The sequence below is a fragment of the Zingiber officinale genome, chromosome 9B (assembly GCF_018446385.1).
Source record: "Zingiber officinale cultivar Zhangliang chromosome 9B, Zo_v1.1, whole genome shotgun sequence".
In the NCBI taxonomy this organism is placed as follows: Eukaryota; Viridiplantae; Streptophyta; class Magnoliopsida; order Zingiberales; family Zingiberaceae; genus Zingiber; species Zingiber officinale.
In genome coordinates, this window is record NC_056003.1 from 100,747,553 (window position 1) to 100,891,731 (window position 144,179).

Consider the following 144,179-nt stretch of genomic DNA (forward strand, 5'->3'; position numbering starts at 1 on the left):
GTAAGACTGCGGCGGGGAGCGCGCCATCCATCCGAGTAGCAACTGCTGTGTCACCACCTGCTGACTGCGCAGATCATCGAAGCGCTGGTCAATCTGCCCTCGCAGGTCATCGTAGCGCTGGTCTATCCGAATACGCAGGCCATCCAGCTCAGCAGATATCATCTCATCGTGCTAATCAAAGCGGCTCTCCAGCTCTGCAATCTACCAGCGCAGATCCGGATCCGCCTCTCCGTACTCAGCAACAGCAGCCTGTCGTGGAAGCGTCCGTGGTAGCTCACCAAGTGCTCTCCCATCCTTCCACCGAACTGCCCCATTCTGGCCTATGATACCAGACTTGGAAAATGCCCGTTTCCCAAGTCGGCAATCCTGTCTTACCATCTTCACTATCCTACCCTTGGACACATCTACCTGAAGGGACGCGAGCCAATCTGCAATTATATGCCCATAAGGCATATAAACAGTGAAGCTGCTAGGCTGACTATATGAGATGATCGAAGTGTAGATGCTCGACATGATATCAAAATCGAGACGCCAACGCAATCCATAGAGCATCAGACAATGAAATGATCGGATCTCAGCCAGGGGTTTGGATGTTATTGGTAGGAGACAGTTCGTGACAATCTTAAAAAGAATATAATCAGAGGCAGAAAGTTTCAAAGTTGCAAAAGTAGGGAACTCAGAATCTAACTCATCTAGCCCATCCGGTCTAGGATGTCCAAAGAAATACTCATGGATGGTGTCAGATGATACATCAAGTGGGGGAAGTAATGGGACTGGTAAATCAGGATAAATAGAAAAAGGATTTCCTGAACTCCTTCGGCAATCTAGATACTCAAAGAATTCTGCAATGGAGAAATCGATAGATCTCTTAGCGACTCTAGTTCTATAGATACCATCACCGGGCTGATGAAGATTGTTGTAGAATTTAGATACTAGGTCAAAGTTGATGTCCCTTTCTAGAAAAACCAAAGAATCGAGCTTGTAATAGGCAATGGTTTCTAAAATAGAGGGACAAAATTCCTGCATGAACTTCTTATCAACAGATCGACAAGGGAGTAGCTTGAATGTCCTCTGTTTAAACGCTTGTTCAAACTGTTGGTTAGAAAATCTACTGGAACTAGCTGGTTGGGGTCGAGAGGGAGCAGGAGCTTTGGATTTGGATTTCTTGGTCGGTTCCTTAGAGGTTCCCTCACCACTAGTGGGTTTCTTTCTAACAATTAGGACAATGGGAAACAAGGAAAGAGCACCGGCCATGGGCAAACCACCGAGCACAAACCAAAGTGACAGTAAGAACATGATAACATGACCTGCCAAAGACAATAAACAGTAGAGATCAAGAGATTACCTCGGTGCCATTGTGACCTTCGGCTTTTAGAAGACGATGGGTCGAGAAGACGGGAGGAAGAGAGGGGCGTCGGCTAGGTTATGAGTCGGTCGGCTAGGGTTTTGAGAAGGAAGAAGATCGGGAAGAGAGGAGGTCGGGAGGATTTAATGAGGGGATAGTGCACAGTGTGATCTGATCGGACGTCCGATCAGGATTTGTGCACGATCGGTCCCCTGACCGATCAGAAACCCTTCGATAGGTGCTCGGACCGATCGTGGACCTTCTGCGAACCATAGAGCTGATCGGTCCTTGGACCGACCGCTAGTGAACAGAGTTATGGATTCGTTCGATCCGCCGACGCATCGATCTAGTATCGCTGATCGGTCCCGGACCGATCGGAGGTTCACAGAGGTCATGAAGGTGTTGGAGCATCCCAACCCCGGACCGATCAGATGTCGAATGGAGAGGTTGAAACTCTCCCGATCGGTCGTGACCGATCAGAGAACATCTGATCGGTCCCTGGACCGATCGGTTATTGAGATCCAGTGATTTCAATCTCTGTAATTCGTATCAAAGACTCTGAAACTTTGTTCAACAACTTCTAAGGTCAGAACCTAGGATTTGGAGAGCCCACAGACTATATTCAGTGATACCAATGAATATTTTCTAAGGATTTGTTCTCCTGGTTTGGAATCATCCAGGGCTCGAAAATTTCAGATACTTAAACTTCTTCTTGAATCTGAAAGTCTCAAAACCAGAGAACTTTCAAGACCTGAGAAGTTTGTGTTATTTATTTGCTGAAACTATAATCTATAGTGAACCAAGGTACCAAAACTAACTTAGGCTATCTATAACCTGGTTCAAAATTCGTCCTTTCTATGATTAGTTTCAAGTTTATCAAAATATGTCTAAATTGCTGATATTTCTTCACCAACTTGTCCTATTTTCAATCAAGGTCACGAAATGTATCAAGCAAAGGTATCAATCAACCACATCAACCATGTTAGATGTTTTTTTTTTATTAGGCAAATGTCCAACCAAGATTCCTTGGTTGGAATATATGAGTAAGATCTAGGAACCAAATACACATAAATTATGTAATGGTCTTTCCCATACTCAATTTATATCTCGTCAACCTCATTATTCAAGGGATGCATGATACATTTTGAACAATTTGGTTGATCCTAGCATCTCACCCCATTTCTAGCAAGCAAAAACATTTTGTTCAACCTTATAGTTTGTGTGAGATGTTCCCAAGTTGCCCAAAATCATTCCCAATTTCTCTTGTCATTTTAATTGTCCTTATTGATCATGATGAAGTCCTAAGGACCTAAGGAGCCAAACACATTCCCAACTCCCTCCTTAAATGACTAAATTCATTCTCCGGAAGGGGTTTGGTGAAAATATCAGCTAGGTTTGACTTTGACTCAACATATGTGAGTGCAATATCTCCCCTAGCTACGTGATCTCTTATGAAGTGATGACGCACTTCAATGTGTTTGGTCCTCGAATGATGGACTGGATTTTTAGTTAGGTTGATCGTGCTAATGTTGTCACATAGCACTTGTACACCCTTATAAGAAAGTCCATAATCCTCTAGGGTGTGTATCATCCACAACAACTGTGATACACTCTCTCCCATGGCAATATATTCGGCCTCGGTCGTGGAGAGTGTTGGTGCGGGAAGCATCCGACGATCGAACCTGAGTTTTGATAATGGCAAAGGATTCAAAGTTAAGATGTTTGTGATCTAACGTGCTTGACTAAGTGTTTCAGGAAAGTCCTAACTGCGGTTAGGCAGGTGAAAACCCTAGGGGGTGGTAACCCTAGGTCCTAGGGGGTGGTAACCCTAGGTGGAGAAAAGTCCTAGCTGCGGTTAGGCAAAGGGAAAACCCTAGGGGGCGGTAACCCTAGGTCATAGGGGGTGGTAACCCTATGCGGAAAGTTTTGGCAGGTCGATGGCTTCAGGCAAAATTCCTAGGGGGTGGTAACCCTAGGTGAAAAGTCCTGGTGTCGCGAACCAGGTGAAAGACTGGACTGGCTGGGAAGCGGATGTCCAGCAGAAAGTCCGGAAGCGTCGAGTGCTGAGCAAAAGTCCAGTCGATCTGGAGGATCGACTGGCAACAGGTAAATCTCCTGAGTGGAGTAGGTGAGGACGCGTTCCCCGCAGAGGGAACAGTAGGCGTCGGGTCGACCTAGGGTTTCCGGAGGGGAATCCAAAGTCAGACTCGGACAGTCCGAAGACTGTCGTTTATTCCTTACTATGTTTTATCATATTCTAACACTGTCTTGCAGGGTATTTTGCTCGGACTAACCTTTGTTTGCAGGTGAGGAACCTGCTGGAAAAAGAGTGTCCGGGCGCCCGGAGGTCCGGGCGCCCGGAACAGGTCCGGGCGCCCGGGACCAAAGTTTATCCCCTGCGCGACTTCGCCACGTGGAGCATCCTGGTTGGTTGGCCACGTCACACTCCAGGCGCCCGGAAGAGATCCAGGCGCCCGGAACCGCATATAAAAGGAGGGTTGAGGTGCAGCTTCAAAAAGAACAATCTTCTAAGCAATCTCCTTGCGACAAGCTGCTAACGACTCGATCCAGAAAGTGCTGTAAACGACATCCCGACAACCCGGAACTTCAGATTTAGTTTTCTGTTGTCGGTATAATCTTTTACTGCTTTGAATTGTAATTAATATGTAACTTTCACGAATTATAGCTGTTGCCCACCGGAAGCGATCAAGGATCGCGGGCCTTCGAGTAGGAGTCGCCTTAGGCTCCGAACGAAGTAAATCCCTTTGTGTCTTTGTCTTTATTTTATTCCGCTGCATTTTAATAACTCCGATAGTTTTCCGATAATCGAACAAAATAGCCACGAGCGCTATTCACCCCCCCCCCTCTAGCGCTTCTCGATCCAACAATTGGTATCAGAGCGGGGTCGCTTTGAATTGGTGCAACCACCATTCAAGCATTTTTCGTGGCTTTGTCGTTTATATAGGTTAAAAATATAACCTTACGCCTTTCGTTTTTTTTTTCCTCCAAAATTATTTTCAAAAAGTTTATTTTCATCCTTTCAAGGTTTATTAGTATTAATAAAATATTGACTTTGGCAAAATTTGAAATAATATTTTTTAAATATTTTTAATAATATTTTATTTTTATTTTATTTTTTTTTCTCGAAACTGGTGAACTTCTATTTCTATCCTTCCATACCGCACTGCTAATCCAGGATCAAGTCCTGGTACATTTTTTTTGCTATTTTTTTGTGTGCAAGGTTATTTTAAAATGACATTCCAAGAAGGATTCTGCACCGTCCGACCGCCGCTCTTTTCTGGCGAGGACTTTGGATACTGGAAGAACCGGATGGAATACCACCTCAAGACGCAAGTCGAGATGTGGATCATCATCCAGACCGGACTCGAACTTCCACGTGACGACACCGGAGAACTTATCTCATGCATCAACTGGGATTCTAGCACAATGAAAAAAGTTGAAGCCGATGCCAAAGCAACCTGCATGCTACAATGTGGCCTAACCAATGAAGAACTGAACCGCATCGGCCCCTTCGCAAGTGCAAAAGAGTTGTGGCAAAAGTTGATGGAACTACACGAGGGCACTTCCGACGCTCAAGTAAGTAAGCATAATTTAATAAATGATTTATTTGAATTAGATGAGCAGAATAATACTACTTCGGCCGAGGAAGGTATTACGATGGTTGTAGGTACAAGTAAGACAGAGGAAAAGGTATGGTCCGAGTCTTCAGACGAATCCGAGTCGGATGAAGAAGAGCAAGCGAGCCTTCTTGCTCTACCAGTACTAGCGAACATTATCGACACCGAGTCTGAGTTCGAATCCGAAACGGAGAGCGAGTCAGAAACAGAGTCCGAGCGAAGCCACGAATCCGCATTCGTTTCCGAAGGACCCAAAACCACTGTGAGTGCTTTAATTTCTAGTATTGATTTAGATGATTCAAAAAATTTAATTCCTTACTTATTAAAAAAGTTGGCTAAATCCAATGTCCGGGTTAAGTCGCTCCAAAAGGAGGTAAAAGCCCTTAAGGAAGCGACTAACTCAAGCTCTTTAACTGAGTCAGTTCAAATTAGAAGTTCAACTCAAGTCCAACAACTTGAGGAAGAAAATTCCAATTTGAAAGCTCAAATTAAAGAACTCAAGGACACGTTGGAACGGTTTACCATGGGTTCCAAGAATCTGGATCTGATTCTTGGAAAACAGTGAGCCGTTTACAATAAAACTGGACTTGGATTTAAAACTAAAATAAAATACAAATCATATTTATCGCTAGTTAATAGAAATAATAGAAAAATTGTCCAAGCATGGGTGCCAAAATCCAACTTGGTTAATCAAGTTGGAACTGGTCACTATTGGGTCCCGAAGGATCAAGTCTATTACCTTGATAGACCATATCGAGGCTATGATCCAGGGGGAGCTAATAGAAAAACAATATTAAGAACATAATACAAATTAATATTCAAATTAAATTTTAAATTAAAATTCAAAATTTAAAATTCAAAAATTTTAAAATTCAAATTCAAAAATTCAAAATTCGAAATTAAATTAAAAAATTCAAAATTCAAATTCAAAAATTCAAAATTCGAAATTAAATTAAAATTCAAAATTTAAAATTCAAAAATTCAAAATTCAAAATTCGAAATTAAATTAAAAAATTCAAAATTCAAATTCAAAAATTCAAAATTCGAAATTAAATTAAAATTCAAAATTTAAAATTCAAAAATTCAAAATTCAAAATTCGAAATTAAATTAAAATTCAAATTTTAAAATTCAAATTACAAATTCAAAATTCGAAATTAATTTAAAATTCAAAATTTCAAAATTTAAATTACAAATTCAAAATTCGAAATTAATTTAAAATTCAAAATTCAAAATTCAAATTACAAATTCAAAATTCGAAATTCTAAATTCTAAATTCTAAATCAAAAATTCGAAATCCTAAATTCGAAATTCTAAATCAAAATCAAAATCAAAATTTGAAATAAAAATAAGAAATTCTAAATTCAAAAATAGATGGTGGATTTAGACTCGCTGGCACCCCCAACTGAACTACCCGACAGGGTAACTGAACCTAATCTACCCGAAATGGGTAAAACAAGAGTAGATTACCCGGCAGGGTAATTAAGGTTAGATAAAATGAGTTAGGTTTAACTTGACCCACGGTACTGGTGAAGTTTTTGGATGATAGTACGTTAGGGAAGCTTGGGCATCGCATGTCTAGGAAGATATGGCTTCGACCTGGTGCATTTGGCCAAGTGGAACTGACCGAAGCTACCCTTAAATGGATCCTAACTAGTTAGACCAAGGTTTAGTATTAAGTTTAATGGGTAGGACTATTTGGGAAACCTCGAATGCATGGTTACTTTAATGAGTTCCTTGTGACTCACCATAGCCCAGAAGTTTATCCAAAGAATGCTTACTTGTTAAACTCAAACCTAAACCTGAATCTAACACAAAGTTAAACCTTACCCCAAAATTCAACCATAATTCATCTCACAACAATTATAGGATTACCTGATTGAAAATTTAGATCGAGTTAGATGACTAAGGAATTTAAAAATCAATTTCAAAATTATTTAAAATCTTTTCAAAATAAATTTCAAAATTATTTAAAAATCTTTTCAAATTCAATTTCAAAATTATTTAAAAATCTTTTCAAAATCAATTTCAAAATTATTTAAAAATCTTTTCAAATTCAATTTCAAAATTATTTAAAAATATTTTCAAATTCAATTTCAAAATTATTTAAAAATCTTTTCAAATTCAATTTCAAAATTATTTAAAAATATTTTCAAAATCAATTTCAAAATTATTTAAAAATATTTTCAAATTCAATTTCAAAATTATTTAAAAATCTTTTCAAATTCAATTTCAAAATTATTTAAAAATCTTTTCAAATTCAATTTCAAAATTATTTAAAAATATTTTCAAATTCAATTTCAAAATTATTTTAAAATCTTTTCAAAATCAATTTCAAAATTATTTAAAATCTTTTCAAAATCAATTTCAAAATTATTTAAAAAATCTTTTCAAAATCTTTTCAAAATCAATTTAAAAATTATTTAAAAATCTTTTCAAAATCAATTTCAAAATTATTTAAAAATCTTTTCAAATTCAATTTCAAAATTATTTAAAATCTTTTCAAAATCAATTTCAAAATTATTTAAAAATCTTTTCAAATTCAAAAACTCATTCAAAATCATTTGAAAATCTTTTCAAATTATTTAAAATCTTTTTAAAAATCCTTTGAAAAATCTTTGAAAAACTCATTCAAAATCATTTGAAAAATCCCTTGAAAGATTAATTTCAAAACCCTTTTCAGAAGTTATTTGAAATTCTAAACTCAATTAATTCTTAAATCTTCAAAATAATTAAGTGGTCACTTATTTGGAATTCTAACTTATATTCTCAATATTTTAAAACAAAGTTAACTTTATCTAACACTCACTCATAAGCTAATCATGCCTGAAAACCTAGAATGGGTGAGATGGTAATTTAGGAAAATATAAAATAACTATTTTTTAATTTACATGCTTGGACTCTAAAACCCTCAGGACTTAATGTGGCATTAATTAAGGGGGAGTGAGTGGAGTCAAGCTAAATTTCTTTTAAAATAAATTTTATGGTTTTAATTATCTTTAACAGTTAAACTCTTTGAAAAGTTAAAGCAAATCCAATTTTTTTAAAACTTTAAACTTTTCATCAACTTATACGTCTAAGATTGAGCATGCTTGTACTTTAGAACTCTGATACCTAATCAAAACAACTTAGATATCTTAACATCTAGTTAACTTGACTCATGCTTAAACTTAAGGACCAACTGAATTTGATTAAATAAACTAAATCAAACATTTAGTTTCCCCCTCTTCGTCCTAAAAATTAACAAGTTCTTACTCCTAATTTTTCAACAATAAGTATTGTTAAGCTAAGTGTCTTTTTAACTTAAGCTATATTTTCAAAATTCAATGTTTGCAAAAGACTAAGCTAAGTAGTTCATCTAAAAACCTTCAAACTTTTGCAAACTTAGCTAACCTTTCAAATCAAACTTTTAATAAATTCTTACTAAGTTTTTTTTACCTTAAAGTATTAAAAATCATATTTTTGCAAAATTCTTACTCACTGCCTTCAAAATAATTTTTGCTTTTCAAAATTTAGCCAAGTATACTTCAAAAATCAACTAAGTTTCAAAAGTGGCTAAAATCATTCTTAATAGTCTACTAAATATTAGCCTTTTAAACTTAGTTAAATTTTTTTTCCAAAGTAATTTACCATTCATAAGCCTAATTTTTTAAGAAAAATTAAAAATTGCTTAAAACTGGCTTATTTTTTGATAAATGGCAAAGGGGGAGAGTAGGAAATTCAAAGTTTTCAGAATTAGGAAATTCAAAGTAAAGATCAAAATCTAATTCAAAAGTAAAAGGATGCCCTGTATTAAGGGGGAGCTTCGCAAAGTTTAAGTGTTAGCTTAAGTTATGTTTTTATTTGAATTTATGTACTTAAGCTTGCTCACTTAAACCTTTTGATATATTCATGCGTTTGTTTTACTTAACTTTGAATTTGGGTTGCCATAATCAAAAAGGGGGAGATTGTTGGTGCGGGAAGCATCCGACGATCGAACCTGAGTTTTGATAATGGCAAAGGATTCAAAGTTAAGATGTTTGTGATCTAACGTGCTTGACTAAGTGTTTCAGGAAAGTCCTAACTGCGGTTAGACAGGTGAAAACTCTAGGGGGTGGTAACCCTAGGTCCTAGGGGGTGGTAACCCTAGGTGGAGAAAAGTCCTAGCTGCAGTTAGGCAAAGGGAAAACCCTAGGGGGCGGTAACCCTAGGTCATAGGGGGTGGTAACCCTATGCGGAAAGTCTTGGCAGGTCGATGGCTTCAGGCAAAATTCCTAGGGGGTGGTAACCCTAGGTGAAAAGTCCTGGTGTGAAAGACTGGACTGGCTGGGAAGCGGATGTCCAGCAGAAAGTCCGGAAGCGTCGAGTGCTGAGCAAAAGTCCAGTCGATCTGGAGGATCGACTGGCAACAGGTAAATCTCCTGAGTGGAGTAGGTGAGGACGCGTTCCCCGCAGAGGGAACAGTAGGCGTCGGGTCGACCTAGGGTTTCCGGAGGGGAATCCAAAGTCAGACTCGGACAGTCCGAAGACTGTCATTTATTCCTTACTATGTTTTATCATATTCTAACACTGTCTTGCAGGGTATTTTGCTCGGACTAACCTTTGTTTGCAGGTGAGGAACCTGCTGGAAAAAGAGTGTCCGGGCGCCCGGGACCAGAGTTTATCCCCTGCGCGACTTCGCCACGTGGAGCATCCTGGTTGGTTGGCCACGTCACACTCCAGGCGCCCGGAACCGCATATAAAAGGAGGGTTGAGGTGCAGCTTCAAAAAGAACAATCTTCTAAGCAATCTCCTTGCGACAAGCTGCTAACGACTCGATCCAGAAAGTGCTGTAAACGACATCCCGACAACCCGGAGCTTCAGATTTAGTTTTCTGTTGTCGGTATAATCTTTTACTGCTTTGAATTGTAATTAATCTGTAACTTTCACGAATTATAGTTGTTGCCCACCGGAAGCGATCAAGGATCGCGGGCCTTCGAGTAGGAGTTGCCTTAGGCTCCGAACGAAGTAAATCCCTTTGTGTCTTTGTCTTTATTTTATTTCGCTGCATTTTAATAACTCCGATAGTTTTCCGATAATCGAACAAAATAGCCACGAGCGCTATTCACCCCCCCTCTAGCGCTTCTCGATCCAACAGAGAGAGCAACACAATGTTGCTTCCGACTTGACCAACTAACTAAAGATGAACCTAAAAATTGGCAGCCCCCACTAGTACTTTTTCGATCCAATTTGCACCCAGCATAATCGGAGTCGGTATAACCTATCAAGTCAAAAGACTCAGTACGTGGGTACCAAAGACCTACTCTAATTGTGCCTTTAAGGTATCTCAGAATTCTCTTAACTGCAATTAAGTGAGATTCCTTGGCACAGACTTGATACCTAGCGCACATGCCCACAGCAAAGAGTATGTCCGGTCGACTAGCTGTGAGATATAGAAGACTACCAATCATGCTTCTATATTACGTTAGATCAATTGGTTTTCCACTCTCATCATTGTCAAGGCGAGTGTTTGTTGCCATTGGAGTGGACACTTCCTTAGAGTCACTCATATTGAATTTTCTAAGCATCTCTTGAGTGTATTTTGTCTGATGGACATAAATTCTATCTCGAGTTTGTTTGATTTCAAGTCCGAGGAAGAATGTCAACTCTCCTACTAGACTCATCTCAAACTCACTTTCCATGTGAGAAATGAATTCATTCAAATAGCCCTTGTTATTTGAGCCACAAATTATGTCATCGACATATACTTGGGCTACAAAAATGTTTTCACCATCTCTACGTAGAAATAGTGTTGGGTCTATTTGACCTCTTACAAATCCCTTCTCTAGTAAATAAGTTGACAGCCTTTCGTACCAAGCTCGAGGTGCTTGTTTAAGCCCATAAAGAGCTTTCTTGAGCTTGTATACGTGGTTTGGAGCTTCGGTACTCACAAACCCCGGTGGTTGCTCAACATAGACCTCTTCTTTGATGAGACCGTTCAAGAAAGCCGATTTAACGTCCATTTGATAGAGCTTGAAACCTCTATGTGCAGCAAAAGCTAGCATCAGGCGAATGGACTCTAATCGGGCCACGGGAGCATATGTCTCATCATAATCAAGACCTTCGACTTGGCTATAGCCTTTGGCTACAAGTCTTGCCTTGTTTCTTACAACTTCACCCTTTTGATTTAATTTATTTTTGAAGACCCATTTGGTTCCAATAATGGTGGTCTTCCTAGGTCTAGGAACTAAATCCCATACTTGACTCCTTTCAAATTGACCTAATTTGTCTTGCATAGCTATGATCCAATCAGGATCGTGCAATGCTTCATCAACTAGTCTTGGTTCAAGTTCTGAGATTAAGGCAACCTCATTGGACTCATTTCTAAAGAATGATCTAGTCCTAACCCCTTGTTGGATGTCTCCCACAATCTGGTCTTGCGGATGACTAGAGGCTAACCTAGACTGCCTTGGTGTTGGCGGTGCCTCTTGAATGGTCTCACAATGCACAGGCAGAGACTCAGTATCAGGCAAAGGATCAGATTGAGTTCTTTGTTGCCTTTGCTCATCAACATCAGAGTCAACTTCGACTCGTTCTTCATTTTGATCATTCAAACTTAGATTTCTAAGTTCAAATTGAATTTCTCCTATAGCCCTTGATTGATCATTTAAGTTAGGGATTTCTTCAAAAGCTACATCAGATGACTCTTCAATCTATTTAGTCCTATTGTTATAGACTCGATAGGCTTTGCTGGTGAGCGAGTACCCGACCAGTATCCCTTCATCAGCCTTGGCCGAAAATTTTCCAAGATGGTCCTTGGTGTTCAAAATAAACACCTTACAACCAAACACCCTAAGATGTTTAATTGTAGGTGGTTTCCCAAACCAAAGTTCATGGGGAGTCTTTCCTATAAACCTATGTATCAGGATTCGGTTTTGCACATAGCAAGTTGTATTCACAGCTTCAGCCCACAAGTAACTCGGTAGTGAGTACTCATTGAGCATGCTTCGTGCAGCCTCTTGTAAGACTCGGTTCTTTCTCTCCACAACCTCATTTTGCTGTGGGGTCCTTGGAGTTGAGAACTCATGTCTATACCCTTTTGCTTGACAAAATTCTAAAAACCTATGGTTTGAAATTCACCACCATGATCACTTCTAATGGTTTTAATTGTTGTTGATTTTTCATTTTCAGTTCTTCTACAAAAGGAAATAAAAATATCTATGGTTTGATCCTTAGTTTTCAAAAAGAAAGTCCATGTATATCTAGTAAAATCATCAATAATTACTCAACAATATCTACTACCATTCAATGAAATAACATTGTTACAATCAAACAAGTCCATATGTAATAAGTCTAAGGCAGTAGATGTACTCACAGTGCTTTTACCTTTATGAGATGCTTTTGTTTGCTTACCCATTTGACATGCATCACATAGTTTGTTCTTTTGGTACTTGATGCTGGGTAAGTCTCGCACTAATCCTTGGTTGGCCAACTTCCGGATGTTCTTCATGTTTACATGTGCCAACCTTCTATGCCATAGCCAAGACTCTTCTTCTTTCGACATGAAACACTTAATCAAAGCATTAGTAGTACTTTTAAACGATACTTGATAAATATTATCAACCCTTGTGCCTACTAGTACCGTGTCAAGTGTGTCAATGTGTTTAACCAAACATTGACTTGAATGAAATTCAATTGTGTAACCCGTATCACACAATTGACTGACACTTAGGAGATTAAAAGTCATCCCCTTGACTAGAAGGACATTCTTGATATGGAGACATTCGAATATATGAATGTCTCCAACTCCTACAACCTTAAGGCTACCATTATTACCAAAAGACACATTACCTCTACTTTTGTTTTGAATGGTTGTAAACATTGATTTGTCCCCGGTCATGTGCTTGGAGCATCCACTATCAACAAACCAAGTTGATAGATGCTCCCCCTCGACCAATGCCTACAAGACACGGAAGATAGAGGTTTTAGGTACCCAAATCTTGGGACCTAATGCTTCTACAACGAAAGACCTAGGAATCCATGCCTTGGTCATACCTTTCCTAGTTCCATGAGCCCTAGAAACATGTGATCTACTATTTTGAGTTCTAGACATTAGAGAAATGAAACTCGACTCCTTGGGTTGATACCCTAGCCCGGCCTTGTTGTAGACTGCCCTTTGGGCATTTAGAATCATGTCTAGAGTCTTAGAGCTAGTTGAGAATTTCTCAAGCATTTTCTTGAGTTTCTCAACCTCACCCTTTAAAGCCTTGTTCTCATCCTCAAGGACTTCTAGATGTAGGTCATCGACCTCATCTTCCCTAAGGGTCCTTAAGGTTTTTACTTCTTCTTTTAACAATTTATTTTCTATTTTTGACTTTTTAAGCAATGTAGATAAGTGAGTGATAGTCTTATAACACTTTTCTATATGAGAAGAGGTTACCTCTTCATCATCCGACGATGATGAAGCCGCGGTTGAAGCGTCGCTCGAATCTCCCTCACTTCCGGAGTCCGAAACCTCCCTTGCCATGAGTGCTAATTGTCGTGTGCTCTTTTCCATCTTCTCTTCTTTCTCCGATGAGCTTGATGAGGACTCATCCCAAGTGGCCTTGAGAGCCTTCTTCTTCTTGGCTCTTTCCTCCTTCTTTTTGGCTCATTCCTCCTTCCTCTTTAATTTCGGACACTCGCTCCGAATGTGTCCTTTCTTGCTACACTCATAACATATAACATTAGATTTATCAAAATTTTGATCATTAGTTTTACCTTTTCCTTTGTATCTTCGGCTTCTTCTCATAATCCTTCTTACGAAGTTCGTCATCTCACTTGATGATGATCCACTTTCATCATCGGATTCGGAGGAAGAGGTGGATGAGGAAATCTCCTTTTCCTTCTTCTTTTCCTTCTTCCTTCTTCCATCCTTGCTCTTTGGTCCTACAAATAAAGCAATACCCTTCTCTTTTTGACCTTTGTTAGCAAGCTCATGAAGTTCCATCTCACAGAAAAATTCATCTAGTTTAACAATGGAAAGATCCTTGGATACCTTGTAGGCATTTACCATAGATGACCACAAAGCATTCCTAGGAAAAGATTTAAGAGCGTACCTTACTAGATCGCGATTCTCCACTCGTTCGTCCACAGAGTGTAGACCGTTGATGATCTTCTTGAATCTCCCATGAAGTTCACTTACCGTTTCATTGTCCTTCATGGTTAGATTTTGGAGCTGATTCAAGAATAGGTCCCTCTTGGCAATCCGAGAATCTCGAGTTCCCTCTTGGAGCTCGATGAGTTTGTTCCATAGGTCTCTTGCACTCGAGAATGGACCTACCTTGACGAGTTGGTCCTTGGCGATTCCACATTGCAAGGTGACCATAGCCTTGGCATCGGCTTGTGCTTTGCGGAGTTGTTCGGTAGACCACCTTGACGAATCGAGTTCCTTACCTTCTTCATCCTTTGGTGGTGTGAAACCTTCCTTGACTGAGAACTACATGGCAATGTCGATCTTGAGGTAATACTCCATGCGGCCCTTCCAATATTGAAAATCTGCTCCTTCGAAGTAGGGTGGTCGATTTGTGCTAAAGCCTTCCTTCATAGCCATCCTTGTTTGCTCTTTTGGGTGTTAATCCGAATCAAAGAGCCCCTTGCTCTGATACCACTTGTTGGGATCTTAGATGGCTAGAGGGGGGGGTGAATAGCCTCTTTGAAAAATACTAAACACAAATTTCTTCAAGAACTTTGTTAGCACAGCGGAATTAGAAAACTAAAACAAAGAGAGAACACAGCACACTAACTCAGAGATTTACGAGGTTCGGGGATAACTTGCCCCTACTCCTCGGCGTGTCCGTAAGGTGGACGATCCCTTGATCTTCCGGTAGATCACACCCCGGAAGCTATCCGGCTAAAGGATTCTCCTTCTCGGTGGAGTAACCTCTCCACAAAGTCTTTAACAGCAGTAAGAAATTAAGCACAAGACTTACAGTAGTGGCTCAAGTGAAATGATCAAAGGAAGCTCACAGCCACAATCAGCGAAGAATAAGCACAAGCAGGAACACAAGAATACAGCCTCTCTTCAAGCACAAAGCACAGCACAGCTTGTTTCACACAATCAACCGAGAGCTCTATTCCTTGCTTCCTCGTCTCTCTTCTTATGCCTCTGCTCTTTCGCTGCAGAAACTCTGCGTCGAATCTCTGCTGTAAACACAAGCATCGCCAATCACTCTTCCTCCTCAGCTAGTTCTCTGAACTCACACCAATACCATCCTTGGTCTTGTTGGTGTCTTCTGAGCTCCAACCAACCCACAGGAGTCAAGCTGATCGCGAACAGAGATTGCAGTCTGTTAGCATCAGTATCCGTTGATGCTCAATCTTCCCTCATCGCAGTGATACACAGAAGAAAGTAAGCTCTGTCTTATTCCTTTGATGAGGCTTAATTTGAAATTAAGCACTGGAATGGAACCTGCAACCTGCACCACATAAAGCTCACAGCAGAAGTTGATTAGTTCAAACGAATCAGAAACCAGCAGAACGACAATGTGTGTGGTGGATCGGTCGGCGGACCGATCCACACTGATTGATGTCTGATCGGTCGTGAAGACCGATCAGATGGCCGATCGGTGCGGCATCGATCGTGGCTTAATGAGTGCGGTTCCTCGCACTCTAAGATCACCGATCGGTCCCAAGACCGATCAGATAGCGTTCTTCCAAGACCGATCAGAGTGCATATGGATCGGTCCATAGACCGATCCCGCCTTTCCTTCTCGCGACATCATCTCCCGATCGGTCTACAGATCCACTCAGTGTGCTACTGAGTGTTTCCTGATCGGTCTACAGACCGATCAGATTACACTCAGTGTGCTACTGAGTGTTTCCTGATCGGTCACCAGACCGATCAGCAAACCTAGTTTCATCAGATCGGTCTGTGCACCGATCAGGCAATCAAAATCTCACTGGATCGGTCTGTTGACCGATCCAACGCCTATGTGATACTAGGATTGGTCCTGAGAATGAGCTACCGAGCCCTCTCTGACTTCGTCCGGTCCAGAGAACGAGCTACCGAGCCCTCTCTGACCTAGTCCGGAGAACGAGCTACCGAGCCCTCTCCGACTTCGTCCGGTCCAGAGAACGAGCTACCGAGCCCTCTCTGACCATTCCGTGCCAAGTCACCATACTTGGACTTTTCCCGTGCCAAGCTCCCTGCTTGGACTTTTCACCAGATGTCTGGTCAACCTTGACCCATCTGGATTTCCCTTGCCTGGCTTCACTCACCAGGACTTTCCCTCCCAACTGATCAACCTCGATCAGTAGTCATTCTGAGTTTAATTAATATCTGATACAAACTTAAATCAGTGTCAACATCAAAACAACAGCCAGGTCAGACTGTATCAACATAGTGCACCTCTGATAAACGGACTCTATATTCTAGACCTTGAGAGCCCTATCTATAACGTAAATACCAAGAGGTTCAAGTCAAATGACATGAACCAAACCTACCTTTGGCACTGTCGCTTAGGTCACATAAATGACAAGCGCTTATCCCAACTCCGTAAGGATGGTTTGTTGAACTCATTTGATTTTGAATCATATGAGATATGCAAGTCATGCCTACGAGGCAAGATGACCAAGACTCCCTTTAGTGGGCATAGCGAGAGAGCGACTGATTTGTTAGGACTCATACATAGTGATGTATGTGGCCCTTTCAATGTCACTGCTAGAGGCGGTTATAGGTACTTCATCACATTTACTGATGACTTCAGTAGATATGGTTATGTGTATTTGATGACACATAAATCTGAATCCTTTGAAAAGTTCAAAGAATTCAAGAATGAAGTACAGAACCAGCTTGGCAAGAGTATTAAGGTACTTCGATCAGATCGAGGTGGTGAATACTTAAGCCATGAGTTTCGTGACTACTTAGCTGAGTGTGGGATTTTATCTCAACTCACTCCTCCTGGAACACCACAGTGGAATGGTGTATCCGAAAGGAGGAATCGTACCTTATTAGATATGGTACGATCTATGATGAGTCACACAGATCTTCCGACATATCTATGGGGATATGCTCTAGACACGGCAGCTTTCATTCTCAACCGAGTTCCATCCAAGGCCGTGATAAAGACACCATATAGGATATGGACTGGGAGAGATGCCCAGGTGTCTTTCATGAGGATTTGGGTTGTGAGGCTTACGTTCGACGTCAAGTCTCAGACAAGTTAGGACCCAAATCCAACAAGTGATATTTTATCGAATATCCCAAGGAAACTAAGGGATATTACTTCTACATTCCCAGTCAGCACAAGGTGGTTGTGGCAAAGACTGGGGTCTTTCTAGAAAGGGACTTTGTTTCTAGAAAGACTAGTGGGAGCACGTTCGATCTTGAAGAAGTTCAAGATGTGAACAATAGCACTGATGCCTCGATGGAAATTGAACTGGAACCACAAAGTGTTGTGGATGATGTTGTTCCACAAGGAGTTGAGGAACAACAACCGGTTTAAGTAGACATACCTCTTCGCAGGTCTGATAGGGTACGTCGTCAGCCTGAGAGATACTCATTTCTCTTGTCTGACCATGATGACGTTGTACTCATAGAGGATGAGCCTACCACCTATTAGGAAGCTGTGATGAGACCAGATTCCAAGAAATGGCTAGAGGCCATGAGATCCGAGATGGAATCCATGTACACCAACCAAGTATGGACTTTGGTTGATCCACCTGAAGGGGTAAAACCCATTGGGTGCAAGTGGGTCTTTAAGAGAAAGACTGACATGGATGGACTTATCTATAAGGGTCGCTTGGTAGCTAAAGGTTTCAAGCAGATTCATGGTATTGACTATGATGAAACCTTTTCTCCAGTGGCGATGTTTAAGTCCATTCGGATCATGCTTGCTATTGCAGCCTACCATGACTATGAGATATGGCAGATGGATGTCAAAACCGCATTTCTGAATGGAAACCTACTCGATGATGTGTACATGACACAACCTGAGGGTTTTGTAGATCCACAGCATACTAGCAGAGTATGCAAGCTGCATAGGTCCATTTATGGACTAAAGCAAGCTTCTCGGAGCTGGAATCTTCGATTCGATGATGCGATCAAACAGTTTAGTTTCATCAAGAACGAAGATGAGCCTTGTGTCTACAAAAAGGTTGTAGGGGACATAGTTGTCTTCCTCATATTGTATGTGGATGACATACTGCTCATTGGGAAGGACATCCCTATGCTTCAGTCTGTCAAGACTTGGCTAGGGACTTATTTCTCAATGAAAGACTTAGGTGAAGCATCCCGCATTCTAGGTATACAGATCTATAGAGATAGATCTAAGAGGTTTCTTGGCCTAAGTCAGAGTACATATATTGACAAGGTACTCCTTCGGTTTGCCATGCAGAACTCCAAGAAGGGATTTTTGCCGATATCACATGGTGTGAGTCTTTTGAAGACTCAAGGTCCCTCTTCTAGAGAGGAGAGAGACCGCATGGATCAGATCCCTTATGCCTCAGCTATAGGATCTGTCATGTACGCCATGCTATGTACTCGTCCGGATGTCTCGTATGCTTTGAGCATGACGAGCAGATACCAGTCAGATCCAGGTGAAAGTCACTGGATAGCGGTCAAGAATATTCTTAAGTACTTAAGAATGACTAAAGAATATTTCTTGATATATGGAGGCGATGACGAGCTAGCTGTAAAGGGTTACAGTGATGCCAGCTTCCAGACCGACCAGGATGATTATTGATCGCAGTCAGGGTTAGTGTTTTGCATAAATGGTGGTGCTGAGATCTGGAAGAGTTCGAAGCAGGATACAGTAGTTGATTCTACGACAGAGGCTGAGTATATTGCTGTATCAGAAGCAGCAAAGGAGGCAATTTGGATCTGCAAGTTCATTGCCGAGCCTGGGGTGGTTCCTAGCATTGCTGATCCCATAGATATCTATTGTGACAGCAATAGAGCAATAGCACAGGCTAAGGAACCTCGCTGACACCAGTGGACCAAACACATACTACGACGCTTCCATCTCATTCGAGAGATTATCGATAGAGGAGATGTGAAGATTTGCAGAGTACCTACAGAGGCTAACATCGCAGATCCCTTGACCAAGGCTTTGGCATAGAGGAAGCATGATGGTCACACTAGGTCATTAGGCCTTAGAGCCTATACTGATTGGCACTAGTGCTAGTAGGAGATTGTTAGTTAGAGCCCTAGAGCCAATCATTTGATGATTGTATAGACTCATTGTATCATATTCTTGTATATTAATAAAGGCATTTGTTTGGTTATTATACTTATTTGTATTAGTGCCAAATAGACTAAGTATAATAGCGTCCTTGAGTAGAAGGTTCATACCTATATCAATCGATTAGTTGAATCGATAGTGAGATGATATAGGGAACACTACTCTAAATCATTCCTAGTCGAGTATTAACATTCAGGGACAATGTTAATACAATAAGACTAGCATGTAGGTCAGCTCGATGACTTGATCTCACAAGTCATGGATATAGAGATATCAAGCTGACACATGGGTATGCATTAGAGAATGTATACTGAATGACCCGTCATGAGAAAGTATCATGGATCGTTATATGAGTGTCATATACTTTCTCATGTGGCTATTAGTATGACTATTAGTCCTTTGACCTGAAGTCACCATGGATCCCTACATAAGGAGTTATGTACTTTGGTTTCGTCAAACGTCACCCGTAACAGGGTAGACTATAAAGGCGATTACTGGGTATGTAACAAATTATGCAGAGGGATGTGAGTGATGTAGATGGGATCTATCCCTCCCATATGACGGGAGCGACATCAATATTCTTGATAGAGTTAGACCACGAAGTGCATGGCCATGCCCAAGTGAGTCAACATGAGATGTTGAGCTCATTTGATTGAGTGAGTCTACTTGGAGTTCAAGATTTAGATTGATTAGAGGATGACACGGTCTATGCCTCACATTGATCAATCTAGATGTCTAGGATAGAAGGACAATGTCACATATTGTGAGGAGTCACAATTAATAGTCACAAGGTGATGTTGGATCTCAACATTCTTGTAACTTGGGTAGTAATGATGTGTTGCTAGATACCGCTCATTACTTATGCTCCTAAATGAGTTTAGGGGCATTGCCAACGTTACAAGAACCTATAGGGTCACACACTAAGGACAATTTGATGGAGATTTGGTTCATACGATGAACCAAGAGGATTAGATTCATTTGATGAATCAAATTGGATTAAGAGTAATCCAAATTGGGCTAATTGAGTTAGACTCAAGTTGATTCATGTATTTAATTAGTCTAATTTAGATTATGACTCATTAGATCAATTTAATTTAATGAATTAGATTCATTATATTAAGTTGGCTTGAATCAAATGGTTAGATTAGATCAACCATGAGAGAGATTGAGTCAAGTTTGACTTGACTCTTTACCACATCATGAGTGAGGTGGCAAGATGTGGACCAATAGTGTTGTTCCACATCATCTTGCTTTGCCACCTCATGGAGGTTACAAGCCTCCATTGCATTTAATGTGGGTTGGCCACATTAAATGAGTGGAGGTTACTCATTTGCCACATCATTGTGAGGTGGCAAGATGTGGACCAATGGTAATGGTCCACATCTTCATGATGTGCCACATCATAGGAGTTACACAACACCTCTTAATGACTTCACATTAACTGTGATTAATGTGGAATGGGAGTTACACTCCATGGAGTGGCCGGCCACACAAAAGTGGTGAATGAAATTTGATTTTCATTCAAGGCATTACTTCTTCTTCTTCTTCCTCAAGAGAGCTCTCTCCCTCTCCTCCTCTTGTCGTGACCACACAAGGTGCTAGCACACCTTTTGTGTGTTTTTCTCCATCTACGTGTTCTTGTGGATACTTCTAGAGGAGTATCTATTTTGATACTCTAGAGATCCGGCAATTCCTTGGACGAGCGGGAACGCAAAAGGGCACGCTTCGAAGGTATAACTCTCATCTAGTGTAGATCTAGAGTCTTTGAAACTCATACTCATATTTTCGTTCGGTTTTTCTTTGCACGGATCTACGGCTTTGGGTGATTCGGGGTTTCCGCGACGCGAAAAGCGATTTTCACGGCCCGAAAAACCCAACACACCGGAGATCTACACCACCCGTCGGAGACAGCGGAGAGCGCCACGTCCCCAGCGTCCGTTGACTCAGCGCTCGGACAGGATCAGGTATGTATGCTGCAACTTGCAAAGTTTTTGAAGTTCTTAGTGACCATTCTCCAAATGGAAGAGCTAAGGCTGAAGTTCGGGGGATATATAGAAATATGGCGAGCTTTGAATTTGCGTTCATTTTGCATTTAATGCATAAAATTATGAGAGCAACAAATACTCTTTGTAAAATTCTTCAAAGAAAATCTCAAGATATTTTCGTCGATGCTTGGACCCCCTTTATACAGGGCTCCTGTAGTGTGTGTGCACGCTCCTCAAAGCGGACACGCTGTCCCAAACCTTCCTTGAAGAAACATGTTAATAAAGTGTCTCTGACACTGTACCTTAACGGGCCGAGCATATATCTGAAGTAACAGTGGAAGTTTCCGCCGTACGATCTTCTGCCTGACCATGTCACCCGTCGGCGACACTAACTCCCAAAAGGATGTCGAAGGATATCTTGCAGTGTCTGTTGCTCAGCCGAACGGGATGGCCGTTGGATTAAGAGTTCCCTGTCCCAGTGTCGTCCGTTGCTGGGCCGAGCAAGATGATCGCTCGGCTGGAGTCTTCGTTATATGGCTGATGAATCTACTACTTGGCCGAACGAGATAGGCGCTCAGTTGATACTTCCACTATCTGGTTGCGGCACGTGTACCTTGACCGAGCAGGATAGCTGCTCGGTTGTAGTAGCATTGTGCGTATGTGGTCTGCTCGGCTATGACTCTACTCTGCTAACGTTCTGAGTATCTATGTAAGGTCGAGCAAGGTAGTCGCTCGACATGCTTCCGCAGATTAGAGCTGTCAGACGGGCCAACCCGTGGCGGGGCGGGTCAGCCCGTGGCGGGTCAGCCCGTGGTGGGTCAGCCCGTGGCGGATCAACCATTTGGCGAGGCGGGGCGGGCCTACCCGTCAACATGGCGGGTTGGGAAATTTCCAACCCAACCCAATCCAAGGCGGGTTGCGGATTTGGCGAGCCAATCTACGGGCTCATCAATTTTTTTAAAAAAAAATTAAAAATATTTCATATCTTCAACGTTTTACTTCGGAAGGGTTTCATCAATTAAATGTATCCACAAATATGTATTTTAAATATAAATAGACATAAACAAATACTTATGTTGGATGAAAAGTATTATTTTTATTTCAAAATTATAACAAAGAAAGATAATAAAATGACATAAAACTTAGTTTACATGTGTATTCAACCAACGGGCCAACTTAAGCCCGTCGTGGGCTGATCCGCGCGGGTCGCGGGCCTAGGCCGGTCGGCCCACGGCGGACTTGAGTTGATAAAGTTCTAACCCAACCCACTTAAATTGTTTGGCGGGGCGGGCCAACCCGACGAACTCAACCCAAATTGACGGCTCTACCGCGGATACTTGGCGCACGTTCCTGTCTTGAGCGTCTTAGTTCAGCTGGTGGTTGAAATAGTGATAATGTCGGATCGAGCCTTTCATATCTCGATTGGGAGAATCACTCGTTCGCTCGGCCAGTGATAGTAGGGTATTGACCATCTTAACTTTAACCTCCATTATGACAGACACCTTTCTTAAGATAAATCCCTCCTTATCACCACATCACTCACCTTTGAGGGCGAGAATATACAGGGTGCAGCTACAACTGTCGCTAAATTCGCTTCTCATCCCTTCCAGCAATGCGCTCATGCCATCTCCATCGTCGATTGCCAATCCTCAGGACCTTCTGGTGGTGTTCTTATCTTCATTAGCGGATCCCTCCAGCTCGGTGGCGAGCAACATCCTCGCAAGTTAAGCCAGGCATCTCATTTTTTACCCGCTTGTATATTCTATGGTTTTTATTCCTACCAAAATAAATCAGCATGAACATTGATGTGGATACGGTTTAGGGAAGAGGAGAGATTAGTGGAAAAGTGAAAGGTAATTTGGTAAAAGCATGGGTAGGGTTTTAAGAAGAGGAGACTGTAGCATGCAGGGGGGCGGCGTTTTGGTTTTGGGCTGCTTCTTCGTGGATTTGTGTCGTCGCCACCAGAAAACGTCCTCCCTCTCACGATCCTCGCTGGCGCCGACGCCGACCGCCGGCCTTCGCCTCTGCTCCTCTGCTCCTCATCGTCGACCGCCACCTTTCTTCCTCTCCCTCTTCTCCGTGCAAGGCCAGCCACTGCTTTCTTCTTCCTCTCCTCTCTCGTTGGACACGTCGTCGTTGCCACGAACGAAATGCTGCCTTCGCGACAGCTAGCCACTGCGCCTCCTCTTCCTCGTCTCCTTCTCCTCCTCGCGACACGACCACTGACTCGCCGCCTCTCCATTTCCTTTCACCCTCTTGCCGGAGACGAGCCACCCCTCTTCTCGCTCTCGTGCACGCCGCCGTTGAGGCTTATCGTTGTCGGAACAGAACCCTCCCCTCTTTCCCCGTCCTTACGCAGCAGCCCCACTAGCCGGCAGTCATCGGGCACCGCAGCCTTGCTGCCGGCGCCCCCTTCGACTCGTCACACCTCCACGCGCTGTAGCCTCTCTGACCAGCAGCCCCCGCGCGCCAACAGTCCACGTGCCGCCCGTCCTTACGTCGATTTTATCCCGGCTCCGATTCCGTCTCATTGTGTGCCGACCTTCGTGTCGTTATCTCGTTCTAGCTTCATGTGTTGTGGTGTTTCAGCCTTTGTTCCTTGGTTATTGTTGGGCACCACTGATTTGACCGTATTCCGCTCCTGTTGTTATCTCAGTCTGCGTGCCGATGTCTTCTCCTGGCCTGCGCGCCGATGTCCTATCCTGATCTATGTGTCAATAGTGTAGCCCGGCCTGCGTGCCGAAGTCTTATCCCGGCTTGCGTGCCGAAGTCTTATCCCGACTTACGTGCCAATATCCTATCCGGATACATGTCGATCTTCCAGTGCCGTGCTGCGTTCCGCTTCTCACCGTCAGATCCAACTCTCCATCCCCATCGGGCATCGTCTATTCTTCCGGGTCGCGACAACTCGAGCAGCGTCCCATCCGAGGGCGCCCACTTGGCCAGGGTACGTTCCTCGTTCATATTTCATATGCATTTTCATTATTTTATGGCTTAATCTGTTACTTATATATTCGTTGGATCTGCCTCGAGTATCGGGGTATCGGGGGCCGGGTCAACCCAGTCGCTGGCTGCAGGTAGCGTTGACTATTGGACTTTTGAAGACTTGGTCAACACAGAAGCCATCTCAGCACACCCCCCCTCCGGGACACTGCGACTCGGTCAACATTCTCGCCATCTCACCCGACGGTCCGTCTTACTTAGATTCCGGACAGGATCAAACATCAAGTCAGCTTTCCAAGTTTCCTATCGCTGTCGCATCAAGATTTTTATTTTTTTTTATTTTTAAAGTTCGGAGCGAAGAGCACCCCCTATTTTTTTTTTATTATAACGACATGTCATCCTCGTGAGAGCGCTTTGGGAGCTCAAACCTCAAAGAGCTTCCATCGGAGCTACTTAGCACATCCACAGTCGTGTATATCTGGAAGGAATTCTTTCAATACTCATGTTAAAAATAAAAATCATTTCATTTCTCTCCATTATTAAAAAAAAACTTTTCATCAACTTTTCGTAGGAGTTTCATATTTTTTCCACATATATATTCTTTATTTCTCATTTTTAATAACAAATATAAAAAAAAATTTAAAAATAAAAAACTAATGAAGGAGAGGCTTTGCATTTTTGTGGAGCCGCTCCGTCGCTTAGGAAGGAACCTCCCTCCTACTATAAGAGGGAGGTTCCTCCCTCAAGCCACGTCACCAATGGGAACTACGAAGGAGTTTTCACTAGATATGCTCTTTGGGAATCTTCCATGTAAAATTTATGAAAGGTTTATAAAATTTAAAATGTTGAATAAAAAGTCTTGAACTGTTTTAGAAATGAGGTTTGAGATTTGTAATTTAAGAGCAATAGTGAAAACACAAATATACTCTTTTGTCTCGAATTTGATACAATATACATGAAGTCATGTAACTCATGCTATGGATTGGATCGTAAAAAAACTCATTTAGAACATTAATCATTAGAGATATTTCAATAAAATTTTATATTATTGATGTGACATATTAGGATCATGAAAAAAAACTGATTCATATGGTTGAAGGGTTTTTAGCTTTTTGTTATAGGCCTCACAAATAACGAAAAGAAAGGCTTAGAAGTTGGGTTTAATATTTAGAACCCAACATCTTAGGGGGTGTTTGGTTTAGCAGAATAGGAGTGGGGAATGGGAATGAGAATGAGAATCATTGATTGTCATTGTTAATGTTTGGATTATAGGAATAGGAATACAAATAAGGGAATGAATCCTTGAAATTAGGTAATAACTTATTCCGATGTACCTCCCCTTCAATGAGTCATTACCCTATGTTCATCAATCAAAATATTCTCTTATTCCAAAAATACCCTTGACCTAAAACTAAAATTTTCTCCCTTAATATCAAATATCAAAATATATATATTTGTTTTTTTCTTTCATATCACTTCTCTCTTTATTCTCTCTCATCATATTTTCTCTCTCATCATTTTATCACACACTTTCTCTCTCCTTAATCTCTCCTATCACACTCTCTTTCATCTTTTTTTCTCATTACACTTTCTCTCTCATCATACTTTCTCTCTCCTCAATCTCTTCCTTCTTTTTTTCCTCATCATACTTTCTCTCCCCTCAATCTCTCTTGTCACACTCCCTCCTTTTTTTCCCTCAACACACTTTCTCTCTCATCATACTTTCTCTCTCCTCAATCTCTCCCATCACACTCACTGTTCTTTTTTTTTCTCATCACACTTTTTCTCTCATCATACTTTCTCTCTCACCATACTTTCGCTCTCCTCAATCTCTCTCATCACACACTCTCTCCTTATTTTTTCTCATTACATTTTCTCTCTTCATCCTCTCTCATCATATTTTCTCTCTCATCTTCTCTCATCATGCTCTCTTCTATCACACTTTTTTTTTCTCATTTTCTCTCATTACACTTTCTCTCTCTTTATTCTTTCTCATCACACTTTCTCTCTTATCATACTTTCTCTCTCATCATTCTCTTTCATCATATTTTTTTCTCACATTCATCTTTCTCTCACATCTAATTTTTTCTCTTATTTTCCTTTAAGGGTAAAAAAGGAAATTTTGATTGATTTCGATAGAAAATATGCAACTAACCAAACATTACTTTTAAGAGTGATATCCATGCTCATATCCATTCTCATTCCACAATACAATGATTCTCATTCCGATTCATATTCCTAGGAACGAACCAAATGCCTCCTTAAATTTTAATGATAATTAGGAAAGAGAAAAAATAAAAAAACTAAAAAAAACTTTCATTATAGATGCCCGAGAGCTCCTTTAATTTCACATCAAAAGTAATAACTCCTATATATTTTTCTACTGTAAAATAATCTGTCAATAGTTTTTCCATGAGTCCACTTGAGTTTTTCTTTCCTTTATTTTTTAATATGTTAATATTTTTATTTTTTTAAGAAATACTTAAAAAAATTAATGTTTAATTCGTTGAACCTTTGCTGCTGTTTAACGTGTTGTGTGTGATTTTTTTAATAATAAATATTTAAAAAATAATTTAAAAAATCACTGACGACATAGAGGCAAAAAAAAAAAAAAAAAACGGAGTCGTTTCGTCGTTTGAAGGATGGACCTCTCTCCATGTCCCTCCCTTTGGAGCTCCAACTAGAGGTGCTCTTAGAGTATCCATAATTATGAGTTTTTATTGACGCGATATGAGTGTGGGAGTTGCTCTTGTTTAGAAAAGCGCTCCTTATTTTTATTTTTATTTTTACTTTATTTTTTTATTAAAATGTTTTTTTAATTTTTTTTTATATAAAAAAAGAGATGAGGAATATATATTGGGACTATAAAAGAATCGTTGAGATATATTTTTTTTTAATAATGAAAGGATGTGTGACATTGCACTCAATTTGAAATCAATTAATATTGGTGTTGTATTAATGGGTGATGATGATACAAAAGGAAAGTTCCTCCGTTGAATTGCTCAAACACCCATGAGTGAAGGTTATTTGGGTTTGGGTTTGGGTCGTGTTATAAATGCTGAGGCTGAACCTAGGTAAAATATTGGATTCTAAATCTCAATAAATTGAATCTCTGCGTTAATGATTCTATGATTCAATATGGTCAGCTAAATTAGTTATTGTGCTGATGTGACATAGTAGGAGCGCTTGGAGAGCTCCGTGGATATCTTTAATCCATGGTGAAAAAAAAATAATTTATTTATGCTTAGCGTCTCCGTCAATCATCTCTAACCAATAAATTATAAATTACTATTAATCATTAGGATATATAACTAAGACATACAAATATAGGAGGATTTATCAGCGTGTCTATACACCCTTCGCTAGATCCATCCAGAAGATTATAATTCTTCCTATCTGTTGCAAATAAGTGTCACATAGTTGACTAGTTGACTCAACGTTGTTGTAAATAAGTGTCACTAGTTGAGTGAGTTCACAAATTAGAGTGAATTCTTCCGATGTCACAAGTGTCATATTTGAGCACCACGTATAAGTGCCTGCGCCACGCCATAAGTAAGTCAGCGCGGATCCTCTGGTTCCTCCCTGCCCTGGTCCCTCCCTGGACCACAAAACACATATAAAAAGTTGCTTCACGTGATTTCCACGTGCACAGACCAGGGCAGAAAACGCAGAAACGCAGCGACGGCGCCCTAACCTCACGTCTCGCGACCCGACACCTCCTCCGCCATCCTGAGAGCGGAGCGGAGCGTCCTCTCGCGACCCTCCTGTGACCTCCCTGAGCAGAACCCAGCGAGCCGCCGGCGACGACCCTCTTCTCCTACTCCTCTGAGCCCTCACTCTCTCTCAAACTCCTCAACCTCTGCCGTCGTTAGACCTCCCTGAGCAGAACCCAGCGAGCCGCCGGCGACGACCCTCTTCTCCTACTCCTCAGAGCCCTCGCCCTCTCTCAAACTCCTCAACCTTTGCCGGCCTTAGGGCTTATTTGTGGTACTATTTTATCCTAATCTCAGATAACAAGTTTTGGTATTTCTGCCCCGTTAGCATAAAATTAATCGGTTGAACTATTAAGTATGGGTTGATGAATCTTTGGTTTTGGTATTGAGCTAAAAATATTGACTAATGCAAGCTTGTGGGCAACGTTACCGTTTAAAAAGGGTTTTATTATACCTTTAATGAGGCATTAGCACCAAATTATATAGAATCCAAATTCTGCTAGTTAATAGAAATTAACAAGCTGGGCTAATTATACATTTTTGTAAATGTTACAAACATACATAAAAACTCACTAACGTTCTCAGGTTGTAATGATCTTAGATAATCCAACAAATCATTCTTTTCCTCTCCAACAAACTGTTGCATCTGCAAGGCAGAATTTCTCCTCTTGATATCATGCAGCTCCTATAAGTACAAAAGCACACAGAAAATCATAATCATGGCGATTATGGATCATCGGTTCACGAAAATTTATAATAAGCGTGCATATGAATGTGAAAATTTTTTAGAGAAAATTTTAATTAAAAATTATTATTTTTAGATGCTTCTTAAGCCCCCAAAAAAATAATTTTTAAAAAAATATTTTTTTGCATGATCAAAGTAATTATCATGGAGGGTGAATCTACGAGTTGTCGTCGTTTGAATTTTGAAGGAAATGAAGATAGTTGGGAAGGTGACTTTGATGTTATTAATGAAGGTAAATAAGATTCATATTGGGAATGTATTGAGCTTTAATATATCGAATCTCCCTTTTTAGACAATTTTATTTGTTTTTGTGTTGTTATAGGCTTGAACATTGAAATAGATTTGGATATACCACAAATGGGGTTAGAATTTGAAACAGAAGAAGATGCATATCAATTTTATTTGACATATGCTAAAAAAGTTGGATTTGGCATAAGGAGAGGTAAAATCCACATTGATAAATCGGGTAAATTACTTGATAGGGTTTTTTATTGTTGTGCCCAAGGTAAAAGAGGAAAAGACAAACGAGATCTTTATGTCAAAGTAAGTCGTGATGAAACAAGGTTTGGTTGTGAGGCTAAAATGAAGATTGGTATTCGGAAAAAAACCAAGTTTATTGTGGTGCAATTTGTTAAAGAGCATAATCATTATCTCTCAAGTCCAAACAAAACGCACCTCTATAGAAGTCATAGGAATATATCTTCTTCTGCAGCAATACAGATTCAGATGGCAAGTGATGTGGGAATCCCTCCAAAAGCATCTCATGATCTTATGGTGAGGCAAGTAGGTGGGAGGGAGAATTTAGGATTTATTCCTGAGGATTACAAAAATTACTTGCGATCCAAAAGAACAATAAATATGAGAGTTGGGGATACAGGGGTGTATTGGAGTATTTGCAGAAAATGCAGTTCGAAGATCCTAATTTTTTTATGCTATTCAAGTTGATGAAGATGATTTGATTACTAATATTTTTTGGTCTGATGCCAAGATGAGAGCTGATTATGTTAATTTTGGAGATGTTGTTTGCTTTAACACAACCTACAGAAAGAACAATGAAGGTCGGCCAATTGCGTTGTTTGTAGGTGTTAATCATCATAAACAATCTATACTTTTTGGTGCAGCTTTATTATATGATGAAACCAGTTTAACTTTTGAGTGGTTGTTTGATACATTAACTAGAGCTATGGGTGAGAAAAAACCAACTACCATTCTTACATATCAAGATGCAGCAATGGCAAAAGCGTTAGCTTCCAAATGGCCTGAAACACATCATCGTTTATGCATTTGGCACATTTATCAAAATGCGACCATACATTTGAGTAGAGTTTTTTCTCAGTTTAGAGACTTTGCTAAAGATTTTGCCTCATGTATATACGATTTTGATGAAGAGGAAGATTTTATTTCAGCATGGAACAAGATGTTAGCAAAGTATGTACTTGAAGATAATGATTGGTTGAGGCGCATGTACAACATCAAGAAAAAATGAGCTTTGGTATATGGACGACAAATGTTTTGTGCGGACACTACAAGAAAATTGGGATTTAACAACACTTAAAAGACAACGTTTTTTTAAAAAAACGTTGTCTTTTTTTATTTTACAACGCTTTTAACTAAAAGCGTTGTCTATGTTTTATAATTCTTATTAAAGACAACGTTTTTTCATTTAACCGTTGTTTATTGGTATTTTTATTGGGTTGAAGACAATACTTTTCAAGAAAACGTTGTCTATGATAATATTTTTAGTATATGTTACAACGATTCCCCTCCCTCAAAATTACACGAAAACCTAGCCTCCATAGCTATCTCCACCAAAAGTCCATGAAAAACGCATCTTCGCCAAAACCCTCCTCCGCGCCGCCCTCATTAACCTCCTCTGCCACTCCTTCGGAAGGAGCTCGAACGTTGCTCAGGAGAGCGACTCAGGCACAGCTTCAAGGAATTCATATCCATTTGGAGCGATCGCGAAGAGGACGGTGGGAATGGGATGAAGCTTGAAGCAGATTGCAAGGATAAGACACACTAGATGAGCTCCACCCAACTCTGGAGCCCTAATTCTACCGCCAACAACAAGGTCGACGATGATGGCAAAAGCATTGCGGATTAGGTATGAAAGAAGAATCTTGAGCGGTGTTTTCTTCGATTTGATGTTTTTTTAACAGATAAATAATTTGGTTTTGGTTACAAAGAAATGAAAAACCTGATCTCATGGAGGAGAAGGAGATCGATTGCTCGAAGTCAAAAAGCTACCATTTTGCGGCCGGATTCGTTCTGTTTAAGAGCTCAAAGCAGGTGTCGAAGCCCTCAATGACACCATGTTCTCTTCTATCGCTCCCACCGTTAAGGTGTTGCCTTCCCCATCTCTTCGACGGCCGACGAACACTCTGACAGTGGCTTTGGCGCCAAGCACTCCGACAGTGCCAAACCAGCATCTGACGACGCACACCTTAGCTTGCAATTGCAGCATCCTCCGAGGAAGACGAGGCGGTGTTGGGCGTCAAAACTGCATCGCCGCATGAAGATCACATAATCAAGGAGTATAAATAATGGTTGTCTAGATTCATTTACCTGACCAAGATGGAGCTTGGGAATTTCTTGTCAGAACCACATTCTGTTTGACATACTTGAGGGATTTTGATCCGACTAGATAATTGTGAAGACCCTTTATGACCTAATAGGGATGACAAACTGAGTTCATTTCATTAGGGGATGATCAATCTTATTGAAGTTGGTGCTTTTGGCTTATCTCTGATTCCATTTTATTGCTGAGAATGTATCATTAGAGGATCGCTTTATCCATCTCAATATATCTTTGTATTTTATGGTTCATTCTTTTGCAGTAGACTTTGCACATGCACCATGAAAAAGTTGATGATCTAGAGGCTTCCTTGATTGGGTACGAGGCAAAAGAAACTAGTGGTGAAACTGAAGAAACTATGGTACGTGGAAGCTAAGCAAAGCTTGATTAGGAATTGGCAGATTTCTACAATCACTGTTTATTGTGTCTTTGCTCTTCAAGACATGGCATACTCTGAGGTAGCATGATTTTTATGAATATCTATTTATCTATTCTTTTTAAAGGTTATCATTCTTGTAATACACGGAACACATTGTTCTATTAATAAAAGTATGAAGCATACACATGTAATGATTAATCTGGTTAGAGAAAGAAAACATACTGAGAACACAAAGTATGTTAAGTGGAATATATGGAAAACTTTGACAAATATGCAAAATAATGTTATCATAAATCATGGGACACAATAAATAGCAATTATTTTAGAGTAAAAATAATTAGTTCACATGCCTTTTTCTTTTAGAAAAAAATACTTGCTCTTTAAAATATAATTCTTGCTAATACTAATTGTGATGTGTGATAAATAAGGAGTTAGCATGAGGAAGTTATCATTTATGTTTCTCAAACTATAGTATGATGCAAATACTATAACATTTCAGATTTTCTTTTTATGGGCCGTGAGCAACAAAAGATTTGGTGGTTTGAACTTTTCATCTAAAGACGTTGGTTGAAGTGCTTGCACTCTCAGGTAAATATGTTTGTGCATCTAGAACTCTAGAAGGCATTGTAATATGGTCATAATTGAACTACATATACAGTTAACTGAAAGGCTCCGCATTAGCTGGTATAGTTACATCATATTTCATCAATAACCTAAGTATGCTAACTTGTTATTTTCAATTTAGAACTTACATACCACTTGCTAAAAGTGAGAGTGGTCCATGTAATTATGCTACTGAAAACATTAACTATTGGGTGATAGATAAATTTTATTCAGAGTTAGTGGTGACTAGTTAAAATAAGAATGCTTTCTTCCCATGTATATTCACCACACGATTATTGTGAGTTAAGATATCACTCCTTTGAACAATTAATAAAATCATCCAATTAATTGTATTTTAAAAAAGACACTGCTTTGTCATCAGCAAGGTATTTACTTTCCCTATATTTGCCTTTATGTTTAATTGATAGTTTTATTTCAGTTGAGTCGTTCTTATGCATCAATTTCTTGACTTTTTTAGAATAAGATTTTCTTTGATGATAGAAGTTGAGATTGTGGAAATTTTACATGTTGTTTGCTTATTCCTGTTGCCTTTCATTAGATGTTGAGATTGTGGAAATTTTATATGCAGTACCTTTTTCAGATATTTTGAAGGTGAATGGAGGTATTTAGGAACTCCAGCTAAATAGTTCGGGTATGGATGATTACAGGAGCAGCAACTACATGCTATGTGGTACTGCATCAGAACCTCAGGAGTGTGACTGAGAAGTGCTTCGATGAAGAACTATCAAGAAGATTTTAGGATTTAAGCGAGAACATGGTTAAAGCCAATAAGTAAAGAACATTCAAATCAAGAGGATAAGTAACATCTATCAAAATCCTTTAAGTTCATGTAATAAGATGTAGTCGATAGGAGTAGCTTTGAATGTCTCCTAATTAAAATTTCTTTGTATGCGAGTAATTATGTTTGTTATAGAAGTGTAAGGATAATAATTTGTATATTTATCTTGGTTGTTTATTTAATAATATGTTGTTGATTGAAGTAGATTCATTTTCATTTATCTTTTATTTATCTTTGGTATTAAAAGATAATAGTTTAAAACCCCTTGTCTTTTGTTAAAAAAGACAACGTTTTTTTATGAGTTGTGAAACTGTTGTCTTTGCTAAAAAAGACAATGCTTTTTATGCGTTGTCTTTAAAAAAGACAACGTTTTTTATGCGTTGTCTTTGCAAAAAACAACAACGCTTTTAAAGCGTTGCAAAGGCGTTGTCTTTGCTACAAATGACAACGCTTTTAAAGCGTTGTCTTTAAGCAGACTTTTAACAACAGTGCTTTTAACAACGGTTTTTCAGCTACATAGACAACGCTTTTAAAGCGTTGTCTATCAGCTTTTTTCTTGTAGTGGGATATGACTACAACCCAAAGAAGTGAGAGCATGAATAGTATTGTGAAAAAATATGTCACTTATAAACACAAGTTTTTAGATTTCTTCAATCACGTCCAAAGACTCCTTGATGATCGTCGATATGAGGAATTAAAAGCTGATTTCAGATCAAATACAACTGTTCCATATTTAATGTTTCCAATTGAGATTTTAAAGCATGCTAGTGAAATTTATACTCCTGAGACATACAAGTGTTTTCAACAAGAGTGGTGCCTATCTCATGATTCTAGTATAGAAATTTGTGAGGATGTTGATACATTTATAAAATATAAAGTTACTCCTCACAAAAAGAGAAATCATCATATAGTTACACTTGATAAGAAGTGTGAAAAAATTGAGTGTAGCTGTAAAAAATTTGAATTTGCTAGAATTTTATGTTCTCATATTCTGAAAATATTTACATGGAAAAATATCATGAAGATCCTTAGTGAGTATGTATTGAAAAGGTGGACAAGAAAAGCAAAAATTGGATATTTTGAAGTTAATGATTCAATGACCAATAATACTAGTTTGGATCTAAAATTAATTCAAAACATGCGATACAAAGAGTTGTGTGGGTTGAATGTTCAATTGGTTACCAAGGCAGCGGAAAGGGATGACACTTACAAGTTTGTTAAAGATGCTATGTTGAGCTTATGTAAGATGGTGGATGATAAATTACAAGTTAATGAATCAAATGTCCAACAATCAAATGTGAGCCAAGCATCATGGGAATTTGATTATGGTGAAGGAAACTCTACTGGAGTAAAAGGGATTAAAATGAAGAAAAAAACGATGTCAGGTAAGAGGTTGAAAGGTGGGTTAGAGAAGATTTCAAGGAAAAGAAAAGCAGCGAGGAAAACAAACCAAACTTCAACAATTGTAATGGTTTTTATTCCATAACTTCGCAAATTTTGTTTATTTGGTATTATTTGTTGTTAAATTCGAATAACTTAAATCTTTTTATTTTTTTATAACACAGGGTGTAGATCAAACTATTTCCAGTGTGCCCAGTGTACAATGTGACTCGATTAGTCATCAAGTTAGTATTTGTTTTACTTATGTTAATCTAAGATAATTTATGTTATACCTATCTAAGATTATATTTTATTTTTTTTGTTTTAGCCTATAAATTATGTGCCAACAATTGGTAGCTCTGTTAGTAGTTTCAATATGGCCGAGACTCAATTTCCACCATTATTGACATCACAACTTTCTCAGGTATATATACATCTTAGTAACAAAATATGGTTTACAGATATACTTGGCTTAGTGTATTGTGAAATTAGCAAAATATAGTTTACAGATATTTAATTGGCAATCTTGTTTGGTTTCAATTTTGCTGACTCCCGATCCTATGAAGGAGCTCCGAGTGAAGGTGATTTTATGACAGTGATTGTGATATTGGTGTTGGTTTATTGTATGTGAGCTAAAGGAAATGGTTTGGTAACTAAAATTCAATAGTTCTTCTCTCATGCCCCAAGCACACACATAACTTGGCCATTTATATAATATCTAATATCATAGCAAATTGTAAATTCATTTGTGTGTGCTGTCTCTAACAGTCTACATCTGAAAAAGTTAATCACAATATGCCATGGTCCAAAGTTAATAAACATTACACAGCTGCATGTCATAATGTAGATTTGATGCTAATGCTAAGGCACCGAATAGGATCCTTCCACGGCAACTAAGGTAAAGTATAAAGAAAATAGATACAAGGTACAATTTGAACTTTTCCATTTCTATAATAAATAAATTTGGATTGGATAACTATAAGTACAACAAACACACTCGACATGTTCATTGTGACAAATAAAGTAAATATATCTAGTTATTATGTTAAATGCTGTCTGCTAATACTATGATGACAAACTACCTTGTAGGTGTATATTTTCTTCTGACACCGGGCAGGATAGACCACAACCTTATATGTATCTTATACATGTTTGCCGATTTTGTTTGGTTTCAATTTTACTTGATATAGGATTATATATTTGTACATGTTTGCCGATTTTCTATTCTTTTATTAGATTCTTCTATTGTTTGAGGAACTTGCAGCATCAAGCTTTATTTAAAGTTGATTGATTGTAGTGTATCTTGGAACTTTTATATTATTGTGGTACTACTTGCCAAGTTTATGCTTAGAGTGCTGAGCAACTTAATAGTATTGATCTGATATTTATAATAGTATTTTAGTCTTGCATATTCAACATAAAGTTTTATGGAAGCATAAGATACAAATTGACTCTTATAGTTGGAATTTTAATAGTTAACAGTTGTTTACTGTTATAGGTGCAATTACCATTTGTGCAGTTTGCTGGACCACCTCCTGCGGCCTCCTCCGCTTAGATATCAACGATCTCGTATGTGTCTATATATATTTATATGTATTTATATGTGCACTTAAAATGCTAGTTAATCTATTGATATGATTTCCTTTCTTGACAGGTTCCAAATATTTTGGGAGTCATTTTGACTTTTGTCCAACTAGTCATCATGCTTGTTACTATAGATCCACACCGAAAAAAGAAGACAACGCTGAGATTGAACTACCTGTTAAACATTTTAAGCTTTCACAAATTTTTTGAAAACTCTTACATAACTTTCTAAATTGTTGCATCCCCTCTTGGCAATGGAGAGGCATTTACTTTTTGTTTGAAAACTGTTGTCAGTTTCATTGAAAAATTTTTATTTGATGAACGTTTCAAAGTGGAAGATACAAGTGAGAAAGTTTCTCTTAATTATGGCAAAACAGTCAGTAGTTGCTTGCAAGTTTTAAAAGCAGCTGTTGACAGTTGTTTGAGGAAAAAATACTTGAATTTTGTCGAGAAGAAATCACTGAGAATAAAATTTAGCTTTATCGCTACTGATTTGTATATTACAAGGTGGGTAGGTTATTTCATTTATCTTAGAAGTACAAGCTGCTTAAGTTCAAGGTGAGGAAGTAATGAAGTGATTCACTAAGACTAACACAGACTAGCTGTTGACATTCAATTCTTTTGTCATCTATGCGAAAAGTTCTGTATTTCGAGCATGACCTCGGCTTAAGTTATGATAGATTGATAGAGCTGGCAATGTGAGCCTAAGCAATTTTGATTCTCCTGACTAAATGAATGACATGTAGATGTGTCATGCCCAATCATATCGATGAATATCTAGACAAATAAATGAATCTTTTGGAACAACGGAATCATAAATTGTTGGAAATCTGCAGGTTGCCAAGAACAAAACTTCTTTTGCACTGTTTATAAGAGGCCAATATTTCAGTAAGCCCCTAACAACAGTATCAGCAAGTTTGCAATCCTTCTCGACAAGTTGTGTTATGCAATACGATAACTGCTGATGGTACATTGCAACACACCTTGGCTTGTGAAGTGGAATCAGTGCCCTTACAAGGAACAATTTGTGCTCTTCCTTTAATGGCAAGGCAACCTCCTAACGATTGAGAGGGGCAACCTCCTAACGATTGAGAGGGGCAACCTCCTAACGATTGAGAGGCATGATAATTTAGCTACTAACTGAGCAAGTCTCATTAGTAAGATTACATCAAAATGCATAACAAACTAATATAAAAAGCATAACAGAACTAGTTTATTTTGTATAACAAAACAAGTTACATCATTTAGAGTTACATTAAAATGTCAAGTTACATCACAAAATAAGTTACATCAATCACATCCCCATCATCACAATCCAGGTACATACAACTACAACGATAGCAACTCTAAATTTCCTATTCAATGAATGTATTTCGTCATTGAACTGTATAATTACATGATTGTTGTTCCCATCATCCAGAACATCATTGTATTCAACAGCACCCTTGTAGCTAATACTTTTCTCCAATTCACTAATCTGCAACTTTAATTTTTTGTTATTCCTCTTTAACTCATTAATTAATTGTCTTCCTTCTCTCTGACAGTTCTGGGCCATGCTATAAGAAAAAGCCACATCCCCTTTTCTGAATTTCAAATAAACTTAATCAAAACTCAATAATTAAGAAACTCACATCACCATGTTGGTATAATGAAAACTTACTCTAAAATTTGGACATGAAAAAAATCGCCATCCTGGGTTGGATTCCGTCCATGATGTCTGGAGAATAGCTCGTAACCCACAATAACATAATATGTGGGGAGCTTCACATTGCTCGTCGTTCATGCTTCGTCGAGTGAAAGATGATGCTGATGATGAGCCAGCTGCCATGATTTTTCTTTCGTTTTACCTAAACAACACCAATTTATGAAAAAGACATAAATTTGATTAAAGCGTATAAATTTCGACGGGAAAGCTAACAACAACCCCCAACGTGCATAAATGTCTCTATCCTTTGTTGAAATTACTTAAACTATGTCTAAACTTTGCAAACACATTAATAACATTATTTATTGTACAGTTCTATAAGATGACATCAAAGAAGCTTAGATGAGAATAAACGTGATGCAAAAATAAGCATCACACTATTACAAAAATCAAATTATGCATCCAAAAGACATAATAATGAAAACGCAAGGGAAGATTATTATTTTCTCTTCAAATAATTTGATACCAAAATCTTTTTGAAGTGTGAAATAAAGAAATTGATCCAGCACACTTCTTTTATCTATCCTACAAAACCAAATATTGGAAGAATCCCAAAAATTGATAACGCAATTGCATGTGACTTGAGTTTACAAACAAGCATAAATGGACAGCATTCATCAAGCAATTCATGTACCCACGCAGAAACATGTTGATTCATCCAGCGCAGTGTGAAATAAAGAAATTTGATACCAAAACCAAGAGCTGCATGATATCAAGAGGAGAAATTCTGCCTTGCAGATGCAACAGTTTGTTGGAGAGGAAAAGAATGATTTGTTGGATTATCTAAGATCATTACAACCTGAGAAGGTTAGTGAGTTTTTATGTATGTTTGTAACATTTACAAAAGTGTATAATTAGCCCAGCTTGTTAATTTCTATTAACTAGCAGAATTTGGATTCTATATAATTTGGTGCTAATGCCTCAGTAAAGGTATAATAAAACCCTTTTTAAACTATAACGTTGCCCACAAGCTTGCATTAGTCAATATTGTTAGCTCAATACCAAAACCAAAGATTCATCAACCCATACTTAATAGTTCAACAGATTAATTTAATGCTAACGGAGCAAAAATACCAAAACTTGTTATCTGAGATTAGGATAAAATAGTACCGCAAATAAGCCCTAAGGCCGGCAGAGGTTGAGGAGTTTGAGAGAGGGCTCGGGCTCTGAGGAGTAGGAGAAGAGGGTCGTCGGCGGCGGCTCATTGGGTTCTGCTCAGGGAGGTCACAGGAGGGTCGCGAGAGGACGCGACGCTCCGCTCTCAGGATGCCGGAGGAGGTGTCAGGTCGCGAGACGTGAGGTTAGGGCGCCGTCGCTGCGTTTTTGAATTTTCTGCCCTGGTCTGTGCACGTGGAAATCACGTGAAGCAACTTTTTATATGTGTTTTGTGGTCCAAGGAGGGACCAGGGTAGGGAGGGACCAGAGGATCCGCGCTGAATTCTAAGGAGTAAGAGAAGAGGGTCGTCGCCGGCGGCTCGCTGGGTTCTGCTCAGGGAGGTCTAACGGCGGCTGAGGTTGAGGAGTTTGAGAGAGGGCGAGGGCTCAGAGGAGTAGGAGAAGAGGGTCGTCGCCGGCGGCTCGCTGGGTTCTGCTCATGGAGGTCACAAGAGGGTCGCGAGAGGACGCGATGCTCCGCTCTCAGGATGCTGGAGGAGGTGTCGGGTCGCGAGACGTGAGGTTAGGGTGTCGTCGCTGCGTTTCTGCGTTTTCTGCCCTGGTCTGTGCACGTGGAAATCACGTGAAGCAACTTTTTATATGTGTTTTGTGGTCCAGGGAGGGACCAGGGCAGGGAGGGACCAGAGGATCCGCGCTTTAAGTAAGTGCCGCCGCTGCATTCTTCCGATGTCAGAGCATGATTGAGCATATTATTTTTTTTTGATCCCGCGGGTCATTCGAGTTGGTATGTGGTAGTAGTTGTCACAATGAGGTCTCAGGGTCGACCCTCGGGGTAGCGGGGAAATAAATCCCCTATCCCCGTATTACACCCTGGCTACCACATGCTCGCTCGGATGTTGCGATTTACCTCCCTCGTGGTGGCCTTGGGTCGGGTGCGTCGGGGGCGCTGGGGGCGAGCGATTTCGCCTTTTTACCAGAGCATTTTTTTTTAAATATTTATGATCCTTCATTTTTATAACACTTTTCAAATATTTTACTATTTAAATATCCCAAATCTCATAATAAAATATCTCATCATTTAAATATTTATAGGTCTCATCCATTAAATATCTCACTACTAAATACCCTCAATTTTATAATTAAATATCTCATAAATTAAATATTTAATCAATGTTCCTAAAAAATAAATAAACTTTGATTAACGTTTATTTTATTTTCTAACGTTTATTTTTTATTTACTTTTTTAATGTTACTTTTATTTTTTTTCCCAATGCTTGTTTTTTCAAACGTTGGTTTTTGTTATTATTTTTAACGTTTTTTTAAACGTTTGTTTTTTTTTCAGTTTAATTAAATTAAAAAGAAATGGATAACCTATCATTTTGATGGATCCCACAATAGAAAATTCATCGGGCATAGATTTATACCGGGTGATTTCAATTCACCTAAAAAACATTCCCCTCCAATGAGGGATATTTGAGAATGGGGATATTTGGAGAAATATCCCCTCCAAATATCCCCTATTGGAGATGCTCTCACAAGTAGTGTCACTATTTGAGAGCCACGTCATAAGTAAGTGTCGTCGTCTGAATTCTTCGAGCACAGATCTCCTGGACCACTTTTTTATGGTCCAGGGGATGTGCCACTTGCATTTGCGATCAGATCGCGGCCGCGATCCAACCGCAAATGGTTGCGATCCTTTCCTGAGTTCATCGTATCCACCAGATTATAATTTTTGTTCGGAGAGGGCGGCTGGAGGCTGTCCGAAAGCCTCCGGTGATGAATAAGTGGCCAGGTTACTGGGCGTCAGCCGTCCGTTCCGAACAAAAACTATAATCTAATGGGGACGATGAATCCAAGAAGAGATTGCAATTATTTACAATTAGTTCACAACCATGATTCAATCATAAAAAATGGTCGAGGAGATCGTGCCTTCAATTCTTCCGATGTCACAAGTAAGTGTCATTATTTGATAAATTACGCATCTCCTTCCGTGTTGTTGTACCATTTAAAAGACTAGGAAGAGAGAACGACACTTGTGTCCCTTTAACGGCGCGGCGGCGATGGCCCGGTGCGTGATCTTTAACGATTTCCGTGTCCTCTTTAACGCTTTCGCCAGGTTGTTTAATTTGTCGAGCACTACTACCGGACGTTCCACAGCAACCCGCACGCGCTCGGAGGGCTCTACCTGGACTACTCCATGCTCACCATTATTGAGGGCGAGAATATCCAGGGTGCGGCTGCAATTGCCGCTAAACTCACTTCTCACCCCTTCCAGCTGTGCGCCCATGCCATCTCCACCGTCGATTCCCAACCCTTAGGACATCCTGGTGGTGTTCTTGTCTTCGTTAGCGGATCCCTCCAACTTGGCGGCGAGCAACATCCTCACAAGTTCAGCCAAGTATCTCGTTTTTTACCCGTTTGTGGATTCTAAGATTTGTTTCTATTTCCATGCTTATCATAGAAGACAAGTGCGAAGTTACGAGAGCGCGTACCTGCGCAAAGGAGAGGACCTCCCTTTTTATATGATAGTGCGTACCTCTGGAGCCTGACTGATGTCAGGGAATGTCAGGTGTCAGGACCTGTCTGGTGATGGAGGACGCGTGACACTTTTTTGTGGATTGGAAGAAGGTTCCATTCACATATTACCACAGACCATTGGAATGTTTCCTGACATACAGTAGTTATTCTCTGACAGACGGTTACGATTCCTTGATCTGGTTGTCGTGTAGCACCTTCTGTCACGATCGGATATAACTAGGGCAGCTCAGGATAATCTGGATATAACCGAGTTGTGACAACCTGACCAGTCAGAGCAGGTCAGACCTCACCCCGATTGCTCATCCTTATTCAGATCTGGTATCCTGATCTGTAAGCACTCAACTGGGAATTATGCGTCTGAAGACACCAGGCAGTCCTACCTCTTCTTTCCCTAGCTGTTGACTGCCACGTCCTCCTAACTGTTGCCTGCCACTTCCCCTTGACTTCTGTCTACCACGTCTTATTGACTTCTGACTGCCACATCTCCTTGACTTTTGACTATCACGTCTCCTTGACTTCTGACTGTCACGTCACCTTGACTCCCGACGACCAGTGTTAAATATCAACTCCAACCCAAATAAAGGATAAAACTTATCCAATAAAAGATAAGAGTTACAGATAAGATTTACTATTTAATTATTTATTTTTCTAATAGATAAAGATGACGACTTGGTAAAAGATAAAATTAAATATGTGGTCAAGAGTATTTTTCTCATTTCATAGATAAGAATTAGAATTTCAATGGCTAGGATTTAATTTAATTGAACGGTCCAGATTGTATGAAGAGTACTATAAATACTCTACCTTGTATTTAGTTTCAATGATCAATCAAGTATCAATTTGTGAGTCAAAGTTTTTTTTTGTTTTTCTTCTTTGTCTTAGCATTGTGAGTGATTTACAAAAAAGGTGTTGTAGTGTTGTTATTGTTAGTGTAAGACAAGTAATTTATTTACTTGTTTGTTGGTCCAATTTTCAACAATTGGTATCAGAGCCAAGTTAATCAGGGATTATTCTTGGTGGAGCTATCTTAGATTGTAAGGAGTTTTATGCTTTACAAGTTTTTTAATCAAACTTGTTTGATATAATCAAAGCTTTTCGACGTGATGGGGGACCTTCAAGTAGTAGGAGGTATCAAGAAGCTCAACAACAAAAACTACAACACGTGGGCAACATGCATGGAGTCTTACCTACAAGGTCAAGATCTTTGGGAGGTTGTTGGTGGTAGTGAAGCTACGCAGCCGGCAGAAGACGCCAATGGCATTTTGCGAAAATGGAAGATTAAGGCAGGTAAAGCAATGTTTGCCTTAAAGATCACAATTGAAGAAGAAATGTTGGAGCACATCCGAGATGCCAAAACACCAAAGGAAGTGTGGGATATCTTTGCTACACTTTTTTCAAAGAAGAATGATACAAGATTGCAACTTCTGGAGAACGAGCTATTGTCAATAGCGCAATGTGACAAGACGATTGCCCAATACTTCCACAAGGTGAAGTTGATATGTCGCGAAATTTCAGAGCTAGATCCATCAGCTCCTATTGGGGAAGCAAGGATAAAAAGAATAATTATTCATGGTTTGAGGCCAGAATATCGAGGATTTATTGCTGCTATACAAGGATGGCCAACACAGCCATCGATTCTTGAATTTGAAAATTTACTTGCAGGTCAAGAAGCTATGGCTAAGCAAATGTGAGGACTCTCATTAAAAGATGAAGAAGAAACGCTCTACGCCAACAAAAATAAAAGCAACTTCAAACGGCACACTGGCGGATCTAAAAAGGATGGCGACAAAGGAAAAATCTATCATGGGAATGGAGGCTCTCGTCCAGGGGGAGCCTCGAAGAATTATGGTGATCGTAAAAAATTTTCTGGCGAGTGCTACAATTGTGGGAAGGTGGGCCACATGGCAAAAGATTGTTGGTCCAAGAAAAGGTTCGTTCAAAACAACACGGCTACTTCCAATTCTAAAGAGAATAGCGAAGATGATTGGGATGCTGAAGCTTTGATGGCCTACGAAGATGACAAATCCGCGGCCCTCAGCGACGTCGAGGGCGACGATGATCCCCTCCCTATTGTCCTCCCTTCTTCCTCTGCCAGTTCTTCCTCGGCCTCGGAGCAGCGCATCCGCGACCTCCTCGCCGAGCTCGAGAAGGAACGCAGCGCCAGGAAGGCCGCCGAGGGCACCTTCAGCCGCCTCAAGTCCATGGCTCATGATGCAATCCGTCAGGGCGATGATGCGCTCCGCGAAAGGGATGAGGTCGTTAGGAGGCGCGACGAGGCCCTCCGCGAAAGGGACGAGGCATCGCGATCCGCCGAACGCACCGCAGCGGAGCTCGCCGATGCGATCCGACTCAGAGACGAGTCCATGAAGCACAAGGACTCACTACGGTCCGAGATGGAGACTGCCGCGCAGATGCTCCTTTCCGGCATCGGCAAGATCTCAAGCAAGGTCAGCGGGTACAAGAACTTCTCCGCCTCCGGTGGTCTACCGACTTCCCAGAAGTACACCGGTCTTCCCTCCGTGACCTATGGCGTTATCAAGCGAGCGCATGAGATCTCCGAGGAGCTTATGAAGAAGATTGACGCCGCCTCGAAGGCTAGGGATCAAGCCAGGGAACAGGTTGAGCAACGAAATTACGAAATCACAATTGAAATTTCGCAGCTTGAGGCTGCAATTGTGACTCTCAAAGAAGAAGTCTCCAAGAAGAGCTCGGAGCTGCAAAACCTGGAGCATGTAGCCGCTGAGAGGGGGGCACGGATCTCAGAGATCGAGAGTGAGATGTCCAGACTGACACAGCTAGGAGATCATGACACCAGAAGGTCAACAACTGGTTACTTATTTAAGCTTGGTTCTGGAGCAATTTCTTGGTGCAGCAAGAGACAACCAACTGTATCATTATCAAGCACTGAAGCTGAGTATCAGCAGCAGCAATGGCAGCTCAAGAAAGCACATGGTTGATTCAACTATTAAATAACCTACATCAACCAGTTGATTATGCAGTTCCAATATATTGTGACAATCAATCGGCAATTCGTTTGGCGGAAAATCCGATCTTTCATGCAAGAACTAAATATGTTGAAGTGCACTATCATTTTATCAGAGAAAAAGTTCTCCAAGAAGAAATTGAGATGAGACAAATCAGTACAGATGATCAAGTTACAGATTTGTTCACAAAAGACTTGAGCGCCAGCAAATTCAAAAGGTTTCGTGATCAACTCGGCATAGTACAAAGGGTTGGTGTTGAGGGGGAGTGTTAAATATCAACTCCAACCCAAATAAAGGATAAAACTTATCCAATAAAAGATAAGAGTTACAGATAAGATTTACTATTTAATTATTTATTTTTCTAATAGATAAAGATGACGACTTGGTAAAAGATAAAATTAAATATGTGGTCAAGAGTATTTTTCTCATTTCATGGATAAGAATTAGAATTTCAATGGCTAGGATTTAATTTAATTGAACGGTTCAGATTGTATGAAGAGTACTATAAATACTCTACCTTGTATTTAGTTTCAATGATCAATCAAGTATCAATTTGTGAGTCAAAGTTTTTTTTTGTTTTTCTTCTTTGTCTTAGCATTGTGAGTGATCCACAAAAAAGGTGTTGTAGTGTTGTTATTGTTAGTGTAAGACAAGTAATTTATTTACTTGTTTGTTGGTCCAATTTTCAACAACCAGGCCCTACCATTATTCACCGTATCACTGAGACTTTAATTGTTTGTGAGGAATTTAACCTAGAAGAAGTTGATGAATTTTACACATTGCAAGTGGCGGAAGATATTATAATTGAAGAGAAACCTCGATCTCAAATTGGAGATGAAACCGAAACGGCTAATGATAAAGTTTATGACGATTATGGAGTGGATGAAGTGCTTGATTATGATCTTTTATTCGTTCCATATTCTTGTTCTGTCCAGTAAGATAATTTTAAATTTTTTATCAAATTATATCAATGATAGACCATTTAAAAAAGACCTAGAAGGCAGGACCGAAAAGATTTGTGAATCAGTTTATGATGATGTCGATGAAAAAAAAGGAGAACAACATCTTTATTATTAAGTTTGGAGTAGAACAACACTATGTCGGAGCTCGAAGTAGGCAAAATTGCTTCATCAAGTGGCGACAGATCTCTGGATATATTTATTGTGAACATCTCCGCCGACCAATTTGCATCCCTGGCGGCCGCCAGCTTATTATGATTGGTGTTATCAGCAAGATTCATCAAGCTGCTAGGACCAGAAAAGTCTTGCAGCAGTTCAAGCTCTTCTTTTGTCTAGGGGCAACCCTCTCCTGTAGATATTCCTTGGGTTGCTCTAATTGGTCAATCTGTTTCAATTGCTTCGGCATGGGCTGGATCTATTGGATCTGAAAGTTCACTTGAAATAGCATGGAGAGCTGAGACCGAAAGTCTTCAAACTATACTTACTGGAGCTCCACAAAATAATCTCGGAAGAGTAGCGTTAGTTGATACACTTTCCAAGCAAATCCGGAGTAGAATGAAGCTCAAACTGCCAAACCTTCTTTCATGATTACAGTCAAGTCGCAGATTGTGCAGGATGAGTTGTTTAGACTTGGTGAACAAATGGTGGAGAGTGCAGAGGTACCAGGGATATTGCCTTAGAGCTTTGTCGAGAATTTGAGGACAAATTTCTTCAACACGGTGGCAAAAGACGAATACATTCGCCCCCAGTACAAAATTTCTTCAACACGTTGCCATTGGTGAGGGTGCAGATTGGAAAATTGTTGCTACATTTGAAGGAAACTTCCCTAGCAGAATAAAAATACAGCTTCCACTTGATAGACTCAAATCAATAAAAGAGAAAATAGAGAAATTCTCAAAGGACGTGAAAATGGACAAGAGCAACGTCCATGATGTCGTGAGCCTCGGAGGATCAAAGAGGATTTCAAGAACTACTAGTGGATTTTGTTGATTTAATTCTAGATGATTTTTCTCATGGGTTATCATATGAAATTACACTAAACTCGAAGATAAGTCCTTTCAACTCAAGATGACATACAGGAAGGTCCAAAAAATTTTATCATTATTTTTATGATTTTTTTTGTATTCAAGGTATTTTCAGTATTTTAGGTATTTTTAGTAATTTTTATCTTTTTATATTTTATATTTTGAATCAGTTTAGAGATTTTAGGATCGTGAATCTATTAATATTTTTTTAGAATTTTTTCTTTTATTTTTATTTGATAGAAATTGAAGTCTATAGGTTGAAATTTATTGAGGAATATCTTATGTTATTATATAAAATTTCTTTTTATTGGGAAATCCTAGAGGATGGTGATTTTCCCTTCTTGTCTTCTTCTTGATTTCTCCTTCTCATCAGCCCGTAAGATAATCGTTATCTTGCTTGGATTAAGTGATTATTAATAAAAACCTTCAAAAGTATATATAGACCCAAAACTAAAATATAAATGTTTAATGAAAATAAATCAAGCTAACGATTCTCTTAATTCATTATTAGAATAAATAAATAAATTGGAATTGGTACCTTCGAGGAAAATCTAGATAATTATGTTTGATAAAGTTCGATTTCATATTCCGTCAAGTGTTTTATTTCAATGTGTTGTTTCAATGACCCATAGTCGCTGCCCACTTAAATTTATAGGAGGTTTTGTAATTTTTACATTTTATATGTAATTCTCCAAAAAAAAAAATGATATTCTCAAAATGTTTAGTAAAAAAAAGACAATTTTAAAGGAAGAACATCCAAAACCTAAGAAGTACTATCATTGATTCTTTCTTGTGTCTTGGGTGTAAGGATTTGTTTGAGTTTATCGTTGTGTTCTCATTTAGTTAACTATTTTCTTGTCCTTTCGAGATCAAGATGATGAACCTCCTCAATTCCATTATAATTATGAAAACGATTGAGATTTTGGAATTGAAAATGAAAGTAGATGTGACAAAAGGCCAAACGTTCACCCCAGGACCAATACAGAGGTAGGTAAATTACGATGATTGAAGAAGCAAGTAGATGAGGGGTGAGTTACACGGGGTGCAAGGATTTACACCTCGCCAACCCTAAAATTTGACCCTAAGACATCATATCGTAAATAACCATCCACTTATCGCCTCAACTATGTCCATGGGGGCACACCATTTAAATATTTCTAATGAGATTCTAGAGAACATGATGTGGAAATGATAAAATAAGTGAGCTCATTATTTATAAAGTAGTAAATACTAAATCATCATTAATAAAAAATGGTTAAATAATCTTAACCATTAAAAAAATAAAAATAAAAATCCCCTCTCCTAAGAGTTAGAATGGCCCATTAACAATTATACTATAAAAAAGCACAGAATCAGCAGTTAACCGTCTGACTAATTATGATTCAGGCCTGTTGACCCGATTATGGGCCTAGCTATTTGTGCTCCCTTTGACTACATCAGTAGCTATGGATAGGTGTGGGATCTTTATGCATTCCCTTGCCCTCTCGCTAAAGTACAGATTCTTTGGTCCGTAATTTCTAATCCCTTTCTGATCTCTATCGTAATTTGCACGGTGAATTACGATCAAAATCAGGCCAAAATTAATTGTGATCTCCTCTGCATTCACCTTTCCACTTAGGTTATAGTTTTGGGCCGAGCCAGGTGGCCGGAGACCGCTAACGGTAGGCAGGTCACCCCCTGGTTGGCACCATACAGTCCGCCCACAGCTGACAGTCTTAGGTCGTCTGATTCGACCTAAAACTATAACCTATGTGGGAAAGTGAATCCAAAGGAAATTATAGTCAATTTTAGCTGGATTCCAATAATAATCCGACGTACAAATTATAGAAGAGGTCAAGAAAAGATCAAGGATTACGGATTAGAGGGTCTTAACTCCCCATTTAACAGACTAGGAAGAGGGAACGCCACTTGTGTAGCGAGCGATGGACAGGTGCGTGATCTTTACGGATTACCGTTTCCTCTTTGATGCTATCGCCAGGGTGTTCATTGAGCACTACACCGGACGTTTGACAGCAACCCGCAGGCGATCGGAAGGTTCTACCTGGATACTCCATGCTCACCTTGAAGGCAAGAATATACAGGGTGCGGTGCGTCTGCCATTGTCGCTCAACTCACTTCTCACCCCTTCCAGTAGTGCGCCCATGCCATCTCCACCGTCGATTGCCAACCCTCAGGATCTTCTAATGGTGTTCTTGTCTTCGTTAGCGGATCCCGCCAGCTCAGTGGCGAGCAACATCCTCGTAAACCAAGTATCTCTTTTGTTACCCGTTTGTACACTTTAGGGTTTTTTTTTTTCTATCAATCGATTAATCTAGAAAGACCGTCCACTGCACAATAGTTTCCGACCGTCTAAAAATAAATCAAGAAGCATGAATAGCAGCCAACTTCCCAGATTGTCTTCCTAGAATTTGTTTCTATTTCGATGGCTCCATCACCATCTATTATTAATATTTCCTTTCATTTACTTTTTGATCCCGGCAATGTGTAATGATCAGTTCCTCCCATGAATAATCAAGAAATTAAATGGAAATATTCGAGGGCGTTGGCTATTTATACGGGCTTAAGAGCATTCCTATCTTATTTAAAAATTTTATCTTAAATTTTAAATAGAATTTTACATGTGCTATTCTATCTATTTTTTTAAATTTTATATTTATAAATAATATTTTTCTAAATTTATAATATTGATTTCATTTCCTAAATATTATAAAGTAGAGAGAGAAAAAAAAATAGGGAAATTGATATATGGTATAGTAAAAATTGAATATTCAAATTTAATAAAATAACTTTTTACTCTAAATTATATATTTTGGATAGAAAAATTGATATGGATATTCTAAGAGGGTTAAAAATGAATCCGACAATCCGATCCAATCCAAGTTGATCAGAAAAAAAAAAAATCAAATTCAACTTAATTGGGAATTTTTGGATTTAGCTCGGTTAGGGTTGGAGGATTTTTGGATTAAAAATTTTAGGCTCGGATTCATATTGATATAGGTTGACATGAATTTAATGAATTTAGGATTAAATTAAATTTTATTTTTAAAATTAATATATTTATATATATATTTTAATATCAATGTTTGTATAATGATAATATATTAAAATAAAAGTGAAGAATTATAAGAAAAATAGTAAAAAAAAATTATTTTAAATTGGATTATTTGGGTTGAATTCAAATTGATTTATGAATTTCAGATTGTACTCAAGGTCGAATTTAAATTAAATTTATTTAAAAAAATTCTAACTGAATCTAAATCTGACCTGACCTTTATGCTTTTAGATTTGATGGTCAACCAAAAATTTCTACAAGATCGAATCCATCATCTCTCCCTAATTAATTGGTTAAAAAAATTAGATACTGAAATACTTTAAAAAAACAAAAAAAATTAAGAAAATATAATCAAACACGTGTAACAAAAATTGTAAATGAGCCGGTGTGTGATATTTTCTCGACATCCATAAGATTTTTATGAACCATCGCATCAAACTTGATCAATTATGATAAAAAGATGAATACATTTGTCTCTAATGTTTTCATCCATTTATTTCAGGATCAATACGGAAAAGATAATTTACGAGTGACTATTAATCTTTGGAATAATGATTAACAGATAAGAAAAATATTTATCTTGACTTTATCAAAATTCGAATCCCAAATTTTATCAAACTTATCAAGACTCAAGATCCGGCTGTGCCGGCTTCCAATTAAGTTATGTCGATGTCTAAGAAGGTCAATGTTGATTTTATATTGACTTCACTTTTTATGCCCCCCTCGTTTCGTACAGTCGCCACTATTCCCTGCAGGTTGTGCAGATCGTATGTGAATCGGCGGTTGAACAAAGGCACGGCATCTCAGATAGTGGATAAATTTGGTATACAAATTTGTAGGTATCTATGATATGACAATGGTGATGACCGCGTATGCTCATGGCTTGCTTATCACCGTTATCGTTCCTTCGGATGAGTCTAGTGGTTAGCGCATGAAGTGTTATCATAATGAGGTATGAGATTTGAAACTTGATAAAATCGAGGTATATACCTTTCTTATGTGCTAGTCACTATTCCAAAGGCTAGTAGCCGTTCATGATTTACCTTCTCCGTATTGACCTGAGACGAATTAACGGGGACATTGGGACGAACATATTCACCTTTTGACACAATTACTTATCACCCCCAAACAAAAACAAAAAAAAGCTCTATAAAAATAAAAAAAATAAAAAAAAAAGTCGACGTCGCTCTCAGCTCTATAAAAAAAAAAAAAAAGTCGACGTCGCTCTCAGCTCTATAAAAACACGTATCTCCTTCCTGCTGCTTACCATTTAAAATTAAAGACTAGGGAGAGAGAACGGCACTTGTGCCCCTTTAACGGCGCGGCGGCGATGGCCCGGTGCGTGATCTTTAACGATTTCCGTGTCCTCTTTGACGCTTTCGCCAGGTTGTTCGTCGAGCACTACTACCGGACGTTCCACAGCAACCCGCACGCGCTCGGAGGGCTCTACCTGGACTACTCCATGCTCACCATTGAGGGCGAGAATATCCAGGGTGCGGCTGCAATTGCCGCTAAACTCACTTCTCACCCCTTCCAGCTGTGCGCCCATGCCATCTCCACCGTCGATTGCCAACCCTCAGGACATCCTGGTGGTGTTCTTGTCTTCGTTAGCGGATCCCTCCAGCTCGGCGGTGAGCAACATCCTCGCAAGTTCAGCCAGGTATCTCTTTTTTACCTGTCTGTACATTCTAGGATTTGTTTCTATTTCAATGGTTTTATCACCACCTATGTTTGATTAAGGAAATATAATCAAACATGTCATAGATAAATGATTGCATTTTTGGATGGCTTATTTGTAGGCTTTCTTATGATTCCAGCTGGTGCGGGTGGTATTATTTAGTCTACTTTCAAATCCATTTTTTTTTATGGTTTTTTTTTTTTTTTCTAAATTTCACTTTTTTAGATTACGTTCTACTGATGGCTTAAATTGAGTCTTTTGTCGTACATCAATTTCACAAATATTGGCACATGTTACCGATCATTGTTTTGTGAAAACTCTCTTGTCATTTGTGATTGTTTGATATGCTAGTAAATGTTTGTGAATTCCTTATAAGATTAAAATTTCATTGAAAAGGGTTTAGATGCATGTGTGGAGATCAGATGAATCTAGTTGGATTTGAAAGCTTTCGAGTTCACGATTTAGATGTTAGATTACTCTTATCTTTACATGATCATATTCCGGTTTGATGGTTGATTTAGATAATCATCATTTTTGTTAAGCTGCGTTTGTCTCAACTGTTTAGGATGCTTAGATGAATTTAATCCCCCATTTGAACTTCATTCAAGGTGATATCACAAGTGATATTTAAATCAATTAAATTATTTTTATATTGACCAATGGTTTTCTGTCTCCATTATTCGTTTTTGAATAAATTTATATTAACTCAATTTATTTTCTCTTATTTTATCACCTAATTGAGCTGCATCTAAAAACTTCCAAATACTAGAATTTCTTATTTTTATCCTTTATAGTAACTCTCTATCTATCTTAGCGTTTTCATCTCTATTAAATTCAATTTTTGTACAAGTTCCCTAACTTCCTGGAACTTTGATCCATGAAGTACTGGTGATCAAATCAATTGTCTTATAAACTTTCCTTTTACTTAAGGACCATTTGACATTCACACAGGAATCCAGAGGTTGTCTTCATTTCAAGGATCTATTCTTTACGCTATTACATTATATCTTTATCAATATCCCCTTGTTGACTAGAGATTTTGAGATGCCTAAACTATTACAATATTCATGTCCATACACCTTAATAATTCCATATTTTTTCTTGTTACTGAACTTAAACATTTTCTTCCTAAAGTTTTTGTCTATAATTCAAGCTTCAAATTTAATCTGATTATGCATAAGTGACCACCTAAAAGAATTTTGAAGGGGGCTACAAAGTGACCTTATTTGACATATAGAATTTACATATGCATATTGCTTCATTAAATTAATTCAAGTTAAACCAAATTCACTTAGAACCTTCAGCTATCTTATTTAGTAGCTTGCAATGCTTAATTGTTAAATTAAACACTTGTTTCACAAGTGATGAATACTTTAGACATCAATAAAAATGTCTTCTAATATGTAATACTGACTACAAATGCCTCCGCATAATACATTGAGTAATGTTTTGGGTCGACTATATACCATTTGCATAAACTTTCTGAAATTTTCTTGCATATGCTTTGTTAGCTTATCTAGTACCATTGTTAATGATTTAAAGTTGTAGTTATGAAAATCATTTTTCCCAATGACTTTGACTCTAGTTGTGACATTATCATACAATCTTTTATCGCATGTTGTCCAAATAGGGACTTTTTTTAGATTATAATGATTTATCTGAATTTATTTTGACTTAGTTTCAGCCCATTGTTATTGTTATTGCAGATTGACATGAATACTTATGACTAATATAAATGTACAAAGCATCAGGTAATTATATAATTAGTAACCAATTTGGTGATTGTTAGCATACATAATAGGATGGCTTTTCTTCAGTTCCATAGACATGTTTTTACCTTCTGCTCTGTTTTACTATGTTCCTTTCTCTGTCTATGCCATGTTTTACATTGATCTTTCAATTTGCGTTTGACTCGAGATTTACCTGTGCTTGAAATTCTGCAATATGTTTATATCACTTGATTATAGAAATTTGTTGAAGAGCTGTTCCATTTTTGTTTGTTAATTAGATCTATGAATTTGTTTTCATTTGCATTATTTTCAATTCCTGAGATGTTAAACACTTCTAGTTGCTTCGATTATATATTGAAGAATGTTTTAGAACATCAAACCTAGCTCTTGATTGTTATTTTTAGTTGATTATATTGGTAATTGTTAGATCCTTTGCTTTTTTAAAATTAATCTCTATTTGTATGTTCCATTATCTAATTAATCAATGACTTGTTAATCAATGTTGCTTTTTTTTTTTTGTAGATGTTTCATCTGATTCCGACACCTCAGGGGAGCTTTTATGTGCTCAATGACATATTCCGTCTCAACTATGCCCAAGTCTATTAATGTATATGTGATCAAGTAGACATTTGTTTGACAGAATGATGCAGTATCATCGTTGGTTTGTCGGGCTTTTCTATCTGAAGTTTAGTCTGAAGATAGTTGAACTTTTCTTTTCAGAACTTTGGGGATCAAGCGATTGTTTTTGACATCCAGTTTCATTATTGATGTCCCATGATGACGTTAAATTTTTATGATTGAAAGCAGTGTTCTTTCAAATAAATTTCCATGATTATAAGTAATAGCTAGTTGCAGTGAACTCTGCCCTTCTGTGAGGAGCGACTGTTTTTTGTCCTAAAGTTGTAAGTTATAAGAATAAGTTTGCAATAGCTTAAGTTGTGGTTGAGTGTGCAAAAGCTTGTCTATTTTATTTATAATTGTTATGGTAGGTTATAGCAGATTATAAACGCTTAGCTCTAGAATGAGATTGTAGGAGTCAGACTGTGATTTTGTTTGAATTTTGGCTTGTACTTGAACTGATTGAGTTCAGTTGGCGTAGGAAAAACATGAGAGTGTTAAGGGTTCACAGATTTTAATTGTTTAGATCGATTGGGTGTGTAGATGGATTTTAATGTTGGGTGAGTAGAGGAGGAGCCTGTTCTAAAGGTAGATGAGTTGAAGTGGAACAAGGCTGAAGGAAGTAGTTAAATTGGGATCAAAGATTGTCTAAGTTAAGAATATTGAGCATTTACCGGTAAAGGGTGGCTTTTTATAATTGATACTAGTGATCGTGCACACACGTCGTGTGTGTAATATAATATATTGAAATCACATTAACCATTTATAATAAAATTATATTAATTAAAGTATTTTAATATTAAAAGTCATTATGTTAAAGTAGGTAACTTTTGAAAATCTGAATTATTTGGATCTTTGAAATTTTAAATTGTTTGGATTTTCGAGTGTCACCCTTATAACTTCCCTATGAAAAAAATTAATTTAATTTAATATTATACTTATCTTAGTAAAAAAAATAAAATAAAATATAATTTTTAATATTGTCGGCTTAAAATATTTATAGAAGTTTCTTTGATCATAGTGTTGTCAATTATAAGATGTGAGACTAAAGAGAACTATATTTTTTTTATATAAAACAACCAGAAAAAATTAATGATGAAAAAAATTCATAATAATATGTCGCAGCTGAGTCTCGAACTCTAGATCACTGATTGTTTCGCTTGTGGAATTACTAATAAAACTTGAAATTATTTTTAATGGGTATAGAAAAAAAGATATTAACCTAAATTCATTTTAGGCTTCATCAAAATTAGTTAGTAAAAGAGGGAGATTTTTAATAAAATAGTAAAATATATATCATAACACGCATCAATAGTATTTTTAATAATAGAATGCTTTAAAAATAATTTTCTTCCATAATACTTAATTTATTTAAAAATATTTTTCTTCCAAAATAAAAAATTATTTTTTATTTAATTTATTCATAGGGCAGCCCAAAATATAAATGGGCCGGTGCGTGATCTTTACGCATTCCCTTGCCCTCTCGCTCGCCTATTTAACAGACGGTGAAGAGGGAACGGCACTTGTTTCCCCTTTGACGGCGTCGGAAGCGATGGATCCTGATGCTGTCGCCAAGGCGTTCGTCGAGCACTACTACCGGACGTTCGACAGCAACCGGCAGGCGCTCGGAGGGCTCTACCAGGACGGCTCCATGCTCACTTTTGAGGGCGACAAGATCCAGGGTGCGGCTGCCATTGTTGCTAAGCTCACTTCTCTCCCCTTCCAGCAGTGCGCCCATGCCATCTCCACCGTCGATTGCCAACCCTCAGGACCTCCTGGTGGTGTTCTTGTCTTCGTTAGCGGATCCCTCCAGCTCGGTGGCGAGCAACATTCCCTCAAGTTCAGCCAGGTATCTCTTGTTTTTACCCGTTTGTGCATTCTAGGGTTTGTTTCTATTTCGATGGTTCCATCACCACCTATATTTGAAGCATTCATGTCATAGATAACTGATTTCATTTTTGGGTACCTTATTTGTAGGCGTTCTTATGATTCCATGTGCGGGCGTTCTTATGTCTCTTATTCAGTCTACTTTCAAAACTCAAATTTTTAATTTTTATTTTTGGCCTTTTAAATTTCACTTTTTTATATTTCGTTCTACTGATGGATTAAATTGAGTCCTTTGTCGTGCATCAATTTCACAAATATTTACATATGTTACCGATCATTGTTTTGTGAAAAATCTCTTGTCATTTGTGATTGTTTAATATGCTAGAAAATGCTCTTGAATTCCTTATAAGATTAAAATATCATCAAAAAGGGTTTAGATGTGTGGAGATCAGATGAATCTAGTTGTATTTGAAAGTTTTGGAGTTCATGATTTAGATGTTAGATTACTTGTATCTTTACATGATCATATTCCAGTTTTATGTTTGATTGAGATAATCATCATTCTTGTTAAGCTGTGTTTGTCTCGACTATTTAGGATGCCTAGATGGATTATATCCCCCAACTATTTAGGATGTCTAGATGAATTTAATCCCCCATTTGAACTTCATTCAAGGTAATATAACAAGTAATATTTAAATCAATTAAATCATTTTTATATTGACCAATGGTTTTTTGTCTCCATTACTCGTTTTGAATAAATTTATATTAATTCAATTTATTTTCTCTTATTTTATCACTTAATTGAGCTGCACCAAATTACTTCCAAATACTAGAATTTCTTATTTTATCATTTATAGTTACTATATATCTATCTTAGCATTATCATCTGTATTAGATTAAATTTTTGTACAAGTTCCCTAACATCCTGAAACTTTGATCCACGAAGTATTGGGGATCAAACCAATTGTCTTATAAAATTTCCTTTTACTTAAGGGGCATTTGACATTCAAACAGGAATTCAGAGGTTTGTCTTCATTTCTAGGATCTCTTCTTTATGTAATTACATTATATTTTTATCAGTATCCCTTTGTTGACTAGAGATTTTGGGATACCTAAACTTTTACAATATTCATGTCCATCCACCTTAATAATTCCATATTTTGTCTTGTTACTGAACTTAAACCTTTTCCTTTCTAAAATTTTTTACTTTAATTCAAGCTGCAAATTTAATCTAATTATGCATAAGTGACCACCTAAAGAATTTTGAAGGGGATTACTAAGCGACCTTATTTGACATATAGAGTTTACATATGCATATTGCTTCATTAAATTAATTTAGGTTAAACCAAATTCAGTTAGAGCCTTTGGCTACCTTATTTAGTAGCTTGCAATGCTTAATTGTTAAATTAAACACTTGTTTCACAAGTGATAAAAATACATTAGATATCAATAAAAATGTCTTCTAATATGTAATATTGACTACATATGCCTCCACATAACACATATGAGTTATGTTTTGGGTTGACTATATCTAATATGAAATTTTCTTGCATATGGTTTGTTAGCTTATCTAGTACTATTGTTTAAGATAATGATTTAAAGTTGTAGTTATGAAAATCATTTTTCACATTCCCAATGCTTTGACTCTGGTTGTAACATTATCATACAATCTTTTATTGCATGTTGTCCAAACAGGGACTTTTAGAATCATGGAGTTAGACACGCAAAGTTATGAGCATTCCATCTACATTAGTGCATTTTCCCCTTTTTGTCTCCATATATTTTCCAATTTACATAATGTTATTGTCAAGGTCTACTTCATATCTGCAATAATTATCTCCCATTTTAGGATACTTTTGTTACTTATGATTATCTACCTAATTTTCCGTTACTTTGTGAGCAATGTATCTAATTACAAAATGCTCATAAGAGATGGCTCGCATGTTATGAATAAATTATTAGAAGGTCTACGTGAACCATACTTAAAGGGATCAAAGTTTGTCATGATTCAAATTACTAGATGGAACAATTCGTGAACAGCATTTCATAGGTGGAATGTCTGGCTCACATGATTGGGATGATCTCACTCACTCACACACACACACTAGCTTATATTAATTTATCTGAATTAATTTTGACTTAGTTTCAGCAAATTACTTAATTACAGAGTTACTGTTATTGGAGTTTGACATGAATGCTAATGACTAATATAAATTGACAAAGCATCAGGTAATTATAAAATTAGTAACCATTTGGTGATTGTTAGCATACACGATATGATGGCTTTTCTTTAGTTCAATAGACATCTTTTTACCTACTGCTCTGTTTTCCTATGTTCCTTTCTCTGTCTCTGCCATGTTTTACATTGATCCTTCAATTGGCATTTGATTAGAGATTTACCCATGCATGAAATTCTGCAATTTGTTTATATCACTTGATTATAGAAATTTGTTGAAGAGCTGTCCCGTTTTTGTTTGTTAGATCTATGAATTTGTTTGCATTTGCATTATTTTCAATTCCTGAGATGTTAACACTTCTAGTTGCTTCGATTATACATTGAAGAATGTTTTAAAACATCAAACCTAGCTCTTGATTGTTAATTTTATTCAATTATAGTGGTAATTGTTAGATCCTTTATTTGTTTTAATTAATCTCTATTTGTATGTTCCATTATCTAATTAATCAATGGCTTGTTAATCAATGGTGCTTATTTTTGTAGATGTTTCATCTGATTCCAACACCTCAGGGGAGCTTTTATGTGCTCAATGACATATTCCGTCTCAACTATGCCTAAATCTATTAATTTATCTGTGATCTGTGGCTGGTTCACGGCAGGGCCACCTGTCTGATCAATTAGACCTTTGTTTGACAGAAGGATGTTAGTATCAGCATCGTTGGCTTGTTGGGCGTTTCTATCTGAAGCTTAGTCGGAAGATAGTTGAACTTTTCTTTTCAGAACTTTGGTGCTCAAGTGATTGTTTTTTACATCCAGTTTCATTATTGATGTCAGACGACGTTAAATTTTAATGATTGCAAGCAGTGTTTTTTCAAATAAATTTCCATAATTATAGGTAATAGCTAAGTTGCAGTGACACTTGCGGTATTGAACTCTGGCCTTCACTGTTTTTTGTCCTGAAGTTGAAAGTTAAAAGTAATTTATAAGAGTAAGTTTGCAATAGCTTAAGTTGTGCTTAAGTGTGCAAAAGGTTGTCTATTTTATTTATAATTGTTATCGTAAGTTATAGCAGATTATAAAAGCGATTTTGGTTGGTTGGGTGGCTATTGCTTGAACTGGTTTAGTTCAGTTAGCGTAACTAAAATGAGAGTGTGAAGGGCTCACAGATGTGAATTGTTGAGATTGATCGGGCAATTTGCTTATTTAGTTGATGGATTTTGTTGGGTGAGTAGAGGAGCTGCCAAGCTGCAAAAGTTTTAGATGAGTCGAAGCGGAACAAGACTGAAGGAGGTAGTTAAAGTGGGATGTCCAAGTTAAGAATAAAGAGAATTAATTTATGATTTTGATGGCATGTGAAGAATAATTCGAAAATTGTTTGTGCTATAAGATTTATTCTAAAAAGTATTTTTGTTACACTTAAAAACTTCAAATGTTCAAACTTGTGTTAAAGTTGAAAAGGGAACAAATTTTTGTTTTTCATAACACAATTTAATTTGTAAATGCATCGTGAAAATTCGACATAGGAAGTACTACATTCAAATTTGTGAACAAAATTTGATCACGATATATATAAAATATGACGTATATCTTATATTTTTATCTTGTTTATAATATATGTTTAAAATAAAATAGTATATTTTACTTATTCTGCAAGAGCTCGAGTCAATGCGATTGCAGTTCCAGTTCCAGTGTCCACTGGCACTTTCAAGGCAATTTGGCTCCGAAACACCAGCACGTCCGTTTCCTCGTGCATTCTCTTCGGGCTTTTACGTTCATTTTGGACAGTTTTTCCTTTCTTCCGGATGGCCCTCAATGTTCCACCACGAAAGTTTGATTTCAAGTAAAGGTTTTAAATGATAGCAAACACCCGTTCGATCAAGATCGTACGGTTCCTATCTATTGCTTGGGAGAGCGACAACGCTTTATTCGTCGTTTGCGATCTCCAACGTACCTTCTGGAACTCTTCCGAGTCTAAAAGTACCCACCACCACCACCGGGCTCCGCCAGTAGAAATCGTCTTCAAGAGACGAAATTAACGCCGGATCCCACCCATGACGTCTGTGTTATGCACGACGAGTGCTAGTCTCCGCCTCCTTCCTCCGCCATCGAATGCCTGCCGGAGCCCATTCTGCAGCTTACTAGCCTTATCTGTCTCCTCCGGGAGCCGGTCCTCCGGCGAGAGAATCAGGCCCTTGAGATTGCCGGAAACCCTGGGTAAAAAGAACGATCTCTTCCTGTCGAAGAGGGTCGAGCTCTCGATAAACGTGTCCAGGTCTGTCGTCGTCAGATGTGAAGCTCGCAAGGATGGAAGGGTACTTCTAGTTTCCGGTCTCTGTTGTTTGTTTACATGATTATACTGGTTTTTAGATCTATTTATCGAAGCAGATTTTGATAAGTGTAGCTGCATATTTTACCAACTCGTGGTTTATAAGTATTTCTACTGATTTATTATACTAGATAGCCTAATACTGCTTATACAGACACGCAATGCTTTATGGTTTCAATCGCGTTATTATTTTTTTATTGGAGAATCGACACCTTTGTGATTATTCCGAGCGGCCCGGGAGGGATTGACATTAAGGTTTGGGAAAATAATAAAACATAGTAATGAATCTGTCTTGCATGTGATGTATTAGACGAGGGTAAATTAGGTCGTTAAACTTTACAATCTATGTACCATTTGATCATTAAACTTAAGAATTTTGCATGTTTCATTTATAATGTCTTATTGCTGGCAAATCTCATCATTAAGGACTATATATTTAGCATATTTCAGTGTTCACAATGTTTGCTAGTTCTTACTTCTAAGTCTAGGAAAATCAAACACGAGGACATACTGCATTGCCCAAATTTATCTTTCAATATGTTAAATGTTAATAAATAATGTCTTTCAAACATTTCTTATCAACCTCTGATTTACTGGCTTAATTGGTTTTATCCTTGCTACTTTTGTTTTCTGTGGAACATCTGCGTCATTTAGTTTCTTCTCAATGAAACTACAACTGATACTGACTTATATCAGTATTTGATTTCAAGTCGAGACAAAAGACTCATCCCATTTTTTGTTCTTGATAGATCACTCAACAAGAATTCACTGAGATGGCTTGGCAAGCTATTGTTTCATCACCAGAAGTTGCAAAAGGAAGCAAAAATCAGATAGTGGAGACAGAACATTTAATGAAATCATTGTTGGAGCAAAAAAATGGGCTTGCACGTCGCATCTTTTCCAAGTCAGGAGTTGATAATACTAAGCTATTAGAAGCTACTGATAGATTCATCCAGAGGCAGCCTAAGGTAGTGTTTATAATTTTTGCCCCTTTTGGGCATTTTAGTCTGTTTATTATATTAATCTTCTACACACATTTAGTAAATTGATATAAGATGGTAGCTTCTTCTAGTGATAGGTGTTTCTTCTGGTGGTTGGTACTTCTTTGTCTCTTCTACTTATTTTTACTAGTCAATTATCTATACTGGTTCTCTCCTTTATTTCAATTAGAATCTTGTTTTTTTAGCTAGACTTGTAGTTTTATGATTTTTTTTTCTGATGCATGTTCTCATCAAGTTGCACTGTTATGACTGTGATGAATTTCTATCAATTGATGATTATTCTGTTTCTTTTTTCCCTAATATTTCTTTCTTTATTGTTTGCCGTCATATTGGTTCTGTCAGGTCCTGGATGAATCTGCTGGCAATATGTTAGGTCGAGATCTTGAAGCTTTAATTCAGCGAGCCCGAGAATACAAGAGGCAATTTAGTGACTCTTTTGTATCTGTAGAACATCTTGTACTTGGTTTTGCAGAAGATCCACGATTTGGAAAACAACTCCTCAAGGATTTTCAAATTTCATTGAATGCTTTAAAATCTGCTCTTCAGGCTATAAGGGGACAGCAACATGTTATTGACCAAGGTAGATTTTCTTAGCGTCTTTATCATGATTATCAACATAATATATTCCATTGGTTATCTTGGTTGTCCTGTTTTTATGATCCATAAACTTCCCCAATCCGGTTATAGACTGACAAATGAGTTATTTGTTGCTGTTCTTGTCATGCATTTCTAGGTCCCTCTTTTATTATTTCTTTTTTATATTTTTCTTGTAGCAAGTGCAAAGTGGCATCGTTTTCCTTTGCACTTGGCCTTTATATATTTTGTATGTAAAATAGCATATGGTAAGTTGTACTTCGTTTCTGCATTTGCTGGTTTTCTCTTACCACTTTTTTTTTTTAATGATAAGGAGTTTCCTCAATATCTGAAGTTCTAAACCGTATCTATCTTTCAGTGTGTAACCCTAAATTAATTCTGTTATTAGAAATTGTGCACTGATTGAGAGTAAAGCCTAAACAAGTCTATATTATCACTATTGACTGATACTTGGGCTGGCGGTATAGATTGTAGACCTATCACATTCCTGGGATAGTTTTCTGGTTGGAACTATTTATCTCAGTACAAGGATGCTTATTTTTATGTAGGGAGATTCTGCCAGAAACCAGAGTGGAATGGGCATTGGAAATATTCAGATAACCAATTTAGTCCATTTCTGGTTGTTGTGGGATAATAGTGAGAGTTTACAATGCCATCAAGTGTGTTCTCAACCTATGTAGTTTTCTATAATTAGCTTGGAATTGAATATTTTTCTATAATTAGCATGGAATTGAATATTTTGATAGGTTGTTGAAGTCTAGAAGTTAATGTCAATTTTGTCATGAGCCCCGTTTTTGAGAGTGTCTTCCTAGATTCCAAAAATATGGATAAGCCTCATTCTAGGTTTTATTTTTCTATTGTCTTCGACATGTTACATACTGGATGGATAATACTTATTTTGACTATCAGATACACATCTTAATGTGAATGTCTTTTGATTAAGAAAAAAATATATCAACTAAAATCATAACAATTGGAATCATTATGTTATGAAATGAATCAAAGCTGTATTTTGTGATTGTTAAATATTTGGAATCTGGGTTCAAGACTTAATACCTTCTGAAACTGCATTCAGTACTGTCTAGTGTGAAGATTATATTTTAATCTACTTCTGTTGGAGTTATTGAGGCTAATGTTGGAAAACAACTCCTTATAACAGATCCTGAGGGGAAATATGAAGCATTAGAGAAATATGGAAAAGATTTGACTGCTATGGCACGTGAAGGGAAACTTGATCCAGTCATCGGAAGGGATGATGAAATTCGTAGGTGCATACAGATCTTATCAAGGAGAACGAAGAACAATCCTGTATTGATAGGCGAACCTGGTGTCGGAAAAACTGCTATATCAGAAGGGTAGGATTGGTTTTTTCTTTTCCATAATATTTGAAAATTTATGCAGAATGTGTTTAACTCAATTGGATAATATAATCTCCAACTTTTTCCTGTTGAATGACTAGAAAAAAGGACTAATGCTACTCTTTGATTAATCAGGCTTGCACAAAGGATAGTACAAGGAGATGTTCCACAGGCTCTGATGAACCGCAGGGTAAGTGTAGCTCAATTTCTCATCTCTAGTAAAAGAAATAAGAACCCAGTTATGCAAAGTTTTTTTAGATGGAAGGTAGTGAAATAAGCAGTTTGTCAATTTCATGTGCGCTACACTGGATGACTAGATCTCCCATGTTCTTTCTTTACTCAAGTAGATCGCTGCAGAATTGCAAATTATAACAAACTGCATTATATGATGTTGCTGAGTCGATTAGTAAAACCTTCCTGATTTGAAATCTGTTCTTGGATTGTTCACTTTCTTAATTACCATTTTTTTCATACTGATGTAAATGGTGATTCTGTTGCATGATATAACTTATACAAGGAATTGCTTCATCCTAGTAATTTTTTGTTGGCTTCTCATGGTACAGATATAGGTCGCTTGAAGATGCATCCGATGCAAAAAAAAAAATGTTATTTGCCATGACTAGAAGGATTTCTAATCTTATTTATTCCTTGGCTTATTCTGTCTTTGTTATCTCTTACATGACCAAGTTTACTAATTTCGTTGCAAACTTGATATGGACCATAAACTTCAAAGACAGTCTTGTTTGAGAAAGTTAGCTACATTATCTGTTTGTCACTTTGAAACCCATCTCTTTTTCTTCTTTCAACAAGCCAGATCAAGCTTAACAAACTAAGACTTTGCCTTGCATGCAGTTGATTTCCCTTGACATGGGTGCACTCATTGCTGGGGCGAAGTATAGGGGAGAATTTGAAGATAGACTAAAAGCTGTACTAAGAGAAGTGACAGAATCTGATGGTCAGATAATCCTTTTCATTGACGAGATCCACACTGTCGTAGGGGCAGGTGCGTAGAATGTTTAATTATAATCATATTGTGTCTGTTAATTGGTGGCATATTTCTTTTAAAAAAAATTCATAGTTGAATTTTCTAATTTCATCTATTATGGGAAGATGAACAGGTGGATTTTTTTTTGTATATGAATAATAAAAATACTAACGATATTTTGTTAGTTGGTTGGAGTACAATTACACGTGGTTGATACCAGCTCTCGGTTCTTGTCAACTTGTTTCATGTTTGCTTCATACTAGTGTTTGCTCCTTATGAAAAATGAATAGGTTACATACGAGATTGCAATGAACTCCTTTCTAATCTCTTTTATGTTATGACACTTGTAGTTGGTTTCAGATGATCCAGCATCTCATTTGAGGTTTTTCCTCCATTTCTTTTTATTGTATACTCTTGTATTGCATTTCAAGCAGATACTCGAGCAACTTATATGTTGGATGTCTAATTCCAAGAGATTAATATTGTCTTTTCTACTTCAGGTGCCACAGATGGGGCCATGGACGCAGGTAACCTTTTGAAACCAATGCTTGGACGTGGAGAATTGCGCTGCATTGGTGCCACAACACTTGATGAATATCGCAAGTATATTGAGAAAGATCCAGCTTTGGAGCGTCGTTTTCAGCAAGTTTATGTTGGTCAGCCTACAGTAGAAGATACAATATCAATATTACGTGGATTGCGTGAGAGATACGAGCTTCATCATGGTGTTTGCATATCTGATAGTGCTCTTGTGGAGGCTGCTATTCTTTCTGATCGCTATATAAGTGGCCGCTTTTTGCCAGACAAAGGTAAATAAATCCTTCATATGTTTCTGTACAATTCTTAACCAAAATCACATTCTTATCTACGACATTTATGGATTTTCAAATTACTCTTTACTACAGCAATTGACTTGGTTGATGAGGCAGCTGCCAAGCTAAAGATGGAAATAACATCTAAACCAACTGCTCTTGATGAAGTTAATCGGTCTGTGTTGAAGTTAGAAATGGAACGGCTCTCTTTAACTAATGATACTGATAAAGCTTCAAAAGATAGATTGAACCGCCTTGAAACAGAGCTTTCAATGTTGAAGGGGAAGCAGGCTGAACTTACTGAGCAGTGGGAGCATGAGAAAGCAGTGATGACAAGAATTCAATCAATAAAAGAGGAGGTTTGTACGGCATAGCCTTTGTTACTCTCCCTAGTTGATAAAGCGCATTCATTGCAGGGCCTTGAGGGCCCAAATAAGCATTGTTCCACCTGCATGTAGGGATGCATTTATCTTTATGAGATATTGTTTGTAGCCTGCAGGTTGTAGTTCTTCTGGAAAGCTATTTGGTTAAATCATTAGAACTGAAATCTCTGACTACTGGTTCCTGAATGGTTAAAAAAGACCTCTAGATGTCCTGCTTTGATCATTTATGAGGTTTTCTAGTTTCCACTGCTTAGAACTTGGAATCTGATCAGCAATTAATAGTTCGCTTAAACTATTGTAAAAACAACTTCCTTTTCCAAGAAAATGAGTCCTGTGAGCTGAGTAATATTAACATTGTTTGGTTTCTCTTCACAACTTTTGTATTTTCCAGATGCTAATTACTATATTCTAGAACTCAACCAATGAGTTAGTTATTACTTTGGATTAAAATCGTTAATGTGATCTGTTTCTGACTAAGCTTTCATCACAGATTGATAGGGTGAATGTAGAAATCCAGCAGGCAGAGCGTGAATATGATCTTAACCGGGCAGCTGAATTAAAATATGGAAGCCTTAATTCCCTACAGCATCAACTTCAAGGTGCGGAAAAGGACCTAATTGAGTATCAAAGTTCTGGAAAATCAATGCTTAGAGAAGAGGTAACTGGAAATGACATTGCAGAAATAGTCAGCAAATGGACAGGTATTCCCGTATCTAAGCTGCAACAATCTGAGAGAGAAAAGCTACTGTATCTGGAAGAAGAAATTCACAAGCGAGTTGTTGGTCAAGACCCAGCCGTGAAAGCTGTCTCTGAGGCTATCCAACGGTCTAGAGCCGGTCTCTCAGATCCCAACCGGCCAATTGCTAGTTTCATGTTCATGGGACCCACCGGAGTTGGTAAGACAGAATTGGCAAAAGCACTTACTTCTTATATGTTTAACACAGAAGAAGCTTTAGTGAGAATAGACATGAGTGAGTACATGGAGAAGCACACAGTTTCAAGATTGATTGGAGCCCCACCAGGCTACGTTGGATATGAAGAGGGGGGGCAGTTGACTGAGACTGTTCGCCGGAGGCCTTATGCAGTCATATTGTTTGATGAGATTGAGAAGGCACATTCTGACGTGTTCAATGTTTTCCTTCAGATTCTGGATGATGGTAGAGTGACTGATTCACAGGGCCGGACAGTGAGTTTCACAAACACAGTTATAATTATGACATCAAATGTTGGTTCCCAGTACATCTTAAATATGAACAATGACTCAGAATCGACGGATTCTGCATATGAGGCTATCAAGCAGAGAGTGATGGATGCTGCTAGGTCCATCTTTCGTCCTGAATTCATGAATCGTGTTGATGAGTATATTGTTTTCCAGCCCCTCGATCGTGAGCAAATAACCAGCATTGTGAAGTTGCAGGTATGGATTCTGATTATCATAACATTATTTTCAGAGGTACTTGGCCATTATAGCTATCGATATATCTGATATCACATCTTTTATGGAGCTTGAAAAAAATAACTACTACTTAGTAGTTAGTACACGATGAACCATTTAATAGATTTTGTATCGTCAGTATAAACCAACTTTAGCATTTCATGCTTCTGCTACTCACTATAATTAAATTGCGTGAGCAGTTGGAAAGAGTGCAAAAGCGAGTTGCAGATCAGAAGATCAGAATTCAAGTGTCTGAAGCAGCCGTGGAGTTTCTCGGAAACATTGGGTACGATCCCAACTATGGCGCTAGGCCAGTGAAGCGCGTCATTCAACAGAACGTGGAGAATGAACTGGCAAAGGGTATTCTGAGGGGAGACTTTAAGGACGAGGATAATATATTGTTAGACACCGAAGTCACAAATTTCTCCAATGGTCAGCTTCCTCAACGAAGGTTAGTGTTCCGGAAGAAAGACCCAGTTGCTTCTTCAGTTAAGTCTCCATTCGAGGGTCAGGAGGCGGCCTTGCCTAATCGTTGACCGCGGATCTCTTTCTTCAGTGTCATCATGCAAAGAGCTAAACCCAAACTAATGATGATCCATAAGCTAACTTTTCTAATTGTCATATAGCGAAGTACGATGAAATAGTTGATATCGTATAAATTTGAGAGATCTCCACTTTTCTGCATTCACTTTTCCACATCGTGCTATCATGTTTTTGCTACGGAAGCAGTTCTATTTGAGAGCAGGCAGTTGAATTCTGCAATGTATTGATTTCATATGCCCAAAGAAAGATTTTGAAATGTTATCTTCCTTCCCGATTTATATATTTTATTCTTCTAATACGTTAGGATTCCTGATACGTTAGGACTCCTTGAGCTTTTTGTGACTATCGTATCCTGATAGCACTAGAGTGGTGAGAAATCTGTCCTGTATGATATTCAAATAGTAGTTTTATAATTCTTAATAATAATAATAATTTCATTTTTTTGGTTTAGTTTTATGGTTTTCAGAATATTCCTAGACATAGTTGAACAATTTTGATCATGATTTTTAATTTCCAAAATTGTGACAGTGAAACTGTCATGTAAAATTGCTACGGAAGCAGTTAATATCACTTTTTATTATTTATTATTTAAAAAAATTATAATTTTAAACTCAAAATACAAATGCAGAGTGAGTCTTCAATCACCCATCTCATACCCTGCTACCAATAATCTTTACAAGAACAGGACCCGTGTCTGAAGGAGTGAAACCTGTTTCGGTCTCGGACTACAATTTCGCGGTTAGTAATCTCAGATATCAATTTCAAAGCAGCGTGGCAGTCACTACAAACTCTGAGATTCTTCATAATCCTAATGGGTGTGCCGTTGGCAGTGTTCATTAGCCCATACGCAGCTGCTAACTTCTCACTATGGTGATATAGCACACGTTCCTTGTTCTTCTCATCCATGTCAAGCAATACTGCTGATGTATCAGGAACATAACCCCGATGCCTCAACTTCTCCAACAGTTCATCCAAACTTCTGTGGATCTCCTCAATTTGTGGATGATCACTCTCACCAGCTACGAACGAATGCACCACTCCGTCCAAGGAAATTGTGCTCCACCCTGGAGTCTTCTTCAGTCCTCGATCCTTCATCATCCGTCGAATCTTAGCCACATCCTCCCATCGCTCTGCGTCGGCATAGATGTTCGATAGAACGACATAATAGCCATCGTTACGAGGGTCCAATTCCATCAAATTGTGAATTGCCTCTTCTCCCATTTCGATATTCTTATGAACTTTGGCTCCGCCCAGTAGTGCTCCCCAGACAACACTGTTGGGCTCGATTGGCATCTTGTTTATGAACCCCCTTGCTTCCTCGAGGAGCCCTGCGCGACTGAGGAGGTCAACCATGCAGCCATAATGTTCGATCTCAGGGACAATGCCATAGTCTTGGGTCATGCTCCTGAAGAACTGCCTTCCCTCCTGCAGCAGGCCTATATGGCTGCAGGCGTGAAGCAGCCCGACAAATGTGACTGCGTTTGGCTCAACGCTAGCTTCCTCCATCTTGGAAAAGAGCTCCAATGCTTCCTCAGCTTGCCCGTGCATCGCATGCCCACCAATCATCGCTGACCATGACACCACGGTTCGCTCAGCCATTTCATCGAAGACTTGCCGAGCCAGCTGCAGGCACCCGCACTTGATGTACATGTCGATCAGCGTGTTGCAGACGCGCACATTGTTCTTGTGGAGCGAGCACTGCATTGCGAACGCATGGATCCGTTTCCCCAAATCCAGCTCTCCGAGGTCAGCACAGGCCGCGAGAACGGCGACCACCGTCACCTCATTTGGCCGCATTCCGGTGGTTTCCATGTCGCGGAACAACCGGAGAGCCTCATTGGGATTCTTCCACTGGACATACCCTGCGATCATCGCCGTCCATGACCGGACGCTCCTCTCTGGCATTGAGTCGAACAGCTGTTGTGCGACCACCATTTCGCCTTCCTTCGTGTAATGTGTAATCATGATGTTCCAGGTGACCACGTCCTTCGCCGGAATGACATTGAAGAGAAGCCTCGCGGAAGCCGTGTCACCGAGGGAGGCATACATGTGGACGAGGGTGTTAAGGAGAAAAATGTCAGAGCGGAAGCCGAGCTTCTCGACGAGGGCGTGGACGGCGCGGCCAAGGAGCGGAGAAAGGGGAGAGCGGGAGCAGGCTTTTAGCACGAAGGATAAAGTAAAAGTGTCCGGAAGGACGCCGGCGAACCGGAGGCGGGAGAAGAGTGCGAGGGCTTCGCCGGGGCATGGGGAGGAAGAGAGGGTATTGAGGTGGGTGTTCCAAAGGAGTGTCTCGGAAGGGGCGTCTCCGTATAAGAGGAAGACACTGCGGGCGTAGGAGAAGTCGGAGGGGGAGGAGAGCGCGCAGACCGCGGCGACGCGGGTGAGAGAGATGGGGAGGGAGGAGGAAAGGGGGAGGCCGGACTTGATGAGGCGTGCGTGGAGCTGCTGCAGCTGAAAGGGCGTGGAGAAGTGCAAATCAGGTGCCTCTCTAGAGGTCTGCGAGGCGGCGATGGCTGCGTTCACGCGGTAGGGAGGCGAAGTTGGAATTTGGAACGCGGATAGAGTTAACGATGATGCCATGGTAGGAACGAGTAGCCTATATGGTTTAAATAGAAATCGAATAAATTTATATTTTAACTAAATTTTCATATAAAAATTAAATAAATGCGATAAAATAGCGATTAAATGAATTAAAAAATTAAAATGATTAAATTTTCAATTAAATTAAACTTCAAATTTAGCTTTTTAAAATGGTGACAAAAGCGGTTTATAAGAAAATATTCAAATTTTTAACTTTAATTATTCAGTTTCATCCGTTAATTCAATTTATTCTGCTCATTATGAAATCATAATCACTTATCATTTTGGACATATTTTGCCACTTAATATATGTACAATGTAAGGGGATCTATATCGTCCTCTTAGATAGATTTAATGGTTAGCACGTGAAGTTTTGTTATAATGAAATCTGGGATTCAGATGTGAGCACTGGGGGTTGGGGAGGACGGGTTGACGGGAGCGTTGAGAGTTGGGGGCGAACGTATCCCCTTTTTATCATAATGTAAGGGGATATATATATATCAAATCAATAGTATCTTTAAAAGGAATGCTTTAATAATCGAACCATTTAAATTGAAATTAAATGATTAATCCAACCGAACAAATTTTAGTATAAGATAAATAAATAAATTGAATCTATAAAATATTAATTAAATTGATTGAAAATTAAAATAATTAAATTTTTGATTAAATCGGGAATTGAAAGGGAAGGAGAATCATGAAATTATGAAACTCTCAATTTTAATTTGGACAGAGTCGAATTCGATTTAATTCACATCCCTAGTACTAAGTTCTCACTTCTTATAACAGAAGTGGAGTTTCGTGAAAAAATTTATCTTTAAACACAAAAATTTATAATTTATAATAACAAATCATTCTTTATGACGTCTTAAACTCTAACGACTTGAATCCAGCATAATAAAAGTCCGGTCTCTCTCCCCTTGAATAAAAACTCTTGCGTTGTTTGCTCAATGGCGGCCAAGAAGCGTCAACGATCTTTGCTGAAAAATTTTCTCTTTGCACTTGAAAAACTCTCGTCCTATAATGACTCTAATATTGCTCTCTTTTGATATACATTTTTCAATTAAGAAGCACTGGAGGTTTTAATTTTTTCCTTGCCAATTATATATGTATATTAGTTAGATAATATGAATATTGTGTGGACATTAACCTAACAACATAAATAACATTTAGACCTTTCATATTTTTTTTTTGTTGGATATTTGTACTGTTGGAGTGTATACTGAAAGTCTAACCTTTGTAAACATTCATTATGAATAAAGAATCACATTTGGTCAAATTATCTACATTTGTTTGTAGTTGTTCATTTAATTTATATTGTAGATAACATAGTATGTGGTGTCACATACAGAAGATGATGATATCAGTACCTTATAAATTATAAACAGTAGCTCACGACTAAAATGGAAAGGAACAAACCATTAGAAGGTCGTAGTGTAATTAGGTATTAGTTTATCTTGACTATATAATTACACTAGTACACTCAGAGTGTATTGAGTAGGACCATTAGAGGTCGTTTCTTTTATACTGACTTTATAAAGAAACAAAGACCTCAGTGTGTGCTCTAAATCCTAATATAATAACAAGCACATATGTTTGATATTTATTTCTTTAATTTATCAATGGGTGAGATTTAGTTCGTTGAATCAATAAACCCGATAAGTTGGGAAATTGTATCACTTATAGTGTGTGTTGTTGATTATAGAAGGAAACTGTGTCCTAGAGATACTAGGTTGATAATGTCCTCAAGAGGAGCTCATAAAGATTGTCATGTTAAACCCTGCAGGTGGACTTAGTCCGACATGATAATAAGGTTGAGTGGTACTACTCTTGGACTTAGATATTAATTAAATGAGTTGTCAGTAACTCACTTAATTAGTGGACATTCGATATCTTAAACACAGGGAGACTAACATACTCATAATAAGAAGGAGCCCAAAAAATGTAATTTGGGATTGGTGCGGTAGTTCAATGATAGTTCTCTAGTGGAATGAATTATCATTGATAAAATTAAGTTGTGTGTTCGGGGCGAACACGGGATGCTTAATTTTATCGGGAGACCAAAACCAATTCCTCCTCTCGGTCCCTATCGTAGCCTCTTATTTGTAGAGTTCTATACCCACCTATACCCACTTTCTATACCCACCAATAAGGGGCCGGCCAAGCTAGCTTGGGAACCAAGCTAGGGCCGGCCTAGGTATATTATTGGGTGGCCGGCCCTAGCTTGAACCCAAGCTAGTAGGGCCGGCCAAAATAAATTAAAAAAGAAATTTAATTTTAATTTTTATTATTATGTGGAAGATATAATTTAAAGAGAATTAAAATTAAAATATCTCTCTTGTAAAAGATCTACAAAAGATTAAAGAAAGAGATTAGATCTCTTTCCTTATTTGTAGATTGGAGAGATGTTTTATTTTCTCTTTAAAAATTATTCACATGTTGATAAAATTAAAATTATAGAAATTTCCTTTTATCAACCATGAAGAGATTTTAAAGAGAAATTTTATTTTTTAAAATTTCCGGAAACAAATTAGGAAGTTTTAATTATTGATTAAAACTTGTCCAATTTGTTCTCCAATGAAGTGGCCGGCCATTGAAGTTTGATTTGGAAAATTTATTTTATTTTTCTAAATTAAATCATGTCAAGGAAATTGAGGAAATTTTATTGTAATTAAATTTCCTAATTTGCCTAGGCCAAGGAATATAAAAGAAGGGGTGAGGGTGCCTTCATGAGATAGAACATCTATTATTTCTCTCCCTCTTTTGTTCCTTGGTGTGGCCGGCCAACCTCTCCCTCTTTTCCTCTTGTGGTGGCCGAACATCTCTATTCCCTTGGAGCTCTTGTGGTGGCCGGATACTACTAGGAGAAGAAGAAGAAGAAGGAGAGGAAGCTAGCATCTCTTGGAGCTTGGTTAGTATTTTGGTTTTTCTCCTTGGTGAAGTTTTCCTTTGTGGCCGAACCTTGCTTGGAGGAGAAGAAGGTGGTTGGTGGTTTCTCATCTTGGTAGATCCTTGACCACACAACGTCCGAGGTTAGAAGAGGAATACGGTAGAAGATCAAGAGGTCTTTCTAGAAGGTATAACTAGTAGTTTTTCCTTTTCCGCATCATGCTAGTTATTTATGGAAATAATACCAAATACAAGAGGCTTACGTTCTAGTATTTCGAATATGTTTTTCGATGTTGTGTTCTTTTGTTTTTTTCTTTTCCTTGTGATTTGATTGTTCTCTTTGGTTAACCTAAAGTTATTTTAGGAAATTAAATATTAGCTTTCTATTAAAGGTTTTGTCTAGTCGGTGGTGGTTGCTCCCATATCCAAGAAGGCCATGTGCCTCGCCACGTCAGTACTGGGAACCTTTTATGGAAATTAATATTTAATGGAATTAATAACTTAAGGAGACTTGGGTCGAACGTGTTAAGTTCCGCAGGAGATCCAAGTCAAAACCTAAAAGAACAAATAGATTAAGTTTTGGATCAAACGTGTTAAGTTCCGCAGGCGATCCAAAATTTAATTTAAAAGAACACATGGTAGCTAGGAAAAGGTTCAGACCTTTGTACAAAATTTTTGTACAGTGGAACCTATAGGTTTTCCGAGTAGCAACCAACATGTACTAGTTTTACTTGTCATGAACCTTGCAAGCAAATGGATGATAATACCAACTAGGCTGGTTCATCAGTTGGTTTTATTAAATAGGTAAATTCATAGCATAATTCATGTGTAATTTGAAATTTAATTTAGTTGTGATTTAGTTTAATCTCAATTAGGAATGGTTTAATAAACTGTACACTAACATACACACCGAATATATTGATATTAATAATATTTTTTATTTAATCGGTATAAAATTTATATCATTCCGAAAATCTAATATACTAAAGTTTTGGAACATTAATATATATCTTTTTTATATCGAATTTTTTATACTAAAATTTTTCTATATGATACGCGATTTCGTATGTAAAATTTAATATACTATATCGAATACGTAGGTAACCTCATTTTTTTAAAAATGCTTTAAATTCATAACATCTATTTTTTGACTTTATTTTTTATTTCGTTATCTTATTGGAAATGGAACATTTAAACTAGATAAGATGTCTACCTTTAATATTTAGTTACGTTATGTTTTGAAAATAATTACATGTTATGCAATGAAATGCCCAAATTATTTCTTTCCTTTCACATTATTTGGTGCACGTGTTTATATTATTTTATTTATTTATATATTTTTTGTGACCTCTCTTTTCAGAGCATTTTCATTTTTTTCAATTCCAAAAGTTGTATTATTCTTTTATTCTTTCAAAATTTTCTTACAAAAATTGCTATGAAATGTTCAGTGTTGTTTGAAATATTTTCTTATATTTTATTTGACATTGAACTAAGTATTTAATTATTATTGTAACTGTTTTTCATTTATTTTTTTATTTCTATAGATAAATAAATTGCTCATCTTATGAGATCCTTCCAAAAATCACTGACAACAATTTTTATCCAATAAAAAGTTAATTCTGAATTTTTGTTAATCTATTTGATTTTTTTCTATATTTATTTGTTCTTAAGAGGTATTGATTTGTTAATCATGTTTATAGGTTGATCCATTATCATATGCAAGTTCTGGAATTTTTGTAACTCTTAGTTCAAAGATCCTTCCAATAAAAAGTTAATTCTGAATTTTTGTTAATCAATTTGATTTTTTTTTCTATATTTATTTGTTCTTAACAGGTATTGATTTGTTAATCATATTTATAGGTTGATCCATTATCATATGCAAGTTCGGGAATGTTTGTGAATCTTAGTTCAGTGATACTAGAACAAAGATTGTTAATTATCATGGTAACTATTTTTCATTTATTTTTTTTATTTCGATAGATAAATAAATTGCTCATCCTTATGAGATCCTTCCAAAAATCACCGACAACAATTTTTCTCATATAATAGAAATCTTCCAATAAAAAGTTAATTCTGAATTTTTGTTAATCTATTTAATTTGATTTTTTTCTATATTTATTTGTTCTTAAGAGGTATTGATTTGTTAATCATGTTCATAGGTTGATCCATTATCATGTGCAAGTTTGGGAATGTTTGTGAATCTTAGTTCAGATATCCTTCCAATAAAAAGTTAATTTTGAATTTTTGTTAATCTATTTGATTTTTTTCTATATTTATTTGTTCTTAAGAGGTATTGATTTGTTAATCATGTTTATAGGTTCATCCATTATCATATGCAAGTTTGGGAATGTTTGTGAATCTTAGTTCAGTGATACTAGAACAAAGATTGTTAATTATCATTGTAACTGTTTTTCATTTATTTTTTTATTTCTATAGATAAATAAATTGCTCATCCTTATGAGATCCTTCCAAAAATCACCGACAACAATTTTTCTCATATAATATAAATCTTCCAATAAAAAGTTAATTCTGAATTTTTGTTAATCTATTTAATTTTTTTTCTATATTTATTTGTTCTTAAGAGGTATTGATTTGTTAATCATGTTTATAGGTTGATCCATTATCATATGCAAGTTCGGGAATATATTGTACCGAATATTTCGATATTTAGATTTAATATTTTTTGATAAAATATATACTAAAATACGAACCAAATTAGTAGGTAATTGGATAGTTATAATTTTTATTAGTTTTTTCTCATGTTTTTTATCGTTTAATTATTCTTATTGATGATTTATTTTTTAATTAGTGGATAATTGGAAAACTATATATTTTTTCCTTTTATAATTTTGGTACAGAAAGTATTGTAATATACATATTATATCAAAATTTTAGTGTATTAAATTTATACCATATCAAAAATTTGATATATCGAAATTTTAATACACCAAATTTTAGGTATAATATTGATATATATATATATTTTTCTCTGTTTTTCTCTTTCTTTTCTATCCTTGGAAGTTATAATGCTAACATGATTTTTGACAATGTTACGTAATATACCTTATATTTAAATTATTTACACTATTATTCTGATTATGAATTTTTGAAAAAAATTTGATTGGATACTGCAGAATGTTTTATAAAATATATTCTCCAATCATGTGGGTGGGATGTTATTAGCTATTTATATCATATATAATTATTTATAATATTGGTCTTGCCCTAACTACTTTGATTTATTCTGACACTAATTGTCGAGATTTCTTAAATTGTGTAGCTGAGCATTTTCAAAGTTGTCTATTGAATTCCTTATTATGTAGTTACTTATCTCAAAATTGAGAAAATGGGTTATGTTTATAATTTCAGCCTAAAGTGTTGCTTGCATCAATTCCGGGATCAGTTGAGTAGACATTTTACCATCAAGAAGACCTTTCATTTATTTATTTTATACTATTTAGATTTGATTAGAAGATTACTTATCCCAAAATTTACTTTGGCTCACCTCTATGTATATTCTTAAAATATTCTATCTAGCTATCACACCCCGGAGGAGTCCCTGTCCAAAGAAATTTCGGCAACATCTCCCCTGTACGGCGGACAATCTGAAACTTTCTACATATCCACATACCTCAGTCACATGCGGCTGGAATAATAGCAGAAATAAAATTCAATACACAGTCATTCCACGCAGTTTATATAACAAGTAAATGGAAGAATAATACTCTGACTCGAAATCAACCCTACTCCACTACACTCGTAAAGCTCAAATCCGATTTACTCACCTCTTCTGCCGTCCAGACAGGCATGGAGTAAAACATATCCAAACCACAACAAAGTCCATCAACGATAAGAATCCATACAAGATCCGTAAGTAAAACAATCCAAAACATAACAAGTTCAAAACATAGTCTAATAAGGAAGAAAACCAAAAGATCAATAAGTCCTCATGGTCTGCAGGGGACTAGCAACTGAAACTCTCTCCTGATAACATCAACCTGAAAAATAACAACAAATGGAGGCGGGGTGAGTCCAACACTCAGCAGGTACAACTGATATACAAAGTAGGGAAATAACACCTAGCACTAATCATGCGTACAGTCTCCTGATATAAGAAAGATAAAAATGTATCTGAAGTAAACAGGAGTGAAACTGTATTAACCAGGACCTGGGTATAAGGACAAACAGTCCGAGTGATATGGAAATCCTGTATGCATGTCAAACATACGTATCCAAACAATATGCAGCATATAAATGCAGCAAACACAAACACAAGCAATAAATGCATCAAGCATATGATGCCAATGATGCGTCCTGGTCACCCCTGACGCCAGTCAACCATCTCACACAAAAGTGAGGCCGAGTGGGTAGGGCTGTGACAACCGTGCACTATGTCGTCACTGCTCCTGATGAGTGACTGAGTGGACGGGATGCTGTCGAAGTACACCTATCCTCCTACCCCAAATCATAAATGGGGGAGCGCAATGCTCTCAACTCCCGGTACACGATGACGGGGAGGAATCCCTGCCGGATAACACGTTGTGTCACACTACCCATGAGCGGACCAACGGTGCCTAACAGAGTCCCTGCTGCAACACACTATGCCTGAATCGACCACTAACCCATGAGTGGTGGTGTGTGCAGATCCATGTAACTGGCGATGTGCTCAACAATAATGGAGCGGACTATCGCACAGCATGCAATCATGTAAATGGTGCATGACACTAACCACAAAATATCCTGACCTAATCCATATATATATAAAAGTGCATCATAGGTCAACGAATCAAATCAAATCAAAGGTACACAGAAGGTATAAAACCTAGGTCCTGAACATGGTGAAGCATGGTATATCACTACCCCTATAAGCATGTATCAACAGGTAAGGAATACATGAGATGCAAATCAAGCAATCAATCAATCATGTAACAAATATCGGGTAGTGATTGACCGGAACAAATAAGAACATAATTAATGCAACTTGTTAAATTCACTACTATGTATATCAAATGACATAAGTCAAAAGTACCCGCCTCCAATCGAAAAGTCCAATCTGGTCCGAATACGACGTCGAGATACTCGTCTCGCGTCAAAGTCCTGTAATACCAATACACAGATATTTTTATTTAGCTAAAAATTCAAATGAATTGCTAAATAAAATTCCCAACACAATTTAGGGCAAAACCCTAAGTCATAATCATTAACTCACCTAATTAAACACATATAATTTAGTTACTCAACATGTATCAAATAACTAAATCAAACTCCTAATTCAATTAGGAAAACCCTAATTATCGATCAACCTTAACTGATCATCGATTAACTTATCCACATCAAGACCTAAATCCACAAACGTTAAACCCAAAAACCTTACCTCACTTCTCACAGCAAGAATGTTGCTAGAAATTATGGCTGCTGGACCCAAGAGTAGAGTCACTAGGGCAGCGACGTCGGCACTGTGCAGATGTACGACAGTCGTGAACACAGGGAGGAGAGTCGGCTCTCAGCGGTGTGCGGCGGTGGAGAGGCCGGGCATAGAGAAGAATCGGCGCGTTGCTGTGAACCTAAACATCTAGGGCACGCGAGTTCGGCGGCTGGTGGCAGGAACTCAGGCTGCCGGCGGTGGAAAGGATTCGGCTAGGGCAGAAGGGAGGCCGGCGGTGTCTCGTTGGACCAGAGGAGGAGGAAGGAATCGGGAGGCAGAGGAGGGTTTCGGCTCGGGAAGGAGAAATGAAGAGGAAGATAGCCGGAGTCAGTGGGCAGAGATCAGACTCCCGGCACTGCTAGGGCACAAGCGACAACACCCGGTGCTGGGAAATCGGTGCCGGCAGTGGCTCGGGTCGAGTGGAGACAGCAACGATCGACGTTTGATTTCCCGGTGAAGATCTAGGGCTCGGGTTCGTCGGAGCGGAAGGAAACAAGCCTTCCTTGGTCGACTGCTTTTGTACATGGGGAGGAAACAACCGGCGCCGAGCGGTTAGGGCACAGCCGTCGGGTCCGAGGGGAAGGCGTCGGGGATGGCTCGGGCTCGCGGGAGGGAAAAAGAAAACGGGAAAGAAAAATAAGGAAAAAAGAAAAAGAATTAAATATATAAACTTTTCCTCACTTAAATGGGGTAGCCTAAATAGGCTTTTCCGGACCCCGTTTTTATCCCCGTCAACTCATCCGTATGAGCTCCGAAAAATTCCTGAAAAATTTTCAAAAATTCCGAAAAAATTCCCTTACGATTTTCACCTATTTTCGATATTTTACATTCTCCCCCACTAATAAAAATTTGGTTCCCAAATTTTGTTATCTACCATCAGCAAGTACTAACAACAGATATAGAGTATAAATGCTGAATGGTAAATAAATCACATACCTCAAGTGAAAAGATAGAGATATCGAGCTCGGATAGTATCCTCGAGCTCCCAAGTAGTCTCCTCGTCCGAATGATGTTGCCATCCGACTTTAACCAGCCGGATAGTCTTGTTCCGCAACTGACGCTCTTTCCGGTCGAGAATCCGTACCGGAACCTCCTCATATGTAATGTCAGGCTGAACTGGAACTGAAATATCTGCCAGCACATGCGTCGGGTCGGGTACGTATCTCCTCAGCTGCCAGGGACGGTGGTAGTGCCAGTCGGTAAGCTACCGCTCCGATCCTCTCCAAGATCTCGAAAGGGTCAATGTACCGCGGAGCTAGCTTACCTCTGAGGCCAAATCTCTTCACCCCTTTCGTGGGTGAATCTTGCAGAAATACATGGTCGCCAACAGAGAACTCTAGTGGTCTGCGTCTCCGATCAGCATAACTCTTCTGGCGGTCCTGCGCCTCTGACATCCTCCGTCTGATAGTACGGGCCAACTCTGCATCCTGCTAAACTCTATGAGGTCCCAACAACTGGGCCTCTCCAACCTCATCCCAGAGGACGGGTGACCGACACGGCCTACCATACAACGCCTCAAACGGTGCCATCTGAATAGCCGAATGAAAGCTATTGTTGTAGACAAACTCTACCAACGGCAGATGGTCCTCCCAACTGCCTCCGAAATCTATAACACACGATCTCAGCAGATCCTCTAAAGTCTGAATGGTCCGCTCTGACTGTCCATCTGTCTGTGGATGGAAAGCTGTACTGAAACGGAGCTGTGTGCCCAAGGCCTGCTGCAGACTCTGCCAGAAACGTGACGTAAACCGTGGATTTCTATCCGAAATGATACTCAACGGAACACCATGTAATCTGATGATCTCTCGACAATATAGATCTGTCAATCGATCCAGGGAATCAGTCCTCCGGATCGCTAAGAAGTGCCGGATTTGGTTAATCGATCAACGATTACCCAAATCGCGTCATGGCCTCGTCGTGTCCTCGGCAATCCCACTACAAAATCCATAGTGATATGTTCTCATTTCCACTCAGGAATAGGAATCCGCTGAAGTAACCCGGCAGGTCGCTGATGCTCAGCCTTCACCTGCTGACAGACAAGACATCTAGCTACAAAATCCGCGATGTCTTTCTTCATACCGTTCCACCAGTAGGAACGCCTCAAGTCTCGATACATATGGGTCCCGCCTGGATGGATCGCAAATTGAGAGCGATGTGCCTCCTGGAGTAGCTCCTGTAAGACCGGATGAGACTGAGGTACGCATAATCTGCCTCGGAAGTATATAATACCCTCCTCGTCTCGTGTAAACTCGGTCTGCTGCCCGGAAGCTATCTGACTGCCAATAAACTGCAAATGCTGATCACTGGCCTGGGCCTCTCGGATCCTCGTCCTGATTGACGACTGAGCAACCATGGTAACCAGAATACCCTGCTCTGTCGGTCCCTGCTCCTCAAGATCTAACTCAGAGAAACTCTGAATCAAGTCCGTGACTGAAGTCCGGTGGCAAGCCAAAGTCCCTCTGGACTTCCTGCTGAGTGAATCGGCAACCACATTAGTTTCCCCGGGTGGTAGCTAATGGTACAATCGTAGTCCTTCAAGAACTCCATCCATCTCCTCTGTCGGAGATTAAGCTCCTTCTGAGTGAAAATATATTTGAGACTCTTATTATCAGTGAGAATCTCAAATGTAATACCGTATAAATGATGTCGCCAAAGCTTCAGAGCAAAGATGATGACAGCTAACTCCAGGTCATGAACTGGGTAGTTCTTCTCATGCTCCTTCAGCTGACGAGAAGCATAAGAGACTACTCTGCTGTGCTGCATCATAACAGCACCCAAACCCTGTAGAGAAGCGTCGGTGTAGAGTACAAATCCGTCCTCTCCAGAAGGTAAAACCAAAACTGGAGCCGACACTAATCTCCGCTTCAGCTCCTGAAAGCTGGTCTCGCAATCCTCTGTCCACGTAAACTTCACGCCCTTCCTGGTAAGGCGTGTCAGCGGCATAGCAATACGTGAGAAACTCTCGACAAAACGTCGGTAATATCCGGCCAATCCCAGAAAACTACGGATCTCCTAAACTGACTTCGGCTGCTCTCAACTGGTGACAGCCTCGATCTTCTGAGGGTCTACTGAAATACCTCTGCTAGAGACCACGTGTCCCAGAAAACCGACTGAGGATAGCCAGAACGCACACTTGCTGAACTTTGCGTACAGCTGATGTCATCGAAGAATCTCCAAAACTGTGCGAAGATGCTGTGCGTGCTCCTTCTCGGAACGAGAGTAGACCAATATGTCATCAATGAAGATGATAATAAACTGATCCAAATACTCTAGAAAGATGCGGTTCATCAAGTCCATAAACACCGCTGGAGCATTGGTAAGTCTAAATGGCATTACCAAAAACTCATAATGACCGTATCTGGTACGGAAAGCTGTCTTCTGAATATCTGAGTCTCTGACTCTCAGCTAATGATATCTGGATCCCAGATCAATCTTAGAATACATTGAAGTACCTCTGAGCTGATCAAACAAATCCTCGATCCGTGGTAGAGGATATTTATTTCTGACGGTCACTACATTCAACTGCCTGTAGTCAATACATAACCTCATAGTACCATCCTTTTTCTTGACAAACAGAACTGGAGAACCCCATGGTGAAACACTAGGGCGAATAAATCCCCTATCCAAAAGCTCCTGGAGTTGAACCTTCAGCTCGTTCAACTCTTTTGGTGTCATACGATAAGGAGCTTTCGATGCCGGTGCGGTCCCTGGAATCAGCTCAATAGCGAACTCCACTTGCCTTCTGGGAGGCAAACCTGGCAGTTCCTCTGGAAATACATCTGGGTACTCCCGGACTACAGGAACATCGGAGAGCTGCGAACTACTGCTGTCTTCAGTACTAAGCAGAGATTATATAAAACTGTGACAACCGTGAGACAGCAGCTTCTGCGCCTGAATCGCCGAAATAATCGAGATGTCGTCATCTCTGATGCCAGTGAAACTCCACGAGGGTTGGTTCGGAGGCCGGAAGGTGACAACCCTCGTCTGGCAATCAACTGTGGCATAATATGCTGACAAACAGTCCATGCCAAGTATAATATCAAAATCGACCATTTCCAATACTAAAAGATCCACCGTAAGTATTAGGTTGCCAAAATCTAACGGGCAACCTCTGACCTCCTGGGTGACGTCTAAAGTATCACCGGACCGTAGGGAGACGGTCAATCGCTGCAGTCTAAAAGTAGGTAATCTACCAATCTCCCGCATAAAGGTACAGGATATAAAAGAGTGCGAGCTACCAGTATCAATCAATATATCAGCGGAAAATGCATAAATGGAAATCATACCGCGGAAAATGGATCCGTCGGCTCGCTGCGCATCCTCTCTGGTAATCGCATGAACACGTCCAGTCTCTGGCGGAGGAGGTAGTGGTAACGCTGCCAGCGGCTGCTGCGGCTGGGCAGAAGCCTGCCACTGAGGTGGTGCTGGATAATGTGCCAGAGAAGACTGAGAGGACGGTGACTGATACTGTGCCGATGACTGGGACTGAGTCTGGTACTGGCCTAGAGGCTGAGGCTGCATCTGATACTGCCCCTATGTCGGATAATAAGGTCCTGGAACAGAACTCTGGGGTGCTATGGAAGCACTGGAGTACTCCTGTCCAAGCATGCCAAATGCTGCTGCTGCAGGTGAAGCTATCCCTTGCTGACGATGTGAAAATTGGGCTTTCTGCCCTCCTCGATATGCCCCTGACTGACTAGACTGTCCCCTTTGACCTGACCCTCCGGAACCCGTGTGTTGAGCCTTCAGCTGACAATCTCGGCTCTGGTGCCCAGGCAGTTTGCAATAAAAGCAAACTGGCTGTCCCAGAGAGCAAGCTGGGGTAAGGTGATCTCTGGATCCACATCAGAAACAGTGAGTATCGCTGGAAGGTGGTTGCCGATTCTGCTGAGAAAACCGGGAACGTCCTGAAGAAGACCGCCCTGACTTCTGAGGCCTACGAGATACCCCAGAAGTACCCTGACCTGACCGACTGCGACTACTCTGCTGCTGTCCTATCACCGGTGTCTGCTGGATCTGTCCGGATGCTTGACCCGTATGCTTCCTCTTCCTGTCTGGAAATGCTCTCTGCTGAGCTAACTCTATCATCAAAGCTCGATCCAGTGCATCTGAGTAAGATACGATCCCTAAACCAGCGAGCCTTACTTGCAGATAACCATCTAGTCCCTGTATAAACTGCATCATGCGGGATCTGTCCTCCGCAACTAACTCTGGACAGAACTTAGCCAACCGGTTGAATTCAGTATTATATTCTGTCACTGAGCGATTGTTCTGCTGCAGACTTATGAAATCCTGTTGGCGAGCCATCTGATATGATAGTGGAAAGAAACAGCTCTCAAAAGCCTCTCTGAACCTGGTCCAAGTGACGTTCCGCTCGCCGATGATAGAACGCTGAGTAATCCACCAGGCGTTAGCCTCATCTCGTAAATGGAAAGCAGCCAGCTCTGCTTTCTCCCACTCTGAGTAAGCCATATAGAAGAAAGTCTGCTCCATAGTCTCTATCCATGACAGGGTCATACTCGGATCAAGGTCTCCTCGGAAGAGTGTGAATCGAGTCTTCATCGACTCTGCTAATACTGGAATCCTAGCTCGTGCTGCGACAATATCAGTGAGCTGTGTCGGGACGGCTGCAGGAACTGGCGGAACCACTGGAACTGGTGCTACATGTGGTACCGCGGAATAAATCGGAGGAGGAACTCCCGGTGCTGCTGTATAAACTAGTGCATAAGCCGTCGGTGGTACTGCCGGGTGAACAAAAGTGGCCGCAGCTGGAGGTACAGTAGGTAGTGATACCGGAGGTGGAGCAGCTGCTGCTACTGTAGGCACTGGGGGCACAGATGCCACTGATGTCGGGTACACTGTAGGTCCAGGTGGCGGTGGTGCCAAATACGCCGTAGACTGCGTTGGAGCCGACATCAGAAACGCCAATGGTACCCCTGATGGTACCGGAACTACAGTAGGGATAGGTACACTCGGCATAACCGAGGTAGGTACCCCTATAGGAGCCATCGGGGTTTGAGATCCCGACGCGCCCGCAGTATGCTGAGTCTGTCCCTGACTGACAGGCTCATCAACAGTAGGCATATCTGGCATATCCAGAGATCCCGTGGTCCTCGTATGTGGTCGTCCAGCACCACGTCTTGCCGCAATACGCGTAGATCTCCTCATATATGTTAAGTTATATTACAGATATTACTACCAATATAACAATCATAAAATAAACATCATACCTATTTGTTGTCTGGAGATGTTCCGTCGCTGTCCAGTCCCCAATTTGACCTCAAAATTCCGAATAAGAAAATCGCCGGAAATCCATATAAAATCCGAAACGGAAGTCTAAACATATACGTAATGGAAAAATCCGTGCAACCAAAATAACTACCCAGTTTGACTCGCAAACTAGGGCTAGCACAATATATCCAGAATACTAAAAGCAGGTATCACACCCTGCACTGATACTAATAAATTGGTATCAGAAAAATCTCGAAAATCCAACACACGGAAATCAAACTAGTATCGCCAAACTTTGGCGCTCTGATACCATATAAATTGGTATCAGGTTATCCTAAATTATCCAAAATATGAAAACAAAGATCGTAAAACTTAGGCTCTGATACCAAATAAATTGTCACGCCCTGGAGGAGTCCCTGTCCGAAGAAATTTCGGCAGCATCTCCCCTGTACGGCGGACAATATGAAACTTTCTACATATCCACATACCTCAGCCACATGCGGCTGGAATAATAGCAGAAATAAAATTCAATACACAGTCATTCCACGCAGTTTATATAACAAGTAAACGGAAGAATAATACTCTGACTCGAAATCAACCCTACTCCACTACACTCGTAAAGCTCAAATCCGATTTACTCACCTCTTCTACCGTCCAGACAGGCATGGAGTAAAACATATCCAAACCACAACAAAGTCCATCAACGATAAGAATCCATACAAGATCCGTAAGTAAAACAATCCAAAACATAACAAGTTCAAAACATAGTCTAATAAGGAAGAAAACCAAAAGATCAATAAGTCCTCGTGGTCTGCAGGGGACTAGCAACTGGAACTCTCTCCTGACAGCATCAACCTGGAAAATAACAACAAATGGAGGCGGGATGAGTCCAACACTCAGCAGGTACAACTGATATACAAAGTAGGGAAATAACACATAGCACTAATCATGCGTACAGTCTCCTGATATAAGAAAGATAAAAATGCATCTGAAATAAACATGAGTGAAACTGTACTAACCAGGACCTGGGTATAAGGACAAACAGTCCGAGTGATATGAAAATCCTGTATGCATGTCAAACATAGGTATCCAAACAATATGCAGCATATAAATGCAGCAAACACAAACACAAGCAATAAATGCATCATGCATATGATGCCAATGATGCGTCCAGGTCACCCCTGACGCCAGTCAACCATCTCACACAAAAGTGAGGCCGAGTGGGTAGGGCTGTGACAACCGTGCACTCTGTCGTCACTGCTCCTGATGAGTGACCGAGTGGACGGGATGATGTCGGAGTACACCTATCCTCCTACCCCAAATCATAAATGGGGGAGCGCAATGCTCTCAACTCCCGGTACACAATGACGGGGAGGAATCTCTGCCGGATAACACGTTGTGTCACACTACCCATGAGCAGACCAACGGTGCCTAACAGAGTCCCTGCTGCAACACACTCTGCCTGAATCGACCACTAACCCATGAGTGGTGGTGTGTGCAGATCCATGTAACTGGCGATGTGCTCAACAATAATGGAGCGGACTATCGCACAGCATGCAATCATGCAAATGGTGTATGGCACTAACCATAAAATATCCTGACCTAATCCATATATATATAAAAGTGCATCATAGGTCAACGAATCAAATCAAATCAAAGGTACACAGAAGGTATAAAACCTAGGTCCTGAACATGGTGAAGCATGGTATATCACTACCCCTATAAGCATGTATCAACAGGTAAGGAATACATGAGATGCAAATCAAGCAATCAATCAATCATGTAACAAGTATCGGGTAGTGATTGACCGGAACAAATAAGAACATAATTAATGCAACTTGTTAAATTCACTACTATGTATATCAAATGACATAAGTCAAAAGTACCCGCCTCCAATCGAAAAGTCCAATCTGGTCCGAATACGACGTCGAGATACTCGTCTCGCGTCAAAGTCCTGTAATACCAATACACAGATATTTTTATTTAGCTAAAAATTCAAATGAATTGCTAAATAAAATTCCCAACACAATTTAGGGCAAAACCCTAAGTCATAATCATTAACCCACCTAATTAAACACATATAATTTAGTTACTCAACATGTATCAAATAACTAAATCAAACTCCTAATTCAATTAGGAAAACCCTAATTATCGATCAACCTTAACTGATCATCGATTAACTTATCCACATCAAGACCTAAATCCACAAACGTTAAACCCAAAAACCTTACCACACTTCTCACAGCAAGAATGTTGCTGGAAATTATGGCTGCTGGACCCAAGAGTAGAGTCACTAGGGCAGCGACGTCGGCACTGTGCAGACGTGCGGCGGTCGTGAACACAGGGAGGAGAGTCAGCTCTCAGCAGTGTGCGGCGGTGGAGAGGTCGGGCACAGAGAAGAATCGGCGCGTTGTTGTGAACCCAAACATCTAGGGCACGCGAGTTCGGCGGCTGGTGGCAGGAACTCAGGCTGCCGACGGTGGAAAGGATTCGGCTAGGGCAGAAGGGAGGCCGGCAGTGTCTCGTTGGACCAGAGGAGGAGGAAGGAATCGGGAGGCAGAGTAGGGTTTCGGCTCGGGAAGGAGAAATGAAGAGGAAGATAGCCGGCGTCAGTGGGCAGAGATCAGACTCCCGGCGCTGCTAGGGCATAGGCGACGACACCCGGCGCTGGGAAATCGGTGCCGGCAGTGGCTCGGGTCGAGTGGAGACAGCAACGATCGACGTTTGATTTCCCGATGAAGATCTAGGGCTCGGGTTCGTCGGAGCGAAAGGAAACAAGCCTTCCTTGGTCGACTGCTTTTGTACACGGGGAGGAAACAACCGGCGCCGAGCGGTTAGGGCACAGCCGTCGGGTCCGAGGGGAAGGCGTCGGGGATGGCTCGGGCTCGCGGGAGGGAAAAAGAAAACGGGAAAGAAAAATAAGGAAAAAGAAAAAGAATTAAATATATAAACTTTTCCTTACTTAAATGGGGTAGCCTAAACAGGCTTTTTCGGACCCCGTTTTTATCCCCGTCAACTCATCCATACGAGCTCCGAAAATTTTCCGAAAAATTTCCAAAAATTCCGGAAAAATTCCCTTACGATTTTTCACCTATTTTCGGTATTTTACACTAGCATTTACCTGTGTACCTGCATTTACCTTCCTCCATATCCGTGGGACCGACTCTAGAGGGGCCGCTGATGTGACGGTTCCACAATTTTTTTTTTTAAATTTTCTATCTAGCATCAAAAGATCTTAATAAGCTTCCGATTAAATCTAAAGCAATTGTTAATTATAGAATTAATTTGGATATATATTGCTAATTTGAACTCACCTTCCTTACATTTCAAATATGGGTGTCAGAAATTGTATTGATTCATGCGATGCAATGGTAAAGCTTACCCTTTTCTCCCCTTCTTCTCCTTAACTCACTCCATCCCAAACAAAGATTAAAATTCATGTGGAATGAATGGCAGTGCTTCTTTTTGTGGAATGAGATTGTGATGGTGGTGTGAAGATATCTTAAATTATATTTATATAGACATGGAGAGGAGAAGATTGTAGAAGAGAGCACTGAGATTCATGAGCTTTCCGTTGTGTATCTACATAATTTTTGTGGGGAGAATAAGAAACCTTTGTGTATCAATTTTAACTTAAAATTGTGTCAGCCCAAAATTATAACATTGTTTTTGCCAAATAAAATGAAAAATTTGAGAGCATTTGATTTTTATTTTTATTTTTTGAAAAACATATGTTTTTTCATTTCCTGGAAAATTACTTTTAGACCTACTCTATTTACCCATAAAATGAGATCTCGTCTTCTAAAAATAAATATGAAAATTATCAACTAAATAATATTTTTCATTTTCTCAAAAATTAAAAATTTACAAACCTTAGTTTTTTAGTTAGGGTTGAGTATTCTATTCAAATTGAATCACAACTCGAATTCAATTAATCGAAACTAATTGAATAAATCAAACTCATAAAATATCGATTAATTTAGTCAAAAATTAAATTAACTGATTTTTTTTTAATAATGATGGAATCATGGAAGATTTAATCGAAATCGAAATCAAATTTTTTATTTCGATTTATTCAGTTTAACTGAATAAAAATTTTTAAAATCAAAACTTAATGAAATATTTTTTTTAAAAAAAATAAAATATAAAAATAATTGAATTGAATTTTTAAATTTCATCGATTCTATTGATATATTTAATTTAATCAAATTTTTACTTCGACGACTGATATAGGTATTAAGCAGACATGGGTCATTGTCCATGGGCATAAATGGGACCCGTGCCAAGTTATCGGTGTCAGGAGTGGATGTAAGCAACTCACAATACTATAATAGGGGTTTATAATATGAGGTTGATGCTATAAATTCAATATTATAAATCCCATCCCTACTATATAAGGGTAGGGTTTATAATTTTTTCTATAAACCGGTCTAAAAATTTTGGGACCGGTTTATACTTTTGTTTTTAAAAAAAAGTTGTAAAGAGGGTTTTTGCTCTCCTTCTTAGGGAGACATGTAGCAAGGGTCCGCTGTCCTATTTATTTATTTATTTATATTTTTGTTAAATATTTATTTATTTTTATAGAATTATTATTTTTACATAAATAAATGTATAAAATTTTAAATACTAATATAATTATAAATATTAAATTAAAATATTAATTAATATTATATATAGTAGATAAAATTATAAATAAAGATAAATGAAAAAATATAAATAAAAATAAGTAAATTGACATTGAGATTATAAAAAAAAAGTTGTTAGAGAGATTAATACTAGTGGAAAGAGGTTTTTAAAAAGAGTGAGATTTTTAATTTTTGATATTACAGTGATGTAATTGAGCATAAATCTATAAGAAGTTTACGATTGCGGATACACTTACTAGGCTTACATGGTGCAGGTGAGACTGTTGACTTATATAGGAACAGGTGTTAAGCAAGGGTTCGACGAGGCCAACGTTTGAGAATAAATTTATCGATTTACCCTCGCTATTCTCCCTTTTGCATTGACAAAGACGATTTTATCCATCAATATGGTGCAATAATAAAACATTGATATAATCTCTCAAATATATGATTCGATTATCAAAAATGACATATTATATGATATTTTTACAATATTAGACTATTGGATTGCCAGATCTTTAAAATCGATTGAAAACTTTCGTGAGATAAAATTAATCATCTTTTAAATTAGTTGATTCAAAAAATTAAATATCTAATACTAAATAATTTTTTTTTTTAAAAAAAGGATAATGTATATTATGTCTCTCTCCGCTCCTGACTTCTTCTCCCCTCTCCTTTCAGGCCAAGTAAAAATAACAATAACATTTGTTCTTTTAATTGGCTTGTCGTTGCTAAGTCATTTACAGATTTGAAGGAAAATTGCTATAATTTTTCATCCTTAACATGGGTGTTCATTCAAATATTAGAGGTTCATTTCGGTGAAACTTGATTTAACTAAATCTAGTTTTCTTTGTTGTTCTTTTTTTTTTTTCTATATTTTTAGTTTGAGATTAGTTTTGCATATTCAATTATTAGGGTTCTTCCCAAACTTATTGATCTTTTGTTTAATTTTTTTTAACCAATACAAAAGCTTAAAATTAGCAATAATTGATATTGAGATTATGCTGTAATTTTACATTTTTTGTTTAAACACGTCCTTTAATTTTGTTGGTAAAAATTCCGGCTTTTTACCAAAATTAAGGAGTATGTTGAATATGATATTTATCAAAAGATATATCATAGTTCTATTTTATACCAAAGGATGCAAAAAAAAAAAAAAAAATTCTCCTTTTTACCCCTCCTGCCAACCTCCTCTATTCATTAATTATTTTCCAAGCATCTAAGTCATTTTTTTAATTGAAAAAACATTTTATGGTCTAGGTACACGTGCCCCCACTCTCCCTCCATCCCTTTTCTTGGTCTTATAAATACGAAATGATCATGTGCATCATCTGCTTGTCATAACTCCTCGTGCTGTTTGGCAAGATTGCAAAAGACTATTTAAGATTTAGGGATATTATCCTAAAAGTTTCAAGAAACGAGTTCAAAGGACAACAATGATTAAGAACCTTGACATTGAAAAATAAATTTCTAGCAAGAGTGAAATTAGTAGAAAAAGATAGATAAAGCTTTAACGATGTATACATAAATTTACTACTGTAAAATAGGATTATTGTGTAAAAAAAATTACAATTTTGTAGCAAAGGGTGATGACAAAAATCGTGTTTATAGTGTCATTGAATGTGTGGGGAATAAATATTGAACAACACATGTAATATGATGTACTCTATTATTTAATCGGTTTGTAATGTGCTCCACTGTAATGTTAAATTTCAACTAGACCTTGCTTATGTATTTTAGTTTGATATGGTAGGTATTAGTACGTTAGGCTTAATATGCGATCATATCAGTCCCGCTTTCTTCCTTGATCAAAATTTGATTTAATACCATATCTACCTTCTTCTCACTCAACCCTCCATGGACATCCAATTACCCTAGGTCCATCAATGGATTTTAATCAAAACTCACTGATGAACCTAAACTTATTGGTTACACCCATTTAACGTATTGTGAGTTTCTTGTGTTACAAGGAGTTAAATTGTGCTATCCATTGCTTATTTAGAGCTCTCAGTGGTGGTTCAACGTTACAAGAAGTTTTTGCTTCAATGCAGGCTTGATATGGGATGATATTAGACCCAACGTGATCTTTGGTTAAAACTTTACTTTTATACCATATATATCTTTTCCTCACTCAACCCTTCATAGTCGTTGAAATTATGTAAAATTACAAAAACCTTAGGTCTATTAGTCAGATTGTGTCACAACCACTGATAAATTATGAAAATCTAATATGTACACCATATCTATCGTTACATGGTCTTTGCTAAATTAGTATGTACAATAATACTTGATTATGTAATTGTAAGTTTGCTAAATTAGTTTGTACTTTATTTATCAAGGACGATCATATTACTGAAAAAAATTTTCTCTGCGATATGGAATACGCTAGATACAAATTCTCATGGGACGTGGAGTTATTATAAGAAAATTATCCAGAACAAATATTCTATCGTTTTCTGAGTATAGTGGTGTACATAATATAAATAGAAATACAAGTAACAATTTAACATTTGATCTAAATGAAAAAGTAAATATTTATAAGATGAGGTTTTGAATCTTTGTGAAATACTTGTTGATTAATTTGAGCCTATGAATGTTGCGCAAGATTCAAATTCATGTGTACCACTTTGTGGATATGTACAGAACATAGGGGTTGTAGTGTGCAGCGTTCGGAGCTTTTACCTAAGTCCGGATTTTGCTGCAGGTGACCAAGGCGTTGATTTCATTTCATGGCTTTTTGGTTTCGGTTTAGTGCATGGGCATGGAATTGCATGGTTATGGGAATGGTGTAGAGATTGTATATGTTATGGAATCTATGTGATGTGCATGGGCATGGAGAATGTAAGTTTTTGTGATTGGTGTGTGTGAAGTCCATGTGATGTGCATGGCCGTGGGTGTGCATGCATGTCTGTTTTGCCTGTGTGATGTTTGGTGGAGGTTTATCTCACATGTAAAGCTAAACAACTCCATGCTAAGATTGTCTTTTGTTCTATCTGATGGAGGCCACATCCTGACGCTTTAATAGATTTACCTATTTAAGTTTGAGCCTATTTGGAGGGAAGATGAAGAGCATTATATTTGAATTGAAAAGGATTTATAATGCAATACAGATATATAAGAAATTTTAATTGATGATATACAGATTGAACAATATAAAATTTTTCCAGAATAATATAATGATTTAGAGGAGGAGTTCCCAATAGTTGATGATTCATATATTATAAATTCTTGATTGCTCTAAAGGCTATTTGAAAAGGCAACATATATGAATTTTGTGTTGAACAGATTTTTTTGACAAAAGTTCAAGAATGTACTTGTGAAATATGTCATGTTAAACATATGAGATATAACTCAATTGACACTCGAAAAAATAAAGTAAAAATTATCTGCTTTGATCAACCATGTATATAGAGAGTAGTTGCCCGGGGATGTAGAGTTCACCGTTACGAAATATGTAAAGGAACACCAATGTGATACAATTAGGAAAAGTGCTGATCATTAATCATGCTTTTCCTCCTTTGTAGTCTCTTTTATTGAAGAACAATTTGTTACTAATGAACAGTACAAACCAAGTAAGATTATATCAGATATAAAATCTAAGTTTGGAGTGACCATATCATATAGAAAAGCATACATAGCTCAGGAGAAAGCGATGAAAAAGGTCGTTGGAGATTTTAACCAAACATATAGATATCTTTCATTATATCTATGTGAGTTAAGAATCAGAGATCCTAAAATCTATGTAGCACAACACAGGAATGGTGACAATCAATTCCAACACTATTTTTAGGGTTTTAGAGCTTGTTGAAAAGTATTCAAGTCTTATCTGTGCAAATTGATCAGAATTGATGCCACATATCTAAGAGGGAAGTAACCAGGTGTGTTATTGATGGTTACATCAATTGATGCTAATGACAATGTCTTTCCAGTAGCCTTTGGAATCACTGAAGTTGAATGTGGGTCTACATGAGAATGGTTTTTGGATCATATGAAGAGATTCTTTGTTGTTGATGCACAGTCAATGAGCATAGTATCAGATAGATACCGTGGTATTATATCAACAATTAGGAAAATCTACCCAACTGTCCATTATACTTTCTATTGCCACCATATATCTTGCAATATTGTAACAAATACTGGCAGTAGGTCAACTTTAGGCTTGTTTTGGGTAGCAACACTAGCAAATATAACACTCTAATACGATCTAATAATGCAGTCCATACTTAAAAAATATCCAGATGCCCATAAGTGGCTTTAGTCCTTAAAAGATGAGCTAATGTACACTTTACTGGGAGAAGGTACACAATGCTAACCACTAATTGTGTAGAAAGTTTAAATGCTTTGTTCAAGCATACATGTGAACTTCCCATAAATAAGTTAATTAACAATACAAGAAGAAAAGTAGTTTAATGGCTCTTTAACCGTAGGGAGAAAGTCTTGAAATGGTATATTGCTTTGACACCTCATGCTATCAAAGAAATGGATTCAAGGAGAGAGAAAGCTAGACAATATAAAGTACATTCTACTCTCAATCTGAAATGGAAGTAGAGATATGAGGTGCTTCATTCATTATTGATTTGGAAAGAAAATATTGTAACTACGAGGAGTTTCAAATTTCAAGACTACCTTGCTCACATGTTATTGCCATCATCATTCACCGGAACATAGATACACTCTCATTTTGTGAGCATTATTTTCATTCACAGAATTGGAATGCGACATACATGGATTGTATTTACCCCTATTGAAGTAAGAAATTTTGGCCTAGGGGCGTAAACAACATTATAGTTCTATGTCTTCGTAGCCTTGTGCAACCCGATAGGCGAAAGAATGCACGGATTGAGTCAAAACATAATGAGATGATAAAAGTCAAATGTAGCCAGTGTAAACAACTGGCTATAATCGAAGAACTTATAGAATGTCGCCAACCCTTAGTTCTTGACTTACTTTTATATATATATATATATATATATATATATATATATATATATATATATATATATATATATATATATATATATATATATATATATATATATATGAATATTTTACTTGATTTATATATTTTGTAAGCAAAATGAGTGGATCCATATATTTTGTATGCAGTACATCCATAGTGTTATAATAAAACAGTTGTGCAAAGTGATGTTATTGTTATATCTTTGTGTTGGGGTTGTAAGGTTGCAAACATAGTCCCATATTGAAAACACACGGGATAAGAGAAAGATATTTCCGTTGGTATGAGGCCTTTTGGGTAGAGCCTAAGAGAAAAATCATGAGGGCTTAGGCCCAAAGTGGACAATATCATGCCATTGTGGAAATATCTAAATTCTTTTCGATCTTACACTTTATATGCAGTGTTTGTTTTTTAATACAATGTTATTTATTATATGAGAAGTGTAAACCAATCCCAGCAAGGCAGAACTAATACTTCACACTATATCTTCATTTTGTAAACTAAAAACTCACTAACAGTTGTGAATTTTCAGAAATATAATATGCTCAGTCCAATAGTGCATTTCAACTCTGTATGTTGGGGTTGAAAATTTAAAAGTCTTGTAAATTTATTTTTAACTCTATCTAAGTTGTGAAAATAAAATGAGTGTCATTGTACTTGAAAAATAAAATAGGACATTAGTTGTTGTTCATTGGATACAAATCAGGTACATTGTTTTGTGCCAACTGACACGCTACAAGAACTTTGTCGGTAGTAGTTAAAACTAAATTTTGACACTATATCTAGCTTCTTCTCTCTTAAACCTTCCTAAGGAACGTGAATTTGAAGAAATCCAAATAACCTAGGGTCATCAGTGGATTTCAGGTCAAAATCCACTGATGGACCTAGACATGTCTGTTGGCGCAGCAGGCCCGGCAAGAGGGGGGTAAATTGCCTATCAAAATAAAAAAAAACAACATCTTCTCAATCTTTCAACTTTAATTAGTAACAACAACATAATTATAATAAATTAAATTAAACAACTAAAAAAGAAAAGACAAAAAATTTACTTGGTTATAACTTAGATGATTATTAATCCAAGGCAAATAAAATACTAAAAGAAAATTTCCTTTGTTGAAGGCGGAGAAGACTCTTATACTCCCTGAAAACTCAAGAAATTGCTAGGAAATTAATACAAGAGTTTATCAATATTTTTTAGGTCTAGGAGTCTTTTTATAACCCCTGAAAAATATTATCCAGGGTTGGAATATAAGGAGGGTGAGGCCTGGAGCAAAGTACAATTCATGACAAGATCTCCCATCGATTGCTCTGCTGTGCTCCTGCGATGCTGCGAAGGCTCTCTGACAAGTGCTGTTTTTTCTTTCTTCTAAATTATTGTTGGTATTATTTTTACTAGCATTTCTGTACCTTACTTTTGTAATCAACTTTTCTAATTGCTAGTGGATTGTCCAACGAAAGCACTCAACGAGTGCGGACTTTGGAGTAGGAGTCGCCGAAGGCTCCGAACCAAATAAAAATTACTTGTATTAGCATTGTTGTTTTCGTGTTTATTCTGTTGCATAGTCTCGCTAAAAGTTTTTAATCACTATTCACCCCCTCTAGCAAATTCTCGATCCAACAAGTGGTATTAGAGCAGGTACCGCTCTGATTTGGTCTAACCACCAATCAGACAAGGGGGTGGAATCTTTTTCTATTTTTTTTTTTTTTCAGTTTTTCAGTTTTTCGTTATATTCCAAACTAGTATTGTTACCTTTTTAGAAATCTTCTCATCGCAATTAATCTAAATTGGTACAACACCAATTTAGTTCTTAGATTCTTTTTATTTATTCCAGCACTACTAATCCAAGACCAAGTCTTGGGATTTTCTTTATTTCTTTATTTAATTGTGTGTAGGACAAAAATGTCTCAAGTCGAAGGCTTCAATACGTCCTCCCCTATTCAATGGGGATGATTTCCCGTACTGGAAGAAGCAGATGGAGGTCTACCTAAAGACTGACTTCGACCAATGGTTTAGCGTCACCAGAGGCTACAAGGTGCCGGTCGACAACTCCGGAAATCCACTGGATCCGGAACAGTAGACTCTGAAAATGAGAAAGAAATCTTCTACAGACTTCAAGGCTCTTAATACTCTACAGTGCGGGCTGACGAAGGAAGAGTTGAACCGAGAAGGATCGTATCAAAACGCAAAAGAATTATGGGACAAGTTGATTGAACTACACGAAGGAACGAGCGACGCCAAAGTAACTAAGTGCGACCTTCTATTAAATAAGCTTTTTAATATTAAAATACAGGAAGGAGAAACGATGAGTCAACTTCATACGAGGATCAAAGACATCCTCAATGGACTCCACGCGATAGGCCACCAAATGGAGAATCACGATCTAATCCGGTACACTTTAAATGCTTTTCCACGTAATACATTGTGGGCATCTTTCGTGGATGATTACAAAATTTCAAAAAAATTATCTAAGTTAAAATTAGACGAATTATTTTACGAATTAGAATTGCACGAGCAAACTAACGTCGGGACCGAGAAAGGTATTGTCTTGTTTGCAGGTTCCTCCAAGGAAAGAACAAAGACCAAGCTTGTCACACCCCGAGAGTAAGGTTGTCCGATGAAACCGGTATACATCACCAACAGATAATACATATGCAAATTAAACCGGTATACATCACCAACAGATAATACATATGCAAATTAAATCACAACCACGCAGATAATATGCAGCCCACACGGCTGGAAAATCAAACACAGCGGAAAGCAAAAATAACAAGTATAAAGTAAAGAAAACTCACCGTGGGCCGGCCCGGCTTGACTCCTCGACAAACAACCAAATACAAAATAACAAGTCCACAGCCCAATTATTACAATGCTAAATTCAAAGGTTTAACTCACAATAAAATGAAAACCAAAATCATAGTATCGTCCTCAAATGTGACGTGGAACTGGCGGACAGGATCTCCAGGCGACTCCATAAATCCTTTACCTGCTACCTGGCAAAATTACCAATATACGGGGTGGTGAGTATAAAGACTCAGCGGGTAATAGACAGATAGTGCATGAGTATAGTAAAGAACTAGAGATGCAAAGGTATACAGTCTCGTATAGAAATAGCAGATACTATAATGATATCATAATAAGTGTCCATACCTGAAACCATATCCTAGGCTAGTAGTAAAAGGTAAAGTGTAGCAAAGTCCTGCTACAATACTGCTCATAACTACATGGTATCGTGTAAGGTATATACATGTCAACAGTAGGCAGGTCAGTGTCTAAACACATATCACAAGTATAAATCTCAACCTATGTAAGCATAACAGCATAAATAAACAACAATAGCATAAGCTAGTAATAGCAGCATAGATAAGCAACAACAACATAAGTAAACAACCAACAGATATAATAACAACAGCGTATGTACGGATGGTCACCCCGCCCACCTCTCTGCACCACGACCCCTGTATGGTCGAGAGGCCGGATCGATGACAACTGTACGACACTCCAGCCGCCACTACTCTCGAGTGACCGAGTGGACAGTTGCATAGTAGCTAAATAGCTACGTCTGCGACGGGGGTCCCTGCTGCTCGCAACTCCAGCCGCTAGTACCCATGAGTGGCCGAGTGCGGCACGACAGGACAAACGGCACGCTCCAGCCGCCACTACCCATGAGTGGCCGACCGTGCGGCCCTGGCCAATGACCCTCTCAACCACAAGGGAGACATGGTCGCCGACATGCATGCAATGACATGATGCGAATAAGGCAGCAGTCATCATATATATATAAACAGAAAACAGGTATGCTATATGAAGCCAGCATGCTCAATAAGAAACATGAATAGATAGCAGTCAAAGCAAGTAAACATGGTATATGGTATCTATCTATCCAGAATCTAATATCTAGTATCTAGTGTCCGGTAACTATATATCTAGTGTCTAGTACCTGATGTCTGGTATCTGCTAAATATCATAGATAGCAACGAGAGACTGTATAGATACAGAAACGAGTAGCTCAAAGATTGAGTGGAAGTATCAAACGCGGGAAAAATATGAGTGGAGTCAAGATAAATACAGGAGCTATCCGAAAATATAACTCATGCACTAAGATCAATATACTGAAGAGATAAGAGAAGAAGTACCCGCCTTAATACGTAGATCGTGTCCGAAAATCCCACGTCGAGACGCTCGTCCCGAATCCAAGTCCTGTGATCATATAATATATTTAGTTAATTACATAAGTAGCAAATAGCTAAATAAACTTCCCAATTTAATTAGGGAAAAACCTAATCGAAATAATTAACCTAATCCCTTACTCCAATTAGGTTTAGCTAAATCCACAATCCTTCACTTCAATCCAAACAACCACATATCATAAAGGCTCCAATATAATATGATACAAATCTTTATTCACTCATCTATCATACAATGAAACCCCACAACATCACAATACTTCCCAATTCGCTAATTATCCAATTAACCTATCATAAAATCAAATCTCTATCAAAAATCCACAGCAATCTAACATGATCATCTACAACTAACCAAACCACCACATCTGATAATCCAACCAACAAGCAATCCAATGATCTCAAGAATGATCACCTAACAATCTACATCAACCAATCATCATATCCACAAATTTCAACCCAATACAAACCTCAATCAATCCAACACATACCAATAATGATCATGTATCCATTTACATAAATCATTCACCAAATAACCATCACAAATCAACTTATCACAACCAAATCCCTTAGAAAACCTAATAGAGTAGCATTCTAATAAGAAAACTAGTAGTACAGCACTGAAAGACACTTACCTTGAGAGAGGGCAGCAAATCCCGTAGCCAACAACTAGCCCGCCACTGTCCGGAAGCTACAACAGAACACCACCACCAATTCTTCCAAGAACCAATCCAAAAACTCAATTGTATAGCAAAGAATTGCTGAAACCCTAATCCACAGTACAAGATTCACCTTAACAGAACCTTACCTCCTCATCCGACAGCTTCCACAGAACCCAGCCGCAAGAATTGGAGAAGATCAGCGAACAACAAAGGAGCATTCCACCAGTATTTGAATCCAAAGCCTCCTTCTAGTCCAAATAAGAGAGAATACCACAAACAAACCCAATTCACAAGAATTCTTGAATTCACAGCATTTCCAAACAAGGCCTTACCTTAAGTGATCATTTACAGTCGATGTCGTGCGATCCACCTCGGCTGGTGATGATCGGCTATACCCTCTAGTGAACAGAACGAAGAGGAGAAGAGAAAGGGCTCAATCGGCCGGAAAGGATACGAATCAACCTCTTCACGCCGTGCCCTAGATGCTGAACCGCCGCCCATCGCACACAAGGAACCAACGAGGAAGCGATTGGGGTCAGCACCTTCAAGATTCCGGTGAGGTCCTCAGGCAGCGCGTTGAAGCCGAGTTCGCAGGTGGACGACGCTCTCCGTCGGCGTCGGGTGCGTCGGATCATCCGTGGGAGAGAAATCGAGAGGGAGAGGACGGAGGATCAGCAACTCACTCCCTCCTAAAGCTCCGGTGGTTGCTTTGCGCCGGCGACACCGAGAAGGGAAGGAGGGATCGCCGATCGTCGCTCGTCTGCGAGGGAGATCGGAGAAGAAAGGGAGGTCGGGGGAGGCTGGAGAGGAAGGATCAGCGTCGGGTTTAGGGGAAACGGCGCTTGGGAAGGGAATTAAAGGAAAGAAAAATAATTTATAATTATAAACATTTCCTCATCTAAACGGGTATCCCAAACAGGCCTTATTGGTACCCGAAATTGATCCACTCAAAACCCGTCTTACGAGCTATGAAAAATTCCCAGAAAATTTCTAAAAATCCCCGAAAAATCCAACAAAATTTTTCGTCCAATAATATTTATTATTTACTTTTACGATATCTTACATTCTCCCCCACTAATAAAAATTTGGTCCCCAAATTTACTGCTCAAGACAGGGATCCTCATCCAAGGGTAACCATCAAGCAACAAACTCATATACCACTGCATCCAAGTATCATAACAAATCTCCAACCTCGAAGAAAAACTCTGTGGGTTATGAACTCATCCTGCTTCCGCTACTCTCACACTGTTGTCTAGCCAACTATGGCTAAATCAACTACCTCTGAAATCCAAAATCCATTATCATCAGATCCTCCAACATCTATATAGGGCGCTCAAACCATCCATCAATCTGAGGGTAAAAATCCATACTAAAACAAAGCTCCTAATCCAAAGTCTGCGGTAATCTCGATCAGAACCATGATATGAAATCGCGGATCTCCATCTAATATAACACTCAGAGATATACCATAAGGTTCGGTAATCTCTCTACCATATAATCCTGCTACTCAATCCAATGGATACATCCTACAAATCAATAGCGAGGGAGTAAGTTGTCGCCCGACAATGATTACCCAAACCAAAATATCCTCTCTAAGTCTTGGATAATCCCACAACAAAATCCGTCATAACACGCCCCCAACTCCACTTCAGTATCCAAATCAACGGAGATAATCCTACTAATCACTGATGTTCAGCCTCCACTTGCTGATATAATAGACATCAAGCTACAAAATCCGCGATGTCTTTTTTTTATGTCATTCAACCAATAGAAACGCTCTAAGTCCCTATACATCGGGTGTCACCCGGATGTATCACAAATCCATATCGAGGTGTTTTCCTACAGAAACTCCTCCTGGATAAGAAGTGACTCAGGATCACACCTAACCTCCCATAGATATAAAGTATCTCCATAATTCTCATAGTCGTACCGTAAGTGCCCGACAATTGTCGATAAAAATATCAAACATCCTGATCTAACATATAGACTTCGAGACCTTTAGTAAATGATCGTGTGTTCAAGGTCTTGTAACCCATACTACGATTGCTCCACCTGCGGTTCAGTAACCTTTAGTGACGAGCAATGGACACAAGGGTAGAGGAGTACCCTCAATGAATAGCTAATCGACATAACTGCCAATGGTCACTCTGCTACTTGAATATTATCATCTGATATTTCCATTCAGTGATGGTAGAACCTCGTAGGTGTTAGGCAACTAACACCACATACTTTGCATCCCTACAGATCATATATCAATATGTATCATCGAGGATATCTACCTAGGTCCAATCGGTCCATGAGTCAGGATCTCCCATGGGACAAAAATAGACAAATCAGCTAACCATCGCCTTATAAATCATCATGCCTCCCAAGGAGGTAGAGAAGTACTCTCTCAAACACCTCAACATAATCACCGAGATATGTTGTTCTCAATAAATATTTTCTTCATCTTCCTTTATATGGTGCCCAGTCACATAAAGGATATGCAGCTAACATCATCCTTTCTTCATCAGTACAAGTCATATATCTGAATGTACTCATCATCTCATACACCTATATAACAAAGGTATCACGTAAGTGTTAAGCAGCTAGCTCTATACTTTTTCACGTCAGTGGGGGTCATCTATTCAAATGTACCCTCAAGGTCATCCTACCAGGTACATACAGTCTATGGTTAAAGTCTCTGTATAATAGGATACATCGATCCTCTACAAACTAGTCAAGCCAGTAATGGTATGCAGCTAACTCAGACAATTCTCCGTCTGTATAAGTCCTGAACTCAAATGTAACTTTTAGGTTATCTAACCAGCACACATAACCCGAGGATCAGAATCTCTATAAAATAGAGTGAGTCGGTCTCTTACTACCGAACTAATAAAATTAACTCAGTACTCTACCATCTACACCGACAAGAACGGATCAATCTTCTACTGACCAAGTCAACAACGGTAAATCGAACCTCTATAGGCTAAAGCAACTAGAATAAGTCGATCCTCTACTAATCAAACCAACAGAGTAAATCAACCCTACTAAGCAAGTCGACAAGGGTACATCGGTCCTCTACTAACCGAACCAACTAGGATCCTCTACTAAGCGCAACAAGAGTAATTGGTCCTCTACGAACCAAACCAACTAGGATAAATCAATCCTCTACTACCCAAGTCAATAAGGGTAAATCAGTTCTCTATGAACCAAAGCAATACGAGGAAATTGGTTCTCCACGAACCGAAGAAATATGATATTTAGCATATACTAACCACTACTAAACTGGTGACAGCAGAAATTAATAACACTAGTGGTATAGTAAAAGAAGTCCTATGAGACTGTATTCCTTGATCTCTAGTAGGGTCAACCGTGATCAGTGATTGACCCAACACATTTGATGTATGCTACAAACAACTGGACATGTACTAACAAAAGCATACTAATACATAACATAACTAACATAACAACTATGCATGCACTAACAAAAATGTAAGATAACAATATGCAAACATACCTCCTTTAGATTGGAGAATCCTGTCGCTGCCTGGTCCCAAAACCCGAAAAGTCACATCGAGAAACCAAATCACGAAAAAACCAAACGAAAATAGGCCTCATAAAACCTGTAGCTCTGATACCAATAAATTGTCACGCCCCGAGAGTAAGGTTGTCCGATGAAAATCGGACAGCACCTCCCTGTAGCAGTGACAAATGAAACCGGTATACATCACCAACAGATAATACATATGCAAATTAAATCACAACCACGCAGATAATATGCAGCCCACACGGCTGGAAAATCAAACACAGCGGAAAGCAAAAATAACAAGTATAAAGTAACGAAAACTCACCGTGGGCCGGCCCGGCTTGACTCCTCGACAAACAACCAAATACAAAATAACAAGTCCACAGCCCAATTATTACAATGCTAAATTCAAAGGTTTAACTCACAATAAAATGAAAACCAAAATCATAGTATCGTCCTCGAATGTGACGTGGAACTGGCGGACAGGATCTCCAGGCGACTCCATAAATCCTTTACCTGCTACCTGGCGAAATTACCAATATACGAGGTGGTGAGTATAAAGACTCAGTGGGTAATAGACAGATAGTGCATGAGTATAGTAAAGAACTAGAGATGCAAAGGTATACAGTCTCGTATAGAAATAGCAGATACTATAATGATATCATAATAAGTGTCCATACCTGAAACCATATCCTAGGCTAGTAGTAAAAGGTAAAGTGTAGCAAAGTCCTGCTACAATACTGCTCATAACTACATGGTATCGTGTAAGGTATATACATGTCAACAGTAGGTAGGTCAGTGTCTAAACACATATCACAAGTATAAATCTCAACCTATGTAAGCATAACATCATAAATAAACAACAATAGCATAAGCTAGTAATAGCAGCATAGATAAGCAACAACAGCATAAGTAAACAACCAACAGATATAATAACAACAGCGTATGTACGGATGGTCACCCCGCCCACCTCTCTGCACCACGACCCCTGTATGGTCGAGAGGCCGGATCGATGACAACTGTACGACACTCCAGCCGCCACTACTCTCTAGTGACCTAGTGGACAGTTGCATAGTAGCTGAATAGCTACGTCTGCGACGGGGGTCCCTGCTGCCCGCAACTCCAGCCGCCACTACCCATGAGTGGCCGAGTGTGGCACGACAGGACAAGCGGCACGCTCCAGCCGCCACTACCCATGAGTGGCCGAGCGTGCGGCCCTGGCCAATGACCCTCTCAACCACAAGGGAGACATGGTCGCCGACATGCATGCAATGACATGATGCGAATAAGGCAGCAGTCATCATATATATATAAACAGAAAACATGTATGCTATATGAAGCCAGCATGCTCAATAAGAAACATGAATAGATAGCAGTCAAAGCAAGTAAACATGGTATATGGTATCTATCTATCCAGAATCTAATATCTAGTATCTAGTGTCCGGTAACTATATATCTAGTGTCTAGTACCTAATGTCTGGTATCTGCTAAATATCATAGATAGCAACGAGAGACTGTATAGATACAGAAACGAGTAGCTCAAAGATTGAGTGGAAGTATCAAACGCGGGAAAAATACGAGTGGAGTCAAGATAAATACAGGAGCTATTCGAAAATATAACTCATGCACTAAGATCAATATACTGAAGAGATAAGAGAAGAAGTACCCGCCTTAATACGTAGATCGTGTCCGAAAATCCCACGTCGAGACGCTCGTCCCAAATCCAAGTCCTGTGATCATATAATATATTTAGCTAATTACTTAAGTAGCAAATAGCTAAATAAACTTCCCAATTTAATTAGGGAAAAACCTAATCGAAATAATTAACCTAATCCCTTACTCCAATTAGGTTTAGCTAAATCCACAATCCTTCACTTCAATCCAAACAACCACATATCACAAAGGCTCCAATATAATATGATACAAATCTTTATTCACTCATCTATCATACAATGAAACCCCACAACATCACAATACTTCCCAATTCGCTAATTATCCAATTAACCTATCATAAAATCAAATCTCTATCATAAATCCACAGCAATCTAACATGATCATCTACAACTAACCAAACCACCACATCTGATAATCCAACCAACAAGCAATCCAATGATCTCAAGAATGATCACCTAACAATCTACATCAACCAATCATCATATCCACAAATTTCAACCCAATACAAACCTCAATCAATCCAACACATACCAATAATGATCATGTATCCATTTACATAAATCATTCACCAAATAACCATCACAAATCAACTTATCACAACCAAATCCCTTAGAAAACCTAATAGAGTAGCATTCTAATAAGAAAACTAGTAGTACAGCACTGAAAGACACTTACCTTGAGAGAGGCCAGCAAATCCCATAGCCAACAACTAGCCCGCCACTGTCCGGAAGCTACAACAGAACACCACCACCAATTCTTCCAAGAACCAATCCAAAAACTCAATTGTATAGCAAAGAATTGCTGAAACCCTAATCCACAGTACAAGATTCACCTTAACAGAACCTTACCTCCTCATCCGACAGCTTCCACAGAACCCAGCCGCAAGAATTGGAGAAGATCAGCGAACAACAAAGGAGCATTCCACCAGTATTTGAATCCAAAGCCTCCTTCTAGTCCAAATAAGAGAGAATACCACAAACAAACCCAATTCACAAGAATTCTTGAATTCACAGCATTTCCAAACAAGGCCTTACCTTAAGTGATCATTTACAGTCGATGTCGTGCGATCCACCTCGGCTGGTGATGATCGGCTATACCCTCTAGTGAACAGAACGAAGAGGAGAAGAGAAAGGGCTCAATCGGCCGGAAAGGATACGAATCAACCTCTTCACGCCGTGCCCTAGATGCTGAACCGCCGCCCATCGCACACAAGGAACCAACGAGGAAGCGATTGGGGTCAGCACCTTCAAGATTCCGGTGAGGTCCTCAGGCAGCGCGTTGAAGCCGAGTTCGCAGGTGGACGACGCTCTCCGTCGGCGTCGGGTGCGTCGGATCATCCGTGGGAGAGAAATCGAGAGGGAGAGGACGGAGGATCAGCAACTCACTCCCTCCTAAAGCTCCGGTGGTTGCTTTGCGCCGGCGACATCGAGAAGGGAAGGAGGGATCGCCGATCGTCGCTCGTCTGCGAGGGAGATCGGAGAAGAAAGGGAGGTCGGGGGAGGCTGGAGAGGAAGGATCAGCGTCGGGTTTAGGGGAAACGGCGCTTGGGAAGGGAATTAAAGGAAAGAAAAATAATTTATAATTATAAACATTTCCTCACCTAAACGGGTATCCCTAACAAGCCTTATTTGTACCCGAAATTGATCCCCTCAAAACCCGTCTTAAGAGCTCTGAAAAATTCCCAGAAAATTTCTAAAAATCCCCGAAAAATCCAACAAAATTTTTCGTCCAATAATATTTATTATTTACTTTTACGGTATCTTACAAAGCTTGAACATGAAGATGAGTTTTACCAGGATTCAGAAGACGAAGAGTACCTGGTGAATCTGGTAAGAAAGATGTTCACCAGGAGGAAGAAGAATTTTAGCAAGAAGGATCTGTAGAAGATCAACTCTCCAACCGAACCAAGGAACGTGACATGCTTCGGGTGCAACAAGAAGGGTCACTACAAGAACGAGTGCCCGAGATTGAAGAGCGACAAGACGAAGACAACCAAGAAGAAGACTCTTAAAGCAACGTGGGACAACTCATCTTTAGAATAATCAGAGGCTGAAGATAGAAGTACCAAAGTTACCTCACGTTGATGGCTCGCGAAGCAGAATCGGAGGATGAATCGGAAGACGGGTCCGAACCAAAATCGAGTCACGAGTTCGTACTCGTTTCCGAAAGTCTCGAAGAGGTATACTCTAATTTGAATAAGAAATTTTTTAAAATAATTGCTTGCTTAGTTAAGAAATTAACTACATTAGAAAAAGAAAATAAATTGCTCCTTGAGGAAAATCAAAACCTTAAGGAACAAATCATAAATTCTAATCCAACTCAAGACTTAACACTTGAGGAGGAAAATTCAACATTGAAAATAGAGATTAATAAACTAAAAGATCTTCTAGAAAAATTTATAACAAGATCTAAAAATTTAGATCTTATTTTAAATAATCAAAAAGTAATTTATAACAAAATCGGACTTGGCTACAAGTCAAGTTCGAATAAAACATTTAAATCACTAATAACCCAACATAAACAATAAAATAAAGCGTGGGTTCCGAAAGCGTGCTTAACCACAAAGTAGGAATTAACCAATATTACATACCCAAAGATAAAATATATTATGTAAAATCACATAAATCAAATCAAAAACCAAATTACAAATCTAGAACAACAAATTCAAAATCAAAATATCTTAGAACCCATAAAAAAAGTCAGAATATCATCAAGTTAAATATAGTTATAAAAGTAACAAACAGAAACCTAGAATTAAAACTTAAAAATAACAGACCAATAATTCAGGGGAAGGCTCCAGAATAGCCGGTACCTCCAAAAATTAGCCTACCCGACAGGGTGACCAAAACCAATATGTCCGGTAAGGTAATTAGGACTAGTTCAAAGGGAAAATAATTTAACTTGACTAACGGTACTGGTGAAGTTTTGGATGATAGTACGTTATGGAAACTATGTCTATGCATGTCAAGGAAGATATGACTTCGACCTGGTGCATTTTGCTTAGTGGAACTAACCGAAGCTACCTTTTACGGATTCTAACTAGTTAGATCAATGTTTTATATTAAGTTCAGTGGATATGACTATTTGGAAAACCTCGAATGCATGGTTACTCTAATAATGTCCAAGTGACTTACCATAGCCCAGAAGTTTATCCAAAGAATGTCTATTTGTTGAGCTCAAAGCTAAACCTGAATCTAACACAAAGTTAAACCAAACCCTAAAACTGAACCTAATTCATCTCACAAAATTATAGGATTGCCTGATTGAAAATATAGATCGGGTGAGATAACTAAGAACTTAAATTAAATTAAATCAAATCAAATCAAATCAACTTAAATTAAATTAAATTAAGTTAAATTAAATTAAATTAAAATAAAATTAAATAAAAGTATTTTTTATTAAAATTTATTTTAAAAATATTTTTAACTTAAAATTTATTTTTTAAAATTCTTTTTAACTTAAAATTTATTTTAAAAAATTATTTTTAACTTAAAATTTATTTTAAAAAAATTCCTTTTAAAAAAAAAATTCTTTTAGCTTAAAATTTATTTTAAAAATTCTTTTGAACTTAAAATTTATTTTTAAAAATTCTTTTTAACTTAAAATTTATTTTAAAAATTATTTTTAACTTAAAATCTATTTTAAAATTCTTTTAAACTTAAAATGTATTTTAAAAAAAATTCTTTTAACTTAAAATTTTTTTTAAAAAATTCGTTTAAACTTAAAATTTATTTTTCTCTTAAACTTAAAATTTATTTTAAAAAAATATTCTTAACTTAAACTCTTCGAAAATCCTTTTAACTTAAAAAATTATTTTAACTTAAAAAATCATTTTTGTTTAACCATAATAATAATAATAATAATAATAATAATAATAATAATAATAATAATAATAATTATTATTATTATTATTATTATTATTATTATTATTATTATTATTATTTTACTATTATTTTTTCCTAAGCAAAGTTGGAATTAAAACATAGACTAACCTTCAACTCCTACCTATTGTAGGAAACCAAGTGGATCTTGGACAGTGGTTGATCCAAACATATGACTGGAGATCACACCAAATTCACTCAATTTACCTACAAAAGTTTATGAACAGTTACCTTTGGAAACAATGGCAAACTCAAGGTAATTGGTATAGGCAACATTGAGCTTAAATTTGACTTCATTATTACAAATATTTTACTTGTTGAAAATTTCAAGTATAATCTCTTAAGTATCAGTCAATTGTGTGACACTAGGTATAAGGTTAGGTTCTTATCTTCAGAATGCTTAATCAAACACCTAGATAACCCTACAATAAGTCTAAAAGGGTTTAGAAAAGATAACATCTATGTAATTAACTTAACCACTTCTTCAATTAAGTGTTATTTAACACAAAAAGAAGAAACTTGGTTATGACATAGAAGAATGTCACACACAAATTTTAGAAATATAAGCAAATTAAATGGATTAGTTAGAGGATTACCAAAATTACCTAACTTAAACTCAACAATATGTAATGCGTGTCAACAAGATAAGCAAACAAAATCTACTCACAAACCAACTAATCAATCTCAAACCAACTCAATACTAGAACTTCTACATTTAGACTTATTTGACTCCCATGGGGTCAAATCAATAAATGGAAGTTTATACTGCCTAGTAATAATAGACGACTATTCTAGGTTCACTTGGGTAAAATTTCTAAAAAGTAAGGATGAAATGTTTGAAATCTTTACAAACTTCTGCAAACAAGTTGAAAATGAAAAAAACCTTAAAATTAAAAGAATTATAAGTGACAATGGGGGAGAATTTAAAAATAACAACTTTAATAAATTTTATCTTGAAAACGGATATCATCACGAATTTTCGTGTCCTAAAACTCCCCAATAAAATGGAATAGTAAAAAGAAAAAATAAAACTTTACTTGAAGTCGCTAGAACTATGCTAAATGAATACAATTTATCTAAGTACTTTTGGACAGAAGCTGTTAGTACAACCTGCTATGTGTAAAATAGAACAACACTAAATAAAACACATAACAGAACCTTTTTTGAAATTTATTACAATAAACAACACAATATAAAATACTTTAAAGTATTTGGGTGTCCAACCTTCATCCTAAACACAAGAGAACACTTAAGAAAATTCACTTCTAAAATAGAAAATGAAATTTTTGTAGGATATTCACTGAACAGTTATAGAATATACAATAAAGTTACTTTAAGAATTGAAAAAACCACAAATGTAAAATTTGAGGAAGCTAAACAAAACTTGGAACAAACTCAACTTCAGCCAATTGAGTTTATTCAAGGCAACAGAAACCTGGAAGGAACCAATCAAGATTTAAATCATGAAGAGGAACAAGAAACTCAAGAAAATCAACCATCTAGAACCATAAAAGTCAACCCAAATCATCCTATTGACCAAATAATTGGTGATCCAGATCTAAGGGTTCAAACTAGGTCGTCCTTTCGAAATCTAAGTTAAATCTCTCTAATTTCAAAAATTGAACCCAAAACCATAGCTGAATCTTTACTTGACCCATACTGGGTCATAGTTATGTAAGAGGAACTAGCTCAATTTGAACGAAATGAAGTTTGAGATTTAGTACCACCACCCAAAAATAAGAAAATAATAGAAACAAAATGAGTGTTTAGAAATAAATTAAGCAAAACTGGGGAAATTACTAGAAACAAAGTCAAGCTAGTTGCTAAAGGATTTAGTTAAGTAGAGGGACTAGACTATAATGAAACTTATGCCCCAGTAGCTAGATTAGAGTTTATTAGAATGTTACTCAGTTATGCAGCCCATAAAGGGTTCAGACTGTATCAAATGGATGTAAAATCTACCTTTCTCATTAGACTGATAAAAGAAGAAGTCTATCACTACAAGAAAAAAGCCTAACAACAACGGTTTTTCACCGTTGTTGTAGCCCCTTTAGAGCTGTTGTTAAATGCCGTGTTGTTAAAAGGGGTGCCCAAAGACAACAGTTTTTAACCGTTGTCTTTAAAGGCAAAGACAACATTTTTACAATGGTGAAAAACTGTTGTCTTTTCCTTCAAAGACAACAATTTTTCACCGTTGTCTTTGAGCGTCTACCTTTAATAACAGGGTCTTCAACAACAGTTTTAAACTATCTACGACAACGGTGAAAAGCCGTTGTCTTTTTTAGATAAAAAAAAAATAATACACAATTTTCTAATATTATAAATAATTCAAAATACTAAATTTCAAAATAAAATTTAATATACAATTTTTTAACATTAAAAAATAATATCTATAACATTCTGAAGAAATTTCATAAGCAACCAACAAAATTTCATAAGCAACCAACAAAATGATAACACTATTAAAACAAAGGTAGAACAATATAACACGAGATTTTCTACTTAGATGTCGGTGAAGAGGAGGGATTGCAGCTCCTAGTGCTCCTTAATTTGTTAAAGTCTCTCCATTTTTTTAGCTTGTCGGCATTCTTCCCAATACTCTTGAGGACACTTATTCGAATAAAGATATATATTACAAATTAGAAACTAAACTGCACGCGTGATTCTAATTGCACTGCATAAATGTTACATAATCATAAAAATCATTTGATATAGTCATCTAACAGAAGTGCAAAAAACGTTATCTATGTAACATAAATGGTAACCTCTTGAAACAATAGTAGGAATGGCTGCAGTAATTACCTGAAACAACATAAATCGTTAGTTTTGAAGGCAGAGTAGAGAGATGTCATGCAACTTTTAGAAATCAATGCAACATAATCTTAAAGAATAACATTATAGCAGGATAAAGATGCTAAAAAGAGCAGTAGATTGAAACTAAAAAAACCACCAAAGAGTCTTTAATATGTACAAAACACCTTTTAGCTTCATGTTGAATACAAAGTGAACATAATTGAATGAATCGAGATGCAAATATTGCAAATGTAAGTTAGAAAAAAAACTAAGAAATGATAAAGTAACTGTAATTTAATCTAACTTATGATTTAATTCTAGATTTAGAGAAGTAAGAAGTGTAAGTTTTTCTAGATCACCATGTACAGAAACTGAAATATTAGTAGGGTCATTACTTGTCAACACATGATGTTCCTAAGAGGAAGAAATGGACTTTAGAAATAAGACGAAAGAACAAATACATTAACTGCAAGCATAGAATATGCGTGGGTGATTACATCAAAGGTAGACTATAAACATTTTTAATTGAGAAAATGAGGAAGGAAATGAATGGAGGAAATGAATGAGATTTTCTACTTAGATGTCGATGAAGAGGCAGCACAGCAGATATTGCAATACAACAAAAAGTAAATTCTTTTTTCTCAAACTAGTAAAGGAAAATAAAAGGACTAATGATCTATAAGTGTGAAGGTCTAATATGAGATTCAATGTTTACAGATTGCAACAATAACTTCACCTTGCTTGGTAGCTGAGGAGGGAAAGGAGTATATGGTTTCTTCTCCTTAGCCTTTACTTTCCTTTGAACATTCTTCCTTGATAGTGATCTTCAAAATTATATTAATTGTCAAGATATATGCTATAAAACTGTTCAAACAATCACTTAGATAAAGTATACTGATATAATTTTTGATACTATCACTACAAGCCAAGTTTGATTTTCAAAAACTCAATGTAAATGGGAAAGAAAAAACACAAAACTCTTATATGGTACAAGAACACAAAAAAATAATTATTTATCCTTCGAACTAGATGAATAGAGACACGTGTTAAAGATTGTCAAGTGATATGAAAACACAAGCAATGGGATTGGTAGTGTAAAACATACAAGTACATACTTTAACTTGTTGTCAATTTGAGTGTAAGCTTCCAAATAAGAGTTGTCTATTTCATAAACCACAATAGCATAGTTAGGCAATCCAAAGGTCTAGGAATTATGACTTTAAAAATGATGACCGTAGAAAGGGAAATTTCAACAATAATGAGCTTCTGTTCGTGAACTAAAAAATAGCCGAAAAATTTCATCTTTATGTTTAGACATTCAAAGAACGAGATAATATCATGCATGCAGAGGTAAAATTCAATGAATAACCAAACAACACAACAAGAAAACTGTTCATTAGTGGTGTAATATTTTCGCCGCTAAACCAAACAAATACTTACCTTTCACTCATATATATGGTCATGTCATCAGTAGAATATTTTTTTGAAAAAAAACTGCACCATTAAAAATAATCTCGTAGAGAACATGAACCTCACAATCAATAGGAAGAAAATCATAAAAAGGATGGAGAAAGAAAAATAACAAGAAGCGCGCAATTGTAAAGTTTTCCTAACCTGTAAGGTGAACAATCTATCATTGATCTAGACTTCTTTGGTCAAAAAGTAGGCTACAATCCCAAATTAAGCATCATAGATGTATAATTCCATCAAAAGAACTAACTTGCTGTGCAAAAGTAAGTTAAAAAAATGCATAAAATGATTTAGAGACCTAACAAAACCTAATCTTAATCTAATTAGAAAACTCTAATTAGCTCCACCCAACCTATTCAATACTTGAAAGTTAATCAACATATCCTTACCATCTGACTCTAATTAACATAATCAATCACATAGATTATATCTCCAAATCTGAGAGAATAGGTCAATAGCATAAGAGTAAGGAAATTCATTACCTAACTCTTCTTCTTTGACAATGCGATGACGTCCAAAGGTCCCTAGCAGTGGCACGGTGGCCAGGGGTTGACTTTGATTGCTCGGTCTTAGGTGGCGTCCCCACTGGCTGGTGTAGGGAGGTGGGAGCTCTTAGGGCACCAGAACAAAAATTAGGGCTGGTTGCTTACCTTCGAAGCCCTAAGGCAACCTCACGCCGGCGATCGGATGGCTCTAGCTTGATCCCACGACACCGGAACAAAAATTAGGGAACGACTATACCTCAGATGCCGGCGACGATCCAGGGGAAATCAGAGCACAGGGAACCTATGCACTCCCTCGATCAACGGCGTTGTCGATCTGTCCTCAAGCCAAGGCGATGACGGCTTTGCGAAGGAAGGGAGAGCTCGGCAGTGTCGGCATCGCGTGAGAGAGGAGAGGGAGGACTCGGCGATGGAAAAACCTAGGGCTCGGGTGGAAAGAGTTGAGAAGAAGAAGAGATCAGGATGATCCAGGCTTCGATCTCTAGCAAGCTCCGGCGATATGCTACCAGTCGACGTCGACGATCATCGGAGGTAGAACTCTGTTGCCCGTCGCCTTAGTGTTGTCCGCGAGAAAGAACAGAGGAAGAAGGGAAGAAAGGAAAAGGTTCAGGAGAGGTGAGGAACTCGGGTCGGGATCGGCGTTAGGGAGAAATAATAAGAAAAGGAATATAAATAATTAAACATTTCCTCATTTAAATGAGTATCTCAAACAGGCCTTATCTATACCCATAATTTCGTCCCCTCAAAACACGTCGCATGAGCTCCGAAAAATTCCCAAAAATTTTTTAAAAATTCTAAAAAAATTCTATAAGACTATTAATTAAATGACCCTATTTAATTAATTTTCCGATATCTCATAGAGGAGCTCGACGTCGGCAAGATCGGGAGAGGGGAAACTAGGGCACGGGAGAGGGGAAAGGGCGGCAGTGATTGGGAGTAACCGGCAGCACCCTCGACGGCTGGCGATGGCTGTGTCTTCGGGAATGTGAGGGCAGCGCCGGCTGCATCGGAGGTCAGCAATGAAAAGGAGATCGCGGTGACGATGAGATCGGCAAGAGAAGAGGAGGAATGGGGAAAAAATGAGATTGTTTAGATATATATATGTAGGTTATTAAATAAATAAACTCCCACTTTATTGGTACTCGAAATAGGCTTTCTCTAAGTTTAATCGATTTACCCTATTAAATGTGTCATACCGACTCCGTTTATATTCTAATAAATTTCTAAAAATTTTCAAAAAATTCTACCTCCCAAGGAAGCGCCGAAAAGTCGATGCGCTAACACTTTAAAGGCAAAGCAGCAAGAGCGATGAGGAGCGTCTTTCGCGGAGGAGTCGCGAAGGAGGAGTCGGAGATAGGTTTTTGTTCGTTGAAGAGTCACAGAGAAGTGGGTTTTAGGTTTTTTTCATGAAGTTAAAAAAATTATTGTGTTTTTAGGATTCAACAACATTCAATAGACAACAGTTTAATAAAACTGTTGTATATTATCACATAAGCAACACTAAAAGACAATACTTTTTTAAAACTATTGTCTTTGACACACATTAGACAATAATATTTTGAAAAACTGTTGTTATTTAAAAAATATTATGGTGAACAACAACAGTTTTCAATAAAACTGTTGTTAAATGGAAAAAGACAATAATTTCTTGAAAAACTGTTGTCTATTAGGTGTGGTTAAATCCAAAATTTCTTGTAGTGTATGTAGGACAACCACCTAGATTTGAAAGTCTAGAACACCCTGACTATGTCTTTAAACTAAAGAAAGCCTTATACGGACTTAAGCAAGTACCCAGGGCATGGTATAAAAGGTTAACCTCTTACCTAATATCTAAAGGGTTCAACCAAGATCAAATCGACCCAACCCTATTCGTTAAGTTAATCAAAGAGGATATCTTCATAGCCCAAGTCTATGTAGACGATATAATTTTTGGTTCAACTAACTTAGAATTCTTAGAAGAATTTACTAATCTAATGGAACAAGAGTTTGAAATGAGTCTAGTTAGAAAATTAACCTACTTCTTAGACTTGCAAATCAAACAAACAAATGAGAGAAATTATATTTATCAACAAAAATATACCAAAGAATTACTTTAAAAATTTGGGATGGAAAACACTAAAGAAATAAAAACACCTATGGTAGTTAACACAATTCTGGATGGCAATCCCAATGGAAAACCAATTGACTTAAAATACTGTAGGAGTGTCATAGATAGCTTGCTATACTTAACTGCAAGTCGACCTGATATTTTATTTGCAGTTAGTATATGTGTTAGATACTAAACTTGTGCTAAAGAATTTCATTTGACTCAAGTCAAAAGAATCTTTAGATATCTTAAAGGAACATCAAATATAGGAATTTGATATCCTATAACTAATAACTTTGAGTTACTAGGTTATTCTGACTCAGATTACACTGGGTGTAAGTTAGACTACAAAAGCACAAGTGGTGGATGTCAATTACTAGGTCCATCACTTGTCAGTTGGTTTAGTAGAAAGTAACACTGTGTTGCTCTATCTACAACTGAGTTACAATACATAGCCATAGGAGAGTGTGTCGCACAACTACTATGGATGATGCACACCTTAAAAGATTTAAATTTAAACCTCACAAATGTAAAAGTATTAATTGATAATATTAGCTCAATTAATTTAACAAAAAATCCTGTGCATTATTCAAGAACCAAACATATAGAAATTAGATATCACTTTATCAGGGATCATGTCACTAAAGGAGATATTGAACTCAAATACATTGAGTCCAAATCTAATTTAACTGATATATTTACCAAACCCCTCACTAAAAGTGAGTTTAGCAATCTACGTCGGAAGCTAAGGAATGTGTTTAATAGACTAGGATTCTTAAAAATATTTTCAAAAATAGTTGTTTTTAATTTTTTGGATAAAACTTGTATATTTTCAAAATTTCCATTTTTAGAATTTCAAAAACAATTTTAGTCTTATACTAGATCAATTCCATAGAAAGCGTGCTCCTATAGGACTAGAATTTAAGCATCTCACCAACACACTAGGACTACCTTGGTTGTGATTGTTGAACATAGAAAGAGGTGAGATGCATAGGCAGATTGTCTAGACTTAAAAATCTTATTTCAATGCATTGATGTAAGTCTGGACGTTAAATACAAAATACACATTAATCAGGTTAAGTAATTTAACTTAGTCAAACACTAACTGATTACAATTGACTTAACCTGACTAACCAAATGAAAGTTGCTGTCTTCTGACAGTTAATAAGTAACTAATTGGATAGACAGTTTTTGATATGTCAGGTTCAGGGGGAGAATTACCTATTTTCATACTTATTTTGAAAAATATTTCCTTAAAAATATTTTAAATCTATTTTAAATCTGATTTTTTTTTAAAAAAATTGAGTTTTACAAACTTAGTTTTGAAAAATAGATTTTACTTAGTTTTGAAAATTAAATTTTATAAACTTAATTTTGGAAATTAATCTTACTCACTAAGTTGAAATTTGGATTGTACAACCTCAGTTTTGAAAAATATTTTATTAATTTGATTTTAAACTAACTTTTATAAAAATTAAGTTTTTATTGGATCCAATTGGTTTCAAAAACATATTTTTGAAAATTAGATTTTACAAACTGGGTTTTGAAAATAGATTTTACTTAGTTTTAAAAAATTGGTTGGATTTTCCAAACATAGTTTTGAAAATTGATTTAAAAAGTTGAATTTTACAAACTTAGGCTTGAAAAATAAAATTTTACTTAGTTTTGAAAAATTAATTTAAAAATTAGACTTAGCCTTAATAATATCCTTTTTGCAAAAATGATATATTTGAAAATTGTGTTTGCAAAGCTTATTTTGAAAATTAGGTTAAAATTACAAATTTTATCTTTAAAAAAGGTTATCTTTCTAAAGTTTAAAACTTTGTTGTTTTTTTAAGAAAGCTAAAAGCTAAGGTTTTAAGTTAAAATATTCTATGTTAGACTCCCCCAAGTCAATCTGACTTTAATTCCTTGATTTTTTTTATTTCCCTAAGTTACTCTGTGCTATTTTTTGATGAATGTGTTGGGACTTTCGGGCCGCAAAAATCACTTTTTGCGTTGCGGAAACCCTAAGTCTTGCCAAAGATCCGTGCGAAGATATATACAATTATCATGTACATGTTTCCTAATCCTAGATCTACACTAGATCTACAAGAAAGGGATTTATACCTTTGAAGCGAAGCCCTTCGCAAATCCTGCTCGTCCAGAAGGGTTGCCGGATCTCGAGAGTGTCAAATGTACACTCCTCTATGTGTATCCACACGAACAATAGGTGGAGAAAAACACAACTAAGAGTGTGTTATCACCCTTAGAAGGTCACGACAATGGAGGAAGTGTGCTCACACATTAAAGTGGCCGGCCACAATAGAGAGGTTATAAACCTCCATGGGATACCAAGAGTCATGACTCTTGGTCTCCCTCATGAGGTGGCATTTGGTCAAGTCAATCTTGACCAAATGATGTGGCCTTGATGATGTGTAACACCATCATTGGCTGACCCTATGCCAAGTCACAATGACATGACATTTGGTCAAGTCAAACTTGACCCTTCATCTTCCCTCTCAAGTTAAGTCAAACTTGACTCACTTATCTCCCATGGTTGATCAAATCTAACCATTGATTCAAGTCAATTTGATTTAATAAATCTCTATTCATTAAATTAAATTGATTCAATGAGTCATAATCTAAATTAGACTCATTCAATACATGAATCAAATTGAGTTCAACTCAATTAGTCTAATTTGGATTACTCTTAATCTAATTTAGTTTATCATATGAACCTAATCCTCTTGGTCCATCATATGAACCTAATCTCCATCTAATTGTCCTTTGTGTGTGACCCTATAGGTTCTTGTAACGTTGGCAATGCTCCTAAACCCATTTAGAAACATAAGTAATGAGAGGTATCTAGTAACACATCATTACTACCCAAGTTACAAGAATATTGAGATCCAACATCACCTTGTGACTACTAATTGTGACTCTCACAATATATGATAATGTCCTTCTATCCTTGACATCTAGATTGATCAATTTGAGGCACAGACCGTGTCATCCTCTAATCAATCTATATCTTGAACTCCAAGTAGACTCACTCTAATCAAATGAGCTCAATATCTCATATTGACTCATTTGGGCATGACCATGCACTTAGTGGTCTCACTCTATCAAGAATGATGATGCCACTCCCGTCATATAGGAGGGATAGATCCCATCTATATCACTCACATCCCTCCGCATAATTTGTTACATACCCAGTAATCGCCTTTATAGTCCACCAAGTTACGGGTGACGTTTGACGAAGCCAAAGTATGCAACTCCTTATGTAGGGAACCATCGTGACTTCAGGTCCAAGGACTGATAGTCATACTAATAGTCACATGAGAAAGTATATGACACTCATATAACGATCCGTAATACTTTCTCATGGTGGGTCATGTAGTATACATTCTCCAATGCATACTCATGTGCCAACTTGATATCTCTATATCCATGACTTGTGAGATCAAGTCATCGAGTTGACCTACATGCTAGTCTCATCGCATTAACATTGTCCCTGAATATTAATACTTGACTAGGAATGATTAAGAGTAGTGTTCTCTATATCATCTCACTATCGATTCAACCAATCGATCGATATAGATAAGAACCTTCTACTCAAGGACACTATTATACTTAATTATTTGGCACCAATACAAGTAAGTATAATAACCATAAAGAAAATGCCTTTATATATAGGAATATGATACATCGAGTCCATACAACAATCATCATATGATTGACTTTAGGGCTCTAACTAACAGAATGTCAAAAGGGGAGGGTTAGGTGGCCTAAGTTAGGCTTAAGTTAATTAAAACAAATCAATGAAATACCAAATAAAGACTAACTTAAAAACCTAATAATTGCTTGTTTTACTTGTATATTTTTCACTAACTTAACTCAGGTTGTCATTGTATTAAAAAGGGAGAGATTATTGGTACAATTAGCACTAACGGTCTAACTCAAGTTTTGATGAATGACAAAGTAGGTTAAGTTAATTTAATATTGATCTAACACTTCTACGAAGTGTACAAGAGAAGCCCAGACGGGTCGACGGGCTGACCTGATGTCTGGCACGAAGTTTACCTAGGTCAAAGGACCGACCGGATAGCTGACACGAAGTCCAGACGGGTCGACGGGCTGACCTGACGTTTGGCACGAAGTCCAGCTAGGTCAAAGGGTCGACCGGATAGTTGGCACGGAGTCCAGATGGGTCAAAGGACTGACCGAACGTATGACAGGTAAGTGGAGGTAAGTCACTGGAGGGGAGTGACTGTGAGGATACATTTTTGGGAAGGGAACATTAGGCGTCGATCCAACTTAGATCCATTTTGAAAATCTAAGTTGAAATCATGACTAGATTTCGGTCTCGAGGAGACGGAATCTAACTACTTCTCTTATTACTCTTATAACTTAACTGTGCTAACACTTTGTTTTGCAAGGTAGTTTTGTATTTTGCCTCAAACTAATGTTTTTTGCAGGTTGTTGAAAAAATAAAGGTTCGGGCGCTCGGAAGGGATCCGGGCGCTCAGGATGCAAAAATTATCCCCAGCCGCGTCGTCACATGGAGTTTCATGTGTGGATGGGCTATGTCACACTCCAAGTGCCCGGAAGGGATCAGGGCGCCCCGAGCCTCCTATATAAGGAGGGTGAGGCCTGGAGCAAAGTACAACTCACGACAAGATCTCCCATCGATTGCTCTGCTGTGTTCTTGCGACGCTGTGAAGGCTCTCCGACAAGTACTATTTTTTCTTTCTTCTGAATTATTGTCAATATTATTTTTACTAGCATTTCTGTACCTTACTTTTGTAATCAACTTTTCTAATTGCTAGTGGATTGCCCAACAAAAGCACTCAATGAGTGCAGACCTTGGAGTAGGAGTCACCGAAGACTCCGAACCAAGTAAAAATTACTCGTGTTAGCGTTGTTATTTTCGTGTTTATTCCGCTATGTACTCTCGCTAAAATTTTTTAATCGCTATTCACCCCCTCTAGCGAATTCTCGATCCAACACTTACCTCTTTTACAAGATCTCACTTCTCCCCCTACCAGACCCCGAGCTATATGAAAAACCTGCAAAAGGTCCGCTGGACCTATATCTATAGAGCCACTATCAGCTCCAATCCCTCCCATGGTTGGTTTAAATTTACCAGCTCCAATTCCTTTAATACCTCTTTCCCTTCCCGACTCTTCTTGTCTTCCTTTATCATCAGTTGCTGAACGTACTAGCTCTCCTTGTTTATTCAAACAATCCCATAGATTACCATCTCAACAAATTAAAAAGTCGTCTACCAGAATCATGGCTCCAAGCTCAATAACAACTGCAATCCTAGACAATCACTGAACGCTTGGACGACCATGCTATCGCTGTAAGTTTATAACACTATTACTTTACTTTCTTACTACTAAGGAATATGATTTTACTACAATTCTCTCCATTTTTATGCCTCAAGCTTGCACCTAGGCCAACTGGCTGCGGATTTGAAGAAGGCTAACAAGGTTATGAAAGGTAGAGTAGAGGAGTTATCCAGTGCCTCAAATGTTTCTCAGGATGAAGTTATTTAGTTACGAGGGAAGGTGGACTCACAATCTAAGCTTATTACTACCCTGGATATTTCCCTGAAAGACGCTCACCTCTCTTCAATCCTAGATACTTCAAAGGGAGAATTTGGAACTCCAATTACAAAATGCAGAGTCCAATTTACGGGTGGAAAAAGCTTTAAGAGATGAAATCATTTCCCATTTGGACCAGAAGACTAAGCTTTTAGAAGAAATGTGCTGGTCTCAAGGTTTTGGGTCCTTTGATTTGATTCAAGAGCTGAGCAGCAAGAATTTCCTGTTACTATAGCAATAAGAAAAGACTCAGGCCCAAGACTCTCAAATAGCTTAGCTCTTAAAGGAGTTGAAAACTTCTAAGGAAAAGCAAGTTCGCCTTAAAGATGAAAGGGATAAACTGCAATCTGAGCTTCAAACTTACAAGGAGGGTGAAGAGGAGCGATGGCAAAGCAAACACAGGGCTTATCTAGACTCCTTAGAATTTTGTAAAGAATATGCTAGGAGGATTGTGGGAACTCTCACCTACTCAGTGGATGGTATTCTTCAACAGTTAAGGGAAGGAGGCTTTTTACCTAAAGAACTTCCTCCGTTGTTCATAAGTCACAAACGATTAAACAAGGAACTTCCAAAAGACTTCTTGGTAAATTCAAATGAGCATGTAAATTCTCATTAAATTTTAACGATAAAGCTTTGTTTAATGAAAATTAATGCGTACCTGTTGTTGGCTATATATAATTTTCGTACCTTTTGAATTCCACCATGAACTAATTAGATATAAATTCTCAGAATAGATAAATTCAAGGTAATGTGACTATCCTCTTCATAAATATAATTGAGTTGGACGAACATATATCCTGAGTGAGATTAGCCATTGAGTGATATAAATATTCCTTTGAGGTTTTCCTGACTGCAAAATGATCTGATCAGATTTATATGCTCGAGCGAAATTATCAGTTTGCAATATAACTGCTCCTTTATGCCTTTCTTGACCATATAATGAACCGGTCAAAATTATATGCCCAAGTGAAATTATTCTGTTATACTATAGGCATTCTGTTAAACGTTCCTCAACTGTATGATAGACCGATCGAAATTATACACCTGAGTGAGATTATTCTGTTGTAGTATAGGTGTTCTGTTAAGCTTTTCCCGACTATATAATAAACCGGTCGGAATCATATGCCTGATTGAAATAACTGCCGCTCTAGGCTTTTCTTGATTGCATAATAGACCGATCGGGATTATATGCCCGAATGAGATTATTCTGTTGTAGTATAGGCATCTTCAGATCGTATAGAAGACATCAAATGTATCACATCACAAAGAAGACATAGTCAACGCTGTAAATAACACCAACAATTTAATATTTGATATTTTATATCCATATTTTCTATTCACATTCTTTGATCTTGACTTACCAGGCTTCTTATTGTGGACATTCTATTATGAAAGACATCATTAGTTAAAGGGATGATGCATTTCAAAATTTGGACCAATAGCAGCAAGGTGCTCACGACTGTATTATTTTATATATGATGCCTGTAAGATTTTACATAAAATTAAAATTTTATATCAACTAACATTTATACTACATTACTAACATACACATGAATATTGGATGCTCACCACTGCTTCAAATTAATATTTGAATTGACTTCCACTTGCTAGAGAATTATAATTATTGAACGTTATTGATTTAGTGTCCACCATCAATAAGTAGAAGTGTGCATTATCACTAGACAAAGGTATAACAATATACCTAAGCTCTTTATCTTCTGTATCTATCTTTATCACTTATTGCAAGCCAAACTTGTTTAAGGATTTTATTGATGATTACAAATATCCAAAGTCATACATACTTAACCAAATAATAAAATTTATTCAAATACTATATATTCTAAAATCATTGACATTCTTACTGTGAAGAAGGTTGAACAATATATAGACTTGTTGTATGACCTACCAAACGAGGATGCCCTCATAAATTAAATTTTACAATATATGTCAATTACCTCCCATTTTGTAAAAATCTCTCCATTCACACCAGATAAGAAGGAATGCACATTTAAAGCAAATGGTGATTCCTCTTAAACTAATTCACTTGTAAACCTGTAAAGTAAATTAATGACTATAAATCATAAATTTAAATTAGAGAACCATATAATTATCTTGACTTATCATTTAATTAAATCACCTATGTATTTAACATACTTTAGATTCCCCAATTGTTTTAATAAGTAGACCACATGTTCGTCTTATTTTTTCTTCTTCGAAGTCTTAAATTGCTTCTTCACAAACTATGCCCATAAACATAAAACACATTTAATTAATGAATTAAATCAAATTAAATGCTATTTTATATGCAAATACAGACTTACAACAATGATTTGTTTCCTTATTTTGTTAAGTTGGGCAATCCTAGCTGCATCCTTCTCTGCCTCTTCTTCAGAAGTGCCTTCCATTATTGTGACAATGTCTCTTTCTTCTTCTATATCATCCACATCAATTTTTTCCTTTTCCTTTCTCCATAACATCATGTTCTTTTATAATTTTTTTTACCATATGCTTCTATTAAAACGTTCTCCATAGGCTCACATATTTGTATATTTCTCTGCTTCCTTTTAGGTAAAATTTGAAGCCATGCACAATGGACTATCAATTGTGTTGGGAATCTTGTGGCCGGCTAGAAGGGGGGGTTGGATAGACAGTGCCCCCAATTTGATTGCTTCCTATGATGTTAGCATAGCGAAATATAAAACAACAACAAATAGAAAGCTAATCTAAAGATAAAAAGAGAAATGCAAACCGCTAACACGTTTCCTTTAACATGGTTCAGAGATTAGGGCTCCTACTCCATGACTGTCCGTAAGGTGGAGATCCCTCAATCCTTTGGTGGATTAGCCCCCGACAAACTCCGGCTACTCAAGTAACTCCTTGTGGGTGAAAAAATCTCACCAGAACACCAACCAAGACCTCTTGGATTACAGGAGCACTTGAAACTTGTTGACTACTAATTAGGTTTTAACCAAGTCTAATTTTGTCACCTTGGCCAGCCATCCCAAACTCTATCTTATAGAGCTTGGGGAGAAACAACCTTGTTGTTTACTGTTAGTAGTCGACTGGTCCTTGCACCAGTCGACTAGTGCCAACCCAACTGTACTCCACAGAATCTGCGATTCTGCCAACGACTCTTTACCAGTCAACTTCTACAGTGCACCAGTTGACTGCTATAGTGCACCAATTGACTGCTACAATGCACAGTCGACTGCTACAGTATACCAGTCGATTGCTACAGTAACTACTATAGTACCGTCAGCTGCTATAGTTCCCGTTGACTGCTATAGTGCCCCCGTTGGTTGCTATAGTAACACCCCGGGATTTTACCCTGAGTACAATCTTTCATTTACTCGTACCCTCACAACTCACTTGATCCTTCCTTGTAGCCTTGACCTATTGTCTTCAAGTCTTCTTTCCTTTGGCTCTCGTCCTTCGGATGCATTCAAGCCCACGGCTTGTCCCTATATCATCCTTCGCGTATGTCTTGAAGTGCGCTTCCCTCGGCTCTTGTCCTTGTTGCCTTATCCACGGTCCCTCGGATGCTCCATCCTTCACCGGACCTGAAGCTGTCAAGCTCAGTCATATGTGTATCCTGCAAATCTTCACACTCACATGCACATATCAAATACAAGGGTGAACCTAACTTAAATCCTTTGCCCAAACATCAAAACACATGGTCACACCGAACCATTGTGATTGTTCTAACAAATTGGAGTATCCCTGTAATCATAGCGACTTCTGTCACGTCCTCTCCTACTTCTTGTTCCAAAAGCTACTGGTTCAAATTGTGCATCGACTATAGGATCGCTTGATTGAGATTACATGCCTTTATTTTCTGTTATTTCTAGTAATTCTTCCACCCTATCATTCAAATGCATGTTCTCCATTGTTAGTTTCTTAATTCGATTTTTTGGAATAATGCAGTTACAATATTCCTTATTACTTTGGCTTCATGCTTTGTTGTCTTCAAATTGTAATGTCTATATTGGACGTTGAATGTCATCAATGAAATCAAAGTTCTCAATCAATAATTTTTCATATTGGGTAGGGATTAGGTCAATTATAACCTATCAAATTATTAAATCAAATGTTAAAAAAAGCATATTAACCTAACTAAAGTGACAGTATTCAAAATTTACCTTTTCAGATAAGACTCGGTGGAACGAATCCCTCACCTTACTTATATGTGAAGGAATATTCCTCCACTTATTTATTTATGCTCCTTCAATTTTGTATGATTTTTAGATTAGAACATGCTCCAAAAACTATGTCTGATTCATCATGATAAATGTTAGATATTTAAACATGTCTGCAAAATATTGTTAAATTTAACATCGAAAATAAAGTCACTGCCAAAAGACCAGCAAAGCCCTTTACCTAAGGGAGGTTGGTGTTGGAATGCATTATCTAAGTTGATGAAAATATGTCCCAAATCTTAAGTAATTATTGAGTCATAAATTCATGGATGACTTCAGTCCAGTTGAATCTAACAAGATTCTCAAAATTGTCTACTATATATATAAGACATAAAAAGACCTTATATGTACTAGAAGAAAATAAGACACAAACAAATATATACAAAATGTATAATTTGCAAAATAACAAAATATCGTCATATTTTTAACACGATTGATATAAAATTTAAGCAACTCCTTAATTCTTGATATGATAGATTCTTTTTTATTTGAGAAATAAGTTAGAAAGAGGTCACTGATAATGAGTATTTTGGTGTATTATTTTAGCTCTTATTCTTGACATTTTTATCTTTTCATGCTTAATTTTATGGTTATATTACATTTTGTGAGGAGAATCTATTTTGGACTTAATTATAAATTTTCTACAAATTGTGAAATTTAATTTCATATTTTTATGTGGTTTTGTAGGAAATTCAAAGAGCCATGGATTAAGGTTGAGTCGGATCGAATTTGGCCTAATTTGAAGGTCAAACGAAGGAGGTCAAGCTGAATCAGTGTGGACCGTTGATCTAGATCAAGAGAGATCTTGCTCCTTCATTCTGATCTAAGCAATCCTACCCATGATCCAGATCTAAAATAATATAGATCATTGGATCCAAGCAAGAAGACAACTTGATCCGGACTACTCATCTCTTCATCAACAAGATCAAACGACTAGATCTTCATCCACCTCCTTCATCAAGATGGACGGCCCAGATCGCATGAGAGAAAAGCTGCCTTTTCTTACCTTCACGCGGACGAACAGAACTCACGATCTCCTGCTCGCGACTTCTATTCCTCGCGACTTAGGCTAGGGCACGCGATTTCATCCACCGCTAGCCACTCTCTTCCTTTCTTCTTCCTCACCACTGGCCGGCGGCTCTTTCCTTACCTTCACTGCCGCCGGCCGGTCCTCCACATCCATTTATCCTCTTCTCCGATCTGCTCAACTCGGCGACGACAGCAGCTCCGGCGGTCTCTTTGAGCGGACAGCTCCGGCGGAGTGTTGTATTCCTTCTTCATCCCTACCTCAGCGGACATCTTCCTGTGGACGGCGTTCCGAAAGCAGAGGATTCCAGCAGAGGAATCCGACTGTGCCTTATTCTCCAGCGAGCTTCTTCTCAACTTCATCACTGACGTTGTTGGATCTTCTGATGACAGTGTTCCGCAAACAGAAGGTTCCATCTCAGTGCATACTCCAATTCCAGCAGAAGTACTCCAATTCCAGCACAAGCACTCCAATTCCGGCAGATCAGTCAAGCAAGCTGGTCGTGATCAGGGGCAGTCGTTGTGTGCTGTTCACCAGTGATGGCGTTCCAGATCTGGGACCTTTGTGTGACGGCGAAGGGTAATTGAATGGGTGTATGATCGCAGAGGAGTGGATTTGGTGATTAACTTAGTTTGTTTCCTTGTTTGATTTGTTTTGTCTTTGTTCTTATGCATTTTGGATACTTTAGTTACTGTTTTGATTCATGTTTGAATTGCTTAGTTGTTAGTTTTCCTTCATGTTAATTGTTTAAGGTTAATGTAGTTTACTTTCTTGCTTAATTAGGTTGTTATGTTTTTTATTGCTTCTTAGATTGATAGATTGCACTATGTTTAGTTCATTTATGCATGTTAGTTTCGTTTAAGTATGATTGTTGATCTTGTATCATAGGGTGACAATGTGGTACAAGTTTAACACTTATGCTTAATTAGGTTTTGTTTAATTGTTGTTAAGTTGTTAGTTAATTGTCTTTGTTTAACTATTGCTTTCTTTATGCATGTTTCTTTTCTAGAAAGGATCCTCACAACGTAGAGTGACACTACGTTGTGAGTTCATATTTGCTAGTTAGTTAGGATTTCCTTATTTGCATTAGTTGTAGAAATTCTAAAACAAAATCCGCATTATTCGATTTCGTTTGAGAGCAAATGTCCTACCACTGGTTCTACGTGAGAGACGACCCGGTCCTCTACTATACTATCTTAGTGTAGGTTAAGGGGTTCGGTTGAGTATAAATGAATTAATTTGATCCTACGCAAATGATAGTTGTGCGTTAATCAGTCACCCAATGCTTTAGTTGAATTGATCAAAACCGAAGCGCCTCGGTCTACAATACCAAGCAACAAAGAAACACCTCTTCTTGTAAAGGCAACCAGTACACCTGAAAAACTTAAATGATTAGTAATTTTCTACGACAAGATCAATATTATATAGGATGATATCATGGTAAACGAGGGCCTAAAATGATCCCATATTAGACCCAATGTTAGGCCTGATATGCTATCATATTAGATCCACGTTGGGCCTGATATGAGATCATTTCAGGCCCTCGTTTGTCATGATATCCCAATAACCATGGCCATCAGCTGATTAACATAAATAAATATTAAGATTTTCAAACTATTTTATTTTACTAAACTACTACTTCGTGCTTCAAATTCACAATAATAAGCTGTACATGAAAATCTAAAGGTTTGAGAAGTTGATTCCTAATTTTGAAATATTGACTAATATATTACGGATATGTTGCATATCTTGTATGTCCAAGAAAATACTAAAGGGGACTATTTGATCAGTGCTATGTATTGATTATGTAAAATAATACATCTATGATGTCTTCCTTTCTTTATGGATGTTTCATAAAAACTATTAAAGTGACCTAACACGCTGCTCCAATGCACTTTCTGTCTACACTGGTTGGGCCTTTGCAAATCTGATAGTTTCGAAGGTGATACATTTGCAGATAATTTAACAACAGAGGATGAAATATCCGACCCACTTCCTTCCGCCATTATGAAAGGAGAGTATTGATAGAAACCTTAAATCTTCACTATAGAGATGGGACTAGTGTGGATTTTCGCTGGAAACCGTTGATGTCGCCTGATGGACCCACGAAGATACGTAGTCTTTCGGTTGGGGGACGATCTCGCAACTAAAAAAGAGCGAAAGATTTTTTGCTATCAGAGAGTTAAGAAAAGCGCAAGGCTTGCATGTGTTGAGAGAGGGAGGGATAAAGATGTTGACGCCATTAACATCCGAACCATCAATAAAATTTTTAAATTAAAATAATTCAAATGTGCTTCGGACGTCTGAGAAAATGGGATGGCGAAATATGATGTTGACGGGAGGTGTACAAAAGAAATTTTACATTTTTTTTAACATGGGGTTTGGCAAATACAAAACTAGCGTATATCTTTTGATAATTTCAAATTTCCACGTACACCTTATGGTAAAATGCTGTAAAAACTTAGGGTGCGTTTGGGTTGCGCATTTTCTATTTTCATTTTTTGAAAAATGCGTGTTTCTTAAAAATGGTGTTTGGATTGTATTTTTCATATCTATTTTTTAAAAAAATAGATATCATTTTCTGGAAAAATAGAGAATGACTAAAAGTTATTTTCTATTTCCTAGAAAATGTGCGTTTTCCAAAAAATAAAAATAGAAAACGTGCAAACCAAAGGCACCCTTAGTAGTTACGTCTTTTTCTTGTCCCATAGTAAAATTTCATTACTTGGTGGTTATTTGGGCTATAGCCCAGCCCAAAACGAGGACACAAACACTGAATCGTAACCCTAGTCTCTTTTATTCTTTTTTCTCCGCCGTCCGTCCCAGATCGCCTCCTGCAGCAACCGCCGTGTCTGCCGGCCCGATCGAGTTGGGAGGCTGCCGCCGACATTGTTGCTGCCGCGGCCGCTGACGTTGCCGCGCGCATAACCAACTTCTATTTTTTCAAAAGCCTGTCACATGAACATCGACCGCTTACAAACTTACACTAGCCTGTAGTTTTTGGACAATCTCAACCTCTCCTAGCTGTTCCCCCTTCCTCGCCTATCTCCCAATCTCAGCCTCTCACAATTCTCCCCCACTCAGACTGGCATAGGTTTCGCCGAAGAGCCAAAATCTTATTTCAATAAATATGAGAACCTTGGAGTCTCTGCAGAAGCATATGCACAAATATCAAACAATCAACAAGGAGTTCCGCTAAAACAAGAAATCGTCGACTCTCTGGTCCAGATGCCATGAATGTCATAGTGGTAGCTGCAGAATGCGCGCCATGGTCTAAAACAGGCATGGCTTGTTTCACATTGACTGAATGAAATCATCTTTATTGAAAATTTATATTTTTTGGCTTGTTTCACATTGACTGAATGAAATCATCTTTATTGAAAATTTATATTTTTGACAATGGAGGTTAATTTTTTGGTTTCACATCATTCTCAATCAGTTCTGACCTTTCGTTTTGAAGAAACTTACCTTCTAGTACTAACCATTACATGAGTTGTTTGAAATTTGAACTTGTTATTCTTGGTGCTTAAATTAGTTGATGTTTTCATTTAGGTGAAGTTGGAGATGTTGCAAGAACTTTACCCAAAGCATTGGCCAAGAGAGGACATCGTGTAATGGTACTTGTCATAACTCTAAACTCAAAATTGTTTCTATGAATGGATCCTGCTCATTGGTGAGAACACATCAATATTCCTATAGGTTCCTTGGCGTGTCCCATGTGGTTGATTTTTCTGATAATGGATTTATGATGTATACCCCAATGTGCCTGGGTAATACTCAACATTGCACATCAGGTATATGTTTATTCATGTGTTGTTTCTAGTGTCAAATACATTAAGAACCTAAAACCATTATTGTTCATATTATTTCCAGGATGATTTCTTGAATTTCATAATTATGTTCATGGCGAGCCATGCTTATTTTAAGAACCCTTATCTGAGAGCTAAAATGGTTGAAGTACTAAATTGTTGGTTACCAAAAAGAAGGTTGGAAATTCAGTTTTTTCAATTTAATTTCTTTCTAAAATTTAACACAATTTACAAATTTTAATTCTTACAGTGGGTTTTCTGCTACTGCTGCTCTTTTTAAAGGACACCAGTTGTTTCTTGACTCTAGTTAGAAATCTTCTTAAAATTTATGTGGATATTGAATTCACTGGTCTGCATACACAAGTAGATTTTTTTCTGCATATATATTCATATTCTAGCAGTTGTTTCATGGGTAGTGAGTATAACGACTCAGTATAAGAAAAATAAATATAAGAAGAAAATGTAAATAGAGGTCGCGGAAAATAAACCAAACAACTCAAAAGAGAATCCAAACTTGAGTGAGACTGACAGGGAGAACTTTTGAGTCACACGAACCTAAAAGTCATAGGAAAAAAACAAGTAGTGAGTCGAACAACTCGGCGGGTATAAGAAGAATAGTGCACGAACTACATAGTGTAAGGAGATCAAAGGAAGCAGTATAATGTTACTTCCTAACGTAAATAAGAGCACCAATATAAATATCTGCTGATAAAAGCAAAAGCAACAACATAACTATCTACTAACATGAATAACCAGGTATGCCAAATAACACCGTCTCCGGTTATCTTACCTACTATCTGATATCAAGGATGTCAATATAACCAACAATTAACCAAATCCATCAAGTATAATAAACAACAATAATAATCACATAACCAATGCAAATCTTGCACATACCAAGTCTTGACTACGGGGAACAATATTTTACCCGGAATGAGCCTCATGGGCAGTCAGGTGTGTACATACTAAGGACAATATGCTACCACGAATGGTTCTTGTGGGTAGTTAGATGTACACATGATCATTATCTACGTGCAACAACATGCTACCATGAATGTGTTTCGTGGGTAGACAGGGTGAGGCAACCATTTAGCTACTGACTGCATGCAACAACATGCTACCACGAATGGGTCTTGTGGACAAATGTAATAATAAGCAAGCAGTAAACAATCACACCCAAGCGTATAAGCTGCCAATTATGCAACGGTATACTATTATTAACATAGAGCACAAATGCAAATGACAAACAACATAGTATGAATAACAATGAGACTGCATAGATATCAAAATAGATTAAAAATAAACTCAAGCAAGTAACTATCAAACTCAAGAAACAAATAGAGTGGAGTCAAGGTAAGCAAGTAAATGCTACTTAATCAACATAAATGAAAGACAATCATGCACTAAGATCAAAGATCTAAGGAGCTTAAAGAAGAAACTATCCACCTCTATTGTAGATTGTCCTAACTGTACCGTCTTAAAGTCAAAGGTCTACCTCGAGCTCGAATCCTACAAGTATAAGATACCAAACAAACTAAGTACTAGAATAATACTAATAACTCTAAATAATCTAAGTAGGTTAACCATTTATTCCCCTTTTTATCAAGTATTCATTTAACCTTCTTAATCATGGTGTAGCACATTATTAAGTGATTGCGTAAGGATTTATCAATCAATTAGTTGACTTACAACCTAAATAAATCAATTTATTAGTTTATCTTGATTCAGCTATACTTAATCTTCAGTTTAGTTATGTAAGTCATTAGCAACTGTAATTAGACTTCAATTAACATCCTTAACTAATTAATTGATTATTTAATCAAATTAATCTCTATTAGTGATCTATCAAATCCGACAATGAATAAATCTTACTTTTATCTTCTTCTCCGCATCTGCATATAAATCAATTAGTTTAATTTACCATTAAAAATTAAAGTAATCTTACCTTCTTCTCTATTTGGTGTGGGCTACATGGTGTGGGGCTATGACAGGAAGGAAATAGGTTAGCGATCTGCAAAGCCGCAACTGTTGAAATCTGACATTAGTGGCAGCGACTCACCAACTTATGGAGATCTTCCATCTTCTGGTGACAGATTTGTTGGCTTGCATTAGAGATTCAACTTGCCACTAAATTTCTCCATGTTGCCCAAAAGGAACACCAACATTGACCTTCGGTGCAAGGGGGAAAGGTCAATGGGTGGAAGAGGCACGAGGCAAAATAGAGAACAATAGCGTGTGGGTCATAATGACAAAGTATTCACTCCATGGGAAAAAGGGTTCGGGAGGTCTACGGTTATGCCGATGGACTCAAGAAAGAATAGGGTTCAATATAGTTTTTTTTTTAATTTTATTTGTTGAATTAGTTAATTAATTTGATTTGATTACTTTATTTTAATAATGGTGTTAACATGCATCTAATTAATTTGATCTTTATTGATTAATATTTTATTAACATAACACTTATTGCTTCCAGTAATAGTGATACATCTATTCTAAGATATTTCAATATTTACTCAATTAAGTACAAAATATGCATTCAACAATTGTACATGGGAAGAATGTTGTCTCATCTTTGCCCGTCCCTGCATTCCATGCTTTGTTTTCTTAGAATATTAACTTTGTCATCCATAGAGAAACCAATATAAATTTATAACTAATATATTTTATATTACATCCTCAAAAGGGATTATTGTAGTTTGAGTTAGAGCTTTGGATAATTCAAGACAAAGTTCCAGCAATTTCAAAAGTTGAAACTAAAGATTTTTAAACTATTTCAATTCTTACAAGTTATTGTTAATTCTGATGACTTTATTGTCACTAGGAAATATTATTATTGGATTAATTAATTCTTTCCTCTTTTTCAAGTTGAAAGGGTAGCTAGCATGCTAATTCACTTTCTCTTGCAGCTTGCTGATCTTTAACGGAAATTTTGTAATATAAAATATCCTAAAAAATACGAATTTAGAACCAAACAATTGTGAAAATAAGTTAGTGCAATGCTCATTTGACTTTTCGTATGATCTTAAATTATATTGTTGTTTAATGCTTGTGAATTTGTTATGAAAGATTGCCGAGATTTATGTTCATATTGCAAGAGGTGACAAAGAGAATGTATTTCTTGTTGCAATCTTGAAGGATGGATGAACATACAATGAGAGGTATCTCCTATGCACGATTGTCTTGCATGGATAAGGATATCTTGTGAATCAACTTTTTCTATCATGATTTATGTAGTGTTTTTTTTTTTTGAAGTTTTATAAATGAAATAGTTGTTTACATCTACCGTTGATATTCTCTCGATTATTGGCGAAGATGATAAGGTGATCCAAGAGTTTGTTCACTTTGGTCTCAAAACCAAATCAACAACTTCTGAAGCAATGAATGTTAAGGCTATTTTTGGAGAGATACTAGATAAATTTCTTGTCTCGATTCAAGCCTGAATCGGGTTATGAAATTCATCTGGTATCTTGTTAAGAATAGCCTCAGTATTCAATGCTTCAGAAGCTGCTTATTTGGCTTTAAGCTAAACAAACTCCTGGATCACCTTACTATGTTCACCAATTTTCGATAGAATATCAACTGCAGATGTAAACACTGTTTCATTTATAAAACTTCAAAAAATTTAACATTGCATAAATCATGATAGAAAAGGTTGATTCACAAAACATTTTTATTCATGCAAGACAATCGTGTATAGGAGATATCTCATTGTATGTCCATCCATCCCACAGCAGGAAACACATTCTTTTTATCACCTCTTGCAATATGAATATAAATCTGGGCAATCTTTCATAGCACATTCATAGACATTAAATAAAAATATAATTTAAGATAATACGAAAAGTCAAATGAACATTGCACTAATTTGTTTTAACAATTGTGTGGTTCTAAATTCGTATTTTTTAGGATCTTTTATATTACGAAACCTCCGTTGAAGATCAGCAGGTTACAAGAGAGAGTGAATTAGTATGGTAGCTACCCTTTCAACCTGAAAAAGAGAAAATAATTAATTAATCCAATAATAATATTTTCTGATGACAGTAAAATCACTAAATTAACAATAACTTATAAGAATTGAAACAGTTTAAATCATTGATGGACAAGAGTGATTCACAAGGCATTCTCGCTTATGGAAGACAATTGTGCATAGAAGATACTTTCTTATCGTATGGCCATCCATCTTTCGAGATTGGTGAAGATGGTAAAGTAATTCAGAAGTTTTTTCTGCTTGGTCTCAAAGCCAAATCAGCATCTTTTAAAGCATTGAATGTTGAGGCTATGCTTGAAGAGATATCAAATGAATTCCTTGATCCGATCTAGGTATAACCTTCTCGACTCCTTGAAAAAAAAAATCTTAATTTAGTAAAGCAACACGAGATAAATTCATGTTTATGCAGTGAATAGTTTATGATTTTTCTCCTTGTGATGCTGACCAACATTATTACTTTTGTTTAGTATAACTGATGAGAGATCCTGTCATTTTTACCTTTATCAAGAATATAAGTAGACCGGCCGGTTATCCAAAGGCACTTGCTTAGTGGTAATGTATAGTTTTCCTATCATTAATCATTTTTTTTTCTCATGTCTGATGATGAAAAAACTAAAATATCGTCTTGTAAACCCAGACTGATCCATTCAACCGTGTTCCCATCTCACTCAAGACATGCTAATGCTCAACACAGAGCTGAAACAAAGAATCCAAGACTTCATCAGATCCTTAGAGGAAATGAAGCTGAGGGCATGAAACTTCTGAAGATGTTTATGGTTGAGTAAATGCGGATCAAAGCTGTTTACGAAAATGACAAAGGGTGAAGCTGAAGGGCCACCTTTCTAGTCTTCAATAGTGGGCGAAATTGTTTTCCATATTCCAACACCTTTGTGACCGACACAAACACATTCAAGGCCTTACAAAAGGCTTCTGCTATGAATTGTTGGTAAAACTTCTCTTATTCTTTCATTACATGACCTATAGAGAATTTACACTAGTTTACAAGATTTTTCCACCTCTCAGTTGCTTAGGTGGTTAGTTTTTTTTTTTACTATTTTTTATACGTAATATTATAAATAGTTATTATTCTTTATCATATTTATTTTTAATAAAATATAATAATTAAAAATAAAAATTTAATCTAAATATTTAAAAATAAAAATAAAATAATTTTTAATATAGGTTTTAATTAAATATATTTAATTTATTTCAATCATAGTTAAGAGTTAATTAAAATTATTTAATTAAATTTAATATATTCGTGTACAAATAGTTAAGTGACGAGTTTGACACACCGTCGAGACTAGGCGTCGCCTAGACTATGTGATATGTTTGGATGTGTCGTTGGGTTTGGGTGATGTGTACGTTATTGTCGTTGGGCCTAGGAGATACGATTGGACTTGTCGTTGGGCTTGAGTGGCGTGTCCGAGCCCTTTGTTATTCGTTAGGCTTGGGCGACGTGTTTGGGCTCACCACTCAACTTGGGTGACGCGTCTAGGCTCGCACGGCACGTCCAGACGTTTTGTTTGGCTTGTAGTGAGCATAATTTATAGAATCGTGATTCTATGCAGAATCGATTTGAGGTCAGAATCATATCAGTCAGGATCGGATTGTAAAATCATGTGATCCTACCAACAACCTTTGAAATTTTATGATACATGATTAATAATTAAACAGAATATCTAAAAACCAATTTTATTTATTAATTTTGACCTCAAATTATATATAAAACTGTCGACACTCAACATATTAAATTATATTATTATTTGTATAAATTTAAATTAATTAGTAATTTAATTACAATTCTGCATAGTATCACTCAGTAATATTTATATTTTCATTTTATAAAATAAAAAATGTAAAATTTCTATTAACATAATAATAATAATAATAATAATAATCAACCTCAATAATATTTCCTTAGTTTACAAGATGAGCCAATTTAAAGGGCAACAAAACATCTAACGTAATAGAAGCTATTGAATCCTTTGATTCAAACATAAACGCTGAGAATAATCTTCTAAAGATTCGTTAATTCTGTAGAATACTAGATAATAGACATAAAAAAACACATCATTTTGGGGGAAAAAATGATAAAATATTATTGATTAAAAAACTAACTCAAAAATAATTAAACAGATGTTTAAATAATCTTAAAACCCTAACCATACCTTTACAAATGACGAAAAAAGGTAATAAAAAAAGATTAAAAATTTTCCAGTCCTCCGAAAAAGATTTAAATGATATTTTTTGGATTTAAAACTGGGCGATCAAGGGTAAAATTTAAACTAACTATAGATCTCTAAACGAGTTTTAATTTGATATCTTATAGGTCTCGTGGTTCAATCCGAGTCAAAAGTTATGACCTCTCAAAATTTCTGTTGATCCCACTTTGATCATGTTACAATCCTACCGATCCTGTTATGATCCTATTGATTCTACCGATCCTGCTCTGATCCTATTGTAAAGCTCGATTCTGCACGATCCAGGATCGATTTGTGTCTCTGAAGCGTCAAATCGTACGATCCTAGATCCCGGATCGTACGATCTTATGATCCAGGATCGCGATTTTACAAACTATGGTCGTCAGGCTCAAGCGACGCATCTGAGCTCGCACAACGTGTCCTCATCATTAGGTTCATTGTCGATCTCAGACGACACGTCAGGACCAATCTAAGGGTTCATTATTGGGCTTGGGTAACACATCAGAGACGACACGTTCGAGCTCATGCAACGCGTTTGAACTCGTCGCTGAACCCAGGCAATGTGTCGCGGTGGTGAAACAGCTGCTGCGGTAGTAGTTCTAGGCACATCCATGGCGGATGGAGGTGGGTTATTGCCTAAAGCACTGCTTCAAGCAAAGGTAGTGTAGTTGATGCTCGTCTCCCATTTAGGTGGCCACCTCTGCCATCATTTAAAACACTACCTAACGATAACACATTAACTAGGATATTTCAACAATAAATTGAAATTATAGTATAAAATGATGATTTTGAAAGTTTAGAGTGGTCCTGAAAAATGAAGCAAAGTCCAAGGGAAAATAAAATTTGCAAATTATCTCACTTATGTGATAATTATTTATTGGTTTATTAACTTCTTTATTAGAATAGTTGAAGGAAAAGTGATATTGTTCACTTTAAACGGCTCAGTATTATTGGTACCATGATAAAATATAGACAGATAAATTATGAGAGACATTTTATTCTAGCACGCAGGCCCGGCTCAAGGCATAGGCCATTAAGGCCTATGCCTAGGGCCCCAATTTTATTGGGGCCCATTGATTAATTAATTAAAGATATTAAAAAAAATTAAATTAGCATCATTAATATTGATTAATTATAAATGTATTGTTAATTCATTAATGACACCTTGTCAATTAATTCATTATGGATTCCACTTCCTATTTATAGTAGTTATCTTTATTTCCTCATTAATTGCCTACCATAATTTTATATGAGATTTTATTCTGCCTTAAATATAATTCATTTTTAAATTGACATATTTCTTTTTTTAATTATTATTATTACTCCGATTCCCATTTTATTTTGCAATTAGTAATACTATTCTTATAAAACAATTCTTTTCTCCTCAATATTTCTTAAAAATCCTAATAGTTCTCTCATCATTGTATTGTGCCATTTTCTTTTTTTCATCAGCAATTTTGTATGTTTCTCCTTCATCGATGATATTCGGAGAGAACGTCTTTCTCTTCCTTTGCCGATAATATTTCTTCCTCGCTCTTTTTTTTTTATTTCTAGATAATAATATGAATTAGAGATTTTTTTATCATAAAATACAAAGTAAAATGCATTAGCAAAAATAAATTTTTTAAAATTAAAATTAATAAAGTGTATTTGACATTCTAACTAGAAAGATTAAATAATTTAATAATTTTATTAATAAAAAATAAAATTATTATCAAAATAGTTGCCAGAAAACTAAATTTTATGTCAAAAATTAGTTTTTTAAAAAATAATATTTAATTCTTTTTAATAACTAATTTTAAAAATATTTTTTTAAAATTATTATTTTCAGTCCCAAATCTAAATAAAAAATGTTAAAGAAAATTAAAAATATATTAAAAAATTTTATTTTTTAATTTTTTGGCCTAGGGCCTCAAGGAATCTTGAGACGGCCCTGCTAGCACGGTCTTTTATATGAGGAAGGTTAGGTAGAATAGTGATCCTATATATAGAACTAGCATGAAGTTTCCTTCATTAGCTCCTAGACAAATCTCTTCCATCTAAAGAGACGTCGTTCGATTACTGTAATTTACCTCCCTTTCAAATGTCTTGGGTGGACTTGAAGAGGCACCTTGGTTGAGTGTATCATTGCTTCATTCAACATTGGCGAAGAGTTTCTTCTCTACAGTACATGTGTTGTGCTCAAATCTTAAATGAGTTTACGGTATGTTTTTTTTTGGGTATCTATTGAGTTAGACCTTCAGTTGGTGATTAAGCTTTTTTTTATAGCCTACATAATGCCTCAATTGATAGAGATAGATAGGAGATTGTTTCTCATTCATATCATAAGATTTATTTTTCTGCCTGATTTTCAAAATTTAGACCTAAACCTATGATTTTCTGTAATATCTAGAAAATCTCAAGCTAAATTACAGATTGCCTTTTTCCATAACCTTGCACTATGAATAAACTGCATGTGGTTAGTTCTTGTCACTTCCTGAATGAATGTGGCCTTCTTTGATATGTATGGCCGTATGAGTTTTCCCAAGTATTACTTATAAGAAGCGAGCTACTTCAGATTTGTTTCCTTAATGGAACGGTGTGGTTCTTCTATCTGTTAAATAGCACGTACTCTTATTTCCTTTGTCTTTTTAGTCATTCATCATATGTTCTTCAGACTGTAAAGATGAGAATGCAAAGTAGATCGCCGAGAAATCCAAACTGAACAAAGTGACTTGCCATTTTGAAAGTTATGACTCTACAGTGCAAACTGTAGCGAATAGATTTCCATTAGTGAAATATTGAAACGTTGAAAAAGTAGTTCTCACATTTCCTATAGTTGCTAAATACAAGAAAAAAACATGAGGGCATAACTTATCCTCTCAATCTATTGATCTAGAATGAACTATAGCTGACAAATCTGGATCAATCTCATTCTACAGCAAATAACAAAACCCTATCCTCAAGATGACTGCAAACGTAGGATAACAAGCTAAGACAGCTACAGATTTGAATGTAGCATCGTGTAAAGGAAACAAATGAACTCTAGGACGTTACACTATGAAACAGGAGATTGATCATACATGATATCTGACAGAAATTTGGTCTAGACATTGCATCCATCCACTAGTATGTGCTTTCAAAATAACATTTATCAGTTCAATTGTTGCTAAAGGTATTGTCAATCAAAAAGAAAGGTAAAGGTTTTAAAGTAAACAATGGCATTGGGATTGGCCCGAAAAGACAACATTCTGTCAGGGATGTTTTTATTTGCCTCTTAAACTGTATTCTCAATTTTTTTCCCACCTTCAAAAATGAGCTACAACACGAATATGTACACAGAAAATTTAGGAAAACAACTACAATTGGAATGAGAACGACATTTCTAGTTAAGGTGAAGAAGGTTGATCTTGAGAAGACTGAGAAGAAACTCTGTGATGTGAATCTCGCTTGTGATCATAACGTTCACCTTCTATAACTCTTAACTTATGGGCTTCGTTGCCACTATGTATACGCACAGCCCTCAAGAATCAAACACAAGTTGGTCAGCAGCTGGAAGAACACCATTTGAACAGGAAGCAAATTGTGGGTGCCTGCCATGGGCGTTATCTAGATTACCCGACAAATTTGTAAATACAAATGTACGTCATGACCTCTGTGGGCAAGAGGCTCATGCTTGTATGACTCCCACCATTTATTCTCATGATTTCTAGCTGCAGGAAGCCGGCCAGTCCGAGCACTTGCTCTATCAGATTAGTTGCAGCCATGACTGAGATCAAAAGCCCTTGGTCTGTCCCCAGTATCATTACAATCATGGTTCCGGCTCCATTGATTCCTCGTACTACATTGCCGATCTCTAAAAGAAACTTTGTGTACAATGACAAAGAAATTCTTTTACATGTCATATAATAGAAGTACAAAATACAGTTTTATTATTTATCAAACTTCCCTTATCCCTTTTTGGAACAAAACACAAATATATTTTTCATATCATAGAAGATACCTAACTTTCAGAAAGCATTAATTGGGAAATAGCTGATAAATCAACCAATGCCCACAAAACAAAAGAAAATGCAAAGGAGGCTATGGAGGGCATCAAAAGTCCAAGTGTACATGGTTTTCTGGTGCAAAGAGGAAGCATGGTTAACCAGGTATTATCTATCAAAACTTTCTCGCAAATGATAATGCATTAAAATGGCTAAAGGTACATATGAACTGATGCATTTAGAAAGAATAACTTCTATGTAAAGTAAATTAGACTAATAAGTTGCTCTATGCTTATCTTTAGATTCATGCATCAATAGACTTTCAAACTAAAAATTTGTAGCTAACTAAAAACATCATATTGAGGAAGAGTTAACGGACAAAAATGTACAGTTCAGCCTAAAGTGCCCCATTATCTATGACTAGGAAAATGAAATAAAGTGAAGAAATTTTAGAATTCATCAAAAAAGAAAGAAAAAAGTGAAAGACAAAATTTTATAAACTTATTCTTCATTTAAAGCAAATTAGAAACTTCTTTTTGAATTAGAAGAGTTAACAAGTAACCAACTATAAATTAGTAGTGTAGACGAATAGTTATAAATCTCCTCCATGGGTATATTAAAATTTTCATGCTTTATAATTCTTGACAATAACAATTACAAACTAATGCAATGCAAAGATAAGAAGCAAAATATAAGCCAAAAAAAATAAAATCAACTGTTGACACAAAAATTGGATAAAAAAAATACAAGATCTAAAACAACTCAAATAAAACATCTATTATAATCTCAGGAAAAATATAAAACTATAAAAGTTTCTAACAGACTTATAGATTTTCTTATAATATCAAAATGTTATGAGAATCTTATAAGAATTGGCAGGTAAGTTCTAGTATCAACACGAGGCCTTAGAGCTTCATCTACATTATGCTGGAAGGTAACAAAGGCTGCATCAAGACCAGACTCGATCTTCCTCTCCTACTTCTTGTTCCAAAAGCTACTAGTTCAAATTTAGCATCGACTATAGGATCGCTTAATTAAGATTGCATGCCTTTATTATTTCCAGTAATTCTTCCACCCTATCATTCAAATGCATGTTCTCCATTGTTAGTTTCTTAATTCGATTTTCTGGAATAATGCAGTTACAATATTCCTTATTACTTTGGCTTCATGCTTTGTTGTCTTCAAATTGTAATGTCTATATTGGACGTTGAATGTCATCAACGAAATCAAAGTTCTCAATCAATAATTTTTCATATTGGGTAGGGATTAGGTCAATTATAACCTATCAAATTATTAAATCAAATGTTAAAAAAAGCATATTAACCTAACTAAAGTGACAGTATTCAAAATTTACCTTTTCAGATAAGACTCGGTGGAACGAATCCCTCACCTTACTTATATGTGAAGGAATATTCCTCCACTTATTTATTTATGCTCCTTCAATTTTGTATGATTTTTAGATTAGAACATGCTCCAAAAACTATGTCTGATTCATCATGATAAATGTTAGATATTTAAACATGTCTGCAAAATATTGTTAAATTTAACATCGAAAATAAAGTCACTGCCAAAAGACCAGCAAAGCCCTTTACCTAAGGGAGGTTGGTGTTGGAATGCATTATCTAAGTTGATGAAAATATGTCCCAAATCTTAAGTAATTATTGAGTCATAAATTCATGGATGACTTCAGTCCAGTTGAATCTAACAAGATTCTCAAAATTGTCTACTATATATATAAGACATAAAAAGACCTTATATGTACTAGAAGAAAATAAGACACAAACAAATATATACAAAATGTATAATTTGCAAAATAACAAAATATCGTCATATTTTTAACACGATTGATATAAAATTTAAGCAACTCCTCAATTCTTGATATGATAGATTCTTTTTTATTTGAGAAATAAGTTAGAAAGAGGTCACTGATAATGAGTATTTTGGTGTATTATTTTAGCTCTTATTCTTGACATTTTTATCTTTTCATGCTTAATTTTATGGTTATATTACATTTTGTGAGGAGAATCTATTTTGGACTTAATTATAAATTTCCTACAAATTATGAAATTTAATTTCATATTTTATGTGATTTTATAGGAAATTCAAAGAGTCATAGATTAGAATCGAGCAGGATCGAATTTGGCCTGATTTGGAGGTCAAACAGAGGAGATCAAGCTGAATCAGTGTGGACCATTGATCTAGATCAAGAGAGATCTTGCTCATTCATTCTGATATAAGCATCCTACTCTTGATCCATATCTAAAATGATATAGACGATTGGATCCAAGCAAGAAGGTAACTTGATCCTGACCACTCATCTTTTAATCAACGAGATCAAACGATTAGATCTTCATCCACCTCCTTTATCAAGATGGACGACCCAGATCGCAAGAGAGAAAAGCACCCTTTTCGTACCTTCACGCGGACGAACAGAACTCACGATCTGCTGCTCGCGACTTCTCTTAGACTAGGGCACGCGATTTCCCCACCGCCAGCCACTCTCTTCCTTTCTTCTTCCTCACCACAGGCCGGCGGCTCTTTCCTTACCTTCACTGCCGCCGGCCGGTCCCCACATCCATTTCTCCTCTTCTCCGATCTGCTCAACTCCGCGACGACAGCAGCTCCGGTGGTCTCTTTGAGCGGACAGCAGTGTGGGTCTAGGGTTCTCTTGACGGCGTAGCGTTCTCCTCCGGCAAGGTATTCCTTCTTCATATCTACCTCAGCGGACATCTTCCTGTGGACGGCGTTCCGAAAGCAGAGGATTCCAGCAGAGGAATCCGACTGTGCCTTATTCTCCAGCGAGCTTCTTCTCAACTTCATCACTGACGTTGTTGGATCTTCTGGTGACGGTGTTCCGCAAACAGAAGGTTCCATCTCAGTGCATACTCCAGTTCCAGCAGAAGTACTCCAATTCCAGCACAAGCACTCCAATTCCGGCAGATCAGTCAATCAAGCTGGTCGTGATCAGGGGCAGTCGTTGTGTGCTGTTCACCAGTGATGGCGTTCCAGATCTGGGACCTTTGTGTGACGGCGAAGGGTAGTTGAATGGGTGTATGATCGCAGAGGAGTGGATTTGGTGATTAACTTAGTTTGTTTCCTTGTTTGATTTGTTTTGTCTTTGTTCTTATGCATTTTGTATATTTTAGTTACTGTTTTGATTCATGTTTGAATTGCTTAGTTGTTAGTTTTCCTTCATGTTAATTGTTTAAGGTTAATGTAGTTTACTTTCTTGCTTAATTAGGTTGTTATGTTTTTTATTGCTTCTTAGAATGATAGATTGCACTTTGTTTAGTTCATTTATGCATGTTAGTTTCGTTTAAGTATGATTGTTGATCTTGTATCATAGGGGGACAATGTGGTACAAGTTTAACACTTAGGCTTAATTAGGTTTTGTTTAATTGTTGTTAAGTTGTTAGTTAATTGTCTTTGTTTAACTGTTGCTTTCTTTATGCATGTTACTTCTCTAGAAAGGATCCTCACAACGTAGAGTGACATTGCGTTGTGAGTTCATATTTGCTGGTTAGTTAGGATTTCCTTATTTGCATTAGTTGTAGAAATTTCAAAACAAAATCCCCATTATTCGATTTCGTCTAAGAGCAAATGTCCTACCACTGGTTCCACGTGAGAGACGACCCGGTCCTCTACTATACTACCTTAGTGTAGATTCAGGGGTTCGGTTGAGTATAAATGAATTAATTTGATCTTGCGCAAGTGATAGTTGTGCGCTAATCAATCACCTGATGCTTTAGTTGAATTGATCAAAACTGAAGCACCTCAGTCTACAATACCAAGCATCAAAGAAATATCTCTTCTTGTAAAGGCAACCAGTACACCTGAAAAATTTAAATGATTAGTAATTTTCTATGACAAGATCAATATTATATAGGATGATATTATGGTAAAAGAGGGCCTAAAATGATCTCATATCAGACCCAATGTTAGGCCTGATATGCTATCATATTAGATTCACGTTGGGCCTGATATGAGATCATTTCAGGCCCTCGTTTGTCATGATATTCCAATAACCATGGCCATCAACTGACTAACATAAATAAATATTAAGATTTTCAAACTATTTTATTTTACTAAACTACCGCTTCGTGCTTCAAATTCTTAATAATAAGCTGTACCTGAAAATCTAAAGGTTTGAGATGTTGATTCCCAATTTTGAAATATTGACTAATATACTACGGATATGTTGTATATGTTGTATGCCCAAGAAAATACTTAAGGGGGACTATTTGATCACAGCTATGTATCGATTATGTAAAATAATACATCTATGATGTCTTCCTTTCTTTATGGATGTTTCATAAAAACTATTAAAGTGACCTAACACGCTATTCCAAGGCAATTTTTATCTAAACTGGTTGGGCCTTTGCAAATCTGATAGTTTCGAAGGTGATACATTTGTGGATAATTTAGAAACAGAGGATGAAACATCCGACCCATTCCTTTCGCCATTATGAAAGGAGAGTATTGATAGAAACCTTAAATCTTCACCATAGAGACGGGATTATTGCGGATTTTCGCTGGAAATCGTTGATGTCGCCTTATGGACACACAAACACACGTAGTCTTTCCGTGGGGGGACGATCTCACAACTTAAAAAGAGCTAAAGATTTTTTGCAACCAGAGAGTTAAGAAAAGCGCAAGGCTTGCATGCGTTCAGAGAGGGAGGGATAAAGATGTTGACGCCATTAACATCCGAACCATCAATAAAATTTTAAATTAAAATAATTCAAATGTGCTTCGGACGTCTGAGAAAATGGGATGGGGAAATATGATGTTGACGGGAGATGTACAAAAGAAATTTTACATTTTTTTTTAACGTGGGGTTTGGCAAATACAAAACTAGGGTATATCTTTCGATAATTTCAAATTTCCACGTACACCTTATGGTTAACTGCTGTAAAAACTTAGGGTGCGTTTGGGTTACGTATTTTCTATTTTCATTTTCTGAAAAATGCGCATTTCTTAAAAATGGTGTTTGTTTTGTATTTTTCATATCTGTTTTATAAAAAAATAGATATCATTTTCTAGAAAAATAGAGAATTACTAAAAGTCATTTTCTATTTCCTAGAAAATAGGCGTTTTCCAAAAAAAAAAAATAGAAAACGTGCAAACTGAACGCACCCTTAGTAGTTACGTCTTTTTCTTGTCCCATAGTAAAACTTTATTACTTGGTGGTTATTTGGGCTATAGCCCAGCCCAAAAC

At 37.4% G+C, this 144,179-nt stretch overlaps 6 protein-coding genes and 3 long non-coding RNA genes across 14 annotated transcripts; 7 read left to right on the top strand and 2 right to left on the bottom strand.

Moving 5' to 3' along the window:
* The first annotated feature begins 28,238 nt into the window (after positions 1–28,238).
* LOC122024124 lies at positions 28,239–33,107 on the top strand. 3 transcript variants are annotated; one of them, XR_006123338.1, is made up of 5 exons: positions 28,239–30,651; positions 30,734–31,271; positions 31,385–31,580; positions 32,001–32,089; positions 32,706–33,107. It is a non-coding gene; the product is annotated as an uncharacterized LOC122024124 (long non-coding RNA). The 3 variants fall into 3 exon arrangements; XR_006123339.1 differs by having other exon boundaries at positions 31,388–31,580; XR_006123337.1 differs by having other exon boundaries at positions 30,734–31,580.
* A 289-nt stretch (positions 33,108–33,396) lies between these two features.
* On the top strand, positions 33,397–36,010 carry LOC122022468 (protein FAR1-RELATED SEQUENCE 9-like). 2 transcript variants are annotated; one of them, XM_042580487.1, is made up of 5 exons: positions 33,397–34,368; positions 34,469–34,528; positions 34,612–34,707; positions 35,782–35,852; positions 35,938–36,010. In XM_042580487.1, the coding sequence occupies exons 1-4, from the start codon at positions 33,472–33,474 to the stop codon at positions 35,836–35,838; spliced, it is 1,110 nt and encodes a 369-aa protein (XP_042436421.1). In that variant the 5' UTR covers positions 33,397–33,471; the 3' UTR covers positions 35,839–35,852; positions 35,938–36,010. The 2 variants fall into 2 exon arrangements, 1 of the variants encoding a protein (XP_042436421.1); XR_006122981.1 differs by having other exon boundaries at positions 34,612–35,852.
* A 1,048-nt stretch (positions 36,011–37,058) lies between these two features.
* LOC122024636 lies at positions 37,059–39,311 on the bottom strand. Its single transcript, XR_006123483.1, has 3 exons — positions 38,683–39,311; positions 37,528–37,714; positions 37,059–37,450 (listed from the first exon to the last, which is right to left on the bottom strand). It is a non-coding gene; the product is annotated as an uncharacterized LOC122024636 (long non-coding RNA).
* Positions 39,312–40,748: 1,437 nt separating this feature from the next.
* On the top strand, positions 40,749–41,119 carry LOC122023231 (nuclear transport factor 2B-like). Its single transcript, XM_042581306.1, has 2 exons — positions 40,749–40,804; positions 40,846–41,119. The coding sequence occupies exons 1-2, from the start codon at positions 40,749–40,751 to the stop codon at positions 41,117–41,119; spliced, it is 330 nt and encodes a 109-aa protein (XP_042437240.1).
* Positions 41,120–50,576: 9,457 nt separating this feature from the next.
* On the top strand, positions 50,577–53,260 carry LOC122023232 (nuclear transport factor 2B-like). The gene is made up of 2 exons (XM_042581307.1): positions 50,577–50,906; positions 53,177–53,260. The coding sequence occupies exons 1-2, from the start codon at positions 50,577–50,579 to the stop codon at positions 53,258–53,260; spliced, it is 414 nt and encodes a 137-aa protein (XP_042437241.1).
* Positions 53,261–54,774: 1,514 nt separating this feature from the next.
* LOC122025366 (nuclear transport factor 2B-like) lies at positions 54,775–58,151 on the top strand. The gene is made up of 2 exons (XM_042584171.1): positions 54,775–55,121; positions 57,819–58,151. The coding sequence occupies exons 1-2, from the start codon at positions 54,825–54,827 to the stop codon at positions 57,891–57,893; spliced, it is 372 nt and encodes a 123-aa protein (XP_042440105.1). The 5' UTR covers positions 54,775–54,824; the 3' UTR covers positions 57,894–58,151.
* Positions 58,152–59,229: 1,078 nt separating this feature from the next.
* LOC122022649 (chaperone protein ClpB3, chloroplastic-like) lies at positions 59,230–66,978 on the top strand. The gene is made up of 10 exons (XM_042580701.1): positions 59,230–59,587; positions 60,351–60,569; positions 60,945–61,182; positions 62,356–62,551; positions 62,690–62,744; positions 63,407–63,557; positions 64,040–64,348; positions 64,445–64,710; positions 65,225–66,151; positions 66,370–66,978. The coding sequence occupies exons 1-10, from the start codon at positions 59,327–59,329 to the stop codon at positions 66,703–66,705; spliced, it is 2,958 nt and encodes a 985-aa protein (XP_042436635.1). The 5' UTR covers positions 59,230–59,326; the 3' UTR covers positions 66,706–66,978.
* A 295-nt stretch (positions 66,979–67,273) lies between these two features.
* Positions 67,274–69,292, bottom strand: LOC122023233 (pentatricopeptide repeat-containing protein At5g66520-like). Its single transcript, XM_042581308.1, has one exon. The coding sequence runs from the start codon at positions 69,290–69,292 to the stop codon at positions 67,373–67,375; it is 1,920 nt and encodes a 639-aa protein (XP_042437242.1). The 3' UTR covers positions 67,274–67,372.
* A 55,688-nt stretch (positions 69,293–124,980) lies between these two features.
* Positions 124,981–133,789, top strand: LOC122022714. 3 transcript variants are annotated; one of them, XR_006123069.1, is made up of 7 exons: positions 124,981–125,613; positions 128,548–128,612; positions 128,695–128,789; positions 128,869–128,981; positions 131,488–133,124; positions 133,260–133,344; positions 133,430–133,789. It is a non-coding gene; the product is annotated as an uncharacterized LOC122022714 (long non-coding RNA). The 3 variants fall into 3 exon arrangements; XR_006123070.1 differs by lacking the exon at positions 131,488–133,124; XR_006123071.1 differs by lacking the exon at positions 128,869–128,981.
* Positions 133,790–144,179: the final 10,390 nt, after the last annotated feature.

What these genes read in the sequence shown, in the direction of transcription:
- LOC122023233 (XM_042581308.1), bottom strand. Translation starts at nt 69,292, where the DNA reads ATGGCATCATCGTTAACTCTATCCGCGTTCCAAATTCCAACTTCGCCT.
- LOC122025366 (XM_042584171.1), top strand. Translation starts at nt 54,825, where the DNA reads ATGGATCCTGATGCTGTCGCCAAGGCGTTCGTCGAGCACTACTACCGG. An exon ending in ATTCCCTCAAGTTCAGCCAG is followed by an intron (nt 55,122 to 57,818) that starts GTATCTCTTGTT and finishes TTATTTTTGTAG; the next exon opens with ATGTTTCATCTGATTCCAAC.
- LOC122023231 (XM_042581306.1), top strand. Translation starts at nt 40,749, where the DNA reads ATGGCCCGGTGCGTGATCTTTAACGATTTCCGTGTCCTCTTTAACGCT. An exon ending in CTCTTTAACGCTTTCGCCAG is followed by an intron (nt 40,805 to 40,845) that starts GTTGTTTAATTT and finishes GACGTTCCACAG; the next exon opens with CAACCCGCACGCGCTCGGAG.
- LOC122022468 (XM_042580487.1), top strand. Translation starts at nt 33,472, where the DNA reads ATGACTACAACCCAAAGAAGTGAGAGCATGAATAGTATTGTGAAAAAA. An exon ending in CAAACCAAACTTCAACAATT is followed by an intron (nt 34,369 to 34,468) that starts GTAATGGTTTTT and finishes TTTATAACACAG; the next exon opens with GGTGTAGATCAAACTATTTC. An exon ending in GTGACTCGATTAGTCATCAA is followed by an intron (nt 34,529 to 34,611) that starts GTTAGTATTTGT and finishes TTTTTGTTTTAG; the next exon opens with CCTATAAATTATGTGCCAAC.
- LOC122023232 (XM_042581307.1), top strand. Translation starts at nt 50,577, where the DNA reads ATGGCCCGGTGCGTGATCTTTAACGATTTCCGTGTCCTCTTTGACGCT. An exon ending in ATCCTCGCAAGTTCAGCCAG is followed by an intron (nt 50,907 to 53,176) that starts GTATCTCTTTTT and finishes TTTTTTTTGTAG; the next exon opens with ATGTTTCATCTGATTCCGAC.
- LOC122022649 (XM_042580701.1), top strand. Translation starts at nt 59,327, where the DNA reads ATGACGTCTGTGTTATGCACGACGAGTGCTAGTCTCCGCCTCCTTCCT. An exon ending in TCATCCAGAGGCAGCCTAAG is followed by an intron (nt 60,570 to 60,944) that starts GTAGTGTTTATA and finishes TGGTTCTGTCAG; the next exon opens with GTCCTGGATGAATCTGCTGG. An exon ending in AGGCTCTGATGAACCGCAGG is followed by an intron (nt 62,745 to 63,406) that starts GTAAGTGTAGCT and finishes CCTTGCATGCAG; the next exon opens with TTGATTTCCCTTGACATGGG.